We start from the raw sequence: 139900 nt of genomic DNA on the forward strand, positions 1-139900 counted from the left end.
ATTAAGAAGGCGGAGAACCGATAGCCAAATCCTAGTAAGAGCTTCCGGGTGCCCTAGCAGAGGGTCACCCTAAAACGCCATATTCTTAATATATTACGGCTGCCAATCTAAAGCGGCAATTAGCTTTGTTACAATATACTAGTAAGGGTAGATTAAAGCCGGCAATATAGGAAGCCTTTATATTAAGCACCGAATAAGTATATAATAATAGGGGAGGCCATATTAGTAGGGGTCCTCATAGTTACAGTTATCTTACTTCCACTCCTAATCGGCCCACTTCTGCTTTTCCTTATTTATTAAAGCTCTCGCGCCACGTATAGAGTTAAAGATTCGCTAAAGCGCGTAGTATATCACCACACCATTAACCTACGCAAAGTGGTGTTAAAAGAGGTCTAGGGTAATAATTCGGGGGAGGGACATTTCGGACGTATATTTGGATTTAATTAACTCCTTACACAATATTAAAATCCACCTCTTTAGCTTAATTATAGTATCCTTAAGGCTTAATTAATAATTAGTAAAGCATTTCAATCCTCTGTTAATACCCTTGCCTTATTAGCTTACTATTATACCTAAATTTAGAAGGTATCTAGTAAGGGAGTAAGCGGTTAAGGAAAAGTTAATATTAAAATAAGGTTTTTAAGCCAGGGAACAGAATATCACCATAAGATATTTAGATGAGCTTTACTATAGGCCGGCCTATAGTAAAGCTTATCTAAATGCCTTATAGCAATATTCTATTCCCTAGCTTACTAAAACTTACCTAATATAATAGGTAATCATCTAGCTCTCCTTTTTAACGTATATAGTCTAAAACTACACCTTATTGTATAGGTATAGCTTATCTAGGACTGCCTTTTAATTAGCTTTAAGCTCTACTACCGTTTTAGATTTTAGGTAGGGCTAAAATAGTTCCTTTACTACCTTCCTTTCTTCTACTAAGTAGCTATATAGCCTTTTAGCCTTTATCTAGATCCCCTCATTAATCCGCTTCTTCATTGCCTTTACAGTGTACCACTAGTAGTACTAGAGAACAACTACAATTAACTACCCTACCAATAAGGCGGCTGCAAGGCCCTTACCAAAATCGGCAATAATAACTTTAGGTGGCCGTTTCCAAAGTTTCTGCTAAGTAGACTCTAGTAAAAAGGTCTAATCTAGCTAAGACTCGCTTTTAATAAACGATTGCATTGCTAGAAAAGAGGACCCTATATTAATAACACTAGTAATAATAGCTAATAAGAGCTTAGATCGATTGGTATTAAATATAGCATCTATTTAGCAGCTAAAGTCGGTAATAAACCTTTATACCAAATCTACCTAAATAGGAAGCCAAAATATAAGCTACTAAAGACTCCGGGCAATTAAATAACCTAATTCTAGATTAATTATATAGGTATATTAAGACCGGTACTTAAATCTATACTAGTAGAGAAGCAGCTTAAGCGCGCTAAGCGCTCGCGGCTGGCCCTTAGCTCTACTAGGAAGGCCGCTTAACGATTACGTTAAGCTATAGTATTTCTTCTTACTTATATATAACTCTCGGGCAGAAAGCTAACGCTATATAGTAAAATAGGTCTCCCAAGTTGCCCTAAGAGCGTAGGCTTCTGTGGCTGCCTTTTTAGCCTCTAGTAGTTAATCCTAGTAGCCAATATAAGTAAGGGGATTCGCGACGAAGTCGTGTTCTAGAGCCTCTAAAGTATCTAAATTAAAGTACTTAGCACGCGTAATAGTCGCCACCTATCCTTTAATATTACCTATATAGCCAGGAAGCTTCTTCTAGGCTACCCGAATACACTAGCCGCAGTTCTTTTAGTATACCTTAGTAGCCTCTCGCTACCAGTTGCTATTTTTACCATAAAAGTTGTCTAACTTACGGTAATTCCGGGTATACTTACTATGGTGTTTATAGCCAAAGATATAGTGCGGCCGTAGAGTGGTTTTATTACCTAAGGACAGTATAATAATAAAGAAGCCTTTGCTAAAGGCGTAGTCCTAGTATTAATTAAACGCGGCGTTAGGATCCTTAAAGGTCTCACCATTATATAGCTTTAAAAGGTAGTAGGCAGGCATAGAGTTAACTACCTTTTTTACTATTGGAGCTAGGTCCAGGTGCAAACGGTAGTTCAGCTACTACTTTAGACATTAGATCTTAACTTCTAGTAACGGCAATTAAAGCTATAGCGGAAGAGGATTATATATATCGTATACCAAAGGAGTAAAAGCAGCACGATATTTATAACCGCTAGGGGTTAAAGTTCTAGAAGGGAGTAAAGGAGAGAATAACTCCTACGTAGAGGCCTGCGCTAAGCTCTCTACACCTATATATTATAGCCGGCGAAGCTAAGATAGAGTTAACGGAGCCTAAAAAACCTTATACTAAGCAGCTAGAGCAACCTAGTAAAGGGGGAATAGGGTATTAAGGACTTCAATAGGGTTGCTCTGGTAATCACTAGGTTTTCGTACTAAAGCAGTAGAGGTAGTCTAGGCAGTATAGGCAGTATAGGTAGCAGGGCAACGCTATAGAAGCTTATTAAGGTCAGGAAGAGTTAAATTAATATTAAATAAAGAGCTATTGGCTATGCTGTATAGTAGGAAGTTAATATAGGCTTTATAAGGTATAGATTTAGAGCGACTTTATAGTAGAAAACTTCTAGAAACTTGCTATTTGTCACGGCTTAAATAAATGCCTTTAAACCGAAGCTTGAACAAATGCTGTATTACGAAGATATTAAGCTAAAGAGAAGGAAAAGGGGTCGCTAGGACCGATGTAAACAAATATATAGGGTAAGCCGCCAAGGCGCTAGCTTTAGGCGGGCTAATTATAGGTCGGCAGAATATGGCAGAATTTAGCAGGTAATGTGCGATAGCGCCGTTATATTACCCCCCTCTTTAAAAGAAAGCCTACCCTTAGGCTTAGTTAGAAAAAATAGGGTAGCACTAGGCTTATAAACGTAGGATTATAAAAATATAAGATAAGGAAATAAAGGGGACATAAGTCTGTCCTAACTAAGTATAAAGGGCAATTGTGGGCTAAGTGGAAGCACTAGGCTAGAATGTTACGGACGCTTTAAGTACGATGTTACGACTACTTAGAGAAGAGTTGGAAGAAGCTAGTTGGTTAATATAGGCACGGACTAGGATAGAACCCGTGGAACCATATAACGAGAAATAGTAAGTGAGTCATATAATGGTTAAACGTATTGGCTGCGTTAAACGTAAGGGACGTTACGTTTAATATAGATAAGACGTATATTACGTATAAGAAGGATTTTATAGGAGTACGGTTGTGTATTTAAGGACCCTTAGTCCCTACCTAGATAGTTCCTTTCTTATAGTGATTCTTAGAATACAATTAAAGTTAATCTATTAGGTAACTACTCCACCAGTTATTATTACGTTATTAACTTTTATACTTATATTTCCTATATACCTAGCCCAATAACGAGCCTACCGTAGTTCTTACTATAAGGTTCCGTTATATAATTACTACCTAGTTACGGTATTAATATAAGAAGTTGAATAACATGCCACTAAAAGCAGCTACTACGACGCTATTGACGGCAGCAACTACTTTAAGGACAGGAGGTGATACTAATATAGCAGATACTAACTTATAGTAACCTATAATAGTCAGATAGCTATAGGAAATAGTTAACTAGCTAATAGCTAATAATATAGTATTAGAAGAAAGACTTAACGGGATAGGAGTAACAAAGATTAAGCTACTATTAATTAAGAGATTTACTAGAGAGAGGTTAAAGCTTAAAGGATTCCTTACGCAGATGTATTTTAAGGTCTTATAGAAGGGAGTAAAGTTACCTATACCTGTAGATCGGATAGCCTATATAGGACTATTCTTATTAGGGAAAGTACTTAAGTAATTTAAATTTTACTTTACGGAGATATAGGTAAACGGAATAATAACCACTAACTAAGACGTGTGATTTATATTCTTAAGTTAGGAAGGATTTATAGAACGACTAACGCAGATATTTAGAAACCCGGAAGAAATAACTATAGTAAAAAGAAAACTCTAGAACCTTATATAACAAACTTTAGCAATTAAGTATATAATATAGTTCCAGACACTAGCAATATAAATAAAGTGGAATAATAGGGTACTTATAGCACAGTATAAATAGGGACTTAAGGCTAAAGTCTAGGACGTAATTATTCTAATAGAAGATGCGGACACCCTAAGGGATCTAATAGATTAGGCGATTAAGATTAATAATTAGATTTATTAAAGGGAATAGGCTAAAAGAGGCTAAGATAGAGTTCTATAGTTGTATAAGGCGTAAAGTACATAATAATAAAAGCTAAGTTAGAAAATATGGTATGGCGCAGAGCTAATGGACCTAAGTAGTACTAAAGAAGCCTATAAGAGATAGAGTAAACTATGGAAACCTAAAGGACAAGGATTAAGTAATTAAAAGTCTAAAAAGCAGAGGCTAAATCAGGGATCTTAATAGTAGAAGACATTTAGGCGGACTCTATAATAAGAGAAATAGTTTAAAGAAGGAGCTTACATAAATTGCGGAAAATAGGGTTATTATATTAGAGACTGTAGAAGTGGGCAGAGTTACTATGTAGTAAAAGATATAAGACTAGTAGACGATATATATGTATAGAGGGATAATAATATGCTGCGAGGAATAAAAGAATATTTAATTAAAAGTTTTGCGTTTTGTTATAATAACGTATGCCGAATTTATAAGGACGCTAAGTATAGTGCAAGCTATTAGCTATAAGAGCTAGCACCTACAAAATATAGAGGAACTAACGAACCAGTTCGCAGATCGGATATTAAGGATAATGAATTTGACTTAGGCGAAATATTCCGTAATAATAAGGTAATAAGGGCCGCTTACTAGGAGTGAGTAGACCTTGGAGATATTATACTAAAGGTAGAGGATAATTCTACTATAGAATAGGGAATATTAGTAGGGATTAAAACCCCACTAGATATAATGTCTATCGCTTTATAAGACGTAAGAGAAGTAGGATAGTGAACTACTTCAGCACTTAATAAAGGCAAAAGGCTAAAGGCTTAAGATTCTTATAGCGAGATAAAAGATAACTAAGATTCTTAAGATAAGATAAGGTAAGCTTAAGGACCTATAACAGATGATAACTAATAGAGCAGAGCAGTAGCTTAGTTTAGAACTATACGAATAAGCTTAGGATAGAAGTTCCCATAGGTATAAGATTCTTAAGACGAGATAAGTAGGATTTAAGACTTTTAAGATGAGATAAGAACACTAAATAAGCCTAGTTAGACTAAGGCTAGAGCTAAGCTTAAGTCAAAAGTAAGCTTAGGATTAAAGAATCTAAAAGGTTAAAAATTCGGAGTATAAATTAGGACACCTATAGATAAGAGGTAAGGAGCTTCTTTATAGATTAGAGAATCTATAGTATAAATAATAATTAGACTAGGAGACAAATATATAGACCTAAAGGATTTACTAATTAAATAAAGTGTTTAAACTAAAGATTAAAAAGTTAATATTAGGATTAAGAAGTAAGACGACTTTAAGGATTAGAGCGTAAGGCGCAAACCAAAAGAAACTATAGAAGAATTTAGGCAAAGAATTATCGCATAGTAAGAATAGAAATTAGATAGAAGATTTAGTATATTGGGACGTATAAAGGACAGAGCACTAGTATAAAGAATTACTAATAGGCCGAGAGTAGGCATACTAAGAGCTAAGTGGCTTACTAAACTAGAAGATAAAGAGGATCTAGGGATTTTTATTAGGTTTAAGGAATAATATATAAAGGGCTATCACAATATAGTAATAAGAAGATACTTCCTTATAGATAAACCGTATATACTCTAGTAGCTGTACTAAAAGTGGTATAGGCAAAGGCATAATAATAAGTGGGAAGATTTCTATATATAGTTAGATGAAAAAGTTATCTAGGACCACCTAATTATAAAGAAGGCCATAACACATATTAAAGGAGCCTTAATTATAACGTTAAAGGATCTAAAGGAATGTTTAGAGGACTAGAGAAGTAAGAGACGTATCTTAGTACCTATGAATAAAGTCGCAACGTTTAGATTAGCATAATAAAGGTTTAAACTTAAGGATAAAGACGAGCTAAGAGTTAACCTAAAGCACCTAGTATACTACACGTTATTATAGATTGCGTATATAGACGATATATATAAAATATATAAGAATCTAAAGGAAAAGAATTAAAAATACCCTATAAGGATGTACTAGATAATAGACGAGTAATAGTATAAGAATGCCAAATATATGTATAAATGGTATCTAGCAGAGGTCTAAGAGGAAGGAAGTTTAGTACTTTAACTAGGAAGATTCCTTACGGAAGAATACTTAGATAGATAATAGTAGTGGGAATACCTAGAAAATATATGTCTATGGTATATTAAAGATAAAAAGTAAACTAGGTATTAGCTAAAAAGTGAGCTAAGTGTACTAGAATTAAGTAGCTAATAGTTAGGAAAAGTAGAGGCCTATAAAACTAAAGGGAGCTAGTAGTAGAGCCTTAGACCCTTAAAGGAATTTAAGAATAATACCTAAATTTATAAATTAGTTAGTAAGATTAGTAGTTTAAAGCGCTAATAGATAGTAGAGTAACGCAAAACTATATCTTACTAATAGTAGTTAAAAGAATAGGGCTACCTTATAGACAAAAGGAGTAACCTTACCTATTAGTTATAATTTTAGGAGATCTAATAACCTATAAAGGAGGGATTATTAATCTTAAAACAGGACCTATTTAGATAACTATTAAAGGGAGATAAATTAAGATATCTTTTAATATCCTACTATTAGGACGGGATAAGGCAGTATTAGGTATGCCTTAGTTATAGGAATATAATCTAAGGATCAATTGGATTATAGGTTAGGTCGATATTAGAGATACTTAATGCTATAAGATGTAATAATAAGCTAAGTTGGTATAGTACTAAGTAGGAGCAACCTATAAAGAAATAGAAAAAGGACTAAGTTATATACTAAAGAGATACTATAAGTATAGTAAGAAACTATAGTTACCGGAAAGTAAAAAGCTATTAAAGTATATAGCATAGGACTATAAGATAGAGTTAGAGCTAGGAATAAGTCTAAAGTTCTTTTTAATCTATAAGCTTACTGAAGAAGAAGGTAAAGCGTTAAAAGAGTTTATTTAGGAAAATCTATAAAAGGGATATATTAGACCATCACAGTTATTAGCGGGTTATCCAGTACTATTTGTACTAAAGAAAAATAGTAAACTAAGGCTGTGTATTAACTATAGATAGTTAAATAGCATTACTAGGAAGGATAGGTATCCTTTACCCTTAATTAACGAAATCTAAGATAGGATAGGTAATGCGTAAATCTTTATAAAGATAGATCTAAGATAGGCGTACTATTAGATTAGGATTAAGAAAGGCGATAAATAGAAGGCAGCCTTTAGGTTAAAGAAAGGACTATATAAACCATTAGTTATACAATTTAGGCTTATAAACGTACTAGTAATATTTTAGAAGTATATTAATAATATATTAGGGGAATACTTAGATAAATTTGTTATAGTATATCTTAATAATATTATTATCTACTTAATAACTAAGGAAGAATATAGGGAACACGTTAAATAGGTTTTAAAGAGACTATAAGAAGAATAGATGCTAGTAGCAATTAAGAAATACGAGTTCTTCACTAGGAAGACCAATTTTGTTAGATTTATTATTAAACTAGGCTAACTTAGTATAGATCTAAAAAAGATTAAGGCTATAGTGAATTGGTAGGAACTAGAGAACGTTATATAGTTAAGATTATTTTTAAGGTTTTGTAATTACTATAAAAGGTTTATAGCGTAGTGGTTAAAGGATATTAAGCTATTTACGCGGTTAATAAAGAAAGAAGAACTATAGATATAGGGAGAGGAGTAAAGAGAACTTTTTAAGAAAGTTAAAGAGTTATTTACCTAGGAGCCAGTTTTTAAGATCTATTAACTAGGACTAGAGATAGTTATAAAAACGGATATATTAAACTATGCACTAGGGGTATACTTTATATAAAGGTATCAAGATAAATAGCACCCAGTGGTATACTATAGTTGGAAGATAACACTACTAGAGTTAAACTATAACATCTATAACAAGGAGTTATTAGGTATAGTTACAGTATTAAAGAAATAGAGAGCATTTTTATAAGGCATAGAGAAACTATTTATAGTTAAGACGGATTATAAGAACCTAATAGGATTCCTAATAATAAAGGAACTTAACTAAAGACAGGTTAAATGGGCAGAGATGCTTACGGAATACTATTTTGAGATTTAGTATATTAAAGGTACAGACAATACGTAGGTAGATGCTCTAAGCCGTAAAGCTAAACTATAAAATAAGGAAAAGCCATTAGGGGCTTTATTACGAAAAGACATAGGCGGATTAATTAGGTACAATTATCTAAAAATTACAGTAACTTAAGAAGATAATGAACTAGAGAAAGTCTACGAGATACTAGAAAGCTTTTAGGTATAAAGAATTCTAGAAGTATAGCTAGAAGATTTATAGACGGATATATACGAAAATTAAGAAGTAAAGTATATCCTAAGAAGTATAGCAGAATAGTTTATAAAGGACTTCTATAAGGGACTAACCTAAGGACATAATAGAGCTATAGGCTTAGTGTTAAGACTCTAAGAGGAGTATATTATTAATAGAATCTAAAAGATAGCTAGAAGGGTTATAAAGGAATATCTAGATTACTAAAGAAATAAACTAATAAGGTATAAGCTATATAGAGGGCTATAACCTATTAAAATACTAGAGAGACTATAGGAGGTTATATTATAGGACTTTATTATTAAGTTGTTAAAATTAAAAGATCCTATTACCGGATAAGATTATAACGCGATCTTAGTAATAGTAGACAAGCTTATAAAGTGGGGATACTTTATAGCATATATAGAAGAAATCTTAGCAGAAGATGTTGCTAAAATCTATATTAAAGAAGTATTCGTAAGATATAAAGTACTAAGTAAGATTATATTGGATAGAGATCTAAGATTCGTAATAGCATTTTAGGAAGTGTTCTTAGCGGAGCAAGGAGTTTAAGTAGTAACTTTTACCGTATATTATTTACAGATAGACGGTTAAATAGAAAGATTAAATTAGACGCTAGAGTAGTACCTAAGGCATTATATTAATTATGTATAGAACAATTAGGTATTACTATTACCAGTTATATAGTTTATATATAATATAACACCCTAAGAAGAAATAGGCATATTACTATTTAAGGCAAATTACGGATATAAGCCAAAAATATTGTTATTACTATAGTAAGCGAAGAAAATGAGTAGTACAGCTAAAGAGAGAATAAAGACATTAATAAATCTTTATATAGACCTTACGGAATTAATAAAGAAAGTATAAGAGAAAATAAAAAAGTACTATAATGCTAAGAGATCTAAAGGACTAGATTTTAAGGAGGGAGATAAAGTATAGCTACTATACAAAAATTTTAAAAGTTAACAACTAAGCAAGAAGTTAGACTACGTTAGACTAGGACCTTTTAAAATTATATAAAGGATTTCACTAGTTACGTTTAAGTTAAACCTACTAGCTAAAATAAAGATCTACCCTATATAGCATATCGTAATGCTAAAGCTAGTATATAGGAATATTAAGCTACTAGTCTATAAAGCAGATATATATAGAGGATAAGAAGAAGACAAATAGTAAGTATTAAAGATCATTAATTATAAGGACATTAATAACAAAATATAGTATAAGGTTAAGTAGATAGGCTATACTAAGACTACCTAGGAGCCACTAGAGAATTTAAAAAACGCTATAGGAAAGGTACAGGAGTATTAAAAAAGATTAGGTCAGGCAGTATTAATAAAGAAGAATTACTAAAGAATAAGTTACCTAAGGGGGACCTAAGAAGAGCAGTTGCCGAACTACTTAGATCTATTTCCTTCTCTATTAGAGGAGAATCCGTTCTTTTATTACCTAGTTCCTAAAGACCTTATTAAATAAGTTTCTACTCCTTTAAATAAACTTTCTTACGGACACGTTCTAAACGCTAAAGATAAGTATAAGCTAGACGCTAAGCTTTAAGGACACGTATAGACTCTTCTAAGGCACGCTAGACCTTAAGCAGTGTAGAGGCTAGCTTACTATTAAGCTTTACAGTAGTAGATTAAATATAAAACCCTATAACAAATTACTTAGGGAACTTAAAGACTATTAAGAGTAATAGAATATATATACTTAGCATTAGATATAGAACAAACGTTATATAATAAACGCATATTAGCGCAAGTGTATTTAGAATAAGAGGAGGGTTAGTAACCAAAAGGACTTGCAATTATAATATAACTTAATCCCTCTTTCGCACAATAAGAATAAGGGATTGCTATTACTTTACCTAGTAATAGTATTAAGGAGACGGTATAAAGGCGACGCTCAACCTAAGAGAGAGAAGAAATTGCTTTAGGTATTATAAGTAATAATATTAACCAAATTAATTAGATAGATATTATACCTCTAGTAAACAACCTAGAAATGCTAGGTATCTTTAAGGACGAAAATAAAGAGGAGGGAGATAGTATTATGGACGCTTTAAGTATAATATTATAACTACTTAGAGAAGAGTCGGAAGAAGCTAGTTAGTTAATATAGGCACGGACTAAAATAGAACCCGTAGAACCATATAATAAGGAATGGTAAGTAAGTCATATAATAGTTAAACGTATTAGCTGCGTTAAATATAAGGGATATCACGTTTAATATAGATAAGACATACATTATATATAAGAAGGATTTCATAGGAGTACGGTTATGTATTTAAGGACCCTTAGTCCCTACCTAGATAGTTCCTTCCTTATAGTAATTCTTAGAATATAATTAAAGTTAATCTATTAGGCAACTACTCCACCAGTTATTATTACGTTGTTAACTTTTGTACTTATATTTCCTACACACCTAGCCCAATAACGAGCCCACCGTAGTTCTTGCTATAAGGTTCCATTATATAGAATAAGTAGCCGCTAAAAGTCTTAGCACGAATCTAACCAATTAGATAACTTTAACTGGCGGTTAAAGTTCCTAGATATCTAAAATTTTACGGTACTAGTAGAAAACGGCAGAATATGGCAGAATTTAGCAGATAGCTGTATTAGGGCTTTGGGGCGTTTTTGTCCCTATATTCTTCTAGTAACTTATTATCTTTATTATGCTAGTATTTTATCTATTTGTCTAGGTACTTTAGGGGTCTAGGCGCATTAGGGTATTAGTTATAGAATTCTTTAAGCTTCTGGGGGTAGCCTATAAAGTTCTATATAGGGTACCAGGTTAGGTTAGGATTGTAGCCCTTCTATTAGATATAGTATTTTAGCGCTCCCTATACTATCTTGTAGGCCAATATTTCGTTAACCTCCTATTTATTATTACCGTTTACTTAAACTAGTAGGGGAGGCTTATTCTTTTGTCCAGGCAATAGGTCATTTACAGCTTTCCGTAACTTGTTTAGCGAGAAGATAGGGTAAACCCTAATTAAGTCTAGGAGCTTTATCTTATATAAGTTGCCTATCTTCTTAAGAACCTTATATAGTCCTGCTATCTAGTAGTTTAGCTTACGGCTAGGTCGTTTAGTCTTTTAATTTCTTATTATAACCTAGACTATATTGCTAGGGGCAAAATCAGGCTCTTAACGGTGTTTGTTTACCTGCTATTCTATTAACCTCTAAGCTTTTTCTAGGTTCTTATGGGCTACCATTTAGGCCTCCTCTAATTATTTAGCGTACTATTAGGCCTTAGCATAGAATAGCTTCTCTTGTATAGTCTAGGGTTCTTCTAGCCTTTTTTAGTTAAAGCTTATACGGGGTAAGTATTCTATTTCTAGCTAAATTGGGGCAAACCCTATAGAGTTATAGGGTAGGGTTACTTGCGCGTAGTTTATTAAGGGTAGTAATTTAGACCAGTTGTTTTAAAAATAGTTAATAAAGGGCCTAAGCCTCTGGTCTAGGTACTAATTTATAATCTCTGTCTAACTATCTATCTGGGGGTAATAAGCTATAGAAAGCTTTAGCTTAATGCCTAGGATCTAAGTAAACTTATTCTAGAAGGCTAATATAAACTATAGCCTATAATTAGATATAATAGTATCTAGTAGTCCGTAGATTTGGTAGACGTAATAAACATATAGCTAGGCTGCCTCTTTGGCATTAATGTTCTTATGATATAAAATTAAGAATAGGCGTTTACTAAAGCGGTTAACTATAACTATAACTATATTATATCCGTNACGGTCNNTANNTAGTTTATANAAGTNTATAAANATATACTGCTAAGGGCGCTCTAGTATTAGGAGTGGCTTAAGTAGTCCTAGGGTCTTATCCCGTAGGATTATAGCTCTCTAGTAGTCTTTATAGTTCCGTATATATTAATTAATATCCACAACTATTCTTAGCTAGTAGTAGCGGCAGTTAATAATTTTACGGGTCTTATTCTTACTAGGGTATGCCGTAGAGACTTAATAATAAGCTTTACGGATTAGTTCGGTCTGTAAATTGTTAATGTTAGGGACTATAAGCCGCTCCTAGTATAAGAGCAATCCTTCCTCCGTCTTAAAATTAGGGTCTCCTTTCGCGGCTTATTCGCGGAGGGCCCTTAAGGCGTTAGCCGTGCGGTTTACAGTTAGGAGGTAGTTAATTAGCCCTATTGGCTTATCTAAGGACTTCTCCATTAGTGCTAGCTTGTTTTACTAGAAGTCTAGCTCCTTAAGGATCCGTGGGTTAAGCTGTTCTGGATAGAGGAGGGCGCGTGTCTGATATTAGGTCTTTAGCTTATCCTAAGGTCCTATGTCTTATTCTCTTTAGGTTAAGGCATTAGCCTTAGAGTTTTACTTATTAGAACGATATATAATTATAAAAAAGAATTAGGAGAGTATTTTGGCCCACTAGGCTTATCGCCCTATAAGCTGCTTTATAGTTATAAAGTACTCTAGGGCTTTATAATTTATATATATTTTAATCCGGGAGTTTATACCTTTAAGCTTTACGCGCCATTAGGAGAGTAATTAAATAATAGCTAGTATTTCTTTATCGTGTACTTTATAGTTATACTTAGCTAAGTCTATTGTCTTTAAGAAGAAAGCTATAGGGTACTATTCGCCGTCTGGATGTAACTATAATAGGATTCCCGCTATAACCCCATTAGAGGCGTCTGTTTCTAGCATTAATTTAAGGTCTAGGTTATAGTGACGAAGAATTAGGGAAGAGATAAGCTGATCCTTTACCTCTTTAAAGGCCTCTATATAGCTATTATTAAAGACAAAAGGCATGTCCTTCCTAGTTAGTTGTATAAGAGGTTTTGCTATAATTCTATAGTTACGGATAAACTGGTAGTAGAAATTATAAAAACTAAGAAAGGACTGGATTCCTTTTACTATATAAGGGGGCTTTTAGTTATAGATTGCCTCTACCTTCTTAGGGTTGACCTTAATTCCTTCCGTAGTTATAATAAACTTAAGGTATTTTATATATTTTACCCTAAACTCGCATTTCTTAATATTAACTTATAAGCCCGCGTTCTGTAGCCTCTCTAGGACCTTCTTAATATAAACTTAATACTTAAGTTTGTTGTCTAAGTATATAAGAATGTTATCTAGGTATACTGTATAGAATTCGTTAAGGTAATTAAAAAGAACGTTATTTATATACCTTTGGTATATAGCCGGTCCGTTTATTAGTCTAAAAGGAAGAACTTTATATTTATAGGAACTATAGCGGGTATAGAATGTTGTTAAATCTTTAGATGCAAGGTCTATCCTAATTTAGTAAAAAGCTTAGCGGATATTAAGTTTGGTAAAGATCTTTGCCTAGCTTAGACGTGTAAGGGTCTCGTTAATTAAAGGAATAGGATACTGGTCCTTTTAAGTAATAGCGTTTAGCTTTTAATAGTTAATATAAAAACAAAGGCCTCTATTAGGCTTTTTTATAAATAGGATAGGGGAAGTAAAAGGGGCTTAACTTGGCTTGATAAACCCTTTATCTAGGTTATTAATTAAGTACTACTTTATTACTTTTAGCTTATCCGTTAATTAATAGTAGAGGGGGCTATAGCCTAGCGAGTTATTGGCCTTTAATTAAATCTTATAATTGTACGTCTGGTGGGGGGGTAACTTGTCTAAGGCCGCCTTTAAGAATGTATCCTTATAGCCTATATAAATGGTAGAAAGGAGGCGTTTAACTAGTTTCTTATTAGTTTCCTTATCTAGCCTTTCCTCTCTATTATTAATAATTCGGTTAATCTTATATAGGCTTGTTGTAAAGACCTTATTGTCCTTCCGGTATATATTAAAGTAAAACGCTATAGTGCTAATTGCGGTAATGTTTACGGTAGGGGGGTTAACTAATAATAGGGGCGTATATAACTTTAGGGACTTCTAGGGTACTAGCGTTATTGTTACTCCTTTTAGCTCCTATTATATTTTTTAGAGGTTATCCCTTATATCCTATTAATACGTTCTTTTCTATAATGGTTAGATCTATACGATTTAGATATTATCTACATTATTATCTATCCCGCTTTTATACGTAGAGTCCTCTTTAAATATAGCGCTTTGGAAGAGTATCTTTATTAATACGGAGTTCTTTCCAGCTTTATGGCGGGCGTCCTCTTAGGTAAAGGCTAGGTCACGGGCCCGGACATCCTACTAGTAGGTAGGGTTACCCCTTACGGCTAGTGTCTTGTGGTTAGTTCGGATCTCCCTAATAAAGGAGGGNAACCTTAGTCTATCCTCCGGCCAGATAAACCGTCTTTTTTATATGTTTAACTAAATATTAAAATAGGATATCTATTTTCGTCTAAGGATTATATTATAGGACCCTAGGTCTAGGATACAAAAGGGGATACTATATTAGCGTCGTCCGTTAAGAGCGATATATAACTTTAAGATATAGGTAATAGGCTAACCGGCTTAGCCGTTGTAGCCCTTTACCTAGATAGGCTTCTCTAGTTGGATGGCTTCTATATTTAGAAACTTGGTAATATTATTTATATAGGCAGTATTTATAAAGGTAAAGCCATTTGCTCTAGTATTAATAAGGGCGGTTATATTAACTCTATATCTATTTTAAGATACTATATATAGAACCATGAAATACTTTCTACCTATTAACTAACTGAGATTAATCTCTTTGAGATTGATAGGGTACCCTAGGGGGGAGTTTTTCCCTAGGGTTCTTCTTTTCCTAACTTATCGGATGTTTCTCCTTCCTCTATCTCCTTAATATTGCCTATATCCTTTAGCTCCGGGCAGGATAAGGTAAAGTAACCTTACTTATTGCAGTTAAAGTATATAGCTGAGGTAGGGTTAATTGGAGTATTACGGCGAATACTAGTTAATAGTGTGGTATATAGCTGGTCGGGCAAGGCTTGCTAGTGCGTAGTTATAACCGCCTTTGGTATAAGAGTAGTTATAACTTATCTTCCTACTCTAGCTTCTATAGGTATAGCTGGCGAGTTCTAATTGTTATAGAGTTGCTTCTACTAATTAGGGTAGGTATTAATCTGCTTTAGTTCTAAGTTTAATAATAGGCAATAAGCTGCAAGTCTTTTATGGGTTGGTAGGTTATTTAAGGTTATAGCAATCTTTTCTTATAGCTGGATTGTTAGCTTATTATATAGGTCTAATTAGTAGTTCTTAAGGGGAACCTGGCCTTCTCCTATAAGGTATAGGAATTAAGTCTGGAATTTAGTAAAGGGTTAGTTTAGTTTTATTATTAGGTAATTATAGTTATAACAAGCATCCCGTACTTTGTTTAGGTTAACGTAAATAGCCGCTAGGTGCCGTATTATCTCGTTAATAGATGTAAATTAGATAGGGGAGTTGTCCTTAAACTTGGCTTAAAGGTGCTGTTAGGCGTCCCTAGTGGTTTAACTAAAGAGGTAGAGCATTTTAGCTTCTTTAGAAAGGAAATAGTTATAGTTAATGCGGAGCTTTTCTTGTATTTAAATCCTCTAATTTTTAAAGGTAGGGTCTATTCCGTTAGATAGTGGTAGGGGGTTAGGGAGCTTAACGGACTTTAATTGCTTTATTATTATATCCATACTCCCTAGTATATTATATTTAGTAGAGTAAATAGGTCAGCTAGGGCTTTAAGAAGGGGAAGTTGGGCTATTTTATAGGGCTATAAGGCTTTCTAGGATCTCTTATAGGGTCTCTTATATATTTCTCGCTTTAAGACAATTGGCTTTCTGGCTGGCTACAAGGGCGCGAATCTACTCGCGTATGTCTACGACATCATTATTATCTTTAATTTCTAATCCTAATTGGATCTCAGGTTCCTCTTAGGTAGAGGCAGCTCTCTTAAATAAGCTTGCTTTAGGTGCTATTATTAGCTTCCTAAGGTTTGTTAGTATTATACGCTTTAGTTTTAATTCTAGGGGTATAGGTCTAGTCCTGTTTGGCTTATAAGGTGGGATATTATCTAGGCCTTCCCAGGTAATGTAGAGTTGTTTTGGTGTCTAAGTATAGCGCGTTAATGCGTCGTTACAGACGAAGTTTCTTTAGGGTAGGATATTATTGAGGCCTTCCCAGGCAAGGTAGGGAGAGCTTAGTATAATGTTATGGCTTAAATAAATGCCTCTAAACCGAAGCTTAAATGAATGCTGTATTACGAAAATACTAAGCTAAAGAGAAGGAAAAGGGGTCGCTAGGACCGATGTAAACAAATATGTAGGGTGAGCCGCTAAGGCGCTAGCTTTAGGCGGGCCAATCGCAGGTCGGCAGAATATGGCAGAATTTGGTAGGTAACGTGCGATAGCGCCGTTACACTATTAAAGTCGTCTAACTTCAGCGTTATATCTTAAACCTAGCACTAATGTTTACTTTATAAGCTGTTTAGGGCTTTTAGTCTATATAATACGCTATTAATTCCGCGCCCTAAACTAGTCTATTTACCATGTAGTTGTATAGATATTCTATGATATAAATTGCGGTAAGGACATGCTTTTTTAAAGTTCTTCAGCCACCCCAATAGCGGCCCGTGCGGGACTTAGTAAGCGCTTACTAATCTTGAATGTGTGGGATGAATGTTACCTCAGCGAGCTCAGACGTGATTTTTTTAGCTAGCGTCGGAATAACCTACGCCGTCTTCCGAATTGCAAAATCACGTCTGAGAGGGTTTGGCGAGTTTTGTTAAAAACGTAAGCAAAATCCGTAAAACGGATATTGCGGATATCTAATTTATTCATTCACACAACGCGTTATTATTAAACCCCATAGTCACATTTTTTTTAAGACTTAGGGCTTCTAAATGGTATTAATTTTATTATACGGCTATTGCTTGGTCCTGACATTAATTTCGTCAAAGTTAAAAAACGCGTTGTTAAAAGCGTAAGCATATATTATATCTTATTGAATAGTCTACTAATATAGATAAAACTATACAGAATATATAGATATCTACTACTTAAAGCTATTGCAAAACCTAGTAGGTGCTATAGTTGGGTCCTTCCTTAAAAATATCCTCCCTTGGGCCCGGAGTGTCTCTGCTACTACTAGGGGCAGAGCCTCGTGCAGAGCCTCGTGCAGAGCCTAGTAGAGCTTCGTGTAGAGCTTAATGCAGGCTTCGTGCAGAGCTTCGTGTAGAGCTTCGTGCAGAACCTTAGCAGAGCTTCGTGCAGAGCTTCGTGTGGGGCTTCGTGCAGAGCTTCGTGCAGAGCTTCGTGCAGAGCTTCGTGCAAAGCCTCGTGCAGAGCTTCGTGCCAAAGCTTCGTGCAGAGCTTCCGTGCAGAGCTTCGTGCAGAGCCTCGTGCAGAGCTTCGTGCAGAGCTTCCGTGCAGAGCCACGTGCAGGCGTACAGACGTGTAACTGTGCAGACGTGCAGACGTGCAGACGTTCGGTACGGGGCGATTAATTGCAGAGACGTTGTAGAGACGATTGTATGGGCGCTCGTACGGGCGTTCCGTACGGGCAATTGTAGAACCTTCCTAGTATATTACGCCGCCGTGTTAGTAGAGCTTTGGAGCTCTATTATGGGCTTCGACAGAGCCTCGAGCAGAGCCTCGGGCAGAGCTTCGAGCAGAGCTTCGAGCAGAGCTTCGAGCAGAGCTTCGAGCAGAGCTTCGAGCAGAGCTTCGAGCAGAGCCCCGAGCAGAGCTTCGAGCAGAGCCCCGAGCAGAGCTTCGAGCAGAGCTTCGTGCGGAGCCTCGTGCGGAGCTTCGTGCAGAGCTTTTGCAGAGCTCCGTGCAGGTCTCCCCTGAGCTTCGTTCGCAGAGCTCTCGCAAAGCTCTACGCAGAGGGCTGGCGGCGTGGGCGTAAGCGTTCAGCGTTGGTGTTTACTGCGCGGCTCGGCGGTGCAGAGGTAGAATTAGGGCCCTACGGCGACGATTCCTCTTAACGTCGCGCGCGTATAAGGAGCTGAAGATCTCATAGCTTTATAGAGTAGGCTTTTCTCTATAATTTGGTGTAATTTTTATATCAACAGGTATTGTGGGAGGGTAGATCAATTTCGTTAAAGTTAATGAGGTCTTCTCATATAAACCGTGTTTAGGTTTTCTACAAATCTCGCCAAAGGCCCTCAGACTAAGAAAACGATTACCGTCCTAAATCAGCTTAGCGGACGGTGCGGATATTCCTATATCCGCAATCGATTTCTTAGTCTGAGCTTCTGAGGTAAGGATGAATGTGCCTGGAGACGCTCCGGTCAATCGGCCCGCGAGCGAATGACTAACCACATTCGTGGTGCACCACCGGAATCACGACAATATATACGATTTTCCCTATCCCTTCCAACGGTGAAATGTGTCCTACGGTTATCGGTAAGAGCTAGCCAATAGAATCAATAGGATTAAAGCTCCGTGATCATACGCGTACTTTTGATTCTGGTGTTCGCGCACAGTCCAACTTCACCGTTGGAAGGGATACTCACTCAACCACGACGGCTTAAAATACTACCAAAAGTTCATCGATTAGAGAGACGATCCGATATTATAGATATTAGGCCAAAATCAACCTATAACGGCCCAAAGTTAAGATCAATTTCGATTTAGTCAAAAATCGCGTTATTAGGCATTGGAGAAGTAGCTATCCCTTAACCCGCCACGTTGCATCCATCTGTTATCGATAAGGATTTAGCCAATCAGATCAATAGAATCAAATTGCCGCCTCAGGAATATGAGACTGGTAAAGGGTTAGGCTTGGCATAACCTCAGGTTACGCACGACCCCCCAAGGTCCGCGACATATCGTCCAAATATCACCCCCCCCTGGGTGGTGGCCCCTACTTTTTAGACATGTTTTTAAGGCCTAGGTTAGTACTAGGTTAGTATAGAGGGCCTTAGCGCGCCTTTGACCTTACCGTCGCCTCGACAATCTATTTTCCAACCCTCTTCTATTTTTGTGCCTACGCTAGCTCCTAGCTCGCGCAGGGCTTCTAATTTTATATAGAAAGGCCTACTGTAATTCTAATTCTATAATATAGAGCCCTCTTCTTCTCCTTCTCCTTTAATATTTACGTGTTTAGTGGCTTTATTTACCTACGTGTAAGGGATATTATTGCGGTCACCTTGCCCTCAGGACAACCCCTAGGCGCCCCTCGGATGGTCGCCGGGCACGCGCCGGAGGCACGTGCCCGTAGTATATAGTCTCCACGATCCCAGAGGCCTTACCTCCTCAAGGATTCGTCTCTCTACAATCTATTCTGTTCCACAATCGTGCCTTATAGCCCCCTGTCTACAAAGTCCCCTCACACTACGCCGCGCTTACGCGTTTTCCCCTTTACCTCTTACGGATATAAAGTCTTTTAAGAATCTTCTTACCCTATAGTCTACTTTACGGTTAACAAAAGCCCCCCTAGCCTCCCCCCCTTATAGCCTCTAGAGCGAATTTAAAGTCTAAACAGTACGGCTATAGGATATTTATAAGGCCTAGCGCTTAAAGAATACTATAAAGGCGTATAAGCTAAAGTAAAAAGAGTGGAAAGACTAGTATATAAGACTAAAAGGCAATATAAACGGCGCCTAAGTAACAGAAAATAAGCTTTACTTATTTTTAAAATAGTAAGTTATTAACTAAGAATTGGAGGCCGGTAGCTATTAAAAACGGAAGTTAAAATAGAAAGAGATATAGAAAGACAACGAGCGGGTAAAGAAGAGGTAGAAGATAGCTAGGCGGATAAAATAGCTAGGAGGGAAGGTAGCTATAGCGGCAGCTATAGAGGCAGCTATAACTATAAGGGAAGAAGCTATAAAGGAGAAAGAAGGGGAAATATAAGATAAGGAGGCCTTAAACGCCCTATTTAATAAGATAGTCTAATATTTAGTTATAAATAGCTACGTCTCTACTATTACTAAGCTTTATATATAGTAATTAGAAGGTAAGGCCTTACAGCCACTATAGGGGGCGAAGCTCTTAGCGGTGCTAGATAGTATTTACTATAATAAGGACCGGATTTAATATATTAACTTTATTAATTAAAGCCTATTTATAATTACTAGTGGCTATAACGTTAAAGGGCTTTAAAAGGTAATTATTTAGTTATAAGAGGCCAGCCTGACCGGAACGTATGATTATCTAATTAATAGTGTAGAATAAGAGTCACAGGTAAGTAGAAGATAAGTCGAGGTAAAACGATCTTCACGTAATGAAGGACAAATGCTTTCTGACCTCTTCTATTCAGAGACTAATCGCTGGTTCTTCTCTAGAGGAGAACCAGCTCCCTATATGACCCTTCCGAGACGCTAGCAAAACCCTTCGCCCCTTATCTGTCTAACCGTGTCTTCTAGGACGTAGATTGAACATAGATGAAACCTCCTACTGTCTCATCTGATATGTACCTTCTGGGGGATTCTGTTACATTAGTACAAGGAGACAGGCTCTAAGATATTAGGTTTAGTTAAGTCTTACCTTTAAACTAGAGCCAAGTATTTATTAGGTTTATATCCAGTCTATATAGCTATTATTTTCTAACCTATTTCTTAGGCTATACTACTATTACCTAAGGTAAAAGTAAATAGGATATTTAGCTTACTAATCTTATTTTTATTACGCTAGAGAATAAAGGGCCTAAACTAGATAAGCTAGCGCTGTATATAATTATATTATTATTAAACGGACGATCAGGAATGAGAACTCTAAGAGCTCTCTTATATACATTAGGTAGGTCTAAACAACTAAGTCAAATAGGTAATAGAAAATAGGTAATGAGATATTCGATGAGACATTTAGTTATAAGTTGAAAGACAACTAAGATATAGTTCGTATAGACGATCTAGGTCGTCAGACAGTATTACGATGGTAGTAAGGAACTCCGATTTAGGTCGACAATTATTAATATATAGGAAGTAGAATTAATATAATAAGGATAAATATATAGGCTATATACGCAATACTAATCCTATTCTCTACCCTCTCTCTATAATAGCCTTCTACTTCTTTAACCGTTAGGGTAAAGATAGCGCTAAAAGCTTCCTATCTTTTTAGTAGCTAAAGGACTATTATAACCTATATATCTTTCCTAGTAGCATTAAAGTACTATAAACGAGTTCTAGGGGTCCAAGCTTACTTAAGTATAAAGTTGCTATAGTTGGCAGATAAGTTCTACTTAAATTAGACCTAAAGTTCAGTCGATATATATTGTAAGGGGTATTTTATCCTTTGCTTAGGTATATTATACGAGCCAGGGCCTAACTAAAGATTAGGCTTAGCACCTCCTTATCCCTTAACCCGCTAACGTCCACAAGGTAGGTGGTCCGTGCGGAACAACAGAATTAAAAGTACGCGTATGGTCACGGAGCCTTGATACTATTGATTTTATTGGCTAGCCCTTATCGATAACGTGTGGACGAATTTTGGCGGGTTAAGGGATAGGCACCTCCTTATAAACACCTCGGGCTTACGGCCCTCTTGCTCTCCTTATTAGTTCGTCTCTATACAAGGCTATACCTATACTCTTTACCATATCGTCCTCTTCCATCGACTCTCCTATAACTTATACTCGGCTTACCTACTCCCTACTATATATCTGGGCAATATGCCTTACATATATTCTATAGTTTAACTTAAGATATCTACGTATATTTATACTAACCGAAGTGCTATATAATAGTGTTACTATATAGCATATATAGAACTTAAACAAAGAATTCTCTCTATTACATGTTATACAAGTATAGACCTATATTATATAAGTGGTTCTGCCCCTTTTTAATTTTTTAAAATATACTTTCGACCGAATTATAGGTAGTTAAAGGCGTAGGAAGAGATAAATCGACTTTAGAATCTATAATTTATACGAAATAATTAAAAAGAAGGATGGAGTTTATAATTTTAATTAAGCGGTAAGAATTATTAATAAGAATCGATCTTCTCGATAATAATTTATCAAAAACCAGCCTGGATAAGGATAAGCATTTATCCCGTAGGCTTTCCAAGCAATCCTGCGAGATAGAAAAATGTCGAACGCCCAATTGGCATCAAAAAGGCCGGTCCTATTGGCGATGCCAATTAGGATAATTGTCGACCTGAAAATGAGGTCTAAAAATGAGGACTCGTGTAAAGATTGATCTATGAAGAAATAGAGGCTATATATATGGGGGGAGCGGGGTACAGGCAACTGAGACATCCGGATTCCGTTCGACAATAATATATACCCTCCGAAAAACAATAACTTCCGAACATTGCTGGTAGAACCGGGAATATTATTTATGGCCTGGTATTAATGAAGAGCTAACTAAATGAAGTAGAACTCTCGGAAATTTAATGTTTACATCATTCAAGATGTCGTTCGGAAGCATTCTGAGCCTTACCTGCGCATCGTTGGCATTGCGAAGCATTGGGAATAACGTGTCTTGGAGTGACTAGACTCGGGAGCCTAAAAGAAGGTATACAAGGCAAGGATTTAGTCTTATGGAAACCCGGGGGTCTGCGTACTTAGAAGAGTTTCTTAAGCCCAGAAGCTACAGAAGTAGTTGCCCTGCGGTAATGGTTAATGAGATATCTGTTGGCATGGGACTGAATTGTACCAAGAGGTGTCCTAAACTTGCTTAAGCGAATACTATGAATATGCTCAACCATGACTACCAAAGCAAATATAGTCCATTTGCGCCGTGCTATCATCACAATCATTTGTAATTTCTGTACATAGTATTTCACAGCGATACATTGTAAAGACATAGAAATAATTGAGCACACAGAAATCGCTCCAAAGGATGGAGTTGAAGCGTAGAATGTGCTCGGTTTGTCGGGGACTGCGGGAACGCTTTCAAGAGGGTTGAAAATGCCTTCGGGCTAGGCAACGCTATGGTAGCTGGCAGGGCGTGAATGATGTAACATATGGTGCGCTGCAATAAGAAGCAGATGCATAGGACGTTGGAATCCTAGTCGTAAGACGAGGGAAGAATTTCGGTGGGTTAGACACGAGAAGAAGTGCAATCTTCGAATCTCCGAGCAATTTCCAAGGTTGTTGAGTCCATTCGAGAACCTCCGAGGAAAGTTACGCTGAAGGGTAAAGTTCCTTCATCTTTCTTGTTTCCAGAAAGCTCGGCACACGGGTATGTCCCGGCAGGGACAGCTACCCCACACAGGTCTAGCACATTTCCACAATGCGTGAACTCACCAAGCATGCCACACAGGTCTAGCACATTTCCACAATGCGTGAACTCACCAAGCATGCCACACAGGTCTAGCACATTTCCACAATGCGTGAACTCACCAAGCATGCTATTTTTACGGATCGGGTCGGCAAGGACTTCCTCAATCTTCCAATGAGTAGGTGCTGTTGGCACAAGAATGACGTCTGTCCCAGCAGCATCAGGCGCAAATACTTTCTCTGCTAGTCGGGTGTATAAGGTCTTGGCCTGGAGATCTCGATAGGCTTGAACAGCGGTACTCTGCCGCGCAACTACATTGTCCATAAGCTCTACGATGACGGGGTGAAGGACTCTGCGGTTTTTGTCTAGCCAGTTGTCTGGAAGAGTGGCTAGTCTTTCTGAAACGAATGTACCATCGTAGAGAAGCTCTCCAGCCTTCTTAAACGGTGACCAGTCCACCGGAGTGAGTTTTCCACCAATGCTTTGTAACCGCTTAACTGCTTCATTGAAGAGACGACGGTGGATATGTGAGCAAATGTCAAGGGCTTCAGGAGGGGGGATGCTGAACTTGAAAGAGGTAGCTTGAGGACCAATCGAGTTGACATGCCGTTCAAAAGCGATTGGTGGTTTGGCATAGCTGTCTTCCGCATCATAGCCTTCCGCAAGTTGCCACACTGTACGGGCGTCGCTAACGTTTTTAGCTGTAATTGCGATGCAATCTAAAGAAAGGCATGCTGGAGTGACACCCCGGAATGAGATGAGACCTCGCGTAGGCTTATAGCCGACAACGCCATTAAATCCGGCAGGAACTCGTCCAGAACCTGCGGTATCGGTTGCTAGTGAGAATGAAACCAAGTTAGCACCGACACTGACGGCATTGCCGCTGCTGGATCCTCCACTGATATAGTCCTTGTGAAATACAGAGTGAGGGATTCCATATGGACTACGGCATCCTGTAAGCCCGGTAGCCAGCTGGTCCAGATTTGTCTTTCCAATGAATAGTGCACCTTCAGCAAGCACCTTATCATATACAACTGCTGACACACTCGGGATATGTGTCATTGGAGGGCAAGCAGTTGTTGTCGGCAGACCTGCCACATCAATGCTATCTTTAACGCTGAAAGGTACGCCGAATAATGGAGGTAGTGCTTTCCGATCTTGGTATCTTGTCGTGAGCGCCTTTGCTGCCTCAAGACCGTTCTCCCTTGGCTCCAAATAGATCCACACCGCCGGATCAACCTTTTTATAAGCCTCAATCTTGTTGTATAGAGACTCGACCAAAGTCACGGGTGATAAGCCATTCTTGTAAGCCTTTTGGAGACTTGAGATAGAAAGATCACCGTCAAAATCAGGAGGCGTCTGTGGGGGTGTAGAGTGAGAAAGGTTGCGATTCTCTTCAAGGGGCGCCAAGACATCCAGAAGAGGTTGCAAGCTCGCCACAAAACCAAACAAACCTTGCGACCAATGGATCATGTCAAGAGAGGCACACTTGAAATTGGCGTCGTTGTATCCACTCGTTGCTTCCTCAATCCCACCTGCAGACATGTCAGCACTGGATTCGACGGCGTGTGAGTAACGGACATACAGCACTCAAACCCACGGTCGTTGGCTTCTCGTATAGAAGTGGCAAAACAACACTCTGTCGTGACACCAGACACAATAAGATGAGTGATTGCTCGAGCCTTAAGCTTATGCAATATGGTAGTGTTCCAAAAAGAGCCTTTGCCAGGCTTGTCAATGACGACTTCACCGGGTAATGGCTTAAGCTCATTAATTATGTCATGGCCAAATTCTCCACGGATAAGGAGCCTTCCTAATTCCCCGCGCTCACCTATTGTGAGTTTATGTTGAGTGTTGTTTGGAGCTGCTGCTTGCCTAACGAGCTTTGACGACGGACAGTCGGATAGATCGGAGACATGACCTTCTCGGGTGTGAAATACAGTCATACCAGCATTTCGACATGCTTCAAGGAGCTTTTTCGTAGGGGCAATAGATGCTTGCACATCTTTCAGGTTTCCTCCCTGTATTTCCCCAAATCCCTTGGAGAGAAGAAAATCTCGCTGCATATCAATGACCAGGAGGGCAGTATGCGTGAGAGGGAACGAGAAAGCATACGGTTTCGCGTCGATTGACAACATAGACGGTCCATCTTTGAGTAAGGTCATGATGAAGAAGCAGAATATGATAATGAAAGATTGAAGCTCAACCGACAACACTCCAAGATCGAGGAAAAGGACAGACTCCAACAAGAGAATGACAGACACGAGAAACACAGAATTTCATGATAACTGCAACAATATCAATCAGATCTCACCCCGCAGTTAGCGGCGGGGGAGCAGCAGGGCCGGGGCATAACGTGCCGGCGGCGACCGCAGGCCGGTGGGTACATTGAGCTTCTCTTATCTCTCTGTGTGGGCGGACCAAAGGTCTGGGCGCGGGACACTACAACCCAATGTGGTATGGTGCTCAACCTCACAAAAGCATCCCCAAAGCCTCGAAAGCGCCATCAACAACTAGCTGGCACCAGCATATCGAGGCTTTGCTTTGGCTTCAAGCCTTACCCCGCGAACTCATCGCCACATCCCCCAGATTAGCCTGTGGAGAGGATGCATCCAGCTGAGGATAGCATATCAGTCCGGCTGGGCCTGGCGGCGCCAGCACCTAGCCGGAGGCACGGCCTGAGTGCTATCTCTAGCTTCCAAGATATCTGGTCCTGTGAGAAGGCAAAAAAATCCCTATGAGCTTTTCTGTACGTGGCACCAGCTATATGTATGGGCAAGGGATCCGGGAAAAAATATGCCCTGATCTTGTCGAACAATTAAGTCCCGTGCTTTTCTCAATAACTCCATTTGCCGCTGGGGCTTCTTCTCTACATTATTAGTCTGTTGTCCAGGAGAGCTTCTTCCTCATCGTTAGCCATGTCCATCCTCTCACCTAACCGCCTCAAGGCAAAATTTGGGCCTCACCTTCACCTAAGGGTCCCTTTCGAGAGTGGGAAGTATGGATCTAGATGGTCTAACAAAGGTGCAAATTCTCCTTTTTGCTCTATGCAATCATCCTGATGAGTCTCCAGATCTTGACCCAGTCCCTCCAGAGGAGCGCACCTGGGGGGGCCTTGACTACTGGGCGTACTGGTGCTCCGATATGCTCGCACCTCCTCTTGCCTCCACTGTGTCTAGTGTCATGGCCCTTGGGTTTACTGCTCGAGAAACTATTCCGATAGTCTTCTTCGGCTTCTTGATATGTAGTGTTGTCATTACTTTGACCGGCAAGATGGGTATGAATAGCAATAATATCCACCCCTAATACTGTCACTAATGTTACAGGCAGGTGCTACTTACAATGTTCCGTTTCCTGTAATTGTCCGTAGCATCTTTGGAATGTACGGATCATTCCCTGCTATTTGCATCCGAGGTGAGTTTGTGCAAATTACATGTACTCGAACTTTGCTTACAACAAGACAGCTTTCGTTGCACTGATGTGGACTGCTATTCTCACTGTTCAAGCTGGTGCATTCTTGCAACGGTGCCTTGAGGCCATCTGGCCAAGCTTTATTCACTTTCCTAACCATCTTCCCGCAAATGCAGGCATCGATTGTAAGTACCTGCTGTTACTATACCTAGCATGTATTACTGATACTTGAATGCAGCTGCTGGATTGCTCTGCCTGTTCTTGTACTGGTTTGTTCAGACTGGCCTCGCCATCATGCCCATTGAGAAGTTGCGAATCCTGTTTTGGGTCAAAGGTGTCATTGTAAGCATAAGAACACCTCTGGTCCTTGAAATGCTCTAAAAACAACTCTGCAGGTTCCACCAACCTTCCTTGCTCTCTTCCTTTGGGCTGTCATCGTCAGCCATGGGTAAAATCTTATCGCCTTCCCTGAATATTTCCGAACTAATACTTGTACAGAGGTGGACCTTTGGTCACAGGCAAGATGAAGATTACCTCGACCTATATGAATACCGCGTACTCGGCTCTCACCGGTTTGAATGTGATCATTGGACTTTTCAGTTCGATGGCGGTCAATATGCCCGATTTCGGCAGGTTCTCAAAAAATAGACTCGCCGGCTATCACCAATATTTTGCTCTACCAGTCATTGGTAAGGCGAATCCTAGATCTCAAAGTAGACGGAGTGTTTTATTTGCTCATGATACATAGGCACTCTTGGTGCTCTTACGCCAATATTTGTAACTTCTGCCCATTCTTACATCTGGGGTGATTTTCAATGGTAAGATACCAGGGCCTTCCAAGTCTTTATTCGACTGTCCTACTAATATTACCATAGGTNCATGCCAGCCGTCATCGCCGACTTCCACTCTCGCGCTGCCAAGTTCTTCGTTGCTCTCAGCTTCATACTCGCAACTATCGGTAACCAGGTTGCAGCCGGTAAGCCCTTGTCCTTTGTCTTGCCTAGACGTGAGCTCATAGAAGGATAGGAACATATCCCTTCTCCAACGATATCACCGGCATGGCCCCGAAGTATATCAATATTTTCCGAGCAACACTTTTTATCTCTATCTTCTGCATCATCTCTACTCCCTGGAATATAATCAAGAATGCTACTGGTTTACTAGCATTCTTGTCTGGATATTCTTGCCTCATGGGGCCCCTTGCCGGGACGATGGTCTGCGACTAGTAAGTTGCCCTGCAATTAATATATAAAGGTGCCACTGGAGCTAATTGGAGGTCTGCACGCAGTTACATAATCAAAAAGCGAAAGTTAAATGTAGACCAACTCTATACACACCACGGTATTTACTGGTACGATGGTGGCTTCAACTGGCGCGCTTTTGCTAGCTTCGTAATCGGGTTTGCGCCATTGCTACCGGGTTTTGCGAAGAGCATCCAACCCACGCTCAATGTCGGGGGAGCCTGGAAGATTTACTCCTTTGCCTGGATCTTTGGCTTTACCTTCTCAATGCTTTCATACTACGTAATCTGCACCTACATCTCTTCACCGACAGAGTCGATCATCGAAGAGGCTGTATATCCACCACAGAAGGGAGATGTCAGCCCCCCATCAGTAGAAGGCGAGGAGACGGAGGCGGGCAAGGTGGAGTACATTACAAAGGAGAAGGAGGCCAGCCCGGTCTAGGGACTGGGCGAGACGACATTCGCTTGAACACTGCAATGGGAAAGGTAGCTTTGATTTTTTTTCACAAAGTTTTGTATAATGTGCGCCAGCTGGCTGGTTTGGTGGGCAGGGTTTGGCAACGCTTTTGCCAGGTTGTGTTCCGAATGACTTACTGGATAGCTTGAGAGTTTTGCATGTAGGTACTACCCAGGCACTCAGGCACCGAGGCAACTCCAGAAGGTGACAGCCTTGGGGACTCAATTAGGAGAGTGGCTTATTATTCATTTTCGCTCGCTTGAGACATTGATTGGTGATATGCCCGCTCTTATCTCGAGAGCACAACGCCATCCACATCTTTTTTCCCAGCGCCCCTTGGGCCCGCCCGTCGCCCGCCCTGCCTGTTCCCGGTGTGCAAAATGGCCAATGGAGCTTACCTTATCAGAATAACGTCTCTTCTAGGCTGTTTGCTCTGACGCAGCGCTAGAACCAGCACCAGAGCTTCGGGGGCTTGGTTAAGAGCACACGACAGCCCCTTACAGCTATTTACATAGGTGTAACTTGAAGCATTCCCATCAGGGTGTTCCCAGCGCTGCCAGATATCAGACCGCCTGCTGTTAGCCCTAGTGGCCTTCATACTCGTATTCATCGTTAATCTTGATCTCCGCCCAGGTCCTCTCACACCCCCAGTCTGTCCCGGCACCAAATGCAATGCCACTGTATGTGGCGCCTCGTAGATGCTCGGCTAAACTTCCAGAACCCTTTACAATTGGTACGTCGATTGGCTTTCTTGCAGCAATCGTCATGCTTGTTTGCACGTGTCGGCTTGTTCTATTTCAGCCTCTCTGATATGCAGCTTTTGGTGTATCGTACAACGACCATTCGACTTCAATCTCCGGCTCCCAGGCTTTGTATCTATTTAACGAATAGAACACAGGTCATCGCAACTTGATTAAACACAATGAACTACCGAGTCGATCAAGCCATTTCTCCCAACGACTCTTACTCGGGTCAGACTGACTCAGCACTTCTGAAGAGTCGATCTCGGCGCCCATGCGACTCATGTCGGCGTCGCAAGTCACGATGCGAAATGATCGATGGCGCGACGTCCTGCGTTCTGTGTCGCTTCCATCGTCAGGAGTGCACCTTTCTTGCTCATCCTCAGCCAAGGAAAAGAAAGGCCGCGTCGCTGAGCGAAGAAGAAGGGAGCCATGGAAATCCATCCCGCAATGCTGCTCGGAGACCTCCCCAGCTCTCTTCAGACAAGCACTGGCTTCCAAGACGATCTTCTGGCGACCTGCCTCACAGGTCCTCGCAGAATCTAATACGCCAGGATCCACCTATCGATGACTATGCCAATTTAAAGGGGCCATCTCTTCTGAAGAAAACCCTTGGATTACAGAACCATCGACATAGTAGATTCATAGGATCAACATCAGAGTATGAACAATTACTCCTTGAGCTCGATGCTTACAATGACAAAGATGAAGTTCCCGTAGGCGTCTCCACTCTTCGCAAGGTTAACAACACTGATGTCTTCCTTTTATCACCTGATGAGGGCACCCGGAATCATGAAGACGAGATTATGGACCTGGATGCTATAGAAATGATCGTCGCGCCTCATGGACAGGCCTTAGTCCATCTTTACTTTAGGATTGTTCACCCAAGCTTTCCTATCCTACATAAGAAAGTGTTCTTGGAAAAGTATCAACGTACCCATAGAGAATTTTCTCCGCCATTACTTGCTGCTGTTTACATCTTGGCCTTAAACTGGTGGTCCTACAGTAGTGAATTAGCTCTTCTACCTAAGCCGGACGTGCCTGGGCTTGAAAAAATGGCATTCAAGACAATGAACGACATTATTCACCGTCCGAAACTTTCTACCATACAAGCAGGCCTTCTACTACTCCAGCGACCTGAGGGTGACTCTTGGGTACTAACCACTCAGCTTGTTGGATTAGGCCAAGACCTTGGACTGCATCTGGATTGTTCGAACTGGAGAATACCAACTTGGGAAAGAGGCTTACGGAAACGACTAGCATGGGCCCTTTTCATGCAAGATAAATGGGGCTCCCTCGTCCATGGAAGGCCGTCACATATTCCAACTACTGATTGGGCCGTAAAACCGCTCTCTGAGAGTGATTTCCCTGAAAGTGCTGCAGATGAAGATGATGAAGACGGAAGCACTGAAGTAGAGAAGGGCAGGACACTCTTCTGCGAAATGATTACCCTGACCGAGGTTCTCGCTATAATACTGTCAGACTTCTACACACTGAAGGCTGAGGAAGATATACGGAAACATTCCCGGGACGGCGTACGCTGGATCTTAGAAAAAGCAAAATCGAGCCAACTGGCGCTTAAGCAATGGTTCGCGCAAATGCCTCCTTCTTTGAGAATGGAGAATGTAACGATGAGAAAGTTATCTTCTACTGGTAATCCCAAATCCTCAAACGACCCCTCTCCAGAACTCTTAACTAAAGAAAATTAAAGGTTATCTCCACCTGGGCTACTACGCAGTCGAGATCACTCTCCACCGCCGCATTATTCGCTCTCTTTCTTCATTAGACGACCCATCACTCATAACAATCTGCCGTACAGCCGCACGTGCCCGTTTGATCTCCGCAATGGATTTTGTGCAAGGGCTCCGCCCAGAGCATCTCCAGTCGTTCTGGTACTCTGCTTCGAAGTATTGCTTCGCCCTCATCGGCACCTTCGTCTCTCTGCTTTGGGTAACTGCCCAAGAGAAAGACCAAGCAGAATTCTATAAAGCGAAGCTAGAAGAGTACCGATGGACGTTGCGTCTATCCTCCAAATCAGCAGATTTTCTCGAGCGTGCAATCAGCATGCTGGCGACTTCGACCGGCGTGCTTGTCAAAGCCATACCGGGGAAACCGAATGTGAACTTCACGCTTAACATTACCAAGAACAACGACAGTAATACGAAGTCCCAGTCTTCCAGTTATGGCACACATACTCACCCCGACTCTGCTTCGCAATCTCACTCCACCCAACATGAGCACTCGGGTTCCGAATCTTTCGAAGAAGGCCAAACTGCAGAGCACACCCCAGACATAGAGGATACACCGCCAACAACAGGACCTAACGGTGATTTTATGCCTGACCATCTCTGGTTTGCGAATGCAGGACAGCTAGATGACGTAGACGCGGTTTATCCTGATGGTAGTAATTCTGGAGGCATACCGCAGGCATTTTTAGAAATAGGAGACATGGGGCAGGTAGGGTATGGATTTCAGGGGCTTGGAGGACAGAGGCATGAAGGGGGCACTGGAGCGAATGCGGGTAAAGCATATGGGGGAAAGGATATATAAGCCCAAAATCCGAAAAGGTTCCCGATGGAATTTCGTAACGATATTTGTTACATTCTTGGAAGCTTCCAATACTACCAATTTACAAGAGGTACGAAAGATTTCTGGAATCATTGGGTATTATTGTAGAGACGTCTGAGCACAAAATGGGCTAGAATGAGATAACAAAGAGACTCAGAAATAGACTATGTGCCGCCTCTTCGATGCATGTGCACTTGGACCCCCCCGCAAATAGAGATACACAATTATGGCGTAGGCTTAATCATGAGGATATAAAATACTTAGCGCTTTGAAAAATGGCGGTTTTTTCCTAAGGGAATTCCGAGGTTCGATGCCCTGTCTTGGACTAGTTGAAGGTTGGGGTGTGCTGTAAGAGTTTAGAGGGGTTTGCAAGAATTTCCTTGGTATGAGGTTGCAAATAAAAGCGATTTTTTCTTAATAGCTGCATTTCAATGTAGAAACAGAGATCTGTCTGCTATAAGCAGTATCTATATTGATGCTCAATATCTTAACTCCGTGCTAGGTCCGGGTATCAACCGTGGAGCGCACGGACGACAAAGTTATGCTACACCAAACACAACCGCCTCGAAGAGAGGAGCCATGCAACGACTCTCGAAGAGGCATAATCTCCCAAACAGCGTCAACCAGTCAAGAAGAATCTACCTTTTACAACTAATAAACTTCCCCGGACCCATCACAAACCAGCTCCTGTAGAAATACCCGCATCTGGAGTACCTTTTTCCTTCACCTTTCAATATCTCAGTTCTACCACTTTTCGCGTTTGGAACCCCATCCAACTTCATTCGTACAGCCCCGCCCCTTTTGCTCCTGTACATCCCACGCCATCTACTCCCAAAAGTCGGCTTCCAATACCTTTAAGCACTGGCTAGAGAAAGAACAAGATGGTTGGCAAAAAGTCGGGCAAGGCCCTTTTGAGAGAAGAAGGTAGGGACAAGGCATTGGAGAGCACGGGAATTGTTTTTTAACAACCAAGACAGGTCTGGAGAGGACTGATAATAATCTGGACTTAACGATATGGCCACAGGTCAATATGATCAATCAGAAGAATTACTATACGTAGGTGACCGTGGCGTATACAAGCCCTCCATCCCTGTTGAAAATCTCACTAACGTCACTATCTGATGGGCAGCGAATTCCTCAAACGTGACGACCAGTTCCTTGCATACCGAAGCCAAAATGAAGAAGCACGAAGTCGCATGGTCCGAGAAGCTAGGGACAAGGATCGCGCGCTCGCACAATCAAGTCGCGTGGGTGAAGATGGAGTTGCGGAAATGGCGGACGATACTGCAGCAGAGGAAGCTGCGGTAGCGATGGGTTCTCAAGAGGCTTTTGGTTCAAAACTCATTGTTATACATGTCGGTAGCCAAAACCTGCGGATTGGACTGGGCACGGACGCGCTACCAAAGACCGTTCCAATGGTTATTGCTCGAAAATGGCAAAAGAATGAATCTGAAGAAGACGGCGGAGAACCCAAACCCAAGCGATTTAAGATAGATGGTGAAGTCCCTGACGAGCCGGAAAAGTGGTTCGGTGAAGATGTGGGTTCGATGCAAGCCTCTCTTAATGAAGAACGAGCTAATTAAAATACCATAGTTTGCAAGCCAATATGCTACAATGTGCTCTGAGCTTAGAGTGCGTATGCGGAACAACAAGCGTAGAGTATTGCCAAATTCAAAAGAATTGGTTGTAAACTATAATCGAAGGACACCTCCGGAGACAATATCAGAACACAACGATCCGCATCGGATTGACTGGACAGAGCTTCCACGAAACCCACAAGAAGCCCCTGATTTCTTCACAGGCCAAGCAGCTCTTCGACTCCCCGAACAATCTAACCCCCGTTACAAATTGTTCTGGCCAATCAGAAATGGGTGGTTTAACGAAAAGGATTACTTAAACAAGAACCAGTTATACCATGATATTTCGCGTATCTTCGAGGAGACCTTCAAGACGCAACTTGGAATAACTAAGAGGAAAGACTTGGCCAATTACAATTGTGTTTTCGTTATCCCAGATCTTTACGAACGGACTTATGTCACAACTATGTTGGACATACTCATACGAGACCTAGGTCTTGGGAAGGTTTGCTTCCAGCAAGAGAGTCTCGCAGCAACGTTCGGGGCTGGCTACTCAATATCCTGCATTGTTGATATTGGTGCCCAGAAGACATCGGTGTGTTGTGTCGACGAGGGTTTATGTTTGGAGGACTCGAGAGTTAACATCAAGTTTGGTGGAGCCGACGTTACTGAGACTTTTATTAAAATGATGCTCTACGACCATTTTCCATACTCTGACATGAACTTAAAGCGCAGATATGATTTTCTGCTCGCCGAAGAGCTGAAAATTAAATTTTGCACGATGATAGAGTCAGATGTCACCGTTCAGACCTATGAGTTCCATCTACGGGCAGCGGGTCAAGATACGAGAAAGTATTATTTCAAGACTTATGACCAACCGATGCTTGCACCGATGGTAAGCTTCAACTCTGTCGTAATTACATCCTACGTTATATGCTAACAATGCACACAGGGGTTTTTCAAACCGTCAATATATGACCACTCACAAAAACTGGATAGCCGGCGTAAATTAATACCTCGTTCCGTTGATTTATATGATGGCTCGCCAAACGATCCGATGTCAGCAGCACAGGTATCAGTAATTGAGAATGTGGTGGGCAAACCCGCTGCAGAGAACGGAACAATAGCGGAGCCTCCAAGTGTACCTCAGGTCACCTCTACACCAAGCCGACAGCAACCCTTCAGTTTACTCAGTCGCTTAAATGACATTGAAGTTACCCCCAGATCATCAGTGGCGGGCTCCCCCGGACCCGAAGGGACACCAAATCCCGATAGAGACACACCAGCTGGGGGAGATGCCGACAAGCCTTCAATATTTTTCGATCCAGTGCTCGAAAAGACCAAAATTGCAGAGGAGCGTGACAAGACGTTACCCATAATACCTCTAGACACGGCCATTATGACGTCTATCTCTCAAGGCGCACGCGGGGATGAGCGCAAGATGAGAGATTTCTTCGGTGGAATCATGCTCATCGGAGGCGGCAGTAAGACGGTAGGGCTTAATCTGTTCCTGGAAGAGCGTTTGCGAGAATTGAAACCTGGATTCCAGAAAGAGATCTTGATCGGCCCGCCACCAAGGGACCTGGATCCACAGGTGCTTATCTGGAAGGGTGGGAGCGTGTTTGGGAAGCTATCATCCAGTGGCAATGACAGCTGGATTAGTCAAAAGGAGTACGACTATTTGGGGCATCGGTTGCTGGTGAACAAGTGCATGTTTCCTTGGTAGCCTGACCGAGGAGTTAATTATGCTGGCAATAAATAGGGGTTTGATTAATGAAATAGACGAAATGTATGAAATAGATAAAATATATGACTTATTGTCTTGCTCTTAGTTAGAATGAACGATATAATTCTCATTTCGTCACAGATGCCCGGTATTGCGGGCTCTGCCAAGCCCGCTTCATCGCCATTCTTGAGCGCGTTCACTTTCTTTGACGACTTGAGGTCGTTACGCTTTTCCTTCTCTCTATTCACCAGCCTTCCTACTCTTCTGTACTCCTCCAACATGGCGGCCTCTTCGAATCGCCCGGCTTACCATCAAGACTACATTGCGCGCATAAGATATTCAAACACCCTGCCTCCTCCGCCATGCCCCCCGAAGCTCCTTGATATTCCCAGTACCGGTCTCGCAAGTGGACAATACACTTCAGCTGGATTCGCATCACGCTTAGCACGAGAACAGCCGCTGAACATTGAGGCTGACGCTGAGCTTGGCATGCCCATAGATCTCGTTGGTCTTCCTGGAGTTTTTGACGGCAATGAAAGCGGTCCGTTATACTTTGCGCAAACTAGGAACTCTGCAGTGGATGTCAGTCACTAACCTCTTCTACAGCAATTCAGGCTCTAGACAATCCTCCTCCACCGCATCCCCATGACAGAGCTCTCCTCCGCCCTCTTGCCGCTCTCGGGAAGCCCACGTCAATCACCTCGGGTGTCAGCTTCCTCAGGCGGACAGAATACATCACATCAGTTGCAGCGGGAGGATCGCGCTTTGAATCTAGCAATTCGGGGAATACAATGCGACAGCGAAATGCTGCTAAACGAAGGAGAGCCGACTTAGCAAAGGAGGACCCCCTCAACATTTTGCGCTCAATTGTCAAAGGCTTTGACCTTGCACACCCCCAGGATGCCTATCTAGGCCCTGACTCTGGCAATAATATCAAAGGAGCCGAGATAACAGCCGAGGAGAAAAAAGCTTGGGCTAAACCAAAGCATCCATCAAAGACTGATGTGGAGCTTCTTGACAGCTACCCTATCCTGCCTGATTTGGACGCTCTTACAGACACTGGAAGTTATATGGTCATGAAATTCATTACTTGCCCTGTTCCACCTATAGATAAATATGACGAGCGGTTGGACGTTGCACTCTTCCGACCCATTGGCCAATCGCCTGAAGACATTCCCCGGATGGAAGCTCAACAAGCAGCACATGAAGCTGACCCTTCGCAGCCGGCACCGCTTCCACAATACCAATACGAGTTCTTTCTTCCCGCAAACACGGACAAAGTCCAAGGCATCAAGCGCAACTTTGGCGTTATTGACCCTGATAATGAAGATGAAGTTAAATTCGACGGAGAGTACAAGGAAACCGGCAGGACGTACTTTAGATATGAGCGTGTGCGTGCTTACGAGACTTATCAGCAGACCGGCGACCCAAGCGATGTCCACGGTGATATTGTTGCTTTAGCCCTACACGATCCGGAATCCGAAGAAGGGCCGCAACGTGACAATCCGCTGCAGAAAGCAGCGTATTACTACCCTGTGATGCAGCGGTCATTCATTCGGCCGCGAAGGCAGGTGCAGAGGAGAGGTGCGGTGGGTTCGGCAGAGGAAGAAGAAGAGACAAAAGTGGATATCATAGAGGCTCAAGGCAAGGATCCACCAGTAGAGGAAGTAGAGCGCAGGGCACAGCATAGGGCTAGGTATGATGTGGAGATTAGTTCAGATGCGTAAGCGTTAGGACTGTGGAGTTGCCCATGCAAACTGGATATGGCTTTTCTCTTCTTTGTTTCTCTAGAGAATTGGGTAGACATTTCTGGACCTCATAGCTAGGAGTTAGGGGATTCCTCCTTATACCATGGAGGAGGGCTCATTATGGTATGTGCGAGGCTACTAAAAGGGCGTTTAGTTCAATTAAAAGCAGCTGGAATCTCATGACGCGGCAAGAATCAAGATGACTTTTTCCGTTCTTCTTGCTGGTCCAACAAAATTATATAAGGTCAATTCTCTCCAGCTACCTTGACCAAACTTCTAGGCAGGGCTTATTCTTCTAGCTATTCACTTGAATTCCTTTTTCTTTTAATTCATTCACTTCACCACCCGCCCACTTCACAGCTCCACAAGTGCGTTTCGTGACCCTTCCCCCAGCTATTTTCTATTTCCTCCTCCCAGAGCCTCACTCTCCTTTGACATTTCACTGAACTGGCTTCGGTGTATCATTCTGCTACATTGCTGAGACATCCGAACGAACTATGGCAAGAAAGAAGGAGAAGTCGTCCGACGAGCATATAACTTTTAAAGAGAAAGAAAACGAGAGAATCTGCCGCATCATTCAATGCGATTTCTCCGGGATCACTGACAATGTCCCTGACAATACTCAGTCTTCCGCGCGCGAGCAGACAAGGAAGAAGATTTTAAAAAACACTCCCTTCTGGACAGTAGTCATTGTCCTCCTACTCTCGCTCATCGGCACGACGGTCGCCATCGTACTCCTAGTATTAGACGAAGGTCAGCACGCCGGCTATCAGATTGGGACAGCCTTCGCGATTTCAGCTACTGTCCTTGCCAGTATCTTCCTCTGGCATATGTGGAATGACCGACGCAAGCACAGACGCCTATTCAAACAGCAAACCGAGCTAGAACTCGCCGAGCTGCGTCTCCACTATCAACATAGCAGACCCAATTATCCAGGCACTTCCCTAAGCGATACGAAATACAGCTCATGTCCTAATGGCTCTACCACTCCAACCGTCGGCCCAAAGCGACGCTCCAAAGTGGTGGGCGAGGGCTTTGAAATGCAGGATATGCGCCGCGCCCTCCGAGGCTCACACAGGCCAAAATTTCCCTATCCGCAGCGATCAGATTCTCAGCCCCGGCAGGATATCATAGTGGCGAACTACATTAGTGATGGCAAACCACTTCCTCCAACACCTAGAACCCCCGAAGAAGAATGGGATCAGTACCGCCACCAGCAGCGACAATATCATCAGAACCAGAAGCAGTTACAGCAAGCACCTGTGTTCCCTGCGCGCCCTATTCAACATCCGAAACCGCACCCTTCACGTATTCCAGTTCCCAAATATACGCGCCAGCTCAGTAACCAAACGACTTTTACCACTTCAGCCTTGAGAACGAGCAGCAGTGCCGATAACTTCCGCACCACAGATGGTACTGCAGGTCTTACAATGATGCCACCGAGGATAGATAGTCAATTTTGGCGCGCCTTGAACGGCTATGGGGCTCAGCAGGAAGTTGAGTCACCTCCACCGGTCCCGCCGAAGGATGATGGGACGCCCACGCGATCACCAGCCTTGCCGAAGTCTATGTCTGCACCTTCTATGAGCTCCCCTCCGTTCCATGTAGCCCAGCAGCAGCTCCTCACCAACAGCGGCAACACCGACAGAACCAAGAGCATCACCACGCTTCCGCTCCCGCCCATCAACTCCCCTAATCCTCCACCTATCCGTAAGATCCCCCGTAAGCCGATATCACATATTCACGTCTCCATGCCTCCTCGCACTATCGACGGTGTAGCAGATGTTAGTGCCAGCGCACCAGCGTCGTCGAAGTTGGCGCGTAGGCTAACGCTGAGGAGATCATTGAGCATCATACCTATAACGTTTAAGACTACAACGGTGGCAGCTGTGAGGGGCGGTGATGATGTTGGAAAGAATACCGAGAAGATTATAGATGAGCTCGACGTTACTAACGCTCACGGAAACTTAGATTGTGCCGAGATTCGAAATAAAGATGTATGCGAGAATGAATTTCAGGAAGTTGACCTGAACGACGAGAACGGACCCAGCCTTGGAACACTAGAGACAGTTGTCAGGTTGAATTTAAGGGTTTCTGCAGGGAGCGGGATATCTATGCGGAGTAGCACGTGTGCTGATAGTGTGGCTGAAGAGTGCATTACGGAAGCTGGTGAGGAAGAAGATGTGACAAGAGAAGAGCTGTTCAGGGACCTCGAGGTGTACGAGGGAACTTGACAGCAATGGGCATTTCGGCGTTTGTTCCAGGGCGGTAGGGCACACCGGTACTAGACAGCGTTGCGGTTCAGTGGAAATTTGGAGGTTGGGTTGAGTATGGGCTGGTTAAGTACTTTGCCCAAATATGCAGAAGAACGCCTGGCAACATTATTCCACAAGTTCTGACTCGGGCGTGGCCGTGGGCTAGCTAGTATGGTAGGAATTCATTCACTTTAGAATCAACTAAAGAGTATGTAATGTGATTGTTCTCTCTGAAAGAAGTTTTCGTTCGGCTTAGAAGTACTTGAAACTCGTAAAATTGAGGATTTAACACGGCCCATGTAGCTTACTTCTGTTACACAACTTTCCTCCCCAACCTTCTATTCTCCCTCTGCCGTTTCACCTTCAATGCCTCCCTCCTCCGCTTTTTCCATGCTCGATTATTTTCTCCCCTATGCTCCCAGAACCATTTCGCGAACGCACTTTCCTCACCTTCCCCATCATCCTCGTCTTCTGCTCCTAGAGATGATATCCCCGAACGCAAAGCACGGGCACCTAGAGGAGTTGAGTTCGCCTCGGCCATGCCCACATCGCCATCCTCATTTTCATCTTCCCCATCATATGCATGGGTCGCAGCATTAGCTTTTGTGTTATCGTTGAGCTCTGCGCCAGCCCCTGCATCCTCCTCTTCTTCATTACTGTTCTCCCACCATGGGTCGCAGCATTAGCTTTTGTGTTATCGTTGAGCTCTGCGCCAGCCCCTGCATCCTCCTCTTCTTCATTACTGTTCTCCCACGGAAATGCAAACCTTCCACCAATAGCAGCCGTATCAGGCGTCGGAGCTGCGCTGCGCAACCCGCGCCATTGAAGGTCTTGCCGAGTGAACGGCGTATGTGGCGGGTTTACCGCTGTGTCCATATCGTCCTCGGCATTCTCGCCACCAAAGAAGCTGAAAGAGGTATTGATAGGAGCGAGACGGGTTGGAGTGACGGAAGGAGTGATTGAAAGCATCGGCGGTTGAGGACGCTTGAATAAAGCTTCAAGTGGATGAATCTCTTTTGTCTCGGAGGGTGAAGCAGGCGTAATGGTAATATTTTGAAGAGGTCTGGTAGGGGTTGAGGATATTGAAGAGGACGAAGCTTGCGAAGCGGACTCCGATTCGGATTCGGACTCTGAGCTAGATGATACAACAGAGGATCTTTCATCGGAGCTGGATGTCATAGATTCGGAGTCGGCAGGAGGAGTAGTAATTAGCTTGGTGCTCTTGAGCGTGCTCTTGAGTTTCGAATTTGCTTTATTCTGTAGATCCTCTACTTTTGCGGGAGCATCGGTCTCAGATGCGTCCTCATCGCTACTAATAGCTTCTTCATCCGTTCTCAAAACATCAGCTTGCGCACCTTCCTTGGGAGCCTCTGTAAGTTCTAGCACTCTGCTCCTCCTTGCCTTTCCGGTCTCAGCCTCGACAACATTACCATCCTCGTCTACCCAGCCCCTACCATCGACGTATTCGGTAGCCGGCTTACTTGTCCCCGAGGACTGGCTGCTCTTTAAGAAGCTCGCATGCTTCGTTGTCTTTGAAAATTCATGAACAACAACGTCCCGACTAGCTTTAGACTTCTTATTCTTGCTCTTCTCCACCTTTGCTACGCTCGCCGCTGCTGCAGCCACAGGCGTCAACTTTGTCCGGAACAACATTTCTGGCTCCTTTGTATACTTTGATTCCTTTGCCCTCTCTCTCTTGTCCTTCTTATCAGTCTTCGCCTTTCCCTGCACAGGCGGATCTGTCCATCCCCGCTTAACTTTTCTCGCGTCGGGCAATTCAAAACCTGACAGCACGCCATTCTTCTTTTTCTTTTTCTCCTTCTTCGCTCGCTTTGCCGGCCTATCCTCTTGCTCTACAGCAGAAGCCTCATTTTTCTCATCAACTTTTCTCTTCTCTGGCTTCGCATCTTCGATACGTATTTTGGAGCCTTTGAGGATAGAACCATTGAGCTTCTTCTTAAGCTTCTGCGCTTCCATAGTAGGTAATTCGACGTAACCAAAGCCTTTCTCCGGGAATGTCTGGACGGTATGATACGAGATATTGGTCGCTGATTGTAGGAGTGGGGGGGGGATGAGGGATTTGAGCAAGGCGGGAGAAAATGGCGTTATATGCAGCCTCGTGCGCCCCGCTTCATCGGATGGAAATGCTTGGCTTGAGCGGGCGGCAGAGGAGGACTTCGTGGTGGAAGCAGAGCGGGCTTTCGGTGGGCGAGTAAGCGCTGGCGCTGTTGGCATGGCCTGCTATTTGTGCAACCCGTTCAGATGAAGGAGAGTGGTAGACTCCACACTATAGCAGGGTGGGCCCTCCAGAAATAGAATTTATTAAGTACAAGCGCTTATACATAAGCAAGATTATATCGGTATTTGTTTGGGGGTTGAGGGTCGCTGGCAGGGTCGGCGGAAGGATCTGAACGACACACGTACTAGTGGCTCAAATGCTTAGCGCCAGCTGGGAATCATCCGTGCGAGGTGGGAGAAAGACGCCCGCAACGCACATGCCAGCTCTTTATGCACACTTCAGAGCAATGGACCAGCGAGCCTTTTGCGTCCTGCTACTCCTGGCTCTTCTTGCCCTCATATCAACCGCCTCTGCAGCTTGTATGACGAAAGCAATCTATTCGTCTAAATAAAACCCTTCATGCTGACCATTCATAGCTCCAACCTCCTTCTGCAGATGCACCTGTTTTGGAAACAGCACCATTGTCGCTCTCGATAGCCCCGTATCTCAGTCTCCCGCACACCCAGGTCTTCTGAAGGATCGGGCTGCGAAGAAGACATGTAACGACTGCAACCGGCAGTTCTGCCTAAGCTACACCTTCTGCAAGGGTGAGAAGGAGGAGAGGGTATTTACAACGTGTTTCCGTATGTGCCACAAACATTCAAGAAGTAAGACTGACGGGATTAACGTCTGCGATTTAGAGCGAGACTCGACGAAGGATCAAGCTGTTGTATTTATTTTCATTTTTGCGACCGTTGGATTGTTGATATATGCAACTGTACGACCGTGGATAGACCAGTGGGCAGAGGTGAGAAACATACAGTTTTACCGGGAGATACTGCTAATCAAAACCAGAAAGCACGAGAGCGTCGTGATTATATTCCAGTACCAGGACAGCCGGATCAATAATCACTGTGGGGACGGAAGCACTCGCACATTGGAGTTTTGGATTCTGTTGAATACTTTTGATCATTTTTTAGGATACCCAAAACAAAAGAGCCCGTCCGTTTGCAAAGAACAGATTAACCCCTGCAACTCCATGCCCAATGTACAGCTCTATGCTTACAAAAGAGTACAAGCTGGGAGACGATATATGATACAGCGAAGAGCATATTCGTAGCTCGAACATAGCCTCCCAACGGAAATATTAACACTCTTCTAAAATGATTTTACCGGCCTGTAACCCAACTTGCCCAGCTTTTTGTTGTTTTGGCGGCTGATGATGTGGCTTCCTCCGCTAGTCGGTCAAATGGTCCGGGAGTTGATGCTGTAGCTTGTGGTGCTTGTTGTATTGCCTGCACCAGGCGTGTCTCCCTCCTTGAGTCCTCTACAGCTTTCAATATACCAAACCCTTCTCCCTCCTCATTCTTCGAATTCCTCTGTTGCGCCGCTTCCCTCCACGTATTCTCCTCTCCGGCTGAACTTGAACTTTGCCTGCTTGAATCCTCGTCCTTCGGCTTTCCATACAGATAGTGCATCGTCCTTTTGAAAATCCCCGCTCTTTGTTGCTCTGCTAACTTTGATTCTTCCGCTGCCCTTTCCCGGTTTAGCAACAACATCTGATTATCGTCCGCAATTCCCTGTTCTTCAGCCGCGCGGGCCAGTGCTAAAGCTTCTGCCATTTTCTTTTCCTGCTCGGCGAAGAATTCACGGCGTTTGCGGCGATTGTAGACTACCATGTCGCCCAGGGAGAAAACTGTGATTAAACCAGCTATACCTACAATTTCCATCAAGTTAGTTCTTGCTTTCCCGGAAGTACGGCAATTACACTTAATGGGTATTAACTGGCTTCAACGGTTCATAAGAACTCTACATACCCGTCGCAGCAATGAGCGTAATTGCAGTAAACCGATGTGCCGTATCCGCTACCACCCTGCCTTTCGCAACGACTTTATCAAATCTGCTTACTTGGCCCAACTTTGCTCTCCGCGCAGCTTCTCGCAATCGCGCAACTTTTTGCTGTGGCGTCTCATTTGGCGGAGGAGGGTCGGCGAAGTCGAGAACTGAGGCTCTGGTGCTCGGCTTTGAGTGAGCGCAGGGCCCCGTTGCCGTGAAACGGGTCGCGTCCATGGCGGAGCGTGCCATCCTGCACGGATGTAGCGAGAAGAGGAAAAGTCGAGGGTTGCTGGAATTGAGCCGGATGGATATTTTTGGAGATGTCGATGTCGTCGAACCACCGCGGGAAAAGTCTCGAAATGCGGAAGAAGCCGCTGCGGAAACTCGCACGAACATGCAGTGCTACTGTACAGCCTTCAACAACACCAACAAAAAACCACCGTAGGCTCCTTGGTATGCGCTCATAGCTGGAGTCTGCAACACGAAAATGTTTGCACGGAGCGAGAAAATCTCCAAATCATTCTACTAACTTCCTGCATTGTATTCCATCCCTCCAAGACTTTTCTTCGGTGCATTTACTGTGTACCAGAACATTGAAATAATTTCTGCCATTTTCTCCATTTATTTCTATTATATTGGCTAGGTTTGGTTCTGTCATGGCACAAAACAGCAATTCCCAAGTGCCAGACCTGGCATCTGTCCTTCGCACTCTAGCTTCTTTAGCTTCAGCGGGCAATCAGCAACCTCCCCAGCAGCCAGTTATCCAACAACAGTATAACCCTGGCCATGTGTATGATCCAGCCCAATACCATAAATCTCCTCAATTATTTCCTACACTAGCCCAACCCAATCCCGCGTATCCATTTGGCGTGGCGGAAGACCACCGACCAGATCCTCAACATCGACGAAGCATACAGAACCTCCACAGAAATACCCCTACGCCTCCATTGATTGATCCTGCTACGATCACCGAGTGGTCTCAGGGCCTACGATGTGTCAGCAAGATTGCAGCTCAAAACCCAAACTTTAAAGTTGCAATACGAAAGGCACGTCTAGTATCTGCATTCCCTATACATGATTTGCTGATCGACTTTCAATAGTTAATCTCCGACCAGGAGAGTCACGAAAGGATGTGGTATGCCCTAAGTTCACTGCTGGTGATTTTTCGGAGGCTGACAGACACGAAGGTGGAGAGGAAGGGAAGCTCTTATGGAGAAACAAGCTGCTAGAAGTAGGGCCAATAGACAGCAGAATGAGGCCATGTGTGTTCCGAAAAGCACTTCCTAGGAGTTTCTGAATGCTTACTTCCACAGATTTCCTACGAGCGTCTCTAATGAGACTGCCCTTGCAGTACGCATCATGCTATTCCTTATTTCTGGTATATATCTGATAAAAAGTTACAGATTCCCGAAGATGAGGTGGAGTTGAAAGAGTATGATAAAAAGGTACACAAAGCTACACGTGAAATGGTCGATGTTATGTCATTAGAGCTGAAGCGTCTTGGGGTGCCCTTTTTCGGTGTTAAACCAGACTTGATTCTTCCGCTCGGAACCGACAAACCAGCGGTTCAGAATAAGTCATCGACGCAAGCTGCGAATATTCCAGCACCTCAGAAGATCACTGAAGGTGAACTGTTGGGTTTGCAGCGACGAATGTTGGAATACCTGGAAGACATGTATAAGGAGTAATTCGCCTCCTATCCCTGCCTTCAAGGGACTGTTGACAGAGAACGAGCCAACGAGCCAACGATTGTACTAGAGATGTTTTGTATCGGCTGAGCACTACAAGGTTATGTGACAGCTTATTGTAAGTCAGCAGACGCGGTGGACTACAGAACAAGCGCTGATCCAAATCAAGGAAACAGGCACTGCCGAATGGTAATGACAGAGCTATGGAATATACCTTTTGACCTTGACGAAAATTATCCGCAGCCCTACATGTAGGAATTTATACCATTTTGGCCAATTGGCATATCACCAAAACTTCCATAAAACTCTATTAAGGTGAATCCAAGGGGGTTCTAAGTGAATGATCCACTGGCGTAGAACGCGCCGCATTTCCATCCTCACGTTCCGCCTACTACCTTCCAACCTTAACTTCTTCCACTTACCCAGCAGTCATTCCTTTCTAAAGCTCAAGACCCTCATTTCTCCTCACTGCCTACTACGCCATCTCTATTGTTCAGCTCCATCCATACATTAACCAGTTTCAGTCGTCAGCAGCTCAGAGTAACGCGACTAGGAGGAAGTTGGCAGCCCGCCACAGGTCAATATCACCATGCCCCCCAAAAACTTATTTCCTGCACTATGCGCGTCCATAGTCTGTCTGCTCGCCTCTCCATCTTCGTCAGGTAAGAGTTTTGGTGTCTTGGCACAAAATGCGACGGTGACGGTTCCCGCGCGTCCCCTGTACTTTCGGGTCCGAGATGCGGACTTCGGAAGCCCTAGTGGTTCTACCTGCGGGAATTGCTTGTAAGTTCCAACGGATTATCTTACAATTTCATCAATATTTTGCTCACCAGTTATTAGTATCGGCGAATCATGCTGTAACGAAGGCTGTTGCCCAGCGGTAAGATCAACGCCCTATCCACCATTGACCAAATTTGGACATACTAAATATGCGTTTATATAGGGATCAAGCTGTACGGCAGACAGACCTAGATGTTGCCCACAAGGGTTTGTTCTTTCTTATTCTGCTTTGCCTAGCTTCGTCGATCTAACGTGAATCAGCGCCAATTGCACCGCTCCAGACCCATCACAAATCTGCTTGGATGCCATAGCTGACGACTGCTATGTCTGGGTGAGAGTACGAGCCTCACCGGTCTGTTGTCCAGCTAGCCTACCTCATTGTACGAGCGAATCTAGCTTTGGGACTGGGTGCTTCGCTGCCTCTACTACAATGCCCACCACAACTTCTCCGCAATGGAACGAATTGAACACCACAAAAACTTCGACCTCGACAAGCCAGCCACCGGATATCATTGCGACTATTCAGAGCACTATATATGTGACGAAAACAGTCATTTCCCATTCTAGCTCGGTCTCAAGCAGCATGGGAAATTCTGCCATAGCCACTCCTGACAACTCTGCGCCGGATTCTGTCAATAGTGCTGCTAAAGCTACTCTCTACAAGACTAGCACAATAACCCTAGTATCTGGTATAGTTATTATCACTTCTGAACCGGCAACTATTTTGACTCCGAACAATGAGCCAAGTGAGGTTCAGCTGCAAGCAGCCGCAACGTCAAGTGTGGCATCAATGGACAAAGGACTCTTGCCTACAACGGAATATGACCCGCTAGATTGCAGTTGGTTCTATTTCTGTACGAATTTTGCTACTACCTCGGGCACGTTAACTCGAGTCACATGTCTTTGTAGCTCATTGTATATTACGCATGTTACGACGCAAGCTATCACTAACAGCGGACCTTCCACGGTGTATACCACAACAACTGCATACACTACTGCTACGCCAACTTCTTACACCACTGAGACTCCTATCGTCTCCGCGCAACTAGATCCAAGTGTGTCGACGGTCACACCGGCCAGCACTTCAACTAGCACTTCAACCAGCACGTCCGCCAGCACCCCTATCAGCACAACCACAGAATATTTGTCTATTACTCACCATCGCATGGTCACAGTAACACAGACATATGCGACGAATAATTCAGTTCTGTATGTTGAAACTGGCTTCTCACCTCTTGACACTGGTAACGTTCTCGCACCTCTTAGAACAGGTCAAGCTCTTGCGCCCAGGGCGGCTGAGCGAGTCGCTACGGTCACCACCACAGTTACCTCTATAGTTACAACGATTACAGTCACCACCACAGAAGTGGTCGAGGAGACTGAAATACCCTCCACTACCGTAAAATCGACCTTGCCGCTTCCCTCCAACAGTATCTTGACATCTCAAAGCTTGACGGCATCTACAAGCCAGAATCTCTCTAAGACTGCTTCATCTGGCACGTCCGAGTTGCCAGCTTCTACGATAGCTAGTATGTCTTTACTACAAAGCTCTTCCTCCAGCATCATGTCTATGCTTAATTCTGTCGTAAGCGCGACTTCTCTTCTCTCAAGCTCAGGCTCCAGAATGATGCTGTCAGCTCCCTCAACTGTGATGTCCTCCGCAATGGCATCTAACTCGGAGATCATGGGTACTGGTTCGACGGCTATCTCCTCGGATTCGATATTGACGCCCAGCATCACACCGCCCGTATCACTTTGCTATGATAGCGAGCATAATACTAACGGGCCTTGCTCAAAGACTTCTAGTACTGGATACTACCCTGGGGCGTCTGTTGTTCCGCTTGGCTCCAATGCCTTCGCTGGGCAGAAGATATCCTGTCTTGTTGTGTCACTCGTTTTGGCCATTCACCTAGCGCTGCGCGTCTAGATGTTGACTCGTCTGTAAGCTGCCGCTCGCAGTTGCGACTGTGGGCATGGCTGAAATTGGTTAGATAGTGCTTTTCTTGTATAGCGAACCAAGGCTTTCGCATTGGCTACGCAGAATTGCTGGAAGCGAAGTCGGGGAGTTGGCGGGTTTGATTTGTTTCATGGGCTTTGTTTTGCCCCAAGCCACTATACATTGGAAGGGGGAGAAAATCCTTTCTCTTTTTCTTTATAGACTTTTTCAAGAAGCAAGCAGGGTTTCACCAATGTAAAGCTAATCAGGTAGCAGCACAATCCAGGTCCAAGGGTTGACTACAGGGCAAAAAGAGACAATGAAGGATTAGCGGCGGTTTGCACAAGCGGGCTGTCAGTGGCAGAAGTTCGACGTGTGTTCCAACATGNTTCCGTGGCTGTCCAGATATGCCAATGGCATGGCAGCGACTCTGCATATTTTAACCTGCTCACAGGCCATGCCTCCCCTAGGTGTGCCTGGCGTGCCTAGGCGCAGGCATGTCATGCAGGGCTGATGGTCTTTGGCGGTTGAGAAAGAAATTGCTAGCAACACCTGCCTTAGTCTAAAAACATTTTTTAATGAAGACACACTTCCCACATCGACATTACGTGGCAGTAGCAGTGGCTGCTCGATGAAAAGCTGGACAAATTTGCGGCGTGCCCTTTTCCCCTCAGCTGCGAACGCGACGCCCCATACTGCACGGTTTTTATGTGGGGTCGCGCTGGCGTTGATTTGCTGCAAGCCCTCCTTAGCTTCGTTTCAATTCTTGGTGGCGTTGGTACCTTGCATGTCAGAAAGCTTGAAAGAAAACTGCTGATGGCTCCTTTTCTTGCCTTTTTCAATCCTCTCCTCAACACCACTTCGAAGTGCTCGATGTGTTGAAGTCTGCGTGCCTGCTGCATTTCTTGTCTCTCCTTACTCCGCGCCGATTCTTCTCCGAACAGACGGCGGGCCTTCGTTCAATTACTATCTCTCCTTGACATTTGACATTCTTTCCTTTAAGCCGGATCCCAGCAGGCGTGCTTGACGCACAATCCCCAGGGAGTGCTTCGATAGCACATCCTTGCCATCGTTTGTTTCATACTCGATTTCCGACTTTACTACCATTCACCTGTCAACGGTGACGCCATTCCGCAACCGTCTTCGATTCACCAGACTCCAATGTCTAACAATCCACCGAAATCGCCAAACCAATACCGATTCTCTCGACAGGGTTTCCAACCGTTAGACAACACCCAACCAGCTGGCAAAATGGCAGCAAACGACGCTACTATCGACATCCCTCTCCAGACTGTCGTGAGTCACACGCCTTCTCACGCGCGTACTGTGCAGGATGAGACTATGACCGAGAAAGGTGGTCTATTCCACCGCGGTGTCCACGGCAGACGGAGGATCCAAAAACTCGATTCCAAAGCCAGTGGAGCTGATACCGGCGACGACGGCGAGAATACTCTCAATCGAATGGGCAAAATCTACAACAAAATTCTCAACTTCAGCATTGTCACCCGTTATTTCATCTATGTTCTTCCCCTTGCCTTAGCAATTGCTGTCCCTATTGTCGTTGGAGCTACAGTTGCTATGGGTGCTAGAATTGGGGGTGTTAGGATTCTCTGGCTCTTTATATGGATCGAGATTGGTGAGTTAACCGGTATCCGTTTTGGGTTATAAATTCTGGACTAATAAATGCACGTAGTCTGGTTGGGCCTATGGGTCTCCAAAATTATCACTCACTTCCTGCCGGCCATCTTCGAGTTCCTCATGGGCGTCGTGAGCGCTGGTGTCCGCAAATATGCCCTAGTCCTAAAAGCGCTAGAAATTCCTCTTTCTCTCGTTGGTTGGGCGATCGTATCTCTGGCTACTTTCATTCCAGTATGTATATCATTTCCCGCGGCATCTACAGATAGCTCAAAAAAGCAGATTACTCTTTCGGTCCCCACCGCTCGTCGCGAGCATCATGGAGTTGCTGCCCAATGGCAAATCGTAATCCGTCAAATCCTCGTTGCCGCACTGATCTCCGCCTGCGTTTTTGCTGCAGAAAAGCTGCTTATCCAGCTTATTAGCATTAACTACCACCGTAAGCAGTTCAATGCAAAGATAAAGGATTCCAAACGCAATATCCATCTTCTCAGCCTGTTGTATGATGCATCAAGGACTTTGTTCCCCGCTTATTGCCGTGAGTTTGTTGAAGAAGATTACATCATCAATGATTCGCTACAGATCAACCTGGGAAGTAAGAAAGGCACCGGTCATAATCGATCTGGATCCGCTACTCCTCTAAGACTGCTCCATGATGTGGGTAGATTTGGTGACAAGATCACTTCTGGTAAGTTTTATTAGCCTCGGGATAAAAAATCATGTAATCTAATTATCGCAGTGTTCGGCAACGTTGCACATGAAATCACTGGCAAGAAGGTTTTCAATCCAAATTCTGCCCATACTATTGTCATCGAGGCTTTGGAGAAAAATCGGTCTGCCGAAGCCTTGGCCAGACGCCTCTGGATGTCTTTTGTTGTTGAAGGCAAAAACTCGCTGTTCCAAGAAGATATCCTAGAGGTTCTTGGTGGAGGCCGCCAAGTGGAGGCTGAAGAGTGCTTCGCTGCTCTTGACCGAGACGGAAATGGTGATATCAGTCTTGATGAAATGATTTTGACTGTGACGGAGTTTGGTCGCGAGAGAAAGTCTATCGCTACAAGCATGCATGATGTTGACCAAGCTATTGACGTTCTTGATGGACTCTTAGCGACTGTCGTGTTCATTGTCTGCGTTTTCGTGTTCAGTAAGTACCATTCTCCTCGACACTTGCTGAAATAGTCGTTAACATTGTCCTAGTTGCCTTCCTTAACGCTAGCTTCGTTACGACTCTGGCCACATCCGCTACAGCGCTGTTGTCATTGTCCTTTGTTTTTGCAGCAACATGTCAAGAGGTCCTTGGGTCTTGCATCTTTCTTTTTGTCAAGCATCCTTACGATATCGGTGACCGCGTCGACATCGGTAGTGATCAGCTCACCGTTGAACACATATCATTGCTATTTACAGTCTTCAAGCGAGTCGCCACTGGTAGAATGGTTCAGATTCCTAACATCGTTCTAAACGGCCTGTGGATTGAAAACGTAAGCCGTAGCAAGGCCATGAGGGAACAGGTTTCCATGTTTGTCAATTTTGATACAAGTTTCGAGGACATCAAGGCTCTCAAGAATGAGATGCAGACCTTCGTCCTGGATAAGGAGAACAATCGCGACTTCCAACCCGAGATCGAAATTGAAGTCGTTGGTATCGCTGAGATGAACAAGTTAGAATTGCGCGTGGAGATTCGACACAAGGGCAACTGGGCCAACGAGGCAGTCCGCGCTGCCCGTCGATCCAAGTTCATGTGTGCTCTTGTTCTAGCACTCCGTAAGGTTCCAATTTATGGGCCTGGAGGCGGTGACGCTGCGTTAGGCGATGCTGGCAAGCCATCTTGGTCTGTTGCTATCTCTCCAGAAGAGGCTATCAGAGCACGGGACCAATTCAATGAAGACAAGGAAGCCAAGCGACTCTTCCCAACTAAGAAGCCGGAATCATCAGAAGACTTGGACGAAGGCGAGTCAACCAGCACAGATTATCGCACCAGCACTGGTATGCCCTCTGAGATCAAAGCAATTGGCTCGCTGAACTCCCGCGCCCCTGGAGCAGACCCGGCTCGCGATGATGCATGGAATGGTCGTGATGACAACAGCACTCTGGGTCGTCCTAGTATGGACCGACCGGACCTTGAGGAAGTTCATGGCCTTGTGCACAAAGAAAGCAGCAGAGGAAAACGCAAACAAGGCCCAGTCGTTGAACAACCGCGTCAACCCATCCCGCCACCAATCCCCATCCCAATCATCGCGCAGCCCCAGCCACCACAGCGCGAACAGGCAGCGTCTCCAGCTTCAATGTCTAGAGAATATCAGCAGATGACACCAAATGTTCAGCAACAAGGACAGGGGGTGCAAATGAGACGCCCGGTTGGATCCCACCCACCACAGGGCAATGCCTTTGCCATCTCCATGCAGAGACCAATCCAGGCGCCTCGCATGACAACCCAAAACAACGCGGGCTCAAACAATCCATACGGAACCCCATCACCGCAACAGCAGGAACAGCAGCAAGGGCCACATAGAGAGTAGATAAATGACATGGGCAACACGGGATTGAATGCGGGATGAGTCTCCTTTGTCTACCTTAAAGGAGTGAACGGCATGGGTAACTTCTGTTTCTTCAGGCAGAACGCCTACTTCGCCATTTGTGGCTTTAGATATACGGTATATGGGAAGGCACCCTTCACGGACGATCGGATTTACCAGTTTCTTGGATGGGTAGGGTCGAGGCGCTCCTAATGGCTCACGTGGATTTACTATAATCCCCCCATCAATGTAGATTCGGAATAAAAATTTATTTAGGATCAGGTCCTATGGTATCTCAGTGGTGTTTATCCATTTGCTTCAAACACCATGGACTTCCCCGCTAAACAGACTGGCGATCTGAATGAAGACGTAAGACGTTACTGTGCAGGCGACTGGAGCCTCGCAATGGGTTGAAGGGAGGCCAGAACGAATCAACTTCGCAATTTGGTTAAATCCCACTGCTTATGCCATCTTCAGCAAATATACGCATACACAGTGAGGCCCTAGAAATAAAGTCCAGGAGTGAATTCATCAAGTAGTGCCCCTACCTAATAAACACCATTATGTCCCCCGCGGTCACCAGAGTGCCTCGTAGCCATCCCATCCGCAAACGCCGTGGTCCGAAACGCCAGAATCCCATTCCTCTTGCCTCACAGAGTAACTCCTTGTTGCAATTACTTTTGTACCAGCGAACTTTTTGCAGTGTTTCGTCTCACTCCCTTGCTACCTTACCTCCCACCAGCACCAGCACCAGCAGCAACAGCAGCAGTAGCAGCAGCTCCCTCTACTGCAGCGCCCTCACGCGGACCATCAGTCCCCACGGTAGTCCCGCCCGCCGCACTTCCCAGCGCACTCTCGCTTCTCCGCCCTCGCGGCCCCGTCTCGGAGCTGCTGGACCTTCGGCCTCGGATCACCCTCTCCAACTCCCTGATCCGCCGCCTCAGCAGCTCGTTCTCGCGCTTCGCCTCCTCCAGCTCCTGCCTGTAGTGCGCCACCTCCTCGTACCGGGGTGTCGAGACGACCGAGCTCGCCCGGCCCTGCCCGGACGGCGCGTCGGCGGCCTGCGGCGCGCCCGCGGGCTGGGACGAGGCGGAGTAGCGGTGGTGCTGGTGCTGGTGTTGGTGCTGGTGCGCGATGCCGGCGGAGGCGGCGCCGAGCGGGATGCCGGTCGTGAAGGTGGTCGGGCCGTTGTAGGAGGCGCTGACGCTGCCGCGGCTGACGCTCGAGGAGCTGCGGTGGCGGCGGGACGTCGTGGGGTGCGTGGGGCCCATGAGGGCGCCCGTGTGCGCGGCCGACGGGTCCGTGGCGTCGAGGAGCAGGCCTGGGGCGCCCGAGGCGTTGGAGGAGGCGGTCGAGGCGACGGAGGCAGAGTGCGCGCGCAGGGCGCTGAGTTCGCGCGTCAGGCGGTTGACCTGGAGCGAGGGTGTTAGTGCGGTGGAGGAGTGTGAGGGGTGCGGTGGGCTTCAGGCTGAAGCTCTTAGAAGAGTGCTGTGCTATGGGTCTTCAGAACATACCACAGCCTCCTGTTCCTTCTCCAATTCCAGGTGTAGCTCAGCTGCCGTAAGAGGGCGCGGATGCCTCATGGGCACACCAGTGGCGTCGACGCTAGGAACATGGCCGGTGAGACTCGGACTGAGAGGAGGGAATGACTGCTGAGAATGCTGAGTGGACGTTGGCATTGACCCGCCTGGAGAGGCTAGCGGGAGTGGAGGAGGGCTCATTGGGAATATCTGCGACGCACGTCGGGATGCTGGCGATGAAGAATGACGGGAATTGAGCGGCAAAGCGGGTGGCAGGTTGGCTGCATTACGAGGTGACGGAGGGACGGAGTTGAGATCTGGCGCCATGATTGGGGGGGCTCTCGAGAAGGATGCCAGAGAGTGTGAGTGATTTGCTTGTGAGAGGAAGAGGCAGGTAGAGCAGTGGAGAGGTGGAGAGGTAGAGAGATAGAGGGATAGTGGTGGGGCTGGAAAGGTGTTGAAAGGGCTCAGGTAGGCTTTGTCGAAGTAGAGTTTATTGGCGTTTTACAGAGTGGCCATTGTTTGTTTCAACGGGTTGTCGAGGGGCCATTCAGCCGGGCGTGGTTAAGGCCTGTCAAGGTGTTGCGGAACGCGGTGCGTTGTCTTGCACGTCGTTTTGCTCCTGTCCACTCACGACTGCTTGGCGAGTTGAGGGGGCATCAAAGGTGAAGCGTTAATTTCCCACGCATGAAACATGACTATCTAGCACCATTTCTGTGCCAATCAAGACGCTATACAGTTATCTCTCTCATCCTCATAACTCTGCTTCGTATCAAAAAACTAAATGCCCATGTCCATGCTTTTGAGACAATATAACTAGCAGCAACGCCAACTCCACCGCCCCTAGACCTGCTCTTTTGTGCAGGTAACCCTGTGACGCAAACCGAGATTATCATCCAGGATACGGCAGATAGATGTTTAGTATGTCCTCGCCAGGTTACGGAGATACCAGTCCACTAGCCTCCGCCCTACCTTCGCCTCAGAAACGTGGATGAGATCCTAGAATAAATGCGTTAACAAAATTATTCACCAGTCAGCCATGATTAAACACTTACGCCCTCCATAGCATAGTCTAGATCGCTGCTATTAACAACATCGCCCTCAAGAAGTCCACCTTCGCTCCAACGCGTTTGTCGGCTCCTCTGCTTATTGACGAGCAACCAATTCCTCAACTTCTCTGGCTCCACTTCTAGGAAACCAGCGAGCTTCTTCAGATCCATCGTCGTGTACAGCTTCAGGTAGCTCTTCACAGTCGGGGACCACATATTATTTTTCACCTCATCCATAAAGATGCGCAGGTGATGCTCAACGGGGTCAATATTGATCTCAGGGTTGTCGAAGTCGGGAGGGGTTGGCGAGATAAATTTCGGGCATGCCGATCGGAAGAGCTCTTCGAACAAAGGGAGTGATTCAGGGCCTCCTCGCTGCAGACGGTTAAACTGTTCGCCGTATTTCTCACGGAGCGCAGTGTGGATGGTGTCATCCAGCCGTGTAGGGTGAAACGCAACGCAGATGGCGATCAGGGCATACATTTGGTCGTTCTTCTTCGTGATTGAGTCATACTGAGCATTCTTCTGGAAGTTCTTCGTTCGCGACACGTAAACAAGAATGTGGCTAAACATGCGGATGGCGTCTGCATATCGGCGCATCATCATGTACGAAAATCCGACATAGTAGTACGTTGTGAAATGTGCTGCCATGACACGGGCGAACATAGCTTTTTTGTTGAGCTCAATGTCGTCCAAGGTCTTGAGAGCAAGACTAAAGTCACCCAAAAGACAATGCACTCGCAGAAGGCCAATGATGGAGAAGTATCCCAGCATTTTGTACAGGGGCCTGTTGCCGTATTCTCCAGCATACAGGCTTTGGTCTTCGCCTCTCTTCATCGCTGCGAGCTGTTCACTAATCTGTGACCTCTGGATCAAGGAATAAAGGACGTTCAGGACGCTGTAGCAACCCCACGTGTTCGGATTGTCTCGCAGTAGTTGTATCTCCTCCTCATTTTCGGCCTTGAGAGCTATTTTTTGGCGGTAGCTGCAGAAGCTGTTGAACTGGTAGATAAATTCGTCGATAACATCCCAAGCCCAGTAATACTGCATTAGTGTTAGTGTTCCCATTTACGACTTCCTCGAACATATTCCTCACCGATGGGACCTCTAAATCCACTGGGCCGTCCGAGTTAAGTATGAAGTGAAAAAGGCTGCAGTAGTTGTCGTAGCTCGCAAATTTCGTCTCCAGAGTGGCTTGGAATTCTAATGGCGTCGCGGCAGCCTGCAACTGCGCATGTATATCCTGGCTGCCTCCCAGCGATGTGGTTCGGTCCAAACCTTCCATTCCACCATCATACTGCACTTGTTCCCGGTAGTCGTTCACGAGGGCCTCCTCTTCGGCATCAGACTCATCAGCTGGCGCCCGTATCGGGGCTTCGCCATGCTGGTAGGGAGGAACGCGTTCTCGTAAACTCATCCTCAGATATAGCTCCTCTGGAGACTGGAAGATGGATATCGAGGAAGAGTGGGAGCGGATGCGCGGCGTCGCTGGTGTGAAGGCGTTCAAAGTTCGAATTTCGTGGTGTTTCGCTTCATGGTGCCAAGGCGCCCAAATCTGTGGCTTTTCGTTATCGATAGCGCGAGGGGCTCGCAGCGAGTCATGACGTGGGTAGGAGGATGAGCGAGAAGGCTGTGGGCATATTGAATACTTCTAACTGCAAGTGCTGACCCTGGGAAGACCATATATATAAAGTCCATTAAACTTCTCAATCTACTCATTCATCATGGCACCCGTATTCAAGGTTGCCGTAGTCCAGCTCTATCCCAAGGTCCGGTCCTGCAAAATCCCCTACCTTCTCCAATCTCTAACGCCACCTTCAGCCTATGCAAATCGAGCAAAATTTTAACAAAGCAGCCTCATATATCCGCTCCGCCGCTGCTCAAGGCGTGGAGCTCGTAGTCCTGCCCGAATACCATTTGACGAATTGGGTTCCGAAGGACCCGAACTTCCTCTCTTTATGTGGGCAATGGGAAATTTACCTAAAGAAGTATCAGAACTTGGCGAAAGAATGCAAGATATGCATTGTGCCAGGCACTATTGTAGAGAGGCGGGACGGCGCTGAGAAGGAGGACCAGCTGCTCAACGTTGCTTATTTCATCGACCATACGGGCGAAATAATTGGCAAATATATCAAGAAGAACTTATGGTGAGTAAGCAGAATCCTCTTCAGTGAGGGTTATTTCCAATCAGGATCTGCAGGGGTCCAGAACGAGAATATCTTACCTCCTCTGGTCGAGACGTGCACGAAGTCTTTGACACGCCGCTTGGTCGAGTAGGAATGTTGATCTGCTGGGATCTCGCCTTCCCAGAGGCCTTCAGGGAGTTAATATATCAGGGAGCCAAGATCGTCATTATTCCCACCTTCTGTAAGTTCTCTTTAGCAAGTCTCAATACGGAATAGTAAATTATGGGACTGCTCTAACGTGAAAAGTAGGGACTCTCAACGACTGCTCTGAAGTTGGCCTGAAGTTCAATCCATCCGCGGAAGCAGTCTTCCTTGATAGTGCCCTAACTGCTAGGACGTTTGAGAACACTTGCGGTATGCCGGCTATTCTCCAAATCCTGAGCTCCCTTCTTGCTAATTGTATTAGCCATAATATTCGCGAATGCAGGGGGGCCGCCAGGCCATGGATATGCCGGCCTGTCTCAAATTACAGTCCCCTACATCGGACCCTTGACACGGCTAGGCAGTTGTGCTGAAGGGATGAGCGTCGTGGACCTCGATTTGGGTGTCTTGGAGGATGCCGAGGAAAACTACAAAGTCCGCGCTGATCTAGCCAGAGACGACTGGCATTATGACTACCGGCATAGCAAAATGAAAGAAAGGCTGTAATCGGGTAAGCAGTTTTAGGAAGCATATATTTAACACATAAATAACTTTATCATTGCAAGTCGTGCAATCTGCCGTATTTGGTTCAACAACTTGAGACAGAAGATCTGTCATAGTAAGAGGAAAAATGCAATAAAGGGGTATCTATAAACAAGGAAACGGCCCTCCAATGGCCTTGAGCCTTGCCATCAGGTACTAGGGGGCCATGTAAACGCTAGGATGCTCGAATTGTATCCGTTAGGATAAAAAGACATTGTAAGCCGCCATGACGCCAGACCGGTGCGACCGATGTAGCCCTTTGAGCCTTTTTCTGAGTGCAAAGCATACGGGGGCCGCCGAATCCTTAGGAACAGGGTGATTTACAGGGGTATCGCCGAGCAGCGGCTTGGTGGAAGAGAACAATCTAGGAAAACGCAGTTGTAACGGAAGGCCGAGCCTTCTAGCCGTACGAAAGTTGCTCCTTAACGATAGGTGCTCTACAGAACGATGTCTTGGGCTTCAGGCAACGATGCCGGCATCTGCCCAGCTATCAATTCTAACACCGTAACCAGGAAAGTTTTCCGTTTCCTCTTCATCATCAGAGTCTGGCTCTGTACCGTCCGTATTTAGAAGTGCAAATCGGTTGGTCACTGGGGCCACCGTCGTTGTCTTCGGTCTTGAAACCGGCACATGATCCTTCCAGCTTCGAGCCGGGACTTTTGGCAAGGGCGCTGCGCACTCGTCGGGATACCACTCAATACGCAAGCCCTTGTATTCAGTGCGTGACATCATGCAGGTGCGAGCGAAAAGAGCATTATGTACTGAGTTGGTTGATATGTGAACATCGCCATCTTTGAACTTGACTCCAATCACTACCAGGTTGTGGATATGGTCTAGATCCTCTCGGATGCCTTCTTCTGTGAATTTTCCAGTAGCTCCACGGATGACTAGGTTACGAGTCGCACCGATAGATATCTTGTTAGCAACATGGTGGGGAAGGTGGAATTGGCGATCGTTCCAGCGCACTTCGATCTATGTGCTATCAACAAAGTGAACAAAGGGCTTCAAAGGCCATGAATCATACCCTCTTTGCATGGATATAGAAGTCGTTACGCTTCGCGTAGGCAAGGAACTCCTGCGCTCCTTCAACAAAAGAAACTGTTGCAGAACGATCGTTTCGAATATAAATATCTAAAAGTCTACCTCCACGTATAATGTTAACTAGATCTTGGTGCGTTGTGTGATCGGAAAGGTTTGTGAATAGCACAGTTCGTTGATCGTCTCGTGGAAAATGCGGCCGAGATGACGTAGGGTCAGCAGCATCAGGGCTGAAATGCTCGTCTCTCTCAGGAGGCGTATCGACAGAGTCTAGCTGTCCAAAGCTGTGAGTCCTGTTTAGGTGGTAGGAACTAGGCTTTGGTAGGAATCCTTCCCCCACGGCAGCACTAGAAGTATCTAGTGACATTGCACTGCTCTGCAGCACTGGCATGGTGATTGGTACGGAATTTGGCCTAGTGTACGTGTCATCCCACCCCCTGGACACGTTGGTCTCTGCATTGCTGTATTCGGTCTCACCAGAGATGAGGGTGTCGAGTGTCTCTGAAGTCAAGCCGCCTCGAAAAAGAGCACTTCGCAGGATGTCTGAATAACCACTTATCAGTCTCGGTTGGATAACCAGCAAGTCAAGCGGGAATAACATCGGGAGGCATTGGGTGAAGATTCCCAATTAAGCTAGTCTGAGAGGACGAAGTTTATGAACGTACTATACTCCCAAGCAGCCCGAAGCTGGGAACGAACCCAATAGTCAGTAACTGATCAACTACATACAGGAGCTCTTGGCGGTCGGTGCCGAGAAGTATCAGGACAGAACTGCAGGCCTAGAAGACTACACAACCACACTTAACTTCTAGACTCAAGTATATGAAGCCTCCTTGGCCACAGCATCTAGATACTTTGGAACCGACCCATAATTGGAATTGTAGGAGCTCACGAGATGGTCATGCTCCGCCTTGGAAATTGTCACGGCGGTCGGGGGAGCGTGTGATAGGGTGTCATGTTCGCCGCTAGAAGTATGCTGTTTATGCTCGAATTAACACTCTCTATCTTCGAGAGGCGTATGGCAATGGGCAGGACACAGAAGCACTGACAAACTCGGCACTGATTGCTAGGTTAGCTAGAGGCTTGCATTGACGAGGTCGCATGAGCTGGTAGGGATACTCACCGACGGAGCAAAGCCTCGAAATAGGTTTTACCAATGGTCACTGTGCTCGCCATTTTGCAAAAGCAATGAAGCGGTACGGAAAGCACAAGGAAGCCTGAGGTTGCACGGGGACAGATGGGGGGGAGCAGGTGTTTTCGGCGATTAACTAGTGCACTCAGCTCTTTCGTTGGAAGGTCCAAGCTCCCTGCAGCCAAACCTCGAAGCGCTACCGCAGCGCAGGACCCCGGGTTTTCCCAACTTTTGCTGCCAGATCGGCGCCCACCATCACCACCATCAATTGCGAGTTCATGGACCAGAATGCGCCTGCAACACCGCACGATGCCCCTCCTCAACTGGCAAAACACATTAGCATAGGGAATAGTGATGGAGTCAGTTCTATCTTCTCGCAATTGGCGAGCAATCCATTTTTCACTGCCGTAGGTCGCGCCGCGCTATTATTCCTGGAGGCGCCCAGTGAACTAAATATATCTACCACAATAGGGATTTGGCTTAGCAGGCCTTGCAGCTATTGCGCGCATAGGCCAGAAAAGCCTCAGACAGGGCGCCGACCTGCTTCGACGTCGCATGCTTGTTGACCTTGAGATCACCCGTCATGATGAGTCGTATCCATGGCTACTGCAATGGATGACTGCCTATCAGCGAACACAAATGACTGGTATGCGTTTGTCTACGGAAAGTCATAGGTAGAAATGCGCCTTTCCTTTTTCACCCCGCATAGGCTTCCAGTAAGGACGAACTGACCGCTAATCTAGCAACACTTTACAGCACGGTCTCATCTCTTCCCTGATCCGAAGATTCAATCCTCGGCTACATCATCTCCAAATCCAAACATCGAAAGTTAGCAGACCTGGCGGAGCCTCTAACACGCACTTCTCTCTTGTCCCCGGGCATGGACGCCACATACTGCGTTATGGTGGATCGTTAATTATGGTGAACCGACAGAGAGAGAAGGCCTTTGATATGGCTAGTGGCACGCCATTCGAAACAATAACTCTCACGACTCTCTATGCGCATCGAAACATATTCGAGCAGATATTCACCGAGGCCCACCAATTAGCACAGCAAATGCAGGAAGGGAAAACGGTCATATATAATTCAATGGGACCTGATTGGAAGACTTTTGGTCAACCAAAGCGAAAGCGCCCGTTGGATTCAGTCGTTCTGGAGCGGGGCGTGAAAGAAAGAATAACAGAAGATTTGCAAGCATTTCTCGCGGCTAGAACCTGGTATCTTGATCGTGGGATACCTTATCGGAGAGGATACTTACTCTATGGGCCGCCAGGGACCGGCAAAAGCTCCTTCATACAGGCTTTAGCCGGCCACTTAGACTTCAATATTGCAATTCTTAACGTCAGCGAACGCGGCCTTACGGACGACCGATTAAATCACCTACTCACTAAGGTTCCCCCAAGAACCATTGTGTTGTTAGAAGATGCCGATGCGGCATTTGTCAATCGCAGGAAGCCTGACGAGGATGGTTATGCAGGAGCCACAGTTACTTTTTCCGGGCTGCTCAATGCTCTTGATGGTGTAGCAAGTGCTGAAGAGCGTATCATATTTTTGACGACGAATCATGTCGAACGATTGGACGAAGCTCTCGTTCGACCTGGCCGAGTTGACATGACTGTTCGTCTCGGGGAGGCGACAGAATGGCAGATCGAGCAGCTATGGGATCGATTCTATGCTGGTGTTGACTCCGATGGAGATGGCAGGAGAAGATTCATAAAGCGGGTGCAGGAGCTTGGTTTGGTCAATGCGATAAGTACCGCAGCCCTACAAGGGCTATTCTTGTTCAACAAGGGTGACATGGACGGGGCAATTTCCATGGCCGAGAGGCTTGCCACTAGCCATGGGCACGGGCATGTCGACCTCCAGTAAATTGTCATGTTGTCTGATGCACAAAAGTCATTCATAGGCGTTTATTGTTTTGTATTATTGTACTATTATTGTATATTAGACCGGTTTTTTCTGGCTAAATGAGGATCCGCGAAACACCCGTCGCGTAGAGTTAGTATACAAATTAGTTACAGACGCCGTCGATTGAAGTTCTGCTGAGGTCCCTTACCAGTATACTATCCTTTACAACGTTGAAATGGGCCCTGCAGTTATCGATAAGGGACCAGCCAATCGGAGAACCTGGTTCAATGCAAGTTAAATCCAGTAACGAATTCTCTAAGGACTCCAGGGTTGTAAGGGATATCCGATTGATCAATATCAAGTCTCTTATCGCGTTTAGGAGTCGTATACTGTAATGGTCGTCGCAAGATTTGGGGTCGCGTCCGAAGTGCAACGGCCCTACGCATGAATGCCCTACGTAGAGCCCTCGTACGCAGAGCCTTTATACGTACAGCATCTCTTCAATTCCGGTGGTTAGTGCAGCCACTTCCGCGCGGCCTTTTTGTAGGGATGCGCCAGGATGTTGTATCCCTTGACACGGCAATTTGGGTCCTTAAGTTATTGATAAAAATCAACCAATCGGAAAAGCTGGGTTAATATAAATATCCAATTGAATCCAGTCGTCAATATAAGCGAACTTGGCAAGGGACCCTGCCGTATCAAGGGATACGTAGAGCCTCTGTGCGTAGAGCTGTTGTGCAGAGCCTCATGTAGACAGGGGCTGTAGTTTACAACGTACACAACGATGCAATAATAAGCTTGAATTTTGGAAATCTAACGACATAGTCTTGCGGATCGCGGTTTATTTAGTCATTCTAGCTATCACGAATAGCCTTAAGTGTTGTGGTAGTTAATAGATTTGGGAGCAAAGAGGTTGATTTTGGACTAATTACCCTTTCTGACGAAAGCGAAGCCCAAAACGGCTTAGTGCGTTGGAAGAATGTTCGGGCCCGAGATAACTTATCAGATGAAGCTGACCTCGAGACCAGCACAACCTTTCCTTCCACGCCCTGCATTTCCCCTGCCAGGCCCCGCTGTCTATACATATGAAGCCTAGTGAGGGAATCATAGAGGCCAAGTCAGCTTTTTCCCGTCCCCCTCAAAACTTCAGCCCTGGTTCCGCAAGCTCGGCAGCTCCGCCTTCGCCCGGCGTCTACGAGCTACATGAGCTTCCCGAAAAAGCACAGCACGACACTTCAAGTCTATGCACCTGCTCGGGATCCAATGACGACCGTGGTCAACAAGAGTCAGGGTTTCTTCCGCAATTCTCGTCAGCTGGGGACAGGGCCGAAATGTCTCGCGCCCCGCTACTGGTGCGTTCATCGCCAGCGCAAGGCACTGGCTCTTATGGTGGTCTTCCAGTCGTTTCTTTAAGTTCCAGCGCGGGTACCACCGATATAGAGGACAACTTAGCCACTACGAATGCCCTTGCACAGACTCGGCGGGAAGGAAAGAGTAAACTAAGGTATAGCGACCCCAGTACGGGACCGTCGGGTCCCTTCATGGAACAAAATGAGGCCGAATACGTCAGGAGCAATGCTTCTCTGCCAGGCTCACGGCCACGAAGGAGAAACTCCAAGGGTTTTAAATCTAGGCGTGGCCGTAAAGAAATATCTACAGCACTTCATAAGACACTTGAGGATCAGCAGGAATCTGGACTGGAATCTAAATTTGCCTCTGGAAGTGTGGTACCAGCAGCGGCAGGAATGAGCCGAGTATTCGAAGACCTCCACTCGCCTTCTAGCAGCAGCGTCCAAGAGGGGTCCACCAGCGAAGATGACGATACCTCGGAAAATCACGAATTATTACACGACAAACCGCCCACAGATCACCCAGCAGATGACTCGCCATATGCTCAAGTTCGGGCATCGGTACGTCCAACAGATGACGTTTCACTATCCATAAACACGCCACGCATGTGGACACTTTCCATACTCTTCGCCATTTTGGGCTCATCCACAAATTTGTTCTTTTCCTTGCGGTACCCGAGCGTCAGCATTACTCCTATCATTGCACTTTTACTAGTCCATCCACTAGGCCTTCTTTGGGATCAGATTCTAAAAAGACCGTATGATGAAGAAGAAAATTTCGTAGATGGGTCTCTCCTATCCCGGAACTATGAAGCAAACTTGAGGGAACAAACCGAAGGGTGGGGTACTGGTCAGAATAACTTTATTTCCGCGTTTCCTGTCGATGCGTCAGATGAGCTGCAAGTTCAAATGTCATGGAGACGTCGATTACGGTTATGGCTTGCGCAGGGCCGCTGGAACGAAAAAGAGCATTGTTGTGTTTACATCAGCAGTAACGTTTCCTTTGGGTTTGCATTTGCCACCGATGTAAGTTCTTAAAGGCATGCCTCGAGGGGCTCTGAGAGCTGAAAGAAGAAACAAGGTTATCGTAGAACAAACACAATTCTATCATCAAAAATTTGGAATCACATACCAGATCCTACTTACAATCTCTACGCAAATATTGGGCTACGCACTCGCTGGGCTGACACGCCGATATCTAGTCCATCCGAGCGGCATGATTTGGCCTGGGACTTTAATTTCTGCGTCAATGTTCTCCACCCTACATAAGGAGGAGAATAAGCCCGCTAATGGCTGGCGAATTACTCGCTCGAGGTTCTTTCTCTGTGTCTTCAGTGGCTCAGTAGCATTCTACTTCCTCCCAGGACTTTTGATGCCCGCATTGAGCTATTTCAGCGTCATCACGTGGTTTTCCCCGAAGAATGTCACTGTAGCAAATTTAGTAAGTACGAATGCAGAATTTATGGACTTTGCTTATCTATTTTAGTTCGGGATCGCCTCCGGCCTGGGGCTATTTCCATTAACTTTCGACTGGTCTCAAATCGCCTACATCGGATCTCCACTTGTAGTCCCATTTTGGGCTGCATTAAACATTGTCGGAGGGTTGGTCGTCGTGATGTGGATTATGGCGCCAATAATGTGTATGATTTCTCCGTTGCGTAAAGTTGAAATCTCGGTTGACACCTGCCTACAGATTACTCAAACGTGATGTTTTCCGCTTATATGCCTATCCTCTCTGCGGCCGTCTTCGATAACACCGGAAAACCTTATGATGTAAGCAGGATTCTGACACCAGACTTCCTTTTTGATAAGGAAGCATACCGCAGCTACAGCAGGGTTTTCTTACCTATCACCTATGTTTTGAGCTATGCCCTCCAGTTTGCCGCACTGTCCGCCCTAATCTCGCATACCGCACTATGGCATGGCAAAGACATCTGGAGGCAATGGCACCGATCTCTAGCCGAAATTAAGAATAAAAACGAAACTGCCTATGAGCCATTACCTTCGAATGATCACCATGTGAATGGCCACCACGAGAATGGTAATCGTCCAAGGTCTCGCCGCAGCCAATTGCGGAACGCGTCGGAACCTGGATTGGATAATTTACTCAGTGTAGAGGACGTTCATAATCGGCTAATGAGAAGATATGACGATGTTCCAACCAGTTGGTACATTCTAACAGGAGCCAGCATGACTGCTATCGGTATCTTCTTAGTGGAGTAGTAAGTTTCCTTGAAGTCCTTGTTGAATTTTGCTTATCACCATAGTTTCCCCGTATATCTGCCATGGTATGGGCTCCTCCTCGCTCTTAGTATCGGTGCTATTCTCTTTATTCCCATTGGGATTGTAATGGCCATCACAAATCAGCAGAGCAGCCTCTATCTGATTTGTCAACTCATTTGCGGAGTGATATTTCCTGGACGTCCCGTAGCAAACATGGTTTTTACAACTTATGGTTATGTAAGTGTGCCAGTTTAGCCGCTCCCTCCTACTTCCTAACATTTCTATTAAGATCACTTCTACTCAAGGCCTTAAATTTTCCTCTGATCTGAAGCTTGGCCAGTACATGAAAATTCCGCCACGAATTCTCTTCGCGTTACAGCTTTCTGCAACGGTAGTCTCAAGCCTGACGCAAATAGGTGTCTTAAACTGGATGCTTGCCTTCATTCCAGGAATTTGCACTCCGGAAGCCATCAACGGATTTACATGCCCGATCGCGCGAGTCCATTTCAATGGCAGCATTCTCTGGGGCGTAGTCGGCCCCAGACGGTTCTTCGGGCCAGGAGCTCTCTATCGTCCACTAGTTTGGAGTTTTCTAGTCGGTGCTGTGGCCCCCGTAGGTGTATGGCTTCTTGGCCGGCGAAACCATAAGAGCATTTGGCGTAAAGTTAATTTCGCAGTCGTCTTTGGTAGCCTAAGCTGGATACCCCCAGCTACGGGCCTCAACTTCTCGGTCTGGGCAGTCGTATGCTGGATCTTCAACCATGAAATTCGGAAGAGAAAGACCGCATGGTGGGAGAAATATAACATGACTCTTAGCGCGGCGTTGGACTCGGGTCTTGCAGTCGGCGTAGTTGTCATATTCTTTGGTGTTGTGTACCCGGGGTGGATGAGTGGATTCAGTTGGTGGGGAACGGAAGTATACAAACAGGTCCGTCATTGTCCCTTCCTTCCTACCATTGGAGTGCCTGCCCAAGAGGGCTTTATGAGATGGACAGCTAACTTCGGTCTTTTAGGGTTGTGACTGGAAGGCTTGCCCTTACAAAGAAGTTCCAGCAGGACAGCATTTTGGGCCAGATGTTTGGTAAAACGAAGATGCATAAATTAGATATGAGGAATATCAATTTAAGCAGCCAGATGATTCAGGCCAAGGAAACATTTTCAATCATCGATTGACTAGTTCCAACTCTGCGGCATCTTTTTGACCTACATGAATTTAGAGATAGTCTTCTCTCACACGCCAATTCGTTTTAGTTAAGCCGAATTGTAAGACTCGAAATGCTGTATCAAAGAGCGAAAAATGTATTTGTGGATAAGATTTGGCTTAATTCTTCCTAAACTATTATACTGTTCGCATAGCTACTATTTCCTTGATTGTACAAGTGTAGTGGGCTATCTAGACGTTTCAATCTTTAGCTTTCGTTCCTAAACCTCCTACATTTGGTATAGGTTGTGGCCTGCTTTCATCATACTCCGCCACTTCCGCTAGGTCGGCCCAAATTTCACTGCGCCTTAGTGCTATATGCAGCAAGGATAATCTAGAAGCACATCTCAGGAGTTGAGGCGTGAACATCGATAATATCTCGAAACATTTCTCCAATGGGACACTATAAATGCTTAAGAACCTCCAAGAGAGGTGGGTCGGCCGTAAGCAAACTGTGATTTTGAAATATCAGCTGAAAGCTGGCAACATACACTTGTAATTGAAAAAGAATTCTTTCGTAATTTGATTACTCTCCTGCTAAAAATTAGAACGGCGAACTCTCAATCAACGTCTGGAACTGGCAGGCCGTTGTAGAGCTTCATTCTCCGCCCTAACGCTTCCATGGCTTTCATTGCGTTTTCCTCTCGCAGTTTCGTTGCCTCGGAATCCGATACAAGTACGAAATCATATGTTATGAGCTTATCTCCCTCCTTAACACCGTATTGCTTAGCCTGCTCGGCATTGACTGTACTAAGCTCAATAATAAGGGACTCCTTCACGCCGAACACGGCGTCTGAGGTCTCGTATGGGTCATGGCGAAGATAGAGCGCCCTACCCGTAATCCCGATCAGCATGAACAGAACCTAAAACTGGTTACAAAGAAGCGGGCGATATTAACTTACGTAATTAGGTGGTCATAGCCCCTCTTGTTAAACATAAAATGCATATGGCTCGGACGATACGGATGCCTCTTCAGGAGCTTCAGGAGTTCCCCTACAGGCCCATCATGCGGGATCGGATACGGCACCGGCACAATCGCCTTAAACCAGAATACGCCGTCATGGTCGCTCTTCATAACGGCACGTCCATCTGGTCCATCGCGATCGGCATGCTGCACATCATAGAAGCCCTTCGAGTCCGTCTCCCAAATGTCGATCCTCACATCCGAAATGGGCTTGCCGGAGGTATCTTTGACAGTACAGAGGACAAGGCATGGTTCGCCATCGGGGTCATGTGAGATAAGGGAGCCGGCGGGTTCATGTCGAGCTTCGTGGGTGTGGAAGGGACCTAGGACTGTGCCTTCGGTGCTCGCAGGTGGTTTGGGGTGATCGATACTGTCGACAAGGAGGGAGAGGCCGATTATGTCGGAGAGGAGAATGAATTCCTGATGCTGTGTTAGCCAATACCTCTATCTTTTGGGTGGGAAGGCGCTGTGTTTATGACTTACTTGTCGCACATCACTGCATATTTGGCCCACGGATGTCAGGAAATCTATTCCCGCCATCCATTCGTTTGTACTAAGACGGGTCTCGCAGGCAAAGTCATGGACGTGTGTCACAAGACGCTCGAGAATGTATTTTAATCGTGGATCCGGTGTCCGTGAATTTATCATGTGCACATTCTCGGTGATGTTCTCGATGGTGAGATCTTTCAATGGCGGGATGTCCACCTGAGAAAGGTCCATCCCAGCGGAGTTTTTGGTTTGTGAAAAGATTTAGAGGGATGTAAATGGTGCGATTCCACTCGCTGAGGTTTATGGCTAAGGAGGGAAGAAGATAGAGAGAAAAGAGAAAAGAAAACGAAGCGAAGAAGCTGTGAGGGAAAATAAATTAGCCATGACGGTGCGCGGGCACAGTTCCACTATTATTACCGGTGCCGTCAACGCGTTCCTGCTTCCCCAGGTGAGATTCTCCAGACCCCACGGTGGTGTGTACTGCGAGGGGTACCGTGTCCTGGCCCTCCTTTGCCCCGCATTCTTCGGCCTCTCTTTCGGCAGAGCCTTTTCCCTGTCTCCCTACCACCGCCGACACCACTCATCGTAGCCGTTCACAGCTGTGCTTATACAAACTCATGCATAGCATTTAGCATGTCTCCAATTCAAGTATTGTGCAAAAAGGGTCGCGCAAAGTTCTGTGCTATATCGCATCTCAAGCAAATACACTCATGGACTCTGCAGCTTGCAGAAATGTGAACATGGTATGTAGCCAGGGAGGACCGGAAGATGCGATTTCTATCGTAATTCGATCACGGGAAGCGCTAAAGAGCGCCATTAAATGCCGCCTTTCTACCTTTCTCGGTAATGGTCTGACAACGTATAATCATAGTGCTTGATCATAAATCAGGTAAGGGTCCTAGATGTTCTTGAAGGCCCCTTGAAGGAAACGTAGAGAAACGAGTACGATCAAGTATATCTTCGGCGTCTCAAATACCACGTCTATAGTTGTGCCTTCGATTTCGGTTTGAGATGCTTCGCAGCATACTCAATCGCAGCTGTATACCCATACACACCCAGACCGCAGACGACTGCCTCTGCTTTATCACTCAAGTAGCTGTGATTCCTGAAGGTCTCCCTCTTGTGTATGTTGGTGACGTGAACCTCGATGAAAGGTACATCAACACCGAGCAGTGCGTCCCGCAACGCTACACTCGTGTGTGAAAGCCCCTGGGTTGATAACAATAGCATCGATCTTTCCTCGCGCTTCGTGTATGCGGTCGATGATAACGCCTTCGTGGTTCGACTGGATATCTTCGAGTTGGATAGAGAGTGACCCGGCTTGCTGCTTTGCTTGCTCTACCACTTGGAGGAGAGTTGTCGAGCCGTATAGGTGCGGTTCGCGCGTGCCAAGGAGATTGAGATTAACGCCATTGATTAGAAGAATACTCTTTGCCATAGTGGCAAAGCTTGTATACGGGTTGGTTTAGGATATCAGGTGTTAAATGTGAAGATTGACCTCTGCTCCGTTCAGCTGAATTGATAAAGACTTCGTTTGACCCACCTGGGAGGCATCGTGATGCAATTTGGGCCTGCACTCCGGTGGAGGAAGAGTATTTTACCGGCTGTTGATTCGTTGAATGATCATCGAGAATACCCGTTAATACCCATGGATATCCAGCGAATGTTATTCGAAGCCGTACAGAGCAAGTCAAATACTGACAACCAATTGATGGACTTATGTCCCATAATACTGGGTCTCAAGTCACGATTGATTGGAGGTAAAACGAGAGGGTTAGAGCAAGAGAATATCATTCGTATCGGGAAAATCTCGGATCTCCGTCTTGTGGACGGCGGCTTCCTGCAGTTTCTGGCCACCACATCCGAGCGTTCGCTTTACAAAGTGCCCACCTCCCCCCGTCTTCCTTACACGGAATGGTTCAATCATGCCAAAGCTTAGTCGAGAGGAGTTGGACGAGATTTATATCTTTGCTGTCAATCTGAGCAAGGAGGCGGGACGCTTGCTTCTAGACGCTGCAGAGTTGAGGTTTGGAATGATAGAGCTGAGGAGCAGCTCATGTTGAAAAGGACAATGCTGTGAACCTAGTCACTCAGACCGATGGGGGTAAAGATATTTAGAGTAGTTTGCGCTGAGAGCATATCATTAGAGCTTCTACAGCTCACTGAAGCAATACATCATTGCTCATGTGAAACGGATTTGGTGCGATGTTGGACCTTGTGTATACAGCTATGGGTTCATTTGACATATGGTGGGAAGGAGGGTGTTGGGAATGGTGAGACAACACTCTCAGTATCTCTGCAAGAAGCTTGAAAGCTGACAGAAAATGTAGGGATGGGCAGCTGGAATTGCGATTTTGCAAGAAGCAGGGGGGTTGATCACTGCCAACCCTCCAAAAGACCATGTTACCGCATCTATCGAGGATGTTAAACTCGGTAGTCATTTATATCTAACCACCCGGTAAGTGCATCCTGAGGTATAGTCGTTCAAAAGTCCTTATGCCGACACCTCGCCCAGATCAAAAATGTTATGTTCACTTGTTACTTCGCCACGCTCTTCATCCCCACCAGAATGCGCTTGTGACGGCAATGCTGACTTTTGAGTGTTTTAAAGCCCCGCAGGCCCATCCTTAACAGAATCAGGTTGTCAAGGACAGGAGCGGACGGTGCGAGAGGTTTGGCGAAGAGTACGCAATCTCGATTACTCTCGCCCGGCCAAGCCGCAATTACTTCTTTTCTTCCGCCACTGCATATCATTTGTTCTATTTGTTTCTCATACAATTTTCCTCATCAAGCAAACTTTGAACAAGTGGAGCATCCCGGATGCTCATTCCTTAGATCTTCGATTCATTGAGTTTGGCGGCAATAACTTGATGTACTTTCTTCACTGGTAGTTCGTGAAGGTCCTTTCCGGTCCAATACCTATCCTACGAAACATTAGCCCTTTCAACTTAAACCCACAATTCAAATGTGTAGAAAGGAGAACGCATAAACTCATCCGGAATCACAAACTTCGCTTGAACGCATTCGACTTACCTGCTCCAGGCCTTGCCAGATCATGGCCTCTGTCCCTAAAATGACATTCCACCCAAGCTTCTGGCTAATGTCTGCGATTTCGGTCCATGGCGTCGGATGGTAGCACATTTCTAATATTGCACCCTTATGGTCTTTTCCTAGCAAGCATTCTAGCACAGCCCTAGCCTCTTTCTCCGCCACGGTCCGTGGCGAGAAGTTCGGCACGCATGCCACCACAGCTCCAGGTCCTTCCATTTTCTCTGCCTCGGCTACAGTTGCCACGTGCAACATGCCCTCCCCAAATCCACGTGCGGTGCATTCTCCGATGACGGTATCGACTTCGGATCTGTCGCGATTTACGATGTATATCTTGCTCGCGCGCATCCACTTCTTCAAGGCATAAACAGCACTTCTAGCAGCTCCTCCGCCGCCGATCACTAGACCAGGTCGATCATGGAAACAGGCGTCAGGGTCACTGATGTTTTGGTAAAAGGCATCCCGTATGCCGACGACATCAGTGTTTGTGCCCATGTAGAGGCGCCGGTTTGTGATAGGGTCATTGCGTACAAAGAGAGTATTGCAGGCGCCAACGCCGCGGCCTTCGGGGGTGAGGGAGTCGAGGTGCTTTAGGATGGCAACTTTGTGGGGCATGGTTACTGAAGCTCCTACAGAGTTATCAGGCTAGTGTTAAGGAATATGTTGAACGAAGTACTTCTTGTTGCGGGGAATGATCAAGGCGTGTGGTAAGTTTTTTTAGGATCTTGTGAGGACTGATTCTTTTGAAGGGAAGAGCGGTATATCAAGTCACCGATCTTTCTCGATCAAACTATCTAATCCCTAGCAACGAGGCTGATGTACAAATGATAGATTAGGATGGATTCGGAGTTACACACCTACCATAGAATTTAGGATTCCGAATCAATTCTAAGAAATGATCCATATCCGTCGAGTCAAGCGGCAGCTGCGCCCAATTGAGCCCCAGGCTGTCATACACGGTCTGATGAAGCAACGGCGACATGGAATGGGTAATTGGATGCCCGAAGAGGTAGCCTACCCGGTCGAGATGGTCTGACGATGGTGTGTCTGTCATGTTGAATTTATGAGGGCCAAAGAAGAGTGTGTGGGAACAAAATAGTAGGGAGACAGCCGAGCAAGCTGTTCCGGGGGATGCAGAAGTGTGAGAAGGAAGACGGCGATGCTAGAAAGTCACGTATTGAAGTGCTTGAGAGAAGCTTAACAGGCACTTGGCATCAAAACACGATCCGAACCAAGTGGAGACAGTAAAGAGAAACAGACGTCTCGGATTACCGCATTGGATTGTCTGGTAAGGCATAGGGTGGTGGGCGGAGTGGAGTTGGAGGCCGTAGCATTCAGGGCATGACCCTGGCGGGGATTGCAAGACCAGCAAGGCTGGTAAAAGGCTGGTAAGGGGTTAGCGAAGGGTTACGCAGCAAAGGGCTGGCAAAAGGTTGCGAAGGATTGAATGCTTTCCCCAGGCGGGAGGTGGGCCCGGGGCAAGTTCGGGAAATTGCATTTCCCAAGTGCCGCTCGACGCCCACCCCAGCATGTACATGTAACGATTCCAGATCCCGTTCATGACTCGCCTGGGGAACAACATGGATGCGTCTGATCCCCAAGAGCGACCTCTCTGCTGGGTCAGGAAAATTTCTCTTCCCATGCAGAAGAGGAGCAGCACGGGCGCTAGTTTGTGGCGGGCGGGCCTCGAGATGCGCACCGATCTAGCTTCATCACCGTCCCCACGGGGTTGTCCTTCGCTCCTCCGACTTGACCGGAGAGATAAATAGGTGAGGCCTGTCGTGATCCTGGCCTGCTATCATCGTCACCACCATCAATCTCACCATCTTCCCTCCTTCCCTTGTTTAGCATCAAGTCATTTGGGAGGCCTTTACTGTGTCATCCCCCATCGTCTTCCTGCAATCAACTCCACCCCTTCCGGGAAGCTTGGTGCATCGTCGTCTCTGTTTGTTTACGCTCATCTTGCCCTTGGGTGCTCCTCTTCGGTCTCCTCAAAATGGGCATCCTCGCGCTTGTTGAGGATAGGCCAACGCCCAAGGCCGTCTACAACTGGCGAGTATACGCATGCGCAGCTATCGCCTCCTTTGCGTCATGTATGATCGGCTACGACTCTGCCTTCATCGGCACCACCCTAGCACTTCCGTCCTTCACCGAGGAGTTCAAATTCGCTGATATGACCGCTGAACACCTGGCTCTTGTAAAGACCAACATCGTCTCTGTCTATCAAGCTGGCGCTTTCTTCGGTTCATTCTTTGCATATGCCACGAGCTATTTCCTTGGACGCAAGAAGAGCCTTTGGATCTTTGTCACTGTTTTCATTCTTGGTGCTGGCATGATGCTTGGCGCCAATCAACAGAGAGGACTTGGAGTTATCATCGGTGGACGTGTTCTCGCTGGAATTGGCGTTGGTGGTGCCTCCAACATGGTTCCCATCTACATCTCAGAATTGGCTCCCCCGGCTATCCGGGGACGTTTGGTTGGTATCTACGAGCTTGGTTGGCAAATTGGCGGCCTAGTTGGTTTCTGGATCAACTACGGCATCAGCGAAACAATGGCCCCCTCTCATAGCCAATGGCTCATTCCTTTCGCCATACAACTAGTCCCAGGTGGTCTTCTCTTGATCGGTTCCCTCTGGATCAAGGAGTCACCGAGATGGTTGTTCCAGAAGGGTGACAGGGAGCGGGCATTGGCAAACCTGTGCTGGATTCGCAATCTCCCGGCTGACGACATCTATATCGTTGAAGAGGTTGCCGCCATTGACGCTGGTATAGAGTATGAACGTACTCATGTTGGTGCTGGCTTCTGGAAGCTGTTTGTAGCATTGAAGGATCGAAAGGTCCTATGGTGATTCTTCTTGGGTGGCATGCTCTTCTTATGGCAGAATGGATCTGGTATCAATGCTATTAACTACTATTCGCCAACAATTTTCAAAAGCATTGGCATCCAGGGAACCAACAATGGTTTTCTTACCACGGGCATCTTTGGTGTTGTTAAGACTGTCGTCACCTTTGTATGGTTGCTTATCCTGATTGACAAGTTGGGTCGCCGCAAACTTCTTATGGTAGGTGCCTTTGGGGGTTCTCTCTGCATGTGGTTCATTGGTGCATACATCAAGCTCTCTGATCCTGCTGCACATACGACGAACACGAAACTATCATCCGGTGGCATTGCAGCTATTTTCTTCTTCTACCTCTGGACTGCGTTCTATACCCCATCTTGGAACGGTACCCCATGGGTCATTAACTCTGAGATGTTTAGTCAGAATACCAGGTGGGTGTCATGCCATTTTTTCCCTATAGAAGCACCCACTGACCAATTCACTATAGATCGCTCGGCCAAGCCTCAGCTGCAGCAAATAACTGGTTCTGGAACTTCATCATCTCCCGATTCACCCCCCAGATGTTCCTAACGATGGGATATGGCGTCTATTTCTTCTTTGCATCGCTTATGATTCTTTCCATCCCCTTTGTCTACTTTTTGATCCCTGAAACTAAGTCTGTCCCCCTTGAGGCTATGGACAGACTTTTCGAGATTAAGCCTGTTCGAAATGCCAACAAGGTTATCATTACCGAACTTCGGGAGCAAGAGGAGGAATTCAGGCATGATGCGGATGGTGCAGGACTTACAGCAGAGAAGACGAAGGATTCGAGGATTGAAAGAGTGTAAGATTCTGTTATTGATTTTGCATTGGCCACAAGAAATTGGTGTGTCGATCAAATTCCCATGGTATATATTTCAATTGGGGCGAACGATGTAAATTTTAAATCCGGTCATTACGAGGTTAATGTCGATCGGAAGACTAAAAGATAAAAATAATGATGACTCTGTCTCATTGCAAGTGGCTCTAGAGCCTCATTATATACACTAAGTAGGTGGCAAAGACTGACGTCGACGCTAACGTCGATTTGAAACTGTTACCTCATTGCCACCTAATCGACATTGGGTAATAGGTAATAGAAAGGTAATGGAAATGGTGTAAAGTCATAAGGTGATCGGCAACTAGAACATGAACAGGGTAATCACTAAAATCCGGCCTAGATCGACACACACCCCCAGCTTTAAGCTCCCATAGGTCAAAGCTATACTGCGGGTCTTGGCATAGTGTTAGGTTAAATATATCCATATCTTCCTCCACACTTACCTTTATTAATTTAGAAGTATAAGTAGACCGATATAGATAAACAGAGCTTCGTAATAGGTGTTAAAACTATAGTATAGCGGACTAGAGCTAATAGACCTAAGTAGTACTTGTGACGGGCTCGTACAAATGCCTCTGAGACGAAGCTTGTAGATTGCTACCATACAAAGATACTAAGCTAAAGAGAAGAAGAAGAGGAAGGCCGCTAGTGGTCGCCAAGGCGCTAGTGGTAAGCGAGCCAATAGCGATTTTCTATCCTGGGGATGGAAAATCCTAATTGGTTAGTAGAAGTTAGGGTTAGTAGAATATAGTAGAAGCATGGCAGAATTTAGTAGGTAACACTCACTACTAGAAAAGAACTTCTATTTAGGCCCAATTAAACACCCTAAAGTAGTAGGCGAGTGGTATAAGGTTAAAGCTATACTACGCTATAAGTCTATTAAAAACAAGCTTTAATATAAAGTTAAATGGCTAGGCTAGCCTATTAAGGACTCTATATATAAACTAGAGAATTACTTTAATTATTATAAAGATATTTTAAAAGAATATTGGGACTAAGGTCTACAATCTATAAATTATAAAAAGCGCTTTAATACTATAGTGTTATCGCGACCTATAAAGAAAGCTTATAGTAGGCCGTAAGAGGCCCTAAAGAGTAAATAGGTTAAATTAGATATAGAAAAATAGGCTCTAAAAACTATAAAGATTAGGGCTATAGCCTAAGGCAGAATAGGTCCTTAGCCTTTTTATATATATAGCATAGAGTTAATAGGGCATTTTACTAGAATTGTATTCCTATTTATTAATTTATAATAGGAACACTATTTCTAGGGCTCCTAAGCCCTTTTTAAAGCCTTATAAGGCCTTTTTAAGTACCTAATTAAGGTCTTTAATTACTACTATATATAAGAAGAAATCCTAAACTCTATAAGTCTAAACTGTAAATACCTAAAACTACTACGCCTTATTTTTAAATGTAGGATTAGTATTTATTAGCCTACTAAGTAACGGCTAATAGGAATAAGATCCCTTTATAGAAGTATAAGTAGGTATAAAAATAGGGGTAGGATAATAAGGTATAGCAGAAGCAAAGATGCTTAAACGCTTAATACTAATATTAGGTCTAAACTAATATTAATAAAGCTCTTAGGGTATAAGCTTATAGTTAATAAAGATATACTTAAGCTTAGAATAAACAGAGATATTAGCTAGCTAGTATAGTTTAGAACTACTAAGACCTTACTATAGCAACTATTATAGGAGGGTACGGTATCTCTTAGATGGAAAGTTAACAGTGCTATTAAGCTGTCAGTTTATTAGTATTACAGTGCTGCAATAAAGTAGATTAAATAACTACGTTATAGTATAAAGAAGGGAAGAAGGTGGAAAGGGGGTATTATATATAAATAGTAGGGCCAGCCGCCAAGTCGCTAGTGGTAGGCTAGCTAATAGTAGGAAATAGTATAAGATAGTATAAAACAGTATACGTTAGGTTAGTGCCATAACAGTACTCCTCTCCCCTAGATAGTTTAGTCCCTAAACTAAATAGATAACTTAAAAATAGGCAGTATATGGGGTTGCCTATTTTTTACTACAAAGATATTAGTTCCGCTTACCGCCCTTAATTAAGCTAATGGCGATTTTCTATACCGGGCATAGGAAATCCTAATTGGTTAGTTTAGTAAGTAAGGTCGGCAGAACTCTACACCGCCACCCAAATTAATCCATATGGTGTTTCTTGGCGAGAATTTAGCTAATTAGATAACTTTAACTGCCGGTTAAAGTTCTATAATATCTTAACCACCACAAATTTTAATACGGTGGTCGGCCGCGACCTTAGCGTGACTTTTCCTTATTTTATACCTAGTCTAGGGGTCCTAGCTTCTTAGGGTGTTGCTTATAGAAGCGCTATATAGCTTATTTACAACCCTTTAGGTCTTCCTCTAGCTGCTAGGTTATATCCTTATAATATTTCCATTTAATCTTATAAGTTAGGCCCTAGGGGTCTTCGTTATATATATTAAGGATTTTTTTTAAACTCCTATTTATCTTCTATGTTGCTATTATTGTCTCTCTCTACCACTCGTCCTTATATATTATAGCGCTTTATAGTATTAATATTTGCTTAGCTAGGGATCTTTTTAGTAGCCTAGAGGCGGACCTTAGATATATAAAAGGTTTTATTTACTTAGATATGGTCTAGAAGGTCTACTATAACTACTCCTTAGTATACTGCGAGTATAGGGTATAGGCCGTCCTATTTATTATCCCATTTCTTCTTAGGTCTATTTATCTTTATATTTTTTAAGCTAACTATAACTATATCGCCTTCGTAGAATAACGCGCTCTTATCCCTATAGGTATTAGTATTATCTTTATAGCGTTACTATAAAATCTAGGCTAAGGCCTTAAGCTATATTAATATCCGCTCAAAGCGGTTGGCCATAAAGTTTACGTAGAAGAACTCCTTCTTTACTTATACTGATAGTATTAGTAGGTAGGGGCTAGCAGGCTTAATTCCGAGGTAAGGGTTAAAGCCATAGTTTATAAAAAATGGGGAGATGCCTATACTCTCATTAACTTAGTTATTCGTAATAAACTTAGCGAGCGGTAGGTAGTTAACCTAGTCGTCCTATATAAAGCTAATAAAAGTATAGAGGTATTTATTTATGGCAGCGTTAATAATTTTAGTTTAGCTATTTGTTTCTAGGTGCTAGGCTAAGCTTAGTTATAAGGTTGTCTTAAGGCGTTTACTTAATTATTGCTAGAAGTTGCTAACAAATTATATATCGTAATTAGAGATAATTGTGCTTAGTGCACTATAGAGCTTATATATGTTGTTAACAAAGCTATTAACTAGCTCCTTTATTAAGAGTCCTGTTACTAAAACAAGGTATTCTATTTTAGTTAGGCGGTCTATAATAATAAGGATATATTTATATACCTTACTATAGCGTTAGTATACCGGCAGCGTTATAATATAGTTAATTAAGATATTAGTCTACGGGTAAGTGGGTAATTTTAGTAGCTTTAAAAAACCGGGTAGGGTAAAACGGGGGGTCTTAGTATAAAAGTATAGGGCGTAGTTTTTAACGAAGGTAGCTATAAACTAGGAGATTCCTAGCCACTAATATATTTAGTTTAAAAGGTTAAGAGTCTTAACCTAGCTAGGGTAACTAGCGGGGCCGCTGCTATAAGAGCGATAGGTAACTTCTAGGTAGAGGTCTAGGGCGTTAGGGACAAAGAGACGTTAGTAGAAGTAGATCTATCCGTTAATAATACTATATTCTAACTTGTTGTAATAAAGTAACTTCCTAATCTTCTTTAGCTAACGGCGAGCTTTTCAATTATATATAGCTGCTACTATATCTCTTATAAGTTTGTTCTTCTAGTATCCTAGCTAGATTAACTCGTCTAATGACTTTTCGGCTATTTTAGGGTCTAGAGCGGCTATAAACTCCGCATTGTTAGAGTTATAGGACTTATATAGTAATTCTTTTAAGATTATAGGGTTAACTTTCTAGGGCGGTATAACGACTTAGGCTTAGTAGCGGAGGCGTTTATTATTGGCGTCCTTAGGCCTTATTCCTAGTAGCCAGCTTAAGGCATTAGAGAGTATAGCTTTGCTGCTAGGTCTATATATAATTATAAAGTTAAACTATAAAAGGAACTCTGCCTACTAGACTTAGCGCTAATTTAGCTACTTAGTAGTTATAAACGTCTATAGGTTCTTATAGTCGGTAATAATTTTAAACGGCTCCTTAGTCCCTTATAGCTTAGGNCGCNATTNCTCTAAAGCCTTAATAATAGCTAAGAGTTCTTTATTATAGATCTTATAGTTATATTCTAGCGTAGAGTGCTTTACAAAGAAGAATGCAACCAGTTTTAATTTTCCGTTATTATTATACTGGGAAAGAACTCCACTGGAAGCCTAATTTAATATATCTGTCTCTACCACTGTTTTCTTTATATAGTTATAGTATGCTAGTACTAGTGCTAAAGTAAAGGCTCCCTTAAGGGCCTTAAACGATTTAGCTTATTTTAGTCCCTATAGCTATTTAATATCCTTCTTTAGGAGTTTTATTATAGGTGTAGCGATAGCAGAGTAGCCTTAAATAAATCGTTAGTAGAAGTTCGCAAAGCTAAGAAATTATTATAGTTCTTTAATTAATGTCGGGTCTTTCTATTTCTATAAGGCCTATACCTTCTTAGGGTTTATAGTTATGCCATTAGTCAAGATAATTAAGCCAAGGTATTTTATTTTAGTAGAGTAAAACTTAAACTTATTAATATTAATCTAAAGTCCAGTATTACCAAGTCTTTAAATAATTTTATTTATATGCTTAGTATGCTTAGCGCATATTTTAGAAAAGATAAGGATGTTATTAAGGTAGGCAGTATAGTAGTTATTAAGGGCATTATATAGAATATAGTTAATATAGTTCTAGAATATAGCGAGTGCGTTATAGAGGCTAAATAGTATAACTAGTATCTTATAGAGTCTAAACTGGGTAATAAATGTTATAAGCCACTTATAGCCCTCTATAATCCGGATCCGGTTAAACGCAGTAATTATATTAAGTTTAGTAAAGTACTTAGTACTATAAAGTGCGTCAAGTGTCTCGCGGATTAGTAGCAGTAGGTATTAATTTTTAATAGTGACTATGTTTAGGCCTTGGTAGTTATAGTAGATTCGCATACCGCCGCCAGGCTTAGCAGTAAGGAGGAGTAGTACAGTAGCTAGTAAGGTTAATTCGCAGATAAAACCCTTATCTAGTATTTTATTAATCCACTTCTTTATATACCTAAGTTTAGTAGGTAAGAGTGGTCTATTTTTATAGTATAGGGCCTAGTTTCTAGGGGTAATCTCAATTTTATGGTCCTATAGTTAGTAAGGGGGCAGNTTATCTGCGTTTTTAGGGAGGAAGTACTTAATATATTTACTAAACTCTTTTAATAGACATTATAGAATGTCTTCGCGGGTTAATCCTGGTTTGCCTTTTAGGAATTTTTTAATATTAGTGTCGACTATCTTCCAACGTAAAAGCTTGGGTTTAGTTTTTAGATTTATCTTAAGGAAGTTATAGAAATAGGGGGGGAGCACTTTACAGGCTTCCTTTATTGTATAGTCGCCTTCCACTAGCCGGCAAAAAGACCTTTTTAATAGGTTTAGTACTTCTATTAGGCCTATAGGCAGCTCTTTAAGCAGCTATTAGTGCTTATCTTGTTTAACTAGTTCTACTAGCTCTGCTATATAAATCCTTATTACCTTTATATCTTTTTATTTATAGAACTAGGTAAAATTAATAGTATAAGTATATTTAATATCGTCTAGGTTAGGGCGTGTCTAGTTCTTTAGTGCTATAGCTAGGCTAGCACGGCTTAGTTAGCCTAGGGGGGCGGAAATAAAGCGGTGGCCCTATATAGTACGCGCGGGAAATAGGTATAAGGTTAGGCGTTATAGTAGCGCGGTTTTTATTATCTAGGTCTTAGTAGTTCTATAGCCAGTCCTTACTATAACGCGAGCTGTAGTATACGTATATAGCATATAGCTTAGTTCTAGGTATTAGGCTAGGCAGCTAGGGTTTAAGTAGTACCTAGGTTAGGGTTAGATTTTTAGTAGTAGCGGCGCAAAGCGGACCTTTTTCCTTAGTCTCGGCAGGGCTAGCTAGCCCGTCATTTTGGTCTTAAGTGCTAGGGTAGTCTAGTCTTTTACTATTTTGTTTCTTTATAGCTATATAGGCTCCCCTTTATTAGGAATATCTTCTATTATTAGGGCTTTATATATAGCCCTAGGCACTAGGCTTAGTAGTGCTGAGTATCTATATAGGGCGTCCCTACTAACGTTAGTTATCCCCTATGGGAGGCAGTGCCTAGAGTAGTAGTCTAAGTTAAAGCGGATCTTAAGTTTCTTAAAGCTAGAATAGGGCTTATACTTCTAAAGCTAGGGCATACCTAGGATAATTAGGGTAGTAGGTAAGAGTTTAGTAATAAAAAAGAGCATAGCTTTAGTATAGAGGCCGATTAATATTTAGGTGGTAAAGTAGTCCGTAATAAGCAAAGTTAGAATACTATCTGCGAGGCGTAGTGGCCTAGGTGCTAGCAGCTTCTTAATTATAATATTATACTTTCTTATAATAGACTCTATGTTAATAAATACTATTATAGTACTACCGGAGTCTACTAGGCTTACTATATTAATATAAACTTAGGGGTATAGGTTACGTAATAAGGAGAGTTAGGTTTAAATAAGNATTNATTTCTTATTANTNTTTNCTNATNTAAGATTAAGTNNCAGTTTACTAATANAAAGGACTAATTAATCTAGTAATAGGGACCTAATCTTCTCGTCTTCCTCCTTATATGGTTTAGACCCTTAAACGCAACTTAGTCTAAGGGTTTACCTTTTAACGACTAGGGTATAAAGCTGTCTTAGTAGGGCGGTCTAGTATCTGTCTAGCTAGCGGTATCAGTCTTGGTTTTAGTTAGGGTATAGGAAAATAATACCTCGCTAATAATATGGTTATGTTTATATTCGCTAGTATAAAGTCGCTAATACTAGGCGTTGTTAATGGGTTAGGCTCCTATATAGGGTATAGTTTAAAGTAACTAAGTTATAGGGTTAAAGGGGGGGGGTTATCTGCCGCGGCTATAATAGGCTCCGTAGTTGCCACATCTATAATAGACTCTACGGTCGCTACGTCTATGGTTATTAGTTTATATCGTTTAATGGGGTGGCATTAGGACTAGGTTTACTATCTTAGTAGGGTTATAAATATCCTTTTAGTGGCCGGGTAGGCTATAGGCAAGGTATAGTCTATTATTAACGCGGCGCTTATATTCCGTATTTAAGATTCTATTAAGGTTTATAGGTTCTTTAGTTACTATTAGGGTTAGGGTTAATATAGGGGTAGGGGCTTAGGTAGGTAGGCGGTAGTTAGCGTTCTTCTTAAGGTTAGCTTAGTGTGTATAGTTTATAAGGTTTTTAGCAAATATATCTATCTACTTACTCTAACCTATATAGTTACTATTATTAATTTTATAGGCAAGTCTAAGTACCAGCTTTTCTATCTTTAGAGAAATAAACTTTTAGAGTAGGTCTACCTTCTATTTGTCTATCTTCTTAGCGCGGACTATTAGCTTATTAAGCTCTCCCTTTTAGAACTAGTAATTACACTCGCCCTAGGGGAAATAGTTAAGCTTATTTTTTATAACTTAGGTTATATTAAGGACCTTATAGTAGGTAGTAAGGTCTTTAAGCATATCTTCCTTAGTAGGCCATTTCTATATAGATGTGTTATTTAGGTTCTCGTGTATAAGCTCTAGGCTGTTACGGCTCCGTAACGGATCTAGTCAGGGAGCTCGCTTGAGCCTTGGCATATGTATATAGACGTGTCCTTTTCCACCTTCTGCTCCTCATCTTGATATCCGGGTCCATAGACATTCCAATTGTACAGGCTTGCATACGTTCTAAACGGCGCTCGTGCCTCGATTGACTGAGTCGCTGTGACATAGGCCCTACTTAATAAACTTATAGGCCTTGTCCTTTAGTATATCTAAGATATAAAGGATCTAGGACTAAACTATATTAAAGTAGTCCTAATCCCAGTTAAAAACTCCCTTAATCTTAATATGCTAAGTCTTAAAATTAGCTTATTATTCTAGCGGGGTGCCTTTTCCGCTAAATATTGGCGGGTCTTTAGATCTCCGTTTTTTCTGCTAGGTTACTACCGTTGTTATAGGGGTTAATTATTTTAGAACGGTAATAGTTTCTACTTAGGAGTTAATAGTTTCTGTCTAGGAAGCAATAAGGGCACTAAAGTTTTTGTTAGCTTTCTTATTAGCGGTGTTTGTGTTATATATATACTATAGTCCTACTTTAATATTACTAAGGAACTTGTTGGTATAGTTAATAAGGGTAAGGTAAGCTTTACTAGGCTTAAAGGTCTTAGGGTATAGTAGGGAGCGGTGGATTATCTACGCAATATTGGGGTATATCTCTATAAAGAGGTTTATAAAAACGTTATGGGGGTTCTAGGTTTCGACTATTTTAGCGTCATTAGTGTTGCCTATTTAGGCGCTAGGTAAAAACTAAGGATTATTTTAGGACTATGCTAGGGACGTATTAGTTTTAGTAGGGGTGTGTATAGGTCGCGATTACTCTAGGGTAAAGGTTAATTAGCTAGGGTATAGGGAATTAGTAATCGCGATAGGGCGCAAATTAAAGATACTATAAACTATTATAGTGCTATAATAAAGTAGACTAAATAACTACGTTATAGTATAAAGAAGAGAAGAAGGTAGAAAGGGGGTATTGTATATAAATAGTAGGGCCAGCTACTAAGTCGCTAGTAGTAGGTTAGCTAATAGTAGGAAATAGTATAAGATAGTATAAAATAGTATGCGTTAGGTTAGTGCCGTAACAATTAGTCTATTAGTTAGTTACAATTAATTAGAATTAAGTAGTAAGAAGAGAAAGAAAAGAGTATATTAAAGGAAAATTGTATATCTATTAGTGTCGCCTAAGTTATTAAAAACTTTAAAGGCTTTAGACTAACCTATATAACTATAGAAGGCCTAGGCTCTCCTAAAGCTACGCCTAATCTAGATATTAAATCTAAGGGGCTAAATTACACTACTATATACCTCCCCTATATTAGCGACTTAGTTAATTAAGGTATAAGTATAGTAAGAGGGACGTATAAGCCTATTACGGCACCGTTATAGACCCTAGTTAGGGGCTCGCTTAGAGACTTAGCGCCTATATATAGACGTGTTCTTTCCTCAACCTTCTCTACTCCTTAGCTTAGTATCTTTATAATACAGCATTTGTTTAAGCTTTAGTTTAAAGGCATTTATTTAAGCCGTAATATTATACTAAGCTTACCTACCTAGGGGGGACTTTATTTGTTTTAAAGCTCCCTCTTTACCTTGCCTAGGAAGGCCTAGATAATCTCCTACCCCTATTTTGCGTATTCTAAGAGGATACGCGTTAAACACCCCTAGCTGCGCGTTATCGACGCGTTAAGTCGCTATTATTAATACTAGGAGCCGGTATTTAAGCAGCTAGAAGGTCTCCTATAGATAAGGATAACTACCTAAAAAGGTAATAATATCCTACCCCTTTAACCTTTTTAACTAACACGGAGTTATATAAGCTATAGAGACGATCTTAGTTAAGACTTAGCCTAGTACTATAGAGAATAATATAGTAATCCTATTACTAAGCCTAGCACTAATCCCATAGTGTTAGCTAAGATAAGCTGAGACATAACCTAAGCCGTGCTATTGGGCGGTAGGTGTATGTTATCCGCGAAGTCCTCTAGTATATATTAGGTTTGGGCCGACAGCTAAGATAAGCTAACTTATAACCCGCGCCATGCTATTAGGCAGTAGGTGTATATTGTTTACAAAGTCCTCTAAAACAAATCCTACCCGTATCCTCTGGCTACTACTACACTATAATAACTACCCTAATTAATACTAAGCTATACGAGGAGAGACAAAATCGATTAGGAAGGACTTAACGCTGGTACTATACTGCTACCCTAAACCCCAAACCTAATAACCTGTTGTGCTAATATGCCTGCGACACTATAAACTAGACCACGGCTGTGCCGATAACGTGTCTTACTAGTTAGTAGCGCACCCTAAAAACCTACTAAAAATTAGAAAAACTACACCTTAATATTTTAATAATGGCTTAATAATAAATACCAAAATTTTATAATTAGCCTTTTATACCTATTTTAAACCTCTTATTAGATTTAAAAAATAATCTATTAAGTAGCTCTGGAGATATTACGGATATTGTAATTTAGCTTAAAATTGGGGGCTAAAACCTAATATCTAAATATTGGCCAGACTTATTATACTAGAACTTATTAGGGGTCTTAATATAGGCGTAAAAGGCTAATTATAAAATTTTAGAATTTATTATTAAGCCGTTATCGAGATATTAAGGTGTAGTTTTTCTAACTTTTGGTAGGTTTTTGGGGTGCGCTACTAACTGGTGTGCGCCACTGACTGGTGAGATACGTTATGCCTACAGCCCTACTGACTAAACGATCGCGCCGATACGCCTGCGATACGCCTGCGATTTGAATGCGGCCTGAACGTGCTTTGAACCTAAACCGACCGTATGATCGCGCTGATATGCCTGCGATCGAACCAGATAACTGTTGCGCCTATACGCCTGCGACCTAACAAGAAACTCGTGCCGATACGTATACAAGCCGATAAGACTCCGTGCCGATTTGCCTACGGAATATAACCCTATTGCTAGCATTATACTGCCGCCCGAACGACCCCGTTGCTGGCACCGTACTGCTACCTAAATTGATAAGCTCCGCGCCGATACGCCTGTGGAACTACAACCTGTTGACAAGACCTCGCGCCGATATGCCTGCGAGCCTAAACCTGTCGCTGGCACCGTACTGCTATTATAATAGACCCTTACTGCTCTGCCTGCAGTACTACTACTAAATTCTACTACTCTGCCTGTAGTAACAACTGTATATAAGGGAGAGCTTTGCCCCTTAGAATACGACTACTACCGCTAGTACTGTACTGCTATTTGAACCAACAAAACCTTATACCGATACGCCTGCGAGCTAAACTATAAACCAGACAATAATAGCGCCGATATGCCTGCTATTATAATAGACCCCTACTGCTTTGCCTGCAGCTAACTAACCCTTACTGCTTAATTAGCAGCTGACCGACCCTTACTGCTCTGCCTATAGCTAATTGACTACTTACTACCCTGCCTGCAGCTAACCAACTTCTACTACCTTGCTTATAGTAATAACTATATATAAAGAGAGCTTTACTCCTTAGAATACGACCCCGCCGCTAGTATTATACTACTACTAAATAGATAAGAGCTCGTGCTAATATATATACGAGCTATAACTGTCTAACCCTCCTACCCTTATTAAAACTTTTTCACCTACCTTTTTATAAGAGGGGGATTAAGGGGGCTTTTTTTTTTATAGCTTAGGGCGCGCTATAATAAAAGGGGAGATAGTAGAGCTAGGAGGTACTAGAGTTTTAAAGAAGGAACGATAACTAATAGAGGGCTCCTAGCGATATACCTTTTATAGTAGTAGGAGCTATAGGACAGCTGCCTGCCCTATATTAACTAGGTATAGTAATATACCCCTTATAGAAGCTATAGGATGGCTACCTACCCTATATTAACTAGGTATAGTAATATACCCCTATAGTAGTAAAAGCTATAGAACTACTGTAAGTCCTAGGTTAACTAGCATCGCGATTAAGCGCCTATATACTAAATTTCTTTTTTTTTCTTTTCTTTCTTTTCTAATAAGGGGCTTATATAAAGCCTAAGGGCAGGCTTTCTTAAAGGAGGGGGTGATGTTATAGCACTGTTACAGACCCTAGTTAGGGGCTCGCTTAAAGACTTAGCGCCTATATATAGATGTGTCCTTTCTGTAATAGAACCTTATAGCAAGTACTACAATAGGCTTATTATTAGGCTAGGTGTATAGGTAATATAAATTAAAGTTAACAACGTAATAATAACTGGTGGAGTGGTTGCCTATATTAGGATTTTTTTTTTTTGGCTACGTTGTTATAAGCGAAAATCGGGGTCTGCAAAACCTGCGTAAGTCGCAATTTTAGCAATTTGCGGGCAATTTTGTAGCAATTTGCTATAAACACACAACCCTAATTTTCGGCCGCAATAACGTGGCTAAAAAAATTTCCTAATGTATAGGAAGTATAACCGTAGGGGTAGGCTAGTAGACCTCTCTTATTAAATATAAAATTGCCATATATTAATAGGCATACTCCTAGTTCTTTAAGCGGCAAGTTAGCAGACTTCTATTATTAAGCATAAAATTACTATATATTGCCTAGTACATTGCCTAGTTCCTTAAGTGGCAAGTTAATATACTCCAATCATTAGGCATAAAACTGCTGTATATCGCCTGGCATATCGCCTAGTTCCTTAAGCCATAAGCTAATAAACTTCTATTACTAAACGCAAAACTACTATATATTACCTGGCACATTGCCCGGTTCTTTAAGCAGTAAGCTAGCAGACTTCTACTACTAAGTATAAAGTTGCCGTATATTGCTAGGCATATTACCCAATTCTTTAAATTATAAGCTAGCAGGCGTCGCCTATTAGTAGAGTATTTTAATATATTAGCTCGTATATTACCTAGTTCCTACATTATAAGCTAGTAGACTTATTACATTAACAAAGCACCACAATATATCGCCTAGCGTATTACTTGGGTCCTTAAATAGCAAGCTAGCAGTTATCGCTTATTACTAAAGCACTGCGATATATCCGGTCGCTTATTGCCTAGTTCCTTAAATAGCAAGATAGTAAACTTCTCTTATTAATATAAGAATTGCGGTATATTGCCGATATATTGCCCTATTTTATAAAAAATAACCTAATATACCTTCTATTAACTATAAGAAAGCAGTATATCGCTAAGAAACATTACTTACTCTATTAAAAAAACCCCTAGTATATACCTTCTATTAGCTATAAGACTGCGGCATATTGCCTACTATATTGCCTAATTCTTAAAATAATAGCCTAATATACTTCTTTTACTAAACAAGACTTTGTGGCAAATTGCCTAGCATATTACTTAATTCTGCGCTAAAATATTAAAAATACCTCGCTAGAGTACTTCCACTAGCTGCTCCTTTAAACTCCCTAGCTTATTTATATTTATGTCTAGTATCTTATCCACGGCGGTCTTTTTAAACTTATACTTATTTAGAATTTCAACCTTAATATAGGAAGCCGTATTATACAAAATATATACTATTATAAGAGGGTTTTCTTAGCTAATTCGGTAGATGCGGTATATAAACTATTCCTGTTTACTAAAGGATAGATTAAGCTCTATAAGCATAATAAAGTATACATTATTAAGGGTAATACCCTCTATAATAGCCTTTAGAGATAATAAAAGAATCTATAGTCTGCTTAGCTGCTTCTACAAGTTATAGATAATATAGTTCTTCTACTTTAGTAATATTCCTCCAGGGAGATATATAACAGCGTTCTCGCTATATTTAGCAACTAAGGCCTAAAATAAGTATTAGCTTAGAGTTCCGGTTAAGCAAGCTGCTATTAAGAGGTAAAAAGATAGAGTATTTTATCACTTACTGCCATATATACTGCCCTAATAGTTAGGAAATCAGTGCTAATAACAACCTTACTATAATACCCCTCAACGTTTTTTAATTATATAACTTCTTTATAGATAGCTAAAAGCGCCTTAAACTTTGTATTACCATAAAGAATTTCCTCCTTATTTTTATCCAAGATGCTTCTAATAGGAGATTTAATTAATTTTGCGTGAAATTTCGCTTATATATTAATTTTATCGTCGTCTAGCAGATCCTTATTACATCTATCCTTCTATAAAAGTAACCTAGGTATTATTACTGCAACACTGTAACGGAACCTTGTAGCAGGAACTACGATAGGCTAGGTGTGTAGGTGATGCAAATTAAAGTCAACAACGTAATAACAACTGGTGGAGTGGTTGCCCAACAGATTAACTCCAATTGTATTCTGAGAATCACTACAAGGAAGGAACTATCTAGGTAGGGACTAAGGGTCCTTAAATACACAACCGTACTCCTATGAAATCCTTCTTGTACGTGATGTACGTCTTATACGTGAGGTACGTGAGTTCCTCTCGTTCCTCTCGTCCACTATATAGCATATTATGTGACCTTGGTTACCATTCCTCGTCACATAGTTCTACCGGTTCCATCCTGGACCGTACTTAAATCAACTAACTAGCTTCTTCCGTCTCTTCTCCTAGTAGTTGTAATATTATACTTAAAGCGTCCGTAACAAACACGGCATGTAAAGTAGGTGCTTAAGGAGGTACCGGCCATTTATACTAGTTGGTTACCCTTAAAAGAACTATCTTCTTTCTATTTAACCATTTTCTGCTAAAATGCCTCTTCTATTTCTAACGCCATTGCACTTTCTATACCCTATAGCAATTCAATTTCTACAGTTCCATACTTACAGTTTAGGTAGTAAATTTGGAGCTCACCTAAAACAACTTTTAATTTTCTTCCGTTAAAGCCGATAGTATTTAAGGTATAGCGAATTTTAAAGTTTATAAGTATTTCTCCGCCAACCTAAACCAATTTTTTATATACCGTAGACTATAAGACCTATTTAGGGTTACTCTTTCCTTATTTTAAAAAATAACTCTATAGCTTTACCATTTTTTCAACTTTAACGGACGTGCATTTTTTAAGAATGTTATTATCTTAGGCGCTTGCCCAATCTAGATCTAAAAGGCCACTTATAATAAACCAATATATATCTATAACACTATTCTCTATTAGAGTCCCTAATATAGCCCAGATAAAGAATCTAAGGCGTTTTGGTATAGTACTTTTATAGAAATAAAGAAATTGGTTAACTATAGTCTCTTTATTCTTCTTATTATAAAACTTATCCTATAAAACCCTACTAAAAAACGTAGTTTTAACCAACTGCTAACCTTTATCCTTTTACTTACCGTTAAATAAGAAGCGGTGGACTCTTCTAGTAATTATAAAGTTATTAATAATACGCTGTTTTAGGCATTTAGATATTATAATTATAATAAATCTTATTACTAAGGCAGCCGGGGTACTAACTAAAGGATTACCCTTTCTAAGTGGTAGGACACTATTAGAGAACCATAGGCAAGGGGTTTTTACTTTATCTATAAGAGCCTAATAAGTATTTAAAGCATTATAGGCGGTCTAGTTTCCTAACATTCCCATTTTTAGCTACTTATCTAAAGTCGGCTGCTCTATACCTAGAGAAACATCCACCGTTAAATAGTATATTGCAACTCTTAGTAGTGCCTACGCTTATATTGCGAGTAGTAAGTCTTTAAATAATAAGATATAATTATCTCTCTAGGCAGTAATAATATGTAAAACTGCAATAACTAGGCTAGCACTATACTATTTACGCATCGTAGATATAGCGTTACGATTTACGTATAAGTATAGTAGAAGCACTTTATCTTAGCTAGGATACTTAACGTTATTAGCCTAGTAGCCCTCTAGTAGATATTAAGTAGCATTTTCAGCCGCTTAATTAGTAGCTACTTCGTCTAGGTTTATAGCATAGTAGTAGTTAAGGACAATAGTTAAGTATACGGTTACTATTTTGCCGGTCCCTATACCGTCTATAAGAACCCTACTATTTAGCTCTATACGTTCCTAGTAGAATATCTTAGATGCACTATATAGCTGGTATAGAAACGCTCTAAACTTTAAATTTAGACCCTATCTGCGGAAAACGGGGACCATATTATTCCTTAGGAGGGCCCCTTTAGAAACCCCCTATAGCTTAGCTAAGCGTTTATATATCTACTGCTCTATTCTCTTAACCTTACCGCCTACTTTTGCCGTAGCGGCTTCTTAAAATCTAAAAAAAGCTAACGTTAGTCTAATTTAAGATGTACTCTATATACTTATATACCCATACCTTTACTTAATACGATTAGCAGCCTCTACCTCCCTATTAGCTTCGTTTATTATATCTTTAAAAGCCTCTTCTTCTAGGTTGTTGTCTTCTACAGAAACCTATATAGTATTACTAGCTAAATCGTCTATAGTTACAACCTATAGTTAAGCTAGTTTAGGATCTAAAGTAGTTACGCTTTAAAGAGCATTATAATTATCTTCGTTCTTCTCTATACTATTAGGACCCCCTATAGGCTAAATAGCTAAACCACTGCGGCCGTCCTTAGTAGCTTACCGCAATTTGCCTTTAGATACTCTAATAGGTTACTCCCTTTTATAACTACATTTCTTCCAACCTAATAAACTTAGAATGCTGCTATACGCTAATAAGGTTAATAAAGCATTACTTTTACTTTTAGTGTCTTTATTAACAAACTCATTATCTAAGTACTCTAAGTGCTTACGGGTCTACTTAGACGCAGTCTTTTACCGTTTTTTATGTGTAGGCTTACCGCGCAAAGACTGGCGAATTAGGGTATTGGCAATACTGGGAGGGTTTATGCTCTGCTTATACGGTATTTAGTGCAGTGTTTCTATAATTAAATACTCGGCTACAATTATTAGTATATAAATAGCCAGATGTTATTAAAAGAACTTATAATCGGTACTCTTAAGTATAAATTCCACTTTACTTCTATAGTATAGTATGCATCGCTAGAATATAGCTTATAATACCCCTTACTGGGTAATGCAAGCTTCCTTATAGGATTAATGTCGACCTATATAATTTAATCCTTATCCGAGTTAAACCCTACTAATGCTACAACCTCTTAAAATAGCGAGAAACTAATTTCTTTAATTGTTAGAGTTTCTATATTAGCTTCTATAATGTTATAAATTATATAAAGCTCTATAGTATTTTAGGTAGTTAAGTTTATTCTTTAAAATTAGAAGGTTATATTTTTAAGCAAAAGCGGCTTGCCTAATAATATAGGGCCTAGTGATTCTAAGATTTGCTTAGGAGCAAATATAGGCGCTAGCGTTATTATAGGTTTAAATTTGGTTTAAGTCTAACTTCTAGGTTCTAACTTATTTTGCTGTTTTATAGTATTAGTTCTCTAAGATGTTATTAAAGCAATAATAGCATCTTTAGACTAGCTCTCTAAAACACCTTCCCTTTTAGGCAAGTTGCTAAGAACCTTCTAGATAAAGTTATCGCGTAGTACTTTATCTTTAGCAGTATAAAACGCGACTTTATTAAGCCTAGTCTCTACTATACTATCTAAAATTGTCTTCTTAATTTCCTTAAGGCGACGAGTATTAATTTCCTATCTATTTATAATATCCGAGTCCTTTATAGTAATGCGTAAAGATGCCGAGATAGGATAAAAGAGAAGTAAAGCGTTGCTATATAAGAGTAGAAGAATCTAGTTAGTATTTAGTAAAGGTATAAGTCCAAAGTAGGTAGGTAAGACAAACTAATTATAAGAATTAATTAACTGGGTAGATTGCCGTAGTTCTAGGGTATAAGTTATAGCTTAAAGTAGCAATTAGCGGTTAAACTAATTAATTAACTAATTAATGTCGCGTAGAGGTGCCATACGAGAGTTAGTTAAGGTAGTAGAGGTAAAGAGTTAGGCGAAGTGGATATTAAAGTTAAGTGCTCCTGCAGTAACGCTAGTAGGCAAATTACTATTATCTAATACTTATTAATGGCAAGGTAAATTAAGAAGTTTTAGTAAATACGCAGAATACTAAGTCTAGCGGCATTTTACGGCAGATTGCCTTAGGTAGTATAAATCTTATATAGTTATAATCTTTAAGATTTAAGAACTAAACTAACTTATTAGTTTATTAAACCTTATAAATCCTACTAGACTACTAATATAAAAAGGTAATAACTTAGCTAAGTATAGAATTTACGTATTGTTTTTAATTATTTTTTAATAGAAGACTAGGTAAAGCTAATTAAGCCTTTACTATAGCCTCCTTTAAGCCCTCCTATACCGCCCTTAATTAATCCTCTATATTAAACAGCCGCTGGTTAAACCATTTAACCACTTATAGCACTTAATATACCTTATTTAGCGTATATAGTACGTCCTCCCTTATAACCTTAAGCTAGTCATTTACTAAAAGCTCTTAAAACATTACCTTTCTTTAATTTATATTATGCGCTTTAGTTAGTTATAAATATAGTTTTATAACCTTAGAGATAATCCTACTTTATTACTTAGGCGTCCTAGATTAGATTAATAATAGATATATTTTAAGCCTTCTTAGCTTTTTAAAGTTCCTTAATTTCCGTCTTTAAACTCTCTATTCTAGTGATTAGCGGGTAACGCAGTCTATAAAGCATCCTATCCCTCCTTTATATAACTAATCGTCTAACTTATAATATTAAAGAGGTCCCTCTTTATAGTTTTCTAGTTTCCATAACAGCCATCTCCGCGGCGCTATTTTTATTTAACTTAGTTCTCTCTAAACTATATATAGCGGCATTTCTAGCGGCTAGTAGGACAGAATAGGTTAGCGGAGGCTTTTTAATAGGTAGCTAAGCTGTCTTTATGGCTTTAGCTACCTTACTATTCTTCTCCTGCTTAATTAGAAACCCTTTAATCTCCTTCTAACAACTATCCGCCGCTTTCTTCTTTCGCGGCTTTGGAGCTGGCTTAGTAGTCCCATCTCTGTTCTTTAGTGACGCCTTTTTAATATAGGGATGCTTAGTGCGCTTAACTGGGGTAGTTATATACCTAGGGTTTTTATTTATCTATAATAACCAATCAGCGTAAGATATCTATAACTCCTTATTAGCATATATACTATTACGACATTTACTTTAAAAATAGGTTAAGGGCTAGTATACAGTTAAGTCGAGGGGAAATTAGTTCTAATGTAGAGAGTAGGTAATAGATAGATAGTGTTTAGTAGTAAGATCTAAGAGGGAAGCTTATCCTTATTAATGTTAAAAATGCATATAAAGTGGATAGGTGGTAGTAATTTAGGGGAAGACTTTAATAGAGGATTATCCTATATAATCGGCAGCTGGTTAATAGAGGAAGGGTAGAAACCTATAGTTATAATATTATATATTACGACATTTTGCCTAACTTCCTCAAATATATATATAGGTGGTGGCCTTCTATAGCATTTTATCGGCATTACAAGTTAACGCGTTTTAGTAAGGCTTACTAATAAAATTACGCTAGCTAGGGTACCTGTAATATACTAACCTAGGTAGGAGCGCCCAAAGCGCCTAATATAAAAAGTCTCTTTTACTAAACAAAGGGATATAGAGCTCAAAGCTCCTTACTATTCGGTTACAAATCGCCTCTATATTATAACTGTTTAATCTATACGCCTTTTAGTATTACCCGTTTTATAATTAGTAGCGGCTACTACTATAGCTTATTTAAATCTGTAATTAAGTTAATTATTTAATAAGGCTCTAAAATAAGGCTCCAGATTTAACTTCGCATATTAATACGTAATTAACGTTAGTAAGCAATTTAAAAGAGCCCCTCTCTGCCACTAGGCCTTTATCGCGACTCTCTACTTTAATATAGTAATAGAGCCTCCTCCTTAACTAACGTCCTCTCTGCAATCAGCGTTTCCTATATCTTTACCTACCTCCTATATAAACCCCCCGGAAACAAGCTTATTACAATTAAAAAGGTTAAAATAATAACATTATATAAGGCATATAAACGCAACTATAGTATCGCAATCGGGGCATATATTTAGAACGAGCCGTATACTAGTATAAAGAGAACAGTAGTAAAATAAGTAGGTGTTTTAAATTTTATAGCTAATACGCCCCTTAATAGACACTAAGTTAGTAACAGAGCTCTAGGAGTTACTAATTGGCCTTATATTAAGTACGGAGTTACTAGTAATTTATTCTTCCTTAGCCGCATTTTAAATTAGGTATAAATCTAGAGCTCTAAGAGCTATATTAACTTTATATTTACTCCACTCCACTAATTAAATAGTTAAATTTAAAGTCTATATTAATTATAACTCTAGCTAGGAGCTCCAATTTAATAAGATTACTGCCTTAAAGAGCAAACTAGCAGACTTTAATTATTAAGCGCGAAATTGCCGTATATTGCCTAGTATACGCCTAGTTTCTTAAGCGGCAAGCCAACAGACTTCCATCACTAAGCGATAAATTGCTGTATATTACCTAGTACATTGCCTAGTTCCTTAAGCGGTAAGCTAGTAAACTTCTATCACTAAGCGCGAAATTGCTATACATTGCCTAGTATACGCCCAGTTTCTTAAGCGACAAGCCAGCAGACTTCTATTACTAAGTAAGAAATTGCTATATATTGCCTAGCATATTGCCTAATTCCTTAAGCGGTAAGCTAGTAAACTTCCATTACTAAACGCGAAATTGCTGTATATTACCTAGCATACCGCCTAATTCCTTAAGCGGTAAGCTAGCAGACTTCTATTACTAAACACGAAGTTACCGTATATTGCTAGGTATATTACCCAATTCTTTAAATTATAAGCTAGCAGGTATCGCCTATTAGCAGAGTATTCTAATATATTAGCTCGTATATTACCTAGCTCCTATATTATAAGCTAGTAGACTTGCTATATTAATAGAGCACTATAATATATAGCTTAGCGTATTACTTAAGTCCTTAAATAGCAAACTAGTAGGCGCTACTTATTAATAAAACACTGCGATATACCTAATTATACGTTGCCCGGTTCCTATATTATAAGCTAGTAGGCTCCTCTTATAAGTAGAGTATTCTAAATATTAGCTCGTATATTGCCCGGTTCCCACATTATAAGTTAGCGGCTTTTTTTATTAACGGAGTACTACAATATATTACCTACGTATTACCCGGTTCCTTAAATAGCAAGATAGTATACTTCTCTTATTAATAAAAGAATTGCGGTATATTGCCGATATATTACCCAGTTTCACAAAAAATAACTTAGTATATGCCTTCTATTAGCCGTAAGACTGCTGCATATCGCTAAGTATATTACTTAATTCTATAAAAAAAACAATCTAGTATTTGCCTTTTACTAACTATAAGACTGCGAAATACTGCCTACTATATTACCTAATTCTAAAAATAATAGTCTGTTATACTTCTTCCACTAAAAAAGAATTTACGGTAAACTACCTAGTATATTGCCTAATTCCGCGCTAAAAGGATTAAAAACACATCGCTACTATAATCTATAATATTTGCATTAGCTACTTCTTTAAATTTCTAGGCTTATTCGTGTCTACATTCTTCTTAAACTTAAGCTTATTTAGAATTCTACTTTCGATATAAGAAGCCGTTAATAGTAACACCCTCCGTAATAGCCTTTAGAAATAATAAGAGAATTTACAGTCTATTTAGCTGCTTCTACAAGTTATAGATTATATAGTCTTTTTGCTTTAATAGTGTTCCTCCAGGGAGGCATATAACAGTATCCTTACTATATTTAGTAACCAAGGCCTAAAATAAGTGTTAGCTTAGAGTTCCAGTTAAGCGTGCTACTATTAAGAGGTAAAAAGATAGAGTGTTTTGCTACTTACTAGTATATATACCGCCCTAATAAATAAAAAATTAGTACTAATAAAAAATTTGCTACAATAGCCTTTAATATATAGTGCTGCTGTAATTTCTTTATAGATAGCTAAAAGCGTCTTAAACTTCGCGTTATTATAAAGAATTTCCTCCTTATTCTAATCCAAGATACTTTTAATAGGATTTTTAACTGCGTTAGTGTAGTATTAGACTAGATGTTTATTTTTATTATTATTTAGAAGATCCTTATTAAATCTATCCTTCTATAAAAGTAAACCGGGCGTTATCGCTGTATTACAGTACGTAAAGTAGCTGCTTAAGGAGCTGCTAGCCATTTATACTAGTTTTTTCCTAGTAGGAAAACCATCTTCTCTTATTTGACCATTTTCTGCTAGAATACCTCTTCTATTTCTAATACTATTACACCTTCTATACTATATAGGAATTTAAGTTCTTTAATTTTATAATTATACTTTATATATTAAATTTAGAGCTAGCCTAAGACAGCTTTTAGTTTTTGGTTATTAAAGTCAATAGTATCCCGGTTACGGCGAATGAGAAAATTTATAAGAATTAGGCTACTAACCTTAACCGATTCTTTATATATCGCAGACTATAAGGCACTTTTAGGGTTGCTCCTTCCCTGCTTTAAAAATTAGGTCTATAGTTTAGCTATTTTATTAACTTCCGCGGACGTATATTTTCTAAGAATACTAGGTTAGCTTAAGCGGTTGCCTAATCTATATCTTTAAGGGCGCTTATAATAAACTAGCACATATCTATAACACCATTCTCTATTACTATACTGAAAATAGCCTAGGTAAAGAATCTTAAGTGTAGTAGTACTACTTTTTTTTTAAGAACAAAGGAATTGGTTAATATAAGTTTCTTAATTTTTTTTATTATAAAACTTATCCTATAAGATTCTGCTAAAGAAGGTAGTTATAACAGTCTATATACTTCTATAAAGGGCCGTTAAAGAACTATAAATAGGGCGTTTTCTTTTTACCCACAAGAGTCTAACTATTATTTATTGCATCGTAATCTAACTAGTCCCCTAAAGTCCCCATTTAAAGCCATTCCTAAGGGTTTAATCGCGCCATTCCTTTAGATATACCTTCTATTTTATAGCATATTACAAACCGTAGTAGCGTCTACTCTTTTATTATAAGCGTAGAGTCCTTAAACAATAAGATATAATTATCTCTCTAGCTAGTAATTACACTTAAAATTATAATAACTAGATTTGCACTATACTGTCTTCGCATTATAGATATAGCGTTTTAATTTATATATAAGTATAGAAAAGGCATCTTATCCTAGCTAGGACACTTAGCGTCTTTAGCCTAGTTATCCTTCTATAAATGCTAATTCGTATTCCTAGCCGCTTAATTAGCAGCTACTTTGTTTAGGTTTATAGCATAGTAGTAACTAAGGACAATAGTTAAGTACGCGGTTATGATTTTTCCGGTTCTTATATATTAGCAAAAACCCCACTATTTAGTTATATGCACTCTTAGTAGAATATCTTAAATACGCATACAGCTAATATAGGAATAATTTAAACTTCGGATTTAAACCCTATTTACTAGAAACGGGGACTGGGTTCTTTGCTAAGACGGCCTTTTTAGAAACTCTATATAGCTTAGCCGAACGTTTATACATTTACTACTCCATTTATTAAACCCTACCTCCTGCTTTAGCTATAGCGGCCTCTTAAAATCTAAAAAGAGCTAATATTAGTCTAATTTAAGATAACTATATGCTTATACCTTTACGTAATAGGTATTATAGCCTATATCTTCTTAGCTTGGGTTATATTATTCTTAAGCGCATTTTTACCTAAGGTATCTTAAATTATATTAGTTTCTATAGTTTTACTAAAAGCTTTTTACGGGTATAGAGTTTAATTATTATATAGAGTCTAAGCTAATTAGGGATACAAAGCAGTTTTGCTCTAGGGAGTATTGCGATTATTCTTACTATATTCTATATCGTCAGGATTATCTATAGGCTAGATACTAGATTATTGCGGCAGCTTACGGCAGTTTACCATAGTTTACCTATAGATACCTCTAGTAGGTTACTCCCTTTTATAACTATGTTTCTTTAGACTTAATAAACTTAAAATACCATTACGTATTAATAAGATGGATAAAGCATCGCTCTTATTCTCGCTATCTTTATTAGTAAACTTAACGTCTAAGTGCTTGCGGATTGGCTTAGGCGTAATCTTCTGCCATTTCTTAGGTGCGGCCTTAGCGCGCGAATACTAGTGGGTTAGAGTATCGGCAATTCTAAGAGGGTTTATGCCCTACTTATTTAGTAATTAGTATAGTACTTTTATAATTAAACGCTTGGCTGCAATTATTAGCATATAGACAGCTAGATATTATTAAAGGGACTTATAATCCGTACTCTTAAGTAGAAATTATACTTTACTTTTATTATATAGTATATACCACTAAAACATAGCTTATAATAGCCCTCGCTAGGTAATATAAACCTCCTTATTAGTGACTACGTTAAGCTAGGTAATTTTATTCTTGTCTAAGATAAAACCTACTAATACTATAACCTCTTAAAATAGTAAAAAGCTAATTTCTTTAACTATTAGAGTTTCTATATTGCCTTTTAAAATTTATAGACTATATAAAGCTCTATAGTGCTTTAGGTAATTAGGTTTATTCTTTAAAACTAAAAGGTTATATTTTTAAATAAAAACGGCTTATTTAGTAATATAAAACTGTGTAATTTAGAGATTAGCTTAGAAGTAAATATATATACTAGCGTTATTATAGGTTTAAATTAGGTTTAACTTCTAGGTTCCGACTTTATAATATTTTACTATTTAGTAGTATTAGTTCTCTAGGATAATATAAAAGGAATAATAGCCTATTTAGACTAGCTGTTTAAAGCACGTTCCTTCTTAGATAAGTTACTAAAAATCTTCTAAATAAACTAATTACGCGGCACTTTATCTTTAGCAGTACAAAACGTAGATTTTTTAAGCCTAGCCTCTTATATGTCATCTAGGATTATATCTCTTAATTTCCTTAAAGTAACGAGTATTAATATCCTATCCCTTTATAATATCTAAGTCCTTTATTATAATACATAAAGATACTAAGACGGAATAAAGAAGGAGTGGAGCGTTACTATATAAAAGTAGAAGAATCTAGTTAGTGCTTAGTAAAGGTATAAGTCTAAAGTAGGTGGGTAAGATAAACCAATTATAAGAGTTAATCTACTAGGTAGATTACCGTAGTTTTAGGGAATAAGTTATAGCTTAAAGTAGCAATTAGCGGTTAAACTAATTAATTAACTAATTAATATCGCGTAGAGGTGCCATACGAGAGTTAGTTAAGGTAGTAGAGGTAAAAAGTAAAGTAAAGTGGATAAGCTTAAGGTAAATGCTTTCGCTAACGGAATATAACGCGCGCGCGTTAAAGGGCAATTTGCTATAGCAGATTACCGCTAAATATACTTCCTCTAGTTATAGAAAATATTCTTTATAAATAACTAGCATTAGGCGGAGTTAGAAGTATATTAGAATATATAACCTAAGAATAAGGGTTAATACGCCTAGGACGTTTTGCCTACCTATAATTAATATTTTAGCTTAATTAAGATCGCTTTAATATACCCTTTTAAGTAGGGCTCCTAGTAAATAATTAAGACTCTAAATAGTATTAGATTTAAAGCTATAAGGACTACTACTATATACCACGTATATTCGCGACCGCGAAAATAATTATATCCTTAGAGGCTTTAAGCGTTTATTATATTACATACTTTAAAAGTCCCACATTCCGAACTAGTATAATTATTAGTATATCTGCCTATAACTCCTCCATCTCTAGGTTAACTCTAGCATCCTAGGCAATATTAAGAAATTTAGGGAAATCTAAAAGACTTATTTACCCTTTTACTAAGTTAGTTTAAAGTAGGCTAGCACCTAAGTCTATATAAATTATAAACCGGGGTATATTCTCTAAATCTTAATATATACAGATTACAAGACCCTAAACGTTATATTTGTTAATATATTTAGGTAAAAGAGATTAATATACGTTTTAAGGCTCTATATAAGGGTACCCTATAACAGAATTTATAGCTCTATACCAAAGTCCTAATTTAGTACTAGCCCAGCCAGCTTTCTTACGTATATTTAACTGCGTATAAGTAAGGAGATATTAGGCCACTTTCTTAGTCTATCTAACTAGAGCATTACTAGACTCTAGGATTTAATTGGCGATTTTAGCTATAATCTTACTTTAAATAGCGTAATTTATGCGGTCTCGGAAGCGTATAGATATTACATTACCCTTATTTACAATATCCTTAACTACCCCTTTAATCTCGTATAAACAAGCGCTGCTAATACCAAACCCGGATATAATCTGCTTATCCTTCCTAGGAGTTTTACCGGTAGACTTATACTATGCCTTCTCTATAATATACACACTATCTAATTATATTGTTGCTATGCTAGGTATATATAGTATTAGCAAGGGACGGGGATTAAAGGTTTATAAATATTTGGCGGTTATAAATTAATTATAATAGGTACTATAGGATATAATACTGCTTTATATATTATTAGCGCTTAGAATAATATACTATTTAGTGTATTTAACTTACAATTTAAAAGGAGCAAGCCGTTATAGTTAGTTATTAAAATAGCTAGTAAATCACCGCAGATTACGGCTATTAGATTAGTTATATAACCACTACCCTTTTTAAGCACAAACCTACCTATTTAATCTTAATAACAACGTAAGGAGCCGCATTTGTCGCTATTATAATAGGCTTAATAAATCGCCAGTACCCTAAATATAAGCATACAATTTCTACTATAGGTGGATTAGTGTAATATAAGCTGTACTATAAAGCTGCGGGTATAGACTATCTTAATTAATAGAATAATATCTATCTTATAATCTAGGCTTAAGCGAATATACATAAAGACGATAAATTTACCGTAGAACAATGGGTACACAACCTTATAGCAACTAACACCGCTATTAATAATACTTTACTAACTATTACAGGAAATACCGGTATAATATTAGTAGAGGAGCTAAACTATATAGTACTAGCAGAATAACTAACTAGTACTAAAACGCACAGTTATATGGTAATAAGCCTCTTTACCTTAGATATTTATTATACCCAAACTTATTATAAAGTAACTAGCCGCTATGCAGGAACCCCGCTTAACCACCCAGAGGGGAATTCTAATTAGTAGTCTGCCGTAGATCGCGACTACCTACTAAGGCCTAGCTAGTTAGTAGATGAAATAAATAAAGGTAATAATATGTTCTATCCTTTTATAAGCTCTATAGAATAGGCGTAAGTTATCTAGTGGGTACGCAATAGTATATTAGTAAAAGAAATAGACGCGTGGCTATAAGACCCCTATATTAAAAATATAAGGGACGGATATATATTATACTGAAATACAAAAGAAGTTAAGATAAAACTATATTCTATTTCTAAAGGTATAAGTAATAACAGCTAGCGAATTATAGAACTTAATATATACGGCAAAAACCTAAAGATATACTACCGTAATATACTTAGCGTGGTAGCCTTCCTAATTAGTTATTTCCCATTTAAAGGTAATATGGTTTATTCTCCTATTTATTAATTTAACGTAAAAGGTAATAGAGTGTATAATAAGGTATATACGGCCAACCGTTAGTAAAAGATCTAAGATCAATTACCTAATAGTGCGACAGCTATTATAGTAATACCTAGTAGCGACTAAACCAAGCTAACTACACTATTTAAAGACAAAAAGGCGTATCTAGTTTATATTACGATACTTAATATCCTATTAAAGACTTAATATATAGCTAGTAGGCCAGTAATACTTCTGCTAGGTTATATACCTATAGACTTACTAAATGACCGGATAAATAAGCTAGATATATACTATTAAGTAATAAGCATTATATTTAAATATAAGTATTTACCTTAACAGTATATAGGTACTTAAGTTAATATAAAAACTAGCCCTTAAACATGCTACTAGGCGCGGTATACTAATGCGATATACGGATAAGTTTATCTAGTAATACTACCTTATACTTACTAGGTTTATAGCAGACTATAAAAAGCAGGTTATATTAATAGAAGTAAAATTGGGGTAATACTATATAATATATTATATACCGCCTTATAAACAAGGTAACCTACTAAGCACTATATCCGGTAAATAGCCGCGAAGGATATATAAATTAACTATTAAATAACTTAAACGACAGTAAAACTTACAGCTGGATCGCAGCGACCCTAAGTATATTAGGCCAATTCGAAATTTTGCCTAGTCCTATTATATAGCGGATATACACGCTATAATAGCCCCTAATTTACTACACTAACTATATAAAGGTATTACGGAGCATTTAATAAGCTAGCTTCGGGCACTACTACTTAATATTAAGAAAGGGAAAGGGAGGGTTTTAATAACTAATTACAGTGGTATAAAAACCCTATTATCTATTAAGGATAGGGTAGAATATCTTCTAACCGTATAATTCGCCAAAGTTAAACCCTTTAAGGGTATAATTAGGTGGGATAACTTTATAAAGTTAAGCTAATAGACTAGAAAGATATATAAGTCCCTTCTTCATTAGATTATACTAGTTGTGGCACCGTTGCTATATAGGCATAAGGGGGTAATGCTATTTATTCGTGCTATAGTTAACTTTATATTATTAGCCGAATATAAATCATATAATAAAGATACGATTAAATACCTTAAAGCTATATTATATTAAATAGATAAGACTAAAGAGGCGTTCTTGCCGTACTGACCTAACGATAAAAACCTACCCAATTTCAACATATCTAAACTTTATGCAATTTCCCACTATCTAGAGATAATTCGTATATTTGGCGCCCTAATAGGAACTACAACAGAGCACGGCAAAAGGGCATATATTTCTTAGAAGAATTTCTATTAAAGATTAAATAAGTGTAAAGGGTATAAAGAGCAAATAATTTATCTTAATACGGAATTAATAAATACTATAATAATATAAGAGATGGAGCTATAGGAAAATATAAGGCTAATACTAGCAGCTAATACTATGGAAGATTTATATATTATATTATTATTAGGTATAGTTAACCTAACAAACAAGCCGTATAGATGGGATTGCTGCTAGTTAACTAACTAAATGTTTTTAATATACGGAATAAATCTAAAGTTATAGCGCATAGCCTGCAAAATTTAGACTAGGCTAGGTATTAATAAATTTATTATAAAACTAGCTTTGTTTATACAGGAATGTTATAAGCGAGTTAATGGTATATAAGCAACGGATTTAGACGTTAAGCGCCTTAAAAGAGATATAGCCTGGGCATAAGATTTACCTATTAGTATTTATCACTCTATAATATACTATATTTAACACAGTAAAGACTTCTGTAATCTTAACCAACTATATAAAGTACGGGCACGCTATAACCCAGTCTAGATGCGGACTACTACCCTATAAAGGGACTAAGTTTTTATATAAGAATATAAGAACGCACTAGATAGAATAAAGGGAACGTAGGCTGCCTATTTAGAATTGCTAGTATTAGTATAGGACTTAAATTAAATAGATAAAAATGGTAGATACCGAGTATACTATAGAGTACTTCTTAAGCTATTCCGTCTATATAATAGAGGCAAGGTAGATCCTTTTAATAGGATAATTAAAGTAGAACGATTTCCTATAAATATAGCGCAAAATAGACAAAACCTAGACGGCCACTAAATATACGACATTTCCCATATTAAGAGACCTATATAACTAATACCAACTTCGCTAAATAAAAGAAGAATGTTCTAGATAAACTTATATATAGATTAGGATATATATAATCGATTCTATAATAACGATTTTCTTTAGATTAATAGTATACGCGTAGATAAGTTTATAAAGAAACAAAAATCTAAAACTAAGCTTTTAATTAAATTATAGAAGGCTTTAAAACAAAAACGAAAACAAAAACGGCCAACGTAATTAATAGGGAATTCGGCATATCTAATCCCTAGAAATCTAGGCAAATTGGCTATAAAATAAGGCAAGACTAAGAGAAGTTAAAAATGCTATTAGTTGGCTTAAATACGGAGGCAGCGTATCCAATATATAGGTAAATTAAGTAGTAGAAGGGCTCGTTAGAGTGGGAGGCTAGCTAGCTATATATATTTTAGCGGATTTTGTATTAGCAGAGTAGTATAATAACCCCCCCTCTTCTGCTTTTCTCTTCTAATTTACCGCACGTTTTTCTTTAATAGGCCTTATTTTCGTAATAATCTCTACCTCTATAGTCTAAGCTTCTTCTATCTATTCGCAACTAAGTATATTAACTCTATTAACACTTAGAGCTAAATTAATAGCTAATCTTTATAACCGTCGCTTCTCAATATATAGAATAGCCTTATGTTACTCCTCTATAAAGGCTCTCCTTAAGTTTTAAATATAAAACGACTTTATTAGCTTATCGCCTAAGCTAATACGCTTTAAGGGAGATTCTAGGTAAAAAAAGGCGGAAACAGCGCGATTAAACTGACTTAGCGTCTCGGGTATATCTATAGACTAACTAGGTATAAAGGGAAGCTCCAGAATACGTCTTAACAAGGGAGGAGAATAAGGACAACCGTTAAGCACTTGCTGCTTAGGTAGTGTTAACCTACTAAACTACTAGAAAAGGTTAGCCATATCTATATAAATTAGTTTAATTCTTACATTTTTGTAGGTAGTTATAATGCTCTTACCCATAAGATTAGCTCTAGTGCTTGCTTACTAGTAGGAATTCTTAATATTGCGTAGCTAACGGCAAGATAATACGGTAATCTGCCGTAATTTATCCCAAATAGGCTAGTAATAGGCCTAAGCTCCCTAGCAGAANATTAAAATCTACCCCTTTACTCCTCCGTTTTATTAACTGCATCTATACTAGCAAATATACAATTTAAAAGTGTTATACTTTATCTTTATATCTTTGTTAACTTCTCTAACTTCTCCTACGTTAGTTATACCAAAGGTTTATCAACCTCTACTATGCTAAAAAAAATACAACTATAGCTTTTAAAAAGAATAAGGTATAGACTACCCTCTATATAGCTGCTTAAAATACTAATATATACCTAGGACTAAGGTAAAGGCAAAAGAAATAACACTGCTAGTATAAGAAGAATCTAGAAATATATACGCGAACGGCAGTCGGGCTAAAGTACTATAAATAGTATATACATAGTAGCATATAGCTAACTTTAGCAGATAGCTATATAAGGCGATAGAGTATCTAGGGATAGCGTCCTAAAACGTTAGTTAGATATAAATAGCAATTCTAAAGAAGATAGAGGCTTAATACCTTAGGGAAGAACGCATTATCGATAACTCTAGTAGAGTTTAGATAAAGAATCTCTAGATCTATATATATAGAATTTAACCATAGTATCTATTATATAGACCCTATTACTTTACACCTGCTAACGCTTTAATAGTAGTTATAAGTCCTAAATCGCCCTAATAAGCGGCTCTAATACTACCGTCCCTCTACTAAAGAGCTTATCTCTAGTGCTGAAGATAACTCTATAGCTAAGTCGTTTTATACGGCGCCTATATATAGTAATAGGCAGCGGAAGTCTTAATATAGTATAGATGCAGTTAGAAAATAGCAAGAAATAAGTCATAGTAGTAAACTTAAACTAAAACCTATAGATAAACTAATATTAAAAGCTGCCGTGTGCTTCTTTTAAATGTTTATAATATTAGGTAAGGCTCCTAAAGGTCTTTCTCTTACGCCGTAGCCAGAAGGGAACGTAACAACTCTAGAAAAGACAATAGACTTAGCATAGGATAAAGCAGTAGAGTATAATAGGGTTTCTAAAGGCAATAGTTCTAGCAAGGCTATATAAGAACCGTCGCCATTAATATATCGCATAGTAAGCTACCTTTTATTACTTCTATATATATTAATATTAAATAAATATATAATAGCATTAGCTAGTTCTGGTCTTACCTATTAAAACGTATACAGGATTGCGTAAAGACTAAGTACTTATTTAAAAAGCTCTCTAAAAAGGAAATAATTACTAAAGTGGAAGAGCTACTTTATATAGATAACTTTTAATACTCTAAGATAGTATGTATAGCTAAACTACCTTAGTATCCTCCTAACTATTTATAGGATAAGTAATCCCACTTTATAGCACCGGTTATTATAGCTAATCTCTCTAAGTCATTCTTTAAAGGAAAGTGGCAATTTAGGTTTAATATAGATACATAGCACTTTCTGCGCCTAATTAGCCTAGGGGCTGTTATACTAATTTATGTAGTAATCCGCCACATTATTAATAAATAGAAAAGTAGTAGTTTTATCTAATAAAAGTTTAAAGCAGGTGCTAATCTTTATAGTAATTTATTCTTTCTCTACCCTTATTTTAACTACCTAAACTACGCTATAACTAACTCTAATATTAGCTATATAGGTAGATTAGTTAACAGAGCGCCAGAACTAGATTTTAGGGCTTCTATAATAGGGCATCTTAAAAAGACTCTAAGTAACTATATATAGCGACGACCCTACTATACGAGTAATTCCAAATCTATTTAAATATAGTCTTAATAATCTTTCTAACCTAGACTCTGACTATAATATAGGATTTAATAAGCAGCGCTTTAATATACTTCCACTGGTATGCAACCACTTATAATAATAGTTCTAGACTAATACTTATATCTAGGTACTTAACGCGTCCCTTTCCTTAAACCTAGACACCTCCTACCCTTCTAGCACTATTACTAAGCCTAATACACCCTATAATATATTGCCTAATTAAACTAACCACAGTACTAATTACCAAGGCGGTAAGCCTAATAATATTAGCGACCCTAATAGCGGTATAAATAGCGGGATTAATATAAATAAGTGTTATAACGGATATAGCGGAGTTAATATAGATAATAGAACGAATATAGCTCTAGGTAGCAATATAGATAATCGGAATAGTATAAAAAAGGGGGGCAATAAATACAATGGAGTGGATATAGGCAACAATACTAGCGTAAATAGTGGAGAAGATATGGACAAGGATAGTAGCGCCGGTAATAATTTTAGAAATAATACCTATAAGCTTATCTTTAAAGGTATAAAATCGCAGAATTGGAAACGTACTATTAATATACTATATCGCTGGAATTATAAACAGTTAATGGTTATAGTTAAGCTATTTAGAAAGACGCTTAGGGCTAAACCTAATATAAGTCTTTAGTATACTATTAGAAAAGGGGTTAAGTCTATACTATTTAATAATAAGGATTTAGATATCTTTAGAACAAGGGTAGAGGAGGGGCTAGGCAGGGCAAATACTTTATAGTCTATAATAGGTTTAGAGGAGTAGCTATTTTATATAGTGGTTGTAATATAAATATATTTTTAAAGGCATATTATAGCAATCTATGGCAATCTATAGCAATCTATAGTAATCTATAGCAATCTATAGCAATCTATAGCAGTATATTATAATTTAGAGAAATATATATAGTTTATACCGTTTATATAGTTTATATAGTTTATACCGTTTGTATAGTTTATACGGTTTATATTATTTATATAATTTATACAGTTTATATAGTTTATACGGTTTATATATAGTGTAGATATTATATAATTTATACAGTTTATATAGTTTATATAATATATACAGTTTACGCGCTATTTATTTGTAGGGTAGCAATTTGCTAGCATTAGTTTAGTAGTTAAGCGTTTTACTGCAATTTACTGGCGGGGGCTGTAAATTTGTTACGAAACGCGCGGTTTGCGCGAATCGCTAACGACTATATACGACTACGCAAATCGTATAGTTTGCAGCAAATTGCCGTAATCTGCAACAACGCGCCCAAAAAAAATCCTAATATAATAGATTAACTTTAATTATATTCTAAGAATTACTATAAGGAAGGAACTATCTAGATAGGGACTATAGTCCTTTAAATACACGACCGTACTCTTATAAAATCCTTCTTATATATAATATACGTCTTATATATAAGGTATATAAGTTCCTCTTATTCCTTTCATTTAATATATAGCATATTATATAACCTTGGTTACTATTTCTCGTTATATAGCTCTACCAGCTCTATTCTAGACCGTGCTTAAATTAACTAACTAGCTTCTTCTAACTCTTCCCTAAGTAGTTATAATATTGTACTTAAAGCGTCCGTAATACTATCTCCCTTCTCTTTATCTTTGTCCTTAAAGATTCCTAATATCTCTAAATTATTTACTAGAGGTATAATATCTATCTAATTAATTTAGTTAATATTATTGCTTATTATACCTAAAGTAATTTCTTCTTTACACGCCTAACGTCGTGCTTATACTATTGCTGCGATATTATCTCTTAGTAAGATTATACTATCTCTATATTCTTGCTATATAAAAAAGGGGTTAGTTTATATTGCGTTAGCAAACCTATTTTTATAGCAACTATTCTCTTACTTAGAGTGCACTAAAGTAAATATTTATTCGTCCTATAATGTTCGCTCTACCTCTAATACTAAATATACGCGACCTATTACTCTTAATAGTTATCTGATTCCCTAATTAATTTATTTTAGGGTTTTATATTTAATCTACTACTACGCGGCTAGATAGTAAACTATCTTAAGCCCTTACTAAGTTAAAATATTCTTAAGATGCGGAATAAAAGGCCCTAGATACTCGCATTACGGCGTTTACTTATTTACTCTATCTTAAGAAGGTACGTAAAAAGGTGCGTTTTAAGGAGTAGAAGCTTATAGAATAGGGTCTATAGGAACTTAGTGATAAAAGAATGGACTTTCTCCTAATAGAGAAGGAAATAGGTCTAAGTAGTTCGGTAACTACTCTTCTTAGATCCCCCTTAGGTAACTTATTCTTTAGTAATCCTTTTTTTATTAATACTGCCTAACCTAATCTCTTCCGATACTCCTATACCTTTCCTATAGCGTTTTTTAAATTCTTTAGTAGCTCTTAGGTAGTCTTAGTATAGCCTATTTACTTTACCTTATACTATATTTTATCGTTAATATCCTTATAGTTAACGATCTTTAAAACTTGCTATTTATCTTCTTCTTATTCTCTATATATATCTGCTTTATAAACTAGTGGCTTAATATTCCCGTATACTGGCTTTAGCATTATAATATGCTATATAGGGTAGATCTTTATTTTAGCTAGTAGGTCTAACTTAAACGTAACCGGTAAAATCCTTTATATAATTTTAAAAGGTCCTAGTCTAACGTAGTCTAACTTCTTACTTAGTTGTTAACTTTTAAAATTTTTATATAGTAGCTATACTTTATCTCCCTCCTTAAGATCTAGTCCCTTAGATCTCTTAGCGTTATAGTATCTTTTTATTCTCTCTTATACTTTCTTTATAAATTCTATAAGGTCTATATAAAGATTTATTAACGTCTTTATTCTTTCTTTGGCTATATTACTTATTTTCTTTACTTACTATAGTAATAATAATATTCTTAGCTTATATCCATAATTCGCCTTAAATAGTAATATGCCTATTTTTTCTTAAGGTATTATATTATATATAAACTATATAACTAGTAGTAACGATACCTAATTATTCTGCGCATAATTAATATAGTGCCTTAGATACTGCTTTAGTGTCTAATTTAGTCTTTCTATTTAACTGTCTATCTGCGGATAATATATAGTAAAAGTTACTGCTCTAACTCCTTATTCCGCTAAGAATACCTTCTAAAATGCTACTATAAATCTTAGATCCCTATCTAATATAATCTTACTTAGTGCTCTATATTTTGCGAATACTTCCTTAATATAGATTTTAGCAACATCCTCCGCTGAGATTTCTTCTGTATATGCTATAAAGTATCCCCACTTTGTAAGCTTATCTACTATTACTAAGATTATATTATAATCTCGTCCGGTAATAGGGTCTCTTAACTTTAATAACTTAATAATAAAGTCCCATAATATAACCTCCTATAGTCTCTTTAGTGTTTTAATAGGTTATAGCCCTCCGTATAGCTTATACCTCGTTAATTTATTCCTTTAGCAATCTAGATATTCCTTTATAACTTTTTATACTAGTCCCTAGATTCCATTAATAATATACTCCTCTTAGAGTCTTAACACTAAGCCTCTAGCTCTATTATATCCTTAAGTTATTCCCTTATAGAAATCTTCTATAAACTACTCTGCTATGCTTTTTAGGATATACTTGGCTTCTTAATTTTCGTATATATCTACCTATAAATCTTCTAGCTATACTTCTAAAATTCTTTATACCTAAAAGCTTTCTAATATTTTATAAACTCTTTTTAGTTCTTTGTTTTCCTAAGTTACTGCGATTTTTAGATAATTATACCTAATTAATCCGTCTATGTCTTTTTATAGTAAAGCCCCTAATAGCTTTTTATTATTCTATAGTTTAGCTTTTTAACTTAGAGTATCTGCTCGCGTATTATCTGTGCCCTTAGTATACTAAATCTTAAAATAGTATTCTATAAGCATCTCTGCCTATCTAACCTATCTTTAGTTAAGTTCCTTTATTATTAGGAATCCTATTAGGTTCTTATAATCCATTTTAACTATAAATAGTTTCTTTATACTTTATAAAAATACTCTTTATTCCTTTAATACTATAACTATACCTAATAACTCTTTGTTATAAATGTTATAGTTTAACTCTAGTAGTATTATCTTTTAACTGTAGTATGCTACTAGGTACTATTTATCTTAATATTTCTATATAAAGTATACCCTTAGTATATAGTCTAATATATCTATTTCTATAACCGTCTTTAATCCTAGTTAATAGATCTTAAGAACTAGCTCCTAGGTAAACAACTCTTTAACTTTTTTAAAAAGTTCTCGCTGCTCCTCTCCCTATACCTATAGTTTTTCTTTCTTCGTTAACCGCGTAAATAGTTTAATATCTTTTAACTATTGCGCTATAAAATTCCTATAGTAATTACAAAACCCTAAAAATAATCTTAACTATATAACGTTTTCTAGTTCCTACTAATTTACTATAGTCTTAATCTTCTTTAAATCTATACTAAGCTAGCCTAGTTTAATAATAAATCCGACAAAATCTGTCTTTCTAGTAAAGAACTTGCATTTTTTAATTGCTACTAGCATCTGTTCTTCTTATAGTCTCTTTAAAACCTATTTAACGTATTCCCCGTATTTTTCCTTGGTTATTAAGTAGATAATAATATTATTAAGGTATACTATAACAAATTTATCTAAGTATTCTCCTAATATATTATTAATACGCTTTTAAAACGTTACTAGTGCGTTTATAAGCCCGAATTATATAACTAATAGTTTATATAGTCCTTCCTTTAACCTAAAGACTGCCTTTTATTTATTGCCTTCCTTAATCCTAATCTAATAGTACGCCTATCTTAGATCTATCTTCGTAAAGATTTACGCGTTACCTATTCTATCTTAGATTTCGCTAATTAAGGGTAAAGGATACCTATCCTTTCTAGTAATACTATTTAACTGCCTATAGTTGATATACAGCCTTAGTTTACTATCCTTCTTTAGTATAAATAGTACTGGATAACCCGCTAATAACTACAATGGTTTAATATATCCCTTCTATAAGTTTTTCTAAATAAACTCTTTTAATACTCTACTTTCTTCTTTAGTAAGCTTATAAATTAGAAAGAACCTTAGACTTATTTCTAGTTTTAATTCTATCTTATAGTCCTATACTATATATTTTAACAGCTTTTTACTTTCTAGGCTCTATAGTTTCTTACTATACTTATAGTATCTTTTTGGTATATAACTTAAGCCTTACTTAGTCTCTTCGTATATCGCTCTAACTTAGTACTATACTAACTTAGTTTATTATCGTATCTTATGGCATTAAGTATCCCTAATATTAACCTAACCTATAATCTAATTAATTTTTAGATTATATTCCTATAACTAAGGCATTCCTAGTACTACCTTATTATTTCCTAATAGTAATATATTAAAAGACATCTTAATCTGTCTCCCTTTAATAGTTAACTAAATAGGTCCTGTTTTAAGGTTAATAATACCTCCTCTATAGGCTATTAGATCTCCTAAAATTGTTACTAATAGGTAAAAGTGCTCCTTTTTCCTATATAGTAAACCTATTCTTTTAACTGCTACTAGTAAGATATAGTTCCTTATTGCTCCACTATCTATTAATACTTTAAACTGCTGATCTTACTATTTAACTTATAAATTTAGGTATTATTCTTAAATTCCTTTAAGGGTCTAAGGCTCTATTACTAGCTCCCTTTAGTCCTATAGGCCTCTACTTTTCCTAACTATTAGCTGCTTAATCCTATCTATACTTAGTCCACCTTTAGCCAATACTTAGTTCGCTTTTTGTCCTTAATATACTATAAACACGTATTCTCTAGGCATTCCCACCACTATTATCCGTCTAGGCATTCTTCCGTAAGGAATCTTTCTAGCTAAAGTATTAAGTCTCCTAACTCCTAAACTTCTACTAGATACCAGCCATATATATACTTAGCGTTTTAGTACCTCTATTCTTCTACTAGCTAATATATTCTTATAGGGTATTTCTAATACTTATCCTTTAGTGCTCTATATATATTACACGCATCGTCTATATATATAATCCACGCTAATATATAATATGCTTAGTATCTTAGGTTAACTCTTAGCTTATCTTTATCCTTAAGTTTAAACCTCTATCGTGCTAATCTAAACGTTACGACTTTATTTATAGGTACTAAAATACGTCTCTCGCTTCTCTAGTCCTCTAAACACTCCTCTAGATCCTTTAATATTATAATTAAGGCTCCCTTAATATAACTTATTGCTTTTTCCATAATTAGGTGGTCTTAAATAACTTTCTTATCTAACTATATATAGAAATCTTCCTACTTATTATTATGCCTTTGCCTATACTACCTTTAGTATAGCTACTAGAGTGTATACGGTTCGTTCGTAAGAAAGTATCTTTTTATTACTACGTTATAATAGCCCTTTATATATCGTTCTTTAAACCTAGTTAAAATCCCTAAATCCTCTTCTTATTTTAGTTTAGTAAGCTACTTAGCTCTTAGTATGCCTGCCCTAGGCCTATTAGTAATTCTTTATATAGGTGCTCTGTCCCTTATACGTCCCAATATACTAGATCTCTTATCTAGTTTCTGTTCTTGCTATAAGGTAATTCTTGCTCTAAATTCCTCTATAGTTTCTTTCTTTTCGCGTCTTATAAGTAGATCCTTAAAGTCTTCCTACTTCTTAATCTTAATATCGACTTTTTAATCTTTAGGCTAAACACTGCGTTCCCCTAGTAAGTCCTCTAGGTCTATATACTTATCTCCTAGTCTAGTTGCTATTTATATTACCAATTCTCTAATCTAGTTAATAGTCCTTATTTATATCTTAAATTCTTAGTTCTATAGGATTCTCAATCCTAAGCTTGCTTTTAACTTGAGCTTTACTCCTACCTTAGTCTAACTAGGCTTACTTAGTATTCTTATCTCGTCTTAAAAGTCTTAAATCTTACTTATCTTGTCTTAAGAGTCTTATGCCTGTAGGAAACTTTATCCTAAGCTTATTTATATATCTTTAAACTAAGCTACTGCCCTACTCTATCGGTTTCTATCTGTTATAGGTCCTTAGGTCTGCCTTATCTTATCTTAAAAATCTTAGTTATCTCTTATCTTATCTTAAGAGTCTTAAGCCTTTGGCCTTTTGCCTTTATTAAGTACTAAAGTAGCTCACTATTTTACTTCTCTTACGTCTTATAAAGCGATAGATATCGTGTCTAGTAGGGTCTTAATCCCTACTAATATTCCCTATTTTATAGTGGAATTATCCTCTACCTCTTATATAATATCTTTAAAGTCTATATACTCCTAGTAAGCCGCTTTTATTACCTTATTATTATAGAATGTTTCGCCTTTATTAAATTTATCGTCTTTAATGTCCGATCTGCGAACTAGTTTATTAGTTTCTTTATACTCTATAGATTTTAGCTCCTATAGCTAATAGCTTACGCCATACTTAGCATCTTTATAAATTTAGTATGCGTTATTATAACAGAACGTAAAACTTCTAATTAAACATTCTTTTATTCCTTGCAGTACACTGTTATCCCTCTATATATATATATCTCCTATAAAAAGCCGCTACAGCAGCAGAACACGCCCATTACTTATCCAATAAAGATACAATTACTCCTAATCAAATCTACGGCATAATATGCCCTAGAATCAATGCACGCACTACAGCCGGAAAGCCTGCGCGACCTAGAAGGGTCGCAGCAGACTCGAAGGTAGGTCGAAATGTAAAAAAACGCGACACCACAACAAACCCAATAGGGGGCAACCCAACTACAACAACCAAAGGACAACGACCAGAAATGGCAGAAACTCGTAGATATCCTAAAAGACATTAAGGAAGACCTAGGGAAGGGAGAAGACGAACACCCACGCGTAGGGGTAGCGCGTGCGGCTTAATAGGCTAGATATATCGCTCGGGAACTATAAACAAGGCATAATAGGAACTAGAACGCGGTAAAGGATAGGCTTAGGCGCATTAAGGACGCTATAAAATTATAGGGAACACCAACAACGTATATAATAAAGCCCTTATAGGCCAACATCGCTGCCAGCGCCCGACCGGCGCCTCCCTAGCGCCTCCCTAGCGTAGCACCCGTAAGGTCTATAGTTAGGGTCCAAACGCTAAAAGTAGTAGCAGTAGAGCCAGAACAGATTCTTATAGCAATTAGGACATATATACCAAAGGTAGTAGCAGTAAAGGTCCTACATAGCGGCGACGTAGAGGTTATGCTTCCGAACTAATAGGTAAAGGACTAAGCCATAACCTAGGGAGACACCCCTAAGTATAAGATACTCTGCTAGGACTACCTAGTTAAAGTACTTAGAGTACCCATTAATATATAAGTAGAAAGCGGACGAGGCGCTATAAACTTATAACTCATCTAAAGGATTATAGAGGCCACTAAGAAATTAGTCTTAGGAATTACGATATCTAGAGTCGCATGGCTCTATAAAGTACGCACTATATATATAGGCGTATTACTAGGGTTCCAAAAGGTCAAAATACGCGGCACCTTAATTATTAATCTACTAACCTAGGAGATGTAGGCGGCAGTTATATATAAAGGAATAGTTATAGACAGCCTCTAGTATAAAGCCCGGTTATACTACCGCGCAGTCTAAATACGCCAATACTTTAAATGCTAGTAGTAGGGCTATACCTAGAGCGCATATAGGAGACAGGGAAAGGTATAGGCTATGCGCCAACACATATAAGACGAAAGACTGCCCTAAGGTTAAGGGAGTTAGATACGTAAACTACGGTAAAGAACATAAAGTATGGCAGAAGACGGCCTATAAGACCTTCTAGGTATACCTAAAAGCCACTAGGAAAAGGCAAGCCAAACTATACTAGGCTATAGCTGTAGTACGGGGAAACGCATATAAGGAGAAAGAGCTAAGCATAATAGGTAACGGCAGGTAGACAGTCGCACAAAGAAAGAGATTTAGGGTACCTACCCTAATAGGAGTACTTTCTACCTAACTAGCTGTAAAGCGGAGCATAGGACGCCTATAAGGCAGCACTAATGTCTTTAGAGACCTATCCTAGTAAAGAATCCTAATTATAATAGCCCTAGCTAAAACGCCCTAGAGGAGAACGGAAGATACCTATAAGTCACCAGACTAACTAATACTATAAATAGATTAATAATAGTATAATATAACTGCGGACACTTAAACTATAAAGCAATACGGCTACTATTTAACAGCCTAGACCTAGAAGAGTACTAGATAATAGCTTTATAAGAACTGGCATATAACAAATAAATACGCAAAACATACTAACTAAAAGGATACTACCTCCTATATAAACCAAACCTGGCTACCTATACGTGCTTCCTAGTTAGTTAATATATCGATACACAGGTATAGAGCTACTACAACATTAGCCTTAATATTAATAAGCTATAACTAGCTACTAATTAAGGCTAAATTAGTATTATTAACGTCTATAACCTAAGCGATAATAAACCCCAAATTGCTATATGGGGACTACTTTAACAGATAATCGACATAGTGGAAGGCAAGGTAATTGTCTTAGGGGACTTTAATATACACTATATATTATAGGGAGGGCAGTAAGCTATAGTTAAAGCATAGGTAATTTACCTACTAAATGAGCTAGAAACGCGGGGCCTTACCCTTACTACCCTAACTGGTAAACCTACCTGGAAAAGAGGGACCTAAGAGAGTATAATTAACCTTATATTTATTAAAGACATACTCGCAGACTAACTAAAGTTCTGCGGACCAGAAGATATATAGGCAATTACTATAAACTATATACCCATATAGATAGCGCTTAACATCGCCGCACCAGCGCAGCGAACCCGCTAGAGATACGCTACTAAGAAACTTAACTAGGAAAAGTATACCTAGGAAATCACTAATAGGCTAGCAGCTATACCTTAAGCATCGCTAGAGGATATCTAGAGAATTATAAGCAACTGCCTAGAAGAATACTGCCTAAAGGCCTAACCTAACAAACACGCCCGCCGTAAATAGTCGCTAGAGGCAGCCTAGCTACTTATAGGCGCTAAAAGGGCAAGGCGATAGTACAGCGCAATAGGCGAAGCTTACCACCAATAGAGCTTTAAGGCCCTTAAAAATAGGCTTAAGAAGATAATTTAGAAAGAGGGTAGAAATAACTGGCGCCAATTCCTTAAAGAAATTACCTTAGACCCTACTAAACCATATAATAAGGGACTATAGCATATATTAAAGTGGAGTAAGTAAGCCGCCAAAGAGACGCTAGGGGACCCCTACCTACCCGCACTACGCTGGTTAGAATAGGACTAGTACACGAATAATAATGGGGAAAAAATTAAAATACTAGCAGAAAGGTTCTTCCCTAGCGCAGGCTAAGCGGACCTATAGGATATTAGCAGCCAATCCCTTCCCGTACCTATTAAAATAAGTTATATAATATTAGTAAAAGAAATAAAGGACGCTATATAAAAGCTCCCTACCGGTAAAGTGCTAGGGCTAGATAAGATCCTAAATAAGGTAATTAAGGCTGCGGTAGAAGTAATAGCAATACTACTTACTAATGCTGTAACCGCCTGTCTTTAGGGAGGCGAACTACCCGAAGGCTTTAAAGCAACAACTACGGTTATCTTATAAAAGGTAAAGAAAAAAGACTATTCCCTTCTAGGAAGCTACCGCCCGATCGCCTTAGAAAATACCCTAGGAAAGCTTCTAGAAAAGATAGTTATAGAATATATATAAGAAGCGGCAGAAGTATAGGAGCTACTACCGTAGATATAAATGGGCGTAAGAAAGAAACGATTAACCCTTTCAGCCCTCTCCCTAATCACCTCTAGCGTCTAAGTGGTATAGTAAGCTTACCTAGGATATATTATATCTATACTAAGCCTAGACCTAAGCAGAGCCTTTAATAACGTATTATATAAGAGACTTCTATAGATTCTAAGAAATAAGGGCCTACTAGACTAGATAATTAAGTTCGTCTATACCTTCCTAATAGGGCGTACTATAAAAATTATAATTGAGGGATATGAAAGTAAATTAATACTAATACCTATAGGCATCCTATAGGGATCACCCCTCTTACTAATCCTATTCCTCTTCTTTATATCCGAACTACTAGAGATATTTAACAATAGCAAGGATATAATAGCCCTTAGATTTATTAATAACACAAACCTAATTATATAGGGAAACACAGTAGCAGAAAACTATACTAGGCTAAACTAGGCGCATAATAGGTGCATTACATAGGCAAAACGATACGGCGCTAAATTCGCACTAGATAAATACTAACTTATCCACTTTATAAGGAAAAGAAGGGCAAGTAGCGATTTAGCCTTAATAGTGAATATTTAGGGCTGCGAAGCAAAACTAGAAGCTACCCTTAAGATCCTAGGGGTCTGGGTAGACTCTAAACTAAACTAGAACGAGTATATTATATAGGTAACTTATAGGGGAGCAGCTATATTCTTGGTAGCATTATAAATTACCGCCTTAACATAGGGACCCTTATTTAGACTTACACGCCTACTATACATAGTAGTTATAAGGCCAACAATGCTATACGGCTCCTAGGTCTAGGGCCTAGGACTAAGTAGTAAGGTGCGAGTAAAGAGCGCCCTAGCGCTATTAGCTAAGCTATAAAATAAGTGCCTATGTAGAACCATAGGGGTATATAGGAGAACACTACGCGCCGCACTTGAACGTAAAGCGGTAGTTCTACTACTAGACGTATATATTAATATAACCGTAATATAGAGAGCAGTCACAGTATAAGGCCACCCAGTAGAAGAAAAAATTCGCTAAACGCTAAAACGTATATGAGAAATGAGATATATATAAAGAGCGAGGGCTCCTTAAAGGGGAGACACGCCCAAGTATACTAGCTAGGAAGCCCTCTACCTATAAGCGGTAGAGAGAGAAAAGGAAATGTGGGAACTACTAGCCCACTAAGCAGAGACCCGGCGCCATACTAGTAGAGCGCTATAACGGCAATAGAGGATAGGAGGCCACTAATATAAGTGGAGATCTACTATACTAATCGTAAGATAGGTAGATCTCGAATAGAAGTAATAATAGAAGGAAGTAGCGGAAATATAAGACGTAACTATATAGAACACCCCATAGTTAATACTAACTCTCCCCCTATATAAAGGACTAACGAAAGTGGAGTTTACAGCTGCCTTTCTACTATAGATGGAGGTCCTAGGCCTAAACGTATGGCTCGCGGGCGTCTATGTCCTAAGTACTATACCTTAGTGCATATACGGATAGCCCGCTTAGACAGTACGCTATATACTACTATTTTGCAGCTACCGCTTAGTAAGGGACTAGCTACTTATTAGTATAGGCACAAACGATATTAACCGGATGCTCTCTATAAGTAGAGGCCTATAAGCAGCAGCAAAATGGCTTATAGGATAAGGAGTCCTCTAGTAGTTCCAAACTGCACATAAGATTTAATAGGAGGACACTATAGGACACGCCCCTCTCCAGCCCCTTAGAGACTGATCACCCCCCGCCTAGCTATAGGCGGCATACTGGCGAATCGCCAGACCCTCCTACTACTCCCTCCCCCTAGATCTTCTAATATACCCAGGAAGTATAGTACGTAAGGCAGACAAAAGATATAAAGATATACTAGCTAGGCGAAGGCGGAACGCGTATTACTAGCGGCAAGGAAATACTTAGGTTTTTCCCCCTTAAGGGGATTTTTTCCTATATAGATAGGTAGTAGCCTATATAGACCTAAAAAGGGACCGAATTGGGCAATAAATAGAATTAATAATAATATATATATCTCCTACTATTAGTCTAGTTCCCTTTATTATATAGTAACTCTAACTATCTTTATAATCCCTTGCGAAATAACCTTATTTCCCGCAATTTATATAAGCTCCCTCTTTAAACCATTAACTTTGCTATAAAGTCCGCCTAAACGTCTTCTACTGTTAAGATCCCTAGTTTAGCCTCTACTCCCTAGTCCTATAATTACTAGATCCTTAACCTCTAGGTTTTTATAGTTTTTTACTCCATCTCTTATAGGCCTCTTTAGTACTACTTAGGTCTATTAGCTCTGCGCTATACCATAGTTTCTAACTTAGCTTTAGTCGATACGTACTTTATGTCTTATATAACTATAGAACTTTATCCTAGCCTCTCTTAGCCTATTCCCTCTAGTAGATCTAATTGTTAATCTTAATCGCTTAATCTATTAAATCCCTTAGGGTGTCTATATCTTCTATTAGGATAATCGCGTCCTAGACTTTAGCCTTAAGTCCTTACTTATACTATGCTATAAGCGCCTTATTATTCCACTCTACTTATATTACTAGCGTCTAAAACTACGTTGTATACTTAATTACTAAGGTTTATTACGTAATATCTTAGAGTTTTTTTTTCGCCGTAGTTACTACCTCTAGGTCTCCGAATATTTATATAAGTTATTCTACGAACCCTTCCTAGCTTAAGAATATAAACCGCACCTCCTAATTAGTAGTCGTTATTCTGTTTACCTATATTTCTATAAGGTAAGGCTTAAACTACTTAAGTACTTTTCTTAATAGGAATAGTCTTATATAGGCTATTCGATCTATAAGTGTTAGTAGCTTCGCCCCTTCTTATATAACCTTAAAGTATATTTAGGTAAGAAACCCCTTAAGCTTTAATCTTTCTCCTAAATACCTTTTAATTAATAGTAACTTAACCTTTACTGCTCCAATCCCATTAACCCTCTCTTCTAATACTATATTATTAGTTATTAACTGGTTAATTACCTCTTATAGTTATCCAATCGTTACAGGTTGCTATAAGTTAGTATCTGCCATACTAGTATTATTTCCTAATCTCGAAGTAGTTGCCGCCGTTAATAGCGTCGTGGTGGCTANTTTTAGTGGTATGTTATTTAACTTTCTATATTTAATACTGTAACTAGGTAGTAATTGTGTAACGGAACCTTATAGTAAGTACTATAATAGGCTCGTTATTAGGCTAGATGTGTAGGTAATGTAAATTAAAGTTAATAACGTAATAATAACTAGTGGAGTAGTTGCTTAATAGATTAACTTTAATTATATTCTAAGAATTACTATAAGGAAGGAACTATCTAGGTAGGGACTATAGTCCTTTAAATACATAACTATACTTCTATAAAATCCTTCTTATATATAATATACGTCTTATATATAAGGTACGTAAGTTCCTTTTATTCCTCTTGTTTAATACGTAGCATATTATATAACCTTAGTTACTATTTCTCGTTATATAGCTCTACCGGCTCTATTCTAGACCGTACCTAAATTAACTAACTAGCTTCTTCTGACTCTTCCCTAAGTAGTTATAATATTGTACTTAAAGCGTCCGTAACACTTTCCTTAACCTTCTCTGCTCCTTAGCTTAGTATCTTTATAATATAGCATTTATTTAAGCTTCGGTTTAAAGGCATTTGTTTAAGCCGTAACAAAGCCTATATAATTAGTAGTCTATAAATAAGGATCTAAAGCTAAAGAAAGAAAAGGAGACGGAGGGCGGCGCCGCTTAACGTTATATATAATCCTTTAATTATATAACGGTAACTGTCTAAAACTGTCTAAAACTGTCTACAACTATTTACAACTATCCGCTATAATCTACTAATATCTATTAGCTATAATCCACCAGTTTCTACTAGTGCTGTAATATTACCCCCCCCCCCTTTAAAAAAGCCTACCCTTAGGCTTTATACGTCCGTATTATATCTATAGGGTATTTTTATCTTTATGCTTAATAGGCAGCTTATTATCTTCGCTATTTTAGCACTTTATTTACTTATTAAGGTACTTTAGGGGTTTAGGTTTATTAGAGTAACGACTATAAAATTCCTAAAGCTTATAGGGACTACCTATAAAGTTCTATATAGGGTACTAAGTAGGGTCTAAGTTGTACCCTTTCTAACTAATATAATATTTTAACGTTCCCCTTATAAGCTTATAGGCTAGTATTTCTTTAATTTCCTATTTATTATTGCTATTAACTTAAATCGGTAGGGGAGGTTTATTTTTTTAATTTAGGTAATAGGTTATTTATAGCTTTCTATAGTTTATCTAGAGAGAAAATAGGGTAAACTTTAATTAAATTTAGGAGCTTTACTTTATACGCGTTACCTATCTTTTTAAAAACCTTATATAGTCCTACTATTTAATAGTCTAGCTTATAGCTAGGTCGTTTTATCCTCTAGTTCTTTATTATAACCTAGACCATATTTTCTACGGTAAAGTTAGGCTCTTACTTATACTTATTTGCCTATTATTATATTAATTTTTAGGCCTTTTCTAGATTTATATAGGCTACCATCTAAGCGCTTAGCGTAGTACTATATTTCTTTATAAGATAGTTTTTTGTGTATGGTTTAGGGTCCTTCTAGTCTTTCCTAGTTAAAGCTTATATAGGGTAAGTAACCCATTTCTAGTTAAATAGGGGCAAATCCTATAGAGTTATAGGGTAGGGCCGCTTAAGCATAGTTTATTAGGGGTAGTAGTTTAGCCTAGTTATTTTAAAAGTAGTTAATAAAGAGCCGAAGTCTCTAATCTAAGTATTAATTTATAATTTCCGTCTAACTATCTATCTAGGGGTAGTATGTGGTAGAAAGCTTTAGCTTAATGCCTAAAATCTAGGTAAACTTATTCTAGAATGCTAATATAAATTACGGCCTATAATTAGATATAATAGTATCTAATACTCCGTAGATTTAGTAGACGTAGTAGATATATAGTTAGGCCGCTTCTTTAGTATTAATATTTTTATAATATAGGATTAAGAATAGGCGTTTACTAAAGCGATTAACTAGAATTATAACTTTATTATATCTATTATGGTCTATAGGTAGCTTATAAAAGTCTATAAAGATATATTATTAGGGGCGTTCTAGTATTAGAAGTAGTTTTAATAATCTTAGGGTTTTATCTTATAGGATTATAAATTTATAGTAGCTATTGCAGTTCTATATATAACAGTTAATATATATAACTATTTTAGGCTAGTAGTAGCAGTTACTAATAATTTTATAGGTTTTTTTAGGGTAGGCTATAAAGACCTAGGTATAAGCTTTAGTATAGGCAGTTCTAATAAGCTTTTTTTTAATCCGTTACTAATACAGAGATTATAAAGCTTTGTTCTTAAAACTCTATTATTTTATTATAATAATAATAGTAGGGTTATCTACTAAATAAGAAGTCCTTCTAGGCCTTTAGTGCCACTGTTTAATCACGGACTGTATTAGGCTTATCCTTAGTAGGATTCTCTTATATATTTGGCGTAGAGTCCGTAGTTAGCAGCTACGTAGCTACTTGTTATAGGTTTTTAGCGTTATAAGTTAGGTAAACGTTTACCGACTTTTTACGCCTATATAGTAATATTGTAATAGCAATTATTATAACAGTAATAAAGTAATTAGATTTAGCTTATGTTATAAAACGGGGGTAGTGGCTATAAAGCGTATATATTTAAGGAGTCTATAAGACGTTACGTAATTGATTGTAAGGGTTAAGGGCGTAAGGAGGTGATATACCTACGCGTAGCTAATATAAGCTATACGTAAGGTGTATATAAGAGCACGGGGCTCTCCTATAGAGGCCCCTATAGTAGGGTTCTGTAACACTACCCCCCCTCTTATAGAGGTGGAGCTCTGGCAATACTGTAGTTACTATATATATATAAAAGGGACACTTAAGGTATAGAAAAGAAGAAAAGGGGGGTATTGCTAAAGGCTTAAAATAACGTTATGTAATAGGGCTTGGCATCTAAGAATCTAACTAATTAGATAACTTTGACCGCTAGTTAAAGTTTTTAAATATCTTAATAATATTCCGGTTATGTGATCGCACTTTACCGCAATCTAACGGTAATCTAATGGTAATTTACCCTTATGTAGTAATATATAACGGTTTAACTCTATAAGGGCTCCTATAGAGGATTAGGTATAAAGTCTTTACTTAGGCCTAGTTTCTATAGGTTTGTATAGTAAAAGTCGCTAATTAGATCCTTTACATTTTTAAAGTCTTCCTATAGTTGCTATTCTAGCTAATCTATATTAAATCCTATGTATATAGCTCTATAGTAAAGCCGTCGTCCTCTACCTTTGCTAAAGTATTTAGAGTTAATAATTCGTTTAATAGTCCACTCCTTATAGTTCTTATCTTTATTCTTATCTTAGATTAGTACTAGTAGGGGTTTAGGCTATATCTACCTTAGTAAAGGGTTAGGCTAATAGAGGTATAATAGCTATAGGTAAAATATGGGCTATATCCCGCGGGTAGCTAGGGCGGGTAGAAGTTCTAGCTTATATACGGCTCCCCTATTAATAACTTATTTAATTAGATAGGGGCTAAGGTTCTTATAATTAAGTAACTTTATAGGCCTCTATATAGAGATATTGCGTATATTTAGCTATACCTAGTCACTAATATATATCTTTAGTGGTGGCGTTCTATAACGGTTAGCGAAGTAGGCCTACTTTACTTAAGCCTAGGCCATTTCTCCCTTATAGTAGTTAAGTAGATTTTTTATACGGTCTATATGCTAGTTAGTAAATAATATCTTAAGGCGTTTTCTATATAGCAGTTTTTTATTAATAGGTTCTTGTTAGGACGCTAAGGTCCTTAGGGTATATAGTAATATAATAATAGTAACGGGATATAAAGAGTATCTGGTTCTTAATGAAGTAGAACTGTAAAACTAAATTCTACTATTCTCTAATATGGGGCGACTACGTTTTATAGGCGCCTTGCCTGCGCCTCGCCTGCGCTAAGCCGGTTACGGCTAGTACGTCTCTATAGCCTAATAATTGCCCCCCCCTTCTTAAGCGGCTGTTTTTAGCCGACGCTATTATACAATAGGAGTGCTATTATTGCCCTTCCTTAAATAAAAAGTTTTTTTAACAAATTTAAGTAAATTAGATAATATAATAATAGGATAATGTAATAATAGGATAATATAATAATAGGACCTTATAGAGATCTATAAAGGTAGGAGTTTCTACCTAGGTAGGACACCAGATTTCCCTTCTTATTTAATTTTAATTTGTTTAGCCTATGACTTACCTTCTTCTTAACTTTTAATTAATTATAAATCGCAAGTATAGTGCTGCTGGTTTGCCTGTTGGCGAGCCTTCCGTAAGTATTTTTTATACTAGCTTATAGCTATTGCTAACCCTACTAGACGCCGTCTAAGCTTCTTTATTGTTTATAAGGTGCTCCCCTAGCCTTACTTAAACTAATTTACCTCCGCTATGCTAAGCGCGTAGCTACCGCTAGGCGGGCTATTTGCGGTAAGTAGGCTAACTGTAATTATGGGTACTACTAATAACTAAATAAGTCGTGCTAACTAGTAAGTTTAAGTGCGTTAGTTTAGGTTTTAATAGCTAATAAACTAGGTCCCTAAGGCCTTCTATAGCCACCTAAATAAGCTACTCGCCCTTATTAATAGGGCTAAGCGCTAGCGGGTTGCTAGCGGGGACACGGCTAACCTTAACGCTCGCGTTACTGCCGCTTAGAAATCCTTTATAAAGGATATTAAGGCCTTAGTACGCACTGGCGCTAAGTATAGTCTCCGCTAGCGCCTAAAGGGTAAAAACTTTCCCCTGCTCTAAGTGCAGGAATTATAAGCTATTTATTATACTCTTAAAGGAATTCTTAATATAATACGCGCTTTAGTATATGTTATAGCGTAGGTGTTTCGCTGTTATAGCGTATGCTAATAGTACCTATAGGCTAATATGCCTCCCATTATAAGGGGTAAGGAGGAGGATAAGAGTAAGGAGGATGAGGAGAAGGGAGAGGGGGATGAGGAGGGAGAGGAGGAGGAGGAGGAAGAGGAAGAGGTAGAGTTGTAGAGTATCTATATTTCTATTAACGTACTACTATCACTCCACCGTCATTCCGTTATTGCCCCGCTAGTAGGGCGTAATCCCGGTTGTAATTAAAAGTTTTTTATTTTCCCGCCTACTTTCTCTTCTATTTGCCCCTTAGGGTAAAGTAACTATTATATATCTCCTTTGCGTCCTTATTAATGTCCTCTATAGGGACCTATTAGTTATATTTTTTTAGCTATCCTTTTTACTTAACTAGGTACTATAGGGTTTGGTTATGTCCCTTTCTTCTATATACTTCTTCTACCTTATATTGGTCCTTTTAGTCCGTTTAATTGTCTAGCTTAATAGGCCCTAGTAGAGAGTCTTTAATAGTGCCCTTATATTATTTATATGGCTTTAGTAAGCTAATATAGAATACTAGGTGGATACGGTAAGACATAGGTAGATATAGTTAGTATACTTACTTTCCGACTAGTTTAGCTATACTAAAAGGTCCAATAAAGCGTGCTATAAGTTTCTTGCTTAGCCTTTTTAGTTTAAGGTTCTTAGTTAATAGTAAGACTAGATCCCCTACTTTATATACCTATAGTTAGTAATAACGATTATAGTATTTTACTTACGCCTCGGCAGCGTATTTCTAGCGTTTCGCTAGCGCTTTATATTTAAGGGATATCCTTTTAATCCTCTTAGAGGCGGCTAGAATAGAACTACTATTGTTTACCTTAACCTTATATTCTAGACGCGGGTAAAACCTATAGTAGGCATAGAATGGGCTTATACCCGTTGTGCTATATTTAGCATTATTATAGGCGAATTTAGCTAGCAGTAAGAGGCCTACCTAGTTGCTCTGCTTTTCATTATAGAATATATAGAGGTAATACTCTAAGGTTTAGTTCTGGCGTTTTATTTGCCCGTTTATTTACGGGTAAAAGGCCGTACTTAGCCTATATTTAATCTTTATAGTAAAGCATAGCTCCGACCAGAACTTATTAGTAAAGATACTGCCTTAATTAAATATAATCCCCCTAGGGGCTCTAAAATGGCGTACTATTTTATTAAGGAAGAGATCCGCGAGTTTAGTTATAGTAATAGTTTTTATTATAGGTAGATATAAGGCTATCTTAGTATAGTGGTCGACTATTATATATATTGCGTTATATACCTTCTTGCCTTATTTGCTAGGCGGTAGGCCTATAATAAAGTCTATTATAATCTCCTGCTACGGCTAATCTGGGTAAGGTAGCGCTTAGAGCTTGCTATAAGGGTAATGTTAAGGCGTATATATACGCTGGTATAGATTATAGGTAGAGATATAGTTTATAACGTCCGTAGTTATACTAGGCTAGTAGTACTTACGCGAGAGGAGATTTAGAGTCTTTTTCTTACCGAAGTGGCTAGCTAGGGTATTATTGTGGTAGATCTATAGGAGCTTTATATAAACTATTGGGTCTAGGGGTATATATAACCTCCTGCGGTAATAAAGTAGTCTAGCGGAATTAAACTGCTATACTGGCTTTAAGCGGGCGCGTTAACGGCGTCTTGTTATATCTACGCTGTTGCTGCGCTTTTATAGCATAAAGTTATTTTTAGTCTAAAGTCCTTTAATAAGCTTAATAACTATTTCCGTACTAGACTTATAAGCACTCTCTTAAGTACTAGCTTCTTTAACTTGGGTCCTTATTATACGCTACTTAATAGTATACGTGTAGGTTGCCTAGTTAAACCGTAATACTATATAGCCCAGGCGTACCGCTGTTAGGTTGCCGGCTTATAGCCGTAAAAACGACACTTCTATAGAAGGCTCGCTTTCCTATATACCTAATAGGACTTTTATTTTAGGTTAGTGGCCCTATATTCCTAAAGTCCTTTAGAGTAATAGTAGTATAGTGTCTTTTTCTAGCGGACCCCCTGCGCCTAGGGGTTGCCTTAATAGCGCGTTTACGGGGTTTGTTTTTCCCGCCCTATACTTAATTATAAAGTTATAGGCAGCTAATGCTATAGCTTATCTGGCCTGCCGTCTATTAAGGGCTTTTACTTTTATAAAACCCTTTAAATTATTATAATCTGTGAGCACTTCTAGGTGGCTTGATAGCCCCTTAATGTAGTGTCTCTAATGCTTAAAAGCCTCTATAATAGCTAGTAGCTCCTAATTATAGGTCTTATAATTACGCTCTGCTAGCGAAAGCTTTCTAAACTAGAAGGCTATTGGATACTAAAGGCTATCTTTAAACAGCTATAATATAATTGCTGCTAGGCCTTATATAGAGGTATTAGTCTCTAACTGGGTTAGTAAGCCCGGTATATAGTGTTATAGGAGCGGCGCCGTTATAAAGGCGTTATAGAGCTGGCGTATTGCCTGCTCCGCCTCTTTTAGCTAACTAAAAGGCCTAGCTTTACGGCCGTTCTTTGCTCCCTTAAGGAGATTAGTAATAGGCTTTATAATAGTAGAGTATTTATAGATAAACTAGTAATAGAAGTTAGTAAAACCTAGGAAGACCTAAATATCCCTATAGGATTAAGGGCTCTTTTACTTGGTAATAGCTTCTACTTAGCTAGGATCTATTGCTACGCCTTTAGGACTAATAATATATCCTAGGAACTTAACCTTTTATACGCTAAACCTGTACTTCTTAAGGTTTACATATAGTTAATATTACTATAACCTATATAGTACTTCTAGTATGTGGCGCTAGTGTTCCTTTAGATTTTCTAAGAAAATTAGAATATTATTAAGGTAGACTATATAGAAGACGTCTACTAGTCCTAATAAGGCTCGATTAATATAGCCCTAAAAGGTCGCTGGTCTGTTAGTTAACCTAAAAGGTAAAACTAAATACTTAAAGTGGCTGTAACGCGTATAGAACGCCGTCTTTTACTTATTGCCTTAATGGATACGAAGGCGGTGATATATATTTGTTAGGTCTAACTTAGTGAAGATCTTAGAACCTATTAAGCGGTCTAAGGTCTTACTGATTAATAGTAGTATAAGACGATTTTTGATTATTATTTTGTTAAGGCCTCTATAGTCTATATAGAGCCGCAGCTTCCTATCTTTTTTAGGTATAAATAGAATAGGTGCCCCTACGGGACTAGTACTTAGTTAGATCTAGCCTTTAGCTAAGGCGTTGTCTAAGTACTCCCTTAGTACCTTTAGCTCTTTAACTAAGAGGTTATAGAGCGGTTTATATGGGACCTCCTATCCCTCTTCTAGGTTAATAGTATAGTCGCCCTAGTAGTGTTGGGGTAGCTTTCCTGCTTCCTTATATAAGAAGATATTATTAGCTTCTTTTAATTGTGGGGAAAGGACTAGTAAGCTGCCGTTATCTTATTTGCTAGGTATTAATTTAGTAATTACTAGGGCGAAGACCCTAGATTCCCTCTAGAGAGACTCTGCGAAACCCTTAGGGGTTTATAGTAATAGGGATAAGCCGTCTAGCTTTTATTGCTATGCCTTTGCCTTATAGTTAATAAGAAGTTAGGCCTTCTTTAACCCTAGTATACCTAGGGTAATAGTAGGGGATATGTTAGCCATTCTATAGCAGATAAGGGTTACTTCCCTAATTCTGCCCTAGCTGTCCTTTATTTATAATAGTACCTTATAGGCTTTATAGTAATATACCTAAGTTTTATTTAACTAGGAGTAGGTAGGTAATTCTGCGTTTAGTGTCTTAAAGTTATACTCTATTGTAAATTACTAATTAATTACATTTACTTCGGCGCCGAGATTAAGTATTACTAAGGTCTTCTTCTAAGTCTGCTAGAATAGGACTTCTTCTAAGATAGTAATAGCTTCCTTACGATCTAGTGGTAGCTTGCGTCTTATGGGTGTAAGGGGCTCCGAGGGCGCCTGCCTTTTCTTGGCGTAAAGATGGCGTTTACGCTGCTTGGTGGCGGCTGCTGTTACTGTCGCTACTTTAGGCATTATTGCTACCAATATCCTGGCTTGCTATAATTTTTGTAGTTTCCTTTAGGCTGAGCTAAACCCCCGGCGGTATTGCTTTGCCCCGCTGTTAAGTCGCTAGCAGTGGTTTTGGAGTTTGTTCTCCCTAAGTTACCTAACTAGGTGGTTTTTGTATTTAAGTTCGCGGCGCGCCTATTGCTTCTACCTTATAGGGCGCTTACGTTCTTCTGGTTTTCCTTTAATAGGGTAGCTAGGGAAACTAGCTAGTCTTAAGTTTAAGGGAATTTTTAATAGTTGGTAATAGCAACCTGTAGCTCTAGCCGCAGCTTTACAAATAGATATATTATTAGATGCTTTGCATTATTGTAACGGAACCTTATAGTAAGAACTACAATGGGCTCGTTATTGGGCTAGGTGTGTAGGAAATGCAAGTATAAAAGTTAACAACGTAATAATAACTGGTGGAGTGGTTGCCTAACAGATTAACTCTAATTATATTCTGAGAATCACTATAAGGAAGGAACTATCTAGGTAGGGACTAAGGGTCCTTAAATACACAACCGTACTCCTATAAAATCCTTCTTATACGTAATATACGTCTTATATATAAGGTACGTAAGTTTCTCTCGTTCCTCTTATTTAATACGTAGCATATTATATAACCTTAGTTACTATTCCTTATCACATAGTTCTATTAGCTCTATCCTAAACCGTGCCTAAATTAACTAACTAGCTTCTTCCGTCTCTTCTCTAAGTAGTTATAATATTGTACTTAAAGCGTCCGTAACACTATCTCCCTCCTCTTTATCTTTATCCTTAAAGATTTAAAACATCTCTAAGTTGTTTACTAGAGGTATAATATCCGTCTAATTAATTTGGTTAATATTATTGCTTATTATACCTAAAGCAATTTCTTCTTTATACGCCCAACGTCGTGCTCGCACTATTGCTGCAATATTATCTCTTAGTAAGATTATACCGTCTCCATATTCTTATTGCTTAAAAAAGGGATTAGTTTATATTGCGTTAGCGAACCTATTTTTATAATAACTGTCCTCTTGCTCGGAGTGTACTAAAGCAAATATTCGTTCGTTCTATAACGTTCGCTCTACTTCTAATACTAAATATACGCGACCTATTACTCTTAATAGTCATCTAGTTCCCTAATTAATTTATCTTAGGGTTTTATATTTAATCTGCTGCTATGCGGCTAGATAGTGAATTGTTATAAGCCTTTACTAAGTTAGAACGTTCCTATAACGCGGAATAGAAGGCTCTAGATACTTAAATTACGGCGTCTACTTGTCTGCTTTGTCTTAAGAAGGTTTATAAGAAGGTTTATTTTAAGGAGTAAAAACTTATAGAATAAGGTTTATAGGAACTAGGTAATAAAAGAACGGATTCTCTTTTAATGAAGAAGGAAATAGATCTAAGTAGTTCGGCAACTACTCTTTTTGGGTCCCCCTTAGGTGACTTATTCTTTAGCAATCCTTTTTTATTAATACTACCTAACCTAATCTCTTCTAATACTCCTATACCTTTTCTATAGCATTCTTTAAATTCTCTAGTAGCTTCTAGGTAGTCTTAGTGTAGCCTATCCACTTAACCTCGTACCATGTTTTATTGTCGGTGTCCTTATAATTAACAATTTTCGAAACTTACTATTTGTCTTCTTCTTATCCTCTATACGTATCTACTTTATAGACCGGTAGCTTAATATTCCTATATACTGGCTCTAGCATTGCAATGTGCTATATAGGGTAGATCTTTATTTTAGCTAGTAGGTTTAACTTAAACGTAATTAGTAAAATCCTTTATATAATTTTAAAAGGTCCTAGTCTAACATAGTTTAACTTCTTGCTTAGTTGTTAACTTTTAAAATTTTTATATAGTAGCCACACTTTATCTCCCTCCTTAAGATCTGGTCCCTTAGATCTCCTAGCATTATAGTACTTTTTTATTCTCTTTTATACTTTCTTTACTAATTCTATAAAGTCTGTATAAAGATTTATTAACGTCTTTATTCTTTCTTTAGCTATACTACTCATTTTCTTTACTTACCGTAGTAATAACAATGTTCTTAGCTTATATCCGTAATTTGCCTTAAATGGTAATATGCCTATTCCTTTTTAAGGTATTGTATTATATATAAACTATATAACTAGTAATAGTAATACCTAATTATTCTATATATAATTAATATAATGCCTTAAATACTATTCTAGCGTCTAATTTAATCTTTCTATTTAACCGTCTGTCTATAGATAATATACGGTAGAAGTTGCTGCTTAAACTCCTTGCTCTACTAAGAACACTTCCTAAAATACTACTACGAATCTTAAATCTCTATCCGATATAATCTTACTTAGTACTCTATATCTTATAAATACTTCTTTAACGTAGATTCTAGCAATATCTTCCGCTAAGATTTCTTCTATATATGCTATAAAGTATCCCCACTTTATAAGCTTATCTACTATTACTAAGATCGCGTTATAATCTTATCCGGTAATAGGATCTTTTAATTTTAGTAACTTAATAATAAAGTCCCATAATATAACCTCCCATAGTCTCTCTGGTATTTTAATAGATTATAGCCCTCTATATGGCTTATACCTTATTAGTTTATTCCTTTAGCAATCTAGATATTCCTTTATAACTTTTCTAGCCATCCTCTAAATTCCGTTAATAATGTACTCCTTCTAAAGTCTTAACACTAAGCCCATAGCTCCATTGTGTCCTTAAGTTAGTCCCTTATAAAAGTCTTCTATAAACTACTCTACTATGCTTTTTAGGATATACTTTACTTCTTAATTTTTATATATATCCGTTTATAGATCTTTTAGCTATGCTTCTAGAATTCTTTATACCTAAAAGCTTTCTANTATCTNNTAGACTTTCTNTAGTTTATTATCTTTTTAAGTTACTATAATTTTCGGATAATTATACCTAATTAATCTGTCTATATCTCTTTGCAATAAAGCCCCTAATAGCTTTGCCTTATTTTATAGTTTAGCTTTATAGCTTAGAGCATCTACCCGCGTATTATCTATACCCTTAGTATACTAAATCTTAAAATAGTATTCTGTAAGCATCTCTACCCATCTAACCTATTTTTAGTTAAGTTCCTTTATCGTTAGGAATCCTATTAGGTTCTTATAATCCGTCTTAACTATAAATAGTTTCTCTATGCCTTATAAGAATGCTCTTTATTTCTTTAATACTATAACTATACCTAATAACTCCTTATTGTAGATGTTATAGTTTAACTCTAGTAGTGTTATCTTTTAACTATAGTATGCTACTAGGTGCCATCTGTTTTAATACCTTTATATAAAGCACGCCCCTAGTATATAATTTAATATATCTATCTCTATAACCGTCTCTAGTCCTAGTTAATAGATCTTAAGAACTAGCTCCTAGGTAAACAACTTTTTAACTTTCTTAAAAAGTTCTCTTTACTCCTTTTCCTATACCCATAGTTCTTCTTTCTTTATTAACCGCGTAAATAGCTTAATATTCTTTAACTACTGCGCTATAAACCTTCTACAGTAATTGCAAAACCCTAAAAACAATTTTAACTATATAACGTTCTCTAGTTCCTACTAATTTACTATAGCCTTAATCTTCTTTAAATCTATACTAAGTTAGCCTAGTTTAATAATAAATTTAACAAAATCGGTTTTTCTAGTAAAGAACTCGCATTTCTTAATTACTACTAGTATCTGTTCTTCTTATAGTCTCTTTAAGACCCATTTAACGTATTCCCCGTATTCTTCTTTAGTTATTAAGTAGATAATAATATTATTAAGATATACTATAACAAATTTATCTAAGTGTTCTCCTAATATATTATTAATACGCTTCTAAAACGTTGCTAGTGCGTTTATAAGCCCGAATTATATAACTAATAGTTTATATAGTCCTTCCTTTAACCTAAAGGCTGCCTTTTATTTATCGCCTTCCTTAATTCTAATCTAATAGTACGCCTATCTTAGATCTATCTTTATAAAGATTTGCGCATTGCCTATTCTGTCTTAGATTTCGCTAATTAAGGGTAAAGGATACCTATCCTTCCTAGTAATGCTATTTAACTATCTATAGTCGATATACAGCCTTAGTTTACTATTTTTCTTTAGTATAAATAGTACTGGATAACCCGCTAATAACTATAATAGTCTAATATATCCCTTTTATAGATTTTCCTAGATAAACTCTTTTAACGCTCTACCTTCTTCTTTGGTAAGCTTATAAATTAGAAAAAACTTTAAACTTATTTCTAGTTCTAATTCTATCTTATAGTCCTATACTACATATTCTAACAGCTTTTTACTCTCTAGTAACTATAGTTTTTTACCATACTTATAGTATCTCTTTAGTATATAACTTAGTCCTTTTTCTGTTTCTTTATAGGTCGCTCCTACTTAATACCATACTAACTTAGCTTATTATTATATCTTGCGGCGTTAAGTATCTCTAATATCGACCTAACCTATAATCCAATCGATCCTTAGATTATATTCCTATAACTAAGGCATACCTAATACTGCCTCATCCCGTCCTAATGGTAGGATATTAAAAGATATCTTAATTTGTCTTCCTTTAATAGTTATCTAAATAGGTCCTATTTTAAGATTAATAATCCCTCCTCTATAGGTTATTAGATCTCCTAAAATCATAACTAATAGGTAAAGTTGCTCCTTTTATCTATAAGGTAGTCCCATTCTCTTAACTACTACTAGTAAGATATAGTTTCGCGTTACTTTACTATCTATTAGCGCTTTAAACTGCTAATCTTACTAATTAACTCGTAAATTTAGGTATTATCCTTAAATTCCTTTAAGGGTCTAAGGCTCTACCACTGGCTCCCTCTAGTCCCGTAGGCCTTTACTTTTCCTAACTATTAGCTGCTTAATCCTAGTATACTTAGCTCGCTCTTTAGCCAATACCTAGTTCGCTTTTTATCTTTAATATACTATAAACACATATTTTCTAGGCATTCCCACTACTATTGTCCGTCTAAGCATTCTTCTATAAGGAATCTTCCTAGTTAAAGTGCTAAACTTCCTTCCTCTTAGGCCTCTGCTAGATGCTATCTATGCATATATTTAGCATTCCTGTACTATTACTTGTCTATTATTTAGTATATCCTTATAGGGTATTTCCAATTCTTTTCCTTCGGATTCTTATACATTTCGTATATATTGTCTATATACGCAATCCATAATAACGTGTGGTGTGCTAGGTGCTTTAGGTTAACTCTTAGCTCGTCTTTATCCCTAAGTTTAAACCTTTATTATACTAATCTAAACGTTATAACTTTATTTATAGGTACTAAGATGCGTCTCTTACTTCTCTAGTCCTCTAAACGTTCCTCTAGATCCTTTAACGTTATAATTAAGGCTCCTTTAATATATGTTATAGCCTTCTCTATAATTGGGTGGTCTTAAATAACTTTTTTATCTAACTATATATAGAAATCTTCCTACTTATTATTGCGCCTTTGCCTATACTACTTTTAGTATAGCTGCTGGAGTGTATATAGTTTATCCGTAAGGAAGTATCTTCTTATTACTATATTATAACAGCCCTTTATATATCGTTCTTCGAACCTAGTTAGAATCCCTAGATTCTCTTTATTTTCTAGTTTGGTAAGCTACTTAGCTCTTAGTATACCTACTCTCGGCCTATTAGTGATTCTTTATACTAGTACTCTATCCTTTATACGTCCTAATATGCTAGATCTCTTATCTAGTTTCTGTTCTTGCTATGCAATAATTCTTTACCTAAACTCTTTTATAGTTTCTTTTAGTTTGCGCCTTACGCTCTAATCCTTAAAGTCGTCTTACTTCTTAATCCTAGTATTAACTTTTTAATCTTTAGTCCGAACACTTTGTTTAACTAGTAAATCCTCTAGGTCTATATATTCGTCTCTTAATCTAATTACTATTTATACCGCAGATTCTCTAATCTATAAAAAAGCTCCTTATCTCTTATCTATAAGTGTCCTAATTCGTACTTCGAATTCTTAGCCCCTTAGGTTCTTTAATCCCGAGCTTGCTTCTAACTTAAGCTTAACTCCAGCCTTAGTCTAACTAGGCTTCTATAGTGTTCTTATCTTGTCTTAAAAGTCTTAAATCTTACTTATTTCGTCTTAAGAATCTTATACCTATAGGAAACTCTATCCTAAGCTTATTCGTATATTTCTGAACTAAGCTACTGCCCTACTCTATTGGTTTTCGTCCGTTATAGGTCCTTAGGTATACCTTATCTTATCTTAAGAATCTTAGTTGTCTCTTATCTTGTCTTAAGAATCTTAAGCCTTTGGCCTTTTACCTTTATTAAGTGCCGAAGTAGTTCGCTATCCTACTTCTCTTGCGTCTCGCGAAGCGATAGACATTATATTTAGTGGGGTTTTAATCCCTACTAATGTTCCCTATTCTATAGTGGAATTATCCTCTACCTTTAGTATAATATTTCCGAGGTCTGCTCGCTCCTAGTAAGCGGCCCTTGTTGCCTTATTATCACGGAATGTTTCGCCTAAGTTAAATTTATTGTCCTTAATATCCAATCTGCGAACTAGTTTATTAGTTCCTCTACATCCTATAGGTGCTGGCTCTTATAGCTAATAGCTTACGCCATACTTAGCGTCCTTATAAATTTAGCATGCGTTATTATAACAAAACGCAAAACTTTTAATTAAATATTCTTTTGTTCCTCGTAGCATATTATTATCCCTCTATACGTATATATCGTCTACTAGTCTCGTGCCTTTTACTATATAGTAACTCTACCCACTTTTATAGTCTCTAACGTAATAACCCTATTTTCCGTAATTTATGTAAGCTCCTTCTTTAAACCATTTCTCTTACTATAGAGTCTACCTAAATGTCTTCTGCTGTTAAGATCCCTAATTTAGCCTTTGCTTCTTAGACCTTTAATTACTTAATTCTTATCCTCTAGGTTTCTACGGTTTGCTCTATCTCTTATAGGCTTCTTTAGTACCACTTAGGTCTATTAGCTTTATACCATACCATAATTTCTAACTTAGCTTTTGTCGTTGCGTACTTTACGCCTTATATAACTATAGAACTCTATTCTAGCCTCTCTTAGCCTATTCCCTTTAATAAATCTAATTGTTGATCTTAATTACCTAATCTATTAGTTCCCTTAAGGTATCTATATCTTTTATTAGGATAATTACATCCTAGACTTTAGCCTTAAGTCCCTATTTATACTGTGCTATAAGCGCCCTGTTATTCCACTCTACTTATATTGCTAGTGTTTAGAACTATATTATATACTTAATTGCTAAAGTTTATTGCACGAGGTTCTAGAGTTTTCTTTCCGCTATAGTTGTTTCTTCTAGGTTTCTAAACATTTGCATAAGCCGTTCTATAAATCCTTCCTAATTTAAGAATATAAATCACACGTCTTGGTTAGTGGTTGTTATTCCGTTTGCCTATATCTCCATAAGGTAAGGTTTAAACTACTTAAGTGCTTTTCCTAATAAGAATAGTCCTACGTAAGCTATCCGATCCACAGGTATAGGTAACTTTGCTCCCTCTTATAAGACCTTAAAGTACATTTACATAAGGAATCCTTTAAGCTTTAACCTCTCTTCTATAAATCTCTTAATTAATAATAGCTTAATCTTTACTACTCCTATCCCGTTAAGTCTTTCTTCTAATACTGTATTATTAGCTATTAACTAGTTAACTATTTCCTATAGCTGTTTAACCGTCACAGGTTGCTATAAGTTAGTATTTGCTATACTAGTGTTACCTCCTATCCTTAAAGTAGTTGCTGCCGTTAATGGCGTTGTGGTGGCTGCTTTTGGTGGCATATTATTTAACTTCTTATATTAATACTGTAACTAGGTAGTAATTGTGTAACGGAACCTTGTAGCAAGAACTACAATGGGCTTGTTATTAGGCTAGGTGTATAAGAAATGCAAGTATAAAAGTTAACAACGTAATAATAACTGGTGGAGTGGTTGCCCAATAGATTAACTCTAATTATATTCTAAGAATTACTATAAGGAAGGAACTATCTAAGTAGGGACTAAGGGTCCTTAAATACACAACCGTACTCCTATAAAATCCTTCTTATACGTAATATACGTCTTATACGTAAGGTACGTAAGTTCCTCTCGTTCCTCTCGTTTAATATATAGCATATTATGTGACCTCGGTTACCATTCCTCGTCACATAGTTCTATCGGCTCTATTCTGGACCGTGCCTAAATTAACCAACTAGCTTCTTCCGTCTCTTCTCTAAGTAGTCGTAACATTGTACTTAAAGCGTCCGTAACAATTATAAGGAGGGTTTATTTACGCTTTTAAGGAGGTTAGGTAAGCAGTAAACTTATTTACTAGTTAATTGGTTCGCTGTATTACCCTTAAATAGGTTAGGGCTATATGGAGTTCTTAATTAATAGGACTTTTAATCTAGTTAAGTAGGAATTCTATAAGCTCCTTTTAGGTGAACTACGTATCTGGATAGTTATCTTTGTACTATAGCTAAAGGGTTTAGTTGGTCCCCTTTATATATTATATAATAAACGCGACTTTAGTATCTTTATCCGTAAAGCCGTCGTGCTCTAGGCGGAATGTTAGCTTTAAGCTATTATAGAAGTCTTGGTGCTCTTATATGGTCTTACTATAATATAGAGCAATCTTCTCTATTTTAATAGCCTGTTTTAACGGAGCGCCTATTATATTAGTAGCCTTCCGCTTAAGGTTTAGATATATCTGGCTACTATCTAAGTACTTTAATAGGATAGTTTAAGGTTATAGATCTAGGTTAGGAATAGGAGTTAATATTGCTTTACCGCGTTAACGCCGTCTTAGTACTTCTACCTCTTCCCTAAGTAAGTATAGTTTTCTTTACTTTAGGAGTTGTAGCTTCTCGTTTTCTAGCTGTTATATTTCTTCCTATATATTCCTTTTATCTGTAGCTTCCGGTTCTGTCTAGGACGATATAGGTTCGCCTATATTATCCTAGGGCTGATCCCCAGGCTTAGTAGTATATACTGCGCTAGTACGCCCGCGTCTCGCTATTAGGTTAATAGGCTGCGATATAGTTAATAAATATAGGTTGTCTTCTTGACAGAGGGTTGCCGCTACGTAGTCGTGGCCTTAGTAGACCGCTGTGTTGTCAGGCTACTACCCCTAAAAAGGGATAAGAATTTAGTACTATTAGGACGCTAAGGTCCTTAGGGCATGTAGTAATATAATAATAGTAATGGGATACAAAGAGTATCTAGTTCTTAATAAAGTAGAACTGTAAAACTAAATTCTGCTGTTCTCTAATACAGGGCGACTATGTTTTGTAGGCGCCTCGCCTGTGCCTTACCTACGCTAAGCCGGTTACGGCTAGTGCGTCTCTATAGCCTAATAGTTCTAATAGCTCTATACTAAATTAGGGGTAATAACCCTTATTTATAAAGAACAGGGTAAGTCCTATAGTGGTTAAGACATAGTTATTTGCTATAAATTTACCTAGTAGGAGGTAATCTACCCAGTTATCTTAACTATAGGCAACTACTTATTGTAGGTACGCTTTTATACTAATATTAGCATTTTCTGGTTACCTAGTAGTTTTATAGTAGAAGGATATAGATATCTTAATAGAGATGCTAAGGCGTTAGTAGATTTGTCTCTATATATTAGAGTTAAATTATATGCCTTAGTTAGACGTAATTAAGTTAGGTAACCTATATAGTCGGTAGGCTTTATAAAGGAAGGCGTTAGTAACGTTGCTAACAGCTACGCCTTTAGTTAGGACGTAGTGGCGCTCTTTTATAAGTCGGTATATTATTATAAGGATATTCTTATAGGTATAGCCATGTCGTGTATAGGGTAGTAGGTTAATAATAAAATCTATAGCGATATTTGCCCATTATTATATAGGTACTAGTAGAGGGTGTAATAGTCCTTAGTACTTTATATTAAAGGCCTTAGCGCGCTTATAACCGTAGTAGGCGCCTATAAAGTGTTTAACTAAGTCTATTATTTTTAGCTAGAAGTAGTATCGGCTAAAAGGCTTATAGGTTTTTTTTTACCTAGGTAGCCGCTTAACTAGAGGTCGTAGGCCATTTAAATTAGTTGCTGTTATAAATTTTTTAAATTAGGGATAAATAGGCGGCCTCTATAATAGAGCCTATTCTCTTTTACTTTTAAGGCTGCTATATTAATCTAGCCTAAGCTTTAAAGGTTAGTAGGTAGCGTATAGGCGCTAGTAGTTTTTGCGGTAATAAGTTAATATAGTAATGGGTTAATAGAGGCGTTATATACCGTAGTAATAAGCTTATTAATTTTAGGAGGTAACTTTAGTTCTATAGTATAAAGCTAGGGTATAGTTAGCTCTATTATAGGTAGTATNCCTAGGGCNAAATTTTATNCTTTTANNATTNTCTNTTNTTAGAACTAATTATAGGGGTTATTTTTAAACTAAGGAAGGTCTTATAAGCGGCGTATTAGGCTATTAGGTTTAGTACCTTATACTTTTAGTTTATATATAATTTTAAAGTTAAAACTAGAGAGGAACTCGTTCTAATATGCTTAGCGTTAGTTTAGCTACTTTATAGTTATAAAGTACTTAAGGTTGTAATAGTCCGTAAGGACTTTAGTTAGCTAGTTAGGCTCTGCTAAGGAGAGTTCTAGTTAGAATTCTTTAAACGCTTATATAATTATAAGGAGTTCTTTATTATAAATCTTATA

At 39.7% G+C, this 139900-nt stretch overlaps 21 protein-coding genes across 21 annotated transcripts; 12 read left to right on the plus strand and 9 right to left on the minus strand.

Moving 5' to 3' along the window:
• Nucleotides 1–22993: 22993 nt before the first annotated feature.
• K441DRAFT_639734 (amidase signature enzyme) lies at nucleotides 22994–25928 on the minus strand. Its single transcript, XM_067646589.1, has 3 exons — nucleotides 25163–25928; nucleotides 23668–25112; nucleotides 22994–23571 (listed from the first exon to the last, which is right to left on the minus strand). The coding sequence occupies exons 1-3, from the start codon at nucleotides 25740–25742 to the stop codon at nucleotides 23398–23400; spliced, it is 2199 nt and encodes a 732-aa protein (XP_067502190.1). The 5' UTR covers nucleotides 25743–25928; the 3' UTR covers nucleotides 22994–23397.
• A 291-nt stretch (nucleotides 25929–26219) lies between these two features.
• Nucleotides 26220–28926, plus strand: K441DRAFT_697731 (uncharacterized protein). Its single transcript, XM_067653002.1, has 11 exons — nucleotides 26220–26601; nucleotides 26651–26854; nucleotides 26908–26991; nucleotides 27042–27173; nucleotides 27227–27330; nucleotides 27384–27436; nucleotides 27487–27677; nucleotides 27737–27809; nucleotides 27867–27964; nucleotides 28015–28213; nucleotides 28277–28926. The coding sequence occupies exons 1-11, from the start codon at nucleotides 26496–26498 to the stop codon at nucleotides 28671–28673; spliced, it is 1641 nt and encodes a 546-aa protein (XP_067502191.1). The 5' UTR covers nucleotides 26220–26495; the 3' UTR covers nucleotides 28674–28926.
• Nucleotides 28927–29739: 813 nt separating this feature from the next.
• On the plus strand, nucleotides 29740–31978 carry K441DRAFT_688266 (uncharacterized protein; the record flags this gene model as incomplete). Its single annotated transcript, XM_067652168.1, has 2 exons — nucleotides 29740–31081; nucleotides 31140–31978. 2 exons carry the CDS (start codon nucleotides 29740–29742, stop codon nucleotides 31976–31978), a joined length of 2181 nt encoding a protein of 726 aa, XP_067502192.1.
• A 579-nt stretch (nucleotides 31979–32557) lies between these two features.
• On the plus strand, nucleotides 32558–35382 carry K441DRAFT_697733 (actin-like ATPase domain-containing protein). The gene is made up of 5 exons (XM_067653003.1): nucleotides 32558–32920; nucleotides 32974–33052; nucleotides 33126–33534; nucleotides 33590–34468; nucleotides 34526–35382. The coding sequence occupies exons 1-5, from the start codon at nucleotides 32878–32880 to the stop codon at nucleotides 35297–35299; spliced, it is 2184 nt and encodes a 727-aa protein (XP_067502193.1). The 5' UTR covers nucleotides 32558–32877; the 3' UTR covers nucleotides 35300–35382.
• Nucleotides 35383–35514: 132 nt separating this feature from the next.
• K441DRAFT_614404 (Paf1-domain-containing protein) lies at nucleotides 35515–37395 on the plus strand. The gene is made up of 2 exons (XM_067645679.1): nucleotides 35515–35840; nucleotides 35906–37395. Exons 1-2 carry the CDS (start codon nucleotides 35579–35581, stop codon nucleotides 37024–37026), a joined length of 1383 nt encoding a protein of 460 aa, XP_067502194.1. The 5' UTR covers nucleotides 35515–35578; the 3' UTR covers nucleotides 37027–37395.
• Nucleotides 37396–38750: 1355 nt separating this feature from the next.
• On the plus strand, nucleotides 38751–39454 carry K441DRAFT_662857 (uncharacterized protein). Its single transcript, XM_067649106.1, has one exon. The coding sequence runs from the start codon at nucleotides 38799–38801 to the stop codon at nucleotides 39279–39281; it is 483 nt and encodes a 160-aa protein (XP_067502195.1). The 5' UTR covers nucleotides 38751–38798; the 3' UTR covers nucleotides 39282–39454.
• Nucleotides 39455–39476: 22 nt separating this feature from the next.
• K441DRAFT_697735 (uncharacterized protein) lies at nucleotides 39477–41609 on the minus strand. The gene is made up of 2 exons (XM_067653004.1): nucleotides 39971–41609; nucleotides 39477–39884 (listed from the first exon to the last, which is right to left on the minus strand). The coding sequence occupies exons 1-2, from the start codon at nucleotides 41535–41537 to the stop codon at nucleotides 39616–39618; spliced, it is 1836 nt and encodes a 611-aa protein (XP_067502196.1). The 5' UTR covers nucleotides 41538–41609; the 3' UTR covers nucleotides 39477–39615.
• A 218-nt stretch (nucleotides 41610–41827) lies between these two features.
• Nucleotides 41828–42429, plus strand: K441DRAFT_688269 (uncharacterized protein; the record flags this gene model as incomplete). Its single annotated transcript, XM_067652169.1, has 4 exons — nucleotides 41828–41900; nucleotides 41958–42164; nucleotides 42222–42328; nucleotides 42376–42429. The coding sequence occupies 4 exons, from the start codon at nucleotides 41828–41830 to the stop codon at nucleotides 42427–42429; spliced, it is 441 nt and encodes a 146-aa protein (XP_067502197.1).
• Nucleotides 42430–42689: 260 nt separating this feature from the next.
• Nucleotides 42690–43605, minus strand: K441DRAFT_706627 (uncharacterized protein; the record flags this gene model as incomplete). Its single annotated transcript, XM_067653676.1, has 2 exons — nucleotides 42690–43237; nucleotides 43338–43605. The coding sequence occupies 2 exons, from the start codon at nucleotides 43603–43605 to the stop codon at nucleotides 42690–42692; spliced, it is 816 nt and encodes a 271-aa protein (XP_067502198.1).
• A 165-nt stretch (nucleotides 43606–43770) lies between these two features.
• K441DRAFT_662860 (uncharacterized protein) lies at nucleotides 43771–45166 on the plus strand. Its single transcript, XM_067649107.1, has 5 exons — nucleotides 43771–44402; nucleotides 44457–44491; nucleotides 44544–44618; nucleotides 44670–44706; nucleotides 44760–45166. Exons 1-5 carry the CDS (start codon nucleotides 44013–44015, stop codon nucleotides 45042–45044), a joined length of 822 nt encoding a protein of 273 aa, XP_067502199.1. The 5' UTR covers nucleotides 43771–44012; the 3' UTR covers nucleotides 45045–45166.
• Nucleotides 45167–45633: 467 nt separating this feature from the next.
• On the plus strand, nucleotides 45634–48122 carry K441DRAFT_697738 (uncharacterized protein; the record flags this gene model as incomplete). The annotated part of the gene is made up of 5 exons (XM_067653005.1): nucleotides 45634–45706; nucleotides 45804–45827; nucleotides 45885–45924; nucleotides 45988–46031; nucleotides 46136–48122. 5 exons carry the CDS (start codon nucleotides 45634–45636, stop codon nucleotides 47749–47751), a joined length of 1797 nt encoding a protein of 598 aa, XP_067502200.1. The 3' UTR covers nucleotides 47752–48122.
• Nucleotides 48123–49011: 889 nt separating this feature from the next.
• K441DRAFT_569912 (uncharacterized protein) lies at nucleotides 49012–51908 on the plus strand (the record flags this gene model as incomplete). The annotated part of the gene is made up of 5 exons (XM_067643883.1): nucleotides 49012–49396; nucleotides 49454–49629; nucleotides 49678–50083; nucleotides 50135–50536; nucleotides 50590–51908. 5 exons carry the CDS (start codon nucleotides 49012–49014, stop codon nucleotides 51906–51908), a joined length of 2688 nt encoding a protein of 895 aa, XP_067502201.1.
• Nucleotides 51909–54343: 2435 nt separating this feature from the next.
• Nucleotides 54344–55891, minus strand: K441DRAFT_569506 (eukaryotic translation initiation factor 3; the record flags this gene model as incomplete). Its single annotated transcript, XM_067643867.1, has 3 exons — nucleotides 54344–54424; nucleotides 54481–55518; nucleotides 55571–55891. The coding sequence occupies 3 exons, from the start codon at nucleotides 55889–55891 to the stop codon at nucleotides 54344–54346; spliced, it is 1440 nt and encodes a 479-aa protein (XP_067502202.1).
• Nucleotides 55892–56076: 185 nt separating this feature from the next.
• Nucleotides 56077–57381, plus strand: K441DRAFT_662863 (carbon-nitrogen hydrolase). Its single transcript, XM_067649108.1, has 5 exons — nucleotides 56077–56243; nucleotides 56296–56621; nucleotides 56675–56841; nucleotides 56910–57014; nucleotides 57067–57381. Exons 1-5 carry the CDS (start codon nucleotides 56199–56201, stop codon nucleotides 57306–57308), a joined length of 885 nt encoding a protein of 294 aa, XP_067502203.1. The 5' UTR covers nucleotides 56077–56198; the 3' UTR covers nucleotides 57309–57381.
• A 422-nt stretch (nucleotides 57382–57803) lies between these two features.
• K441DRAFT_678851 (uncharacterized protein) lies at nucleotides 57804–58983 on the minus strand (the record flags this gene model as incomplete). The annotated part of the gene is made up of 2 exons (XM_067651195.1): nucleotides 57804–58316; nucleotides 58369–58983. 2 exons carry the CDS (start codon nucleotides 58981–58983, stop codon nucleotides 57804–57806), a joined length of 1128 nt encoding a protein of 375 aa, XP_067502204.1.
• On the minus strand, nucleotides 58892–59636 carry K441DRAFT_177905 (uncharacterized protein). Its single transcript, XM_067640355.1, has 4 exons — nucleotides 59506–59636; nucleotides 59432–59441; nucleotides 59112–59358; nucleotides 58892–58925 (listed from the first exon to the last, which is right to left on the minus strand). The coding sequence occupies exons 1-3, from the start codon at nucleotides 59556–59558 to the stop codon at nucleotides 59197–59199; spliced, it is 225 nt and encodes a 74-aa protein (XP_067502205.1). The 5' UTR covers nucleotides 59559–59636; the 3' UTR covers nucleotides 58892–58925; nucleotides 59112–59196.
• Nucleotides 59637–59792: 156 nt separating this feature from the next.
• Nucleotides 59793–66176, plus strand: K441DRAFT_614430 (OPT-domain-containing protein; the record flags this gene model as incomplete). Its single annotated transcript, XM_067645680.1, has 10 exons — nucleotides 59793–59921; nucleotides 59986–60188; nucleotides 60258–61379; nucleotides 62459–63737; nucleotides 63793–64152; nucleotides 64198–64351; nucleotides 64405–64933; nucleotides 64979–65171; nucleotides 65224–65862; nucleotides 65948–66176. The coding sequence occupies 10 exons, from the start codon at nucleotides 59793–59795 to the stop codon at nucleotides 66017–66019; spliced, it is 4680 nt and encodes a 1559-aa protein (XP_067502206.1). The 3' UTR covers nucleotides 66020–66176.
• Nucleotides 66177–66695: 519 nt separating this feature from the next.
• K441DRAFT_678854 (cathecol 1,2-dioxygenase) lies at nucleotides 66696–67819 on the minus strand (the record flags this gene model as incomplete). Its single annotated transcript, XM_067651196.1, has 3 exons — nucleotides 66696–66966; nucleotides 67038–67519; nucleotides 67583–67819. 3 exons carry the CDS (start codon nucleotides 67817–67819, stop codon nucleotides 66696–66698), a joined length of 990 nt encoding a protein of 329 aa, XP_067502207.1.
• A 750-nt stretch (nucleotides 67820–68569) lies between these two features.
• Nucleotides 68570–69026, minus strand: K441DRAFT_688278 (Dehydroquinase; the record flags this gene model as incomplete). The annotated part of the gene is made up of 2 exons (XM_067652170.1): nucleotides 68570–68827; nucleotides 68859–69026. The coding sequence occupies 2 exons, from the start codon at nucleotides 69024–69026 to the stop codon at nucleotides 68570–68572; spliced, it is 426 nt and encodes a 141-aa protein (XP_067502208.1).
• Nucleotides 69027–70419: 1393 nt separating this feature from the next.
• Nucleotides 70420–71690, minus strand: K441DRAFT_569606 (quinate dehydrogenase; the record flags this gene model as incomplete). The annotated part of the gene is made up of 3 exons (XM_067643872.1): nucleotides 70420–70512; nucleotides 70622–71281; nucleotides 71490–71690. 3 exons carry the CDS (start codon nucleotides 71688–71690, stop codon nucleotides 70420–70422), a joined length of 954 nt encoding a protein of 317 aa, XP_067502209.1.
• Nucleotides 71691–72259: 569 nt separating this feature from the next.
• On the plus strand, nucleotides 72260–74465 carry K441DRAFT_706637 (quinate permease). The gene is made up of 3 exons (XM_067653677.1): nucleotides 72260–73472; nucleotides 73518–73906; nucleotides 73963–74465. The coding sequence occupies exons 1-3, from the start codon at nucleotides 72633–72635 to the stop codon at nucleotides 74300–74302; spliced, it is 1569 nt and encodes a 522-aa protein (XP_067502210.1). The 5' UTR covers nucleotides 72260–72632; the 3' UTR covers nucleotides 74303–74465.
• Nucleotides 74466–139900: the final 65435 nt, after the last annotated feature.

Source organism: Cenococcum geophilum (assembly GCF_001692895.1).
Source record: "Cenococcum geophilum 1.58 unplaced genomic scaffold K441scaffold_31, whole genome shotgun sequence".
In the NCBI taxonomy this organism is placed as follows: Eukaryota; Fungi; Ascomycota; class Dothideomycetes; order Gloniales; family Gloniaceae; genus Cenococcum; species Cenococcum geophilum.

Excerpts from the sequence above, each read along its gene's own strand:
- K441DRAFT_662857 (XM_067649106.1), top strand. The coding sequence starts at position 38,799 with ATGCCTCCTCGCACTATCGACGGTGTAGCAGATGTTAGTGCCAGCGCA.
- K441DRAFT_697731 (XM_067653002.1), top strand. The coding sequence starts at position 26,496 with ATGTCCATCCTCTCACCTAACCGCCTCAAGGCAAAATTTGGGCCTCAC. Across the intron at positions 26,992-27,041 it reads CCCTGCTATTTGCATCCGAG|CTTTCGTTGCACTGATGTGG; the intron begins GTGAGTTTGTGC and ends ACAACAAGACAG. Across the intron at positions 27,331-27,383 it reads TTTGGGTCAAAGGTGTCATT|GTTCCACCAACCTTCCTTGC; the intron begins GTAAGCATAAGA and ends ACAACTCTGCAG.
- K441DRAFT_639734 (XM_067646589.1), bottom strand. The coding sequence starts at position 25,742 with ATGACCTTACTCAAAGATGGACCGTCTATGTTGTCAATCGACGCGAAA. Across the intron at positions 25,113-25,162 it reads CGACCGTGGGTTTGAGTGCT|GTGGGATTGAGGAAGCAACG; the intron begins GTATGTCCGTTA and ends ACATGTCTGCAG. Across the intron at positions 23,572-23,667 it reads ATTGTGGAAATGTGCTAGAC|CTGTGTGGGGTAGCTGTCCC; the intron begins CTGTGTGGCATG and ends AATGTGCTAGAC.
- K441DRAFT_706637 (XM_067653677.1), top strand. The coding sequence starts at position 72,633 with ATGGGCATCCTCGCGCTTGTTGAGGATAGGCCAACGCCCAAGGCCGTC. Across the intron at positions 73,473-73,517 it reads TAGCATTGAAGGATCGAAAG|AATGGATCTGGTATCAATGC; the intron begins GTCCTATGGTGA and ends TTCTTATGGCAG. Across the intron at positions 73,907-73,962 it reads ATGTTTAGTCAGAATACCAG|ATCGCTCGGCCAAGCCTCAG; the intron begins GTGGGTGTCATG and ends AATTCACTATAG.
- K441DRAFT_697733 (XM_067653003.1), top strand. The coding sequence starts at position 32,878 with ATGGTTGGCAAAAAGTCGGGCAAGGCCCTTTTGAGAGAAGAAG. Across the intron at positions 33,053-33,125 it reads AATCAGAAGAATTACTATAC|CGAATTCCTCAAACGTGACG; the intron begins GTAGGTGACCGT and ends TCTGATGGGCAG. Across the intron at positions 33,535-33,589 it reads AAAAGTGGTTCGGTGAAGAT|TTTGCAAGCCAATATGCTAC; the intron begins GTGGGTTCGATG and ends AAAATACCATAG.
- K441DRAFT_177905 (XM_067640355.1), bottom strand. The coding sequence starts at position 59,558 with ATGGCGAGCACAGTGACCATTGGTAAAACCTATTTCGAGGCTTTGCTC.
- K441DRAFT_662863 (XM_067649108.1), top strand. The coding sequence starts at position 56,199 with ATGGCACCCGTATTCAAGGTTGCCGTAGTCCAGCTCTATCCCAAG. Across the intron at positions 56,622-56,674 it reads TATATCAAGAAGAACTTATG|GGGTCCAGAACGAGAATATC; the intron begins GTGAGTAAGCAG and ends CAGGATCTGCAG. Across the intron at positions 56,842-56,909 it reads CGTCATTATTCCCACCTTCT|GGACTCTCAACGACTGCTCT; the intron begins GTAAGTTCTCTT and ends CGTGAAAAGTAG.
- K441DRAFT_697735 (XM_067653004.1), bottom strand. The coding sequence starts at position 41,537 with ATGCCAACAGCGCCAGCGCTTACTCGCCCACCGAAAGCCCGCTCTGCT. Across the intron at positions 39,885-39,970 it reads AGCTAATGCTGCGACCCATG|CATATGATGGGGAAGATGAA; the intron begins GTGGGAGAACAG and ends CTGCGACCCATG.
- K441DRAFT_662860 (XM_067649107.1), top strand. The coding sequence starts at position 44,013 with ATGGCACAAAACAGCAATTCCCAAGTGCCAGACCTGGCATCTGTCCTT. Across the intron at positions 44,492-44,543 it reads GAGAGTCACGAAAGGATGTG|GTGGAGAGGAAGGGAAGCTC; the intron begins GTATGCCCTAAG and ends ACAGACACGAAG. Across the intron at positions 44,619-44,669 it reads AGACAGCAGAATGAGGCCAT|ATTTCCTACGAGCGTCTCTA; the intron begins GTGTGTTCCGAA and ends TTACTTCCACAG.
- K441DRAFT_614404 (XM_067645679.1), top strand. The coding sequence starts at position 35,579 with ATGGCGGCCTCTTCGAATCGCCCGGCTTACCATCAAGACTACATTGCG. Across the intron at positions 35,841-35,905 it reads TTTTGACGGCAATGAAAGCG|CAATTCAGGCTCTAGACAAT; the intron begins GTCCGTTATACT and ends CCTCTTCTACAG.